This window comes from Taudactylus pleione, unplaced genomic scaffold (genome assembly GCF_031769625.1).
Source record: "Taudactylus pleione unplaced genomic scaffold, aTauple2 ptg000093l, whole genome shotgun sequence".
Taxonomy (NCBI): domain Eukaryota; kingdom Metazoa; phylum Chordata; class Amphibia; order Anura; family Myobatrachidae; genus Taudactylus; species Taudactylus pleione.
The window spans coordinates 12,909,899-13,054,077 of NW_028284495.1; the positions used below are offsets into that span (position 1 = coordinate 12,909,899).

The 144,179-nt window shown below is 41.9% G+C and overlaps 1 protein-coding gene across 1 annotated transcript; it reads right to left on the reverse strand.

Annotated features, from left to right (window-relative positions):
* Positions 1 to 3,834: 3,834 nt before the first annotated feature.
* Positions 3,835 to 102,193, reverse strand: ASXL3 (ASXL transcriptional regulator 3). Its single transcript, XM_088469771.1, has 10 exons — positions 102,101 to 102,193; positions 101,433 to 101,541; positions 96,977 to 97,074; positions 56,426 to 56,543; positions 54,821 to 54,940; positions 42,835 to 42,998; positions 25,995 to 26,091; positions 15,653 to 15,758; positions 12,499 to 14,437; positions 3,835 to 7,365 (listed from the first exon to the last, which is right to left on the reverse strand). The coding sequence occupies exons 1-10, from the start codon at positions 102,176 to 102,178 to the stop codon at positions 3,835 to 3,837; spliced, it is 6,360 nt and encodes a 2,119-aa protein (XP_088325897.1). The 5' UTR covers positions 102,179 to 102,193.
* Positions 102,194 to 144,179: the final 41,986 nt, after the last annotated feature.

Genomic DNA, 144,179 nt, shown 5'->3' on the forward strand with positions numbered 1-144,179 from the left:
AGTCTGAAAGATACTTACGTATGAACCACAAAATTTGCAGTATTTATTTCCAGGAGGGAAGTTGTTGAGTTCTAGAAAATGCCCCATTTCCTATCAGTTATTTAATTTAAATAGCTTAATTTGTCAAAATGATACCCTGTTCCTGCATTTTAGTGACATGCACTTTCCTAACCTGCACCGAGCAAAGAATGGTCCCGACTCCCCTCGCCGCCATTCACCAGCTATTGCTGGTTCCCAAATGCATAAACAGTATATTTCAATGTAAGACTAGATGCACTTGAGCAAATGCGGTTTGGCAACATTTACTGCACACTTGCATTTTGTTAGATTTAAACTTGAACTGGGGAATGCGTACCAATTCCAAATCTTATTTCCTATATTTCTACTTGTGAAAAAACAATTGTAGTATAGCTTGGTTGTAGTAGAAGTATCTTTGGGGGGAATTCAATTAGCCGCAGTAATTTACTGCAGACTAATTGATTCTCCGGGGCTATTCAATTAACCCTGAAGTGAGGCCAGCGGCAGCACTTAATGGGCTCTTTTTCCACCACTGCACAGGCAGTTAAAAAAAATCCCTGATAACAAAGTGGTTAACGGGTGCCGCGACCCTGTTAATGCACAAATCTGTGAACTTTCCACGGATTCTGTGTATTAATGCCCATTAAGGTATCGTGTGAAAAAGGGAGCCTAATTGAATAGCCTCGGGCAATAAAGCCCAAGGCTACCTCCCCTTTTCATTCCCGTTAAGTTATCAAGCCTAATTGAATTCCCCCCTTAGTCTGCATTATGAACATTCATCTGTTTGCACTGGATTGCTTCCAAATGCCACAATATTTTTTTTATAGGACTATGCGCGGGTACACACAGGGTGATTAATAGAATTTGTACAGCCGACGAACGATATATATTGTCCCGACCATCAGTCAATGTGTACACACGATATATCTGCTCACAAATATATTGCATTTGCTGTGCTGCATGATGAAACGACCGAACAATATATATCGGGAGTAGAATCCATTGAATATATCGTCACTAGTAGGTGGGCATCAGGGCCAGCTCGAAGTATGTACGCCCAGTGAGGTCTAACAGGGGCGCCAAACCATAGAGGGCGCACCCCTCCCAACCATTCCTAATTTCAGCGGTACAGTCCCGTTTTTCAGGCACTGCCCCGCTGTTCCACCTGCGGGGCAAAGTTTCCCGCGGTTGGTCGGGCACCTCCACCGCCGCAGCCATGCGGCGGTGTTGGCCCCGAGGAAGAGGAATGGATGCCGCGCGCATCATTGCAGGAAGAGGGCTGGGAGAAGCCCAGCTACTGACGTAGTGCTGGGCTTACCCCCAGCCTGACCTTAACGGGAGGCGTGCAGTACGGGCACACCCAGAAATAATGTCATTTAGGGGGCATGGCCTATGGTAATTAGACCATGCCCCCATTTCCAGGCGCACAGGGCAACGGGTCCCGGACCTGCACAGGGCGCGGCTAACCCTAGAGACAGCCCTGGCGGGCATATTCAAATGAAGTCTACTGGGACGACATATCGGGTGGACGATCGGGAAGTGTGTATGCACAAGATTGTTTGTGCATAAACCTTTTCAATCGCTGGATCAGACAGCACAGTGTATACTCCACATTAGTAATGGAGGCAGAACATATTAGACAATTCATAGCAACATGTAACTGAAAATTCAAGTATTAAAATTGCAATAAAATAGTCACTTAGGAGCTGGACACATACCACTGACTTGGCTTCATTAGTATTCTACAGTTTTGATGTATAAATGGATACAGATGAACACAAAATGTGATTTAAAAAAGAAAAAAAAAATGTTTACCTTCCAATCCACTAAAAAAATAAGTGTATTTGTTATGATTATTAATTGAAAGTAATCACCTGCTTTCTGATATTCCCCCTAATGTAGAAAATGGGGTCTTCAGAAGCCCCTCCCTTTATATGAACTGTATTGAACTGCGGCTCACAGTTTAGAAGAACTCTCTCGAGCTTCAAATGCTCTATTCACCCTCTAGTGACAAGACTGGACATACAGAGGGATCTATTTACTAAGCAGTGTTAGGAGACAAAGTGAAATGAGATAAGGTGCCAGCCAATCAGCTCCTAACTGCCATGTCACAGGCTGTGTTTGAAAAATGACAATTGGCTGGCACCTTATCTCTTTTCTTATCTCTTTGTCTCCTAACACTGCTTACTAAATAGACCATAGGGTCTTCTTGCAAAAGGGGTGCACAACAATACTGCTCCTGGCATTATGTAATGTAAGGGTCCTGGAAGAGAAACACCACCACCTATTTACTACATTGGGAAGGATGATGGGGGATACAGATGTTTTTCAAAACTGAACACTCCTTTAAAATAGTGATCTACAGCATGTGGACCATAGGAAGCCGAGCAGATACAGGAAGACCCGGACAAAAATACTGCTGCAGTATGTATGCTCTGGCACCCATGTAAAGCACTAGCAACAATTTACATGTAGCCGAGATATATAGTTAGTGTACACTATTCTATGAAAGAGATATGACATAGTACCATCATACCATATGTGTGCAGTATTAATATCCCCTGCAACATGATGACAAGTTGTCTACAGTACTACATACAGCCACACTGTAGGTGGTACTGTACAACCATCCACTACTAACATTCAGTTTCATATGACTTGGTACTAGCCAGCCAGAGCCGTAACTAGACTTTTTGGTGCCCTGTGCCAGAGAGAGCATTGCGCCCCCACCCCCTTTTTTAAATAGGGACATAAGATACTGCACCTGAAAAAGGGCCATAGCCTCATGGGGAAGGGCTGGGGAAGAGATAGGGGAGGCCAGGAGATGCTGGGGATAAAAGAGGAAGCTACAAGTGAGAATGATAATAAACAAAAAAATTGACAGGCCCAAACAGTGCCGCCTGTCCTGCAGTGCCCTGTGCCAAGGCACTGGTCGCACTACCCTAGTTACGGCCCTGTAGCCAGCACACTGGCCGTTTTAATCTTTTTCTGCTAATGGACTTTGATCAGTGACACCTTCTATCCTAAATACTGCTAAGTGACTGAAAATAAAGTAGTGCATGTAAAGCAAAGAGTATTCCGACCAATATTAAGCAGTGTTTATTTGCCAAACTGCTATTCAAGCTGCGGAGAATCGAGCTGTGGAGCTGGCTAATCCTCCACATGCACAACATAAACTTTCCCTGGGAAGTAGACAGAACAGCTGGCTTAATTAAAGACTCACCCTATATTTGCTATAGGTGGAAGTGAGCAAATACTGTAGCTCGCTAAGTATCTTAAAGAGACTTTCCTGGGTAATTATCACACAGTCATAAAAAGGACATATACGGGCCAGGTAACACAGGCATTCTAGAAAAATGACACCTTCTGACCAGGAAAGTAATGCATGCCTTTTAACAGTGGAATCTCTATGATGTGTCAGGTGAACCACATTCACTAATAATTTCCATATCAGGCTGAGACAGAGTAATGATTTACTGGTCAGAAGATCGTAGCTTTCTAGATGCTTGTGTAACCAGTCCCTAAGAAAGATGTATAAGAAAACAGGGTCCACAATTTATAGAAAATTAGCAGATACTTGCATTGTGGTGAACTCAAACTGAACAGCACAAAAGCTTCACCTTAATAAACTGATACTGAATAAATTATAAGAGTGATGAGAAATCTTTTTCTCCTCTAGAAAGTTCGAGAATTAAACTTAACACTGAAAATGGTAGTTTTACATAGACAAAAGACTGTTAAATAATAGAAAACATTTTACTGCTCTTGATATTGAAATGTAGGCTGTAAGGGGACGCTCCATCTTTGATTCGGTCTCTACCGAACAACTAAACACGCTACACACAATTTTGAAGGACCTATGCAGTCATCATGACAAAAGGCTCCACAGCCTTTGCACACAATCATGGCTTTCAGCCTGCAAGAACACTTCAGTTCCAGCTCATCTGCACTGCTGCTGTCAGCAAAATTCTGTGCAGGGATTGCTGTGTTCTGACTGCCGAGTCCAGATGCAGGCTTAGGGTTGCTCCCTAAAATTCCAATAGATTTTTCAATAGCAGACGCCGCTCTTTTGAAGCTTGTGCTACCAAAGTGAATTGCTGGATAACTCCCACACTGCTGCTGCGGCAGCTGCTGCTGTGTCTGTGTTTTCTGTGCAGCTAGCTGAGTAAAAGGCTTTTGTGGCTCAGAAAGTAAATAGGAAGAAAAATCTGCATTTTTCAAGGCGAATGCTTTTAACTGTTCTTTGACTTCACTTTGCTCATAGGAAGATTGTTTCATGGTCAGTTCACAGCTGTTGTTTAAACTGTCCTCGAATGAGATGGGCTCAGACTTTATATTGCTACAGATGCTTGAAGGCTGAGGCCAGCTAAGTCTTTTAGTGGTTTCCATAGTAACTGCTGGCTGCTTTTGATCAGAAGGGACTTCTGAATTAGATAAGGAAGGATGTACTAAAAATTTATGTTGCAAATTCTGTTGGGCATTGCTTAGGTCATCACCTTCTTTAATGTACATGTTTGGTGAATAAGAATTACCCATTCTATGAGAAAGAGATGGTACATTAGCCTCAGCCAAAGCCTTCTGATCAGGGTGTCTATTGAATGTAAATGCATTGTTACCAGTCTGGGGTTTTGCAGAACCTGATGGCATATATACTGTAGAACTCGTACCCCTTTGCGTCATGGGCATTTGGTAATAATGCTGCCTGTGTGAGGTACCAGCTTCTGGATGATAGCCGCCATTTTTATCAACATTAAATACATTTTGTTGGAAGCTACAAGAAGGCAGTGGCCTCTTTTGCTGCTTAATCTCTGGGCTGTGAGCAATCCTGGCTGTAACTGCATGCTTGTTCATCCACTCCTGCTTAAAAGCTTGCCCTTGCCCCAGTGGGTTCATATTAGAACCCATCATGCAAGATGACAAGTTTGCATCAGTGTCCATCGGAAGCTTTCCAGTCTCGCACTTAATCTGGGAGTGTTCCCCCACAGTCCTCGCCATTCTTTTCTTGGGATGGGTTTCACGCTTTCTCATTTGTAGAGAGTTTAGGCTACCTAGTGGGTAGCCTTTGCCATCAGGGGTAGGTGAGCAGGAGTTTTCAGGCACCATTCTCTCAGAGGCTGATTTAAACACAGAGGTAGTCTGTAATGGGAGCCGACTAATTTCTAATTTGGCTCCTAGTCTAGGCTGAGGGAGAACTTTTTCTAAAGGCAAATTGCCTTGAAGTAACTGTGTTACTAAGGGGTTGTTGGCTTCTACAGATGAAAGCCGACAGCTTGCGCTTGCTGCATTTGTAACCCTTTTCAAAGTATCTGTGGTCAATGACAAAGGTTCTTCTCTGGAAACACCAAGTGGTGTTTTTGATGCTGGCATGCCTATATCCAAGTCAGGTGCTTGGGGTGTAGTGTTGCGGTCTGAAAATCCTTTATCCATCCCAAAGCACTTTCCAGTATCATGGACCTCTGATTTGATAGGAATGCTGTTTGTCACAGGGCTACGACTGGTAAGTTTTGACACTTGTGGGTAACTCCCAGGTTCACTTTTTATATCAACAATGCTCCCTTCAGAGTATTCTTTGTGCTTGTGTGTATTTAAATGATTGATAACTGCTTTTTCAGGGTTGATTTGTTCTTTGTCACTCCAGCATATTCTATTATTGGGAATATACTCAGAGTTGATGATATTATCTGCCCCACACTTATATGAAGGAGTGCAATGTAGCTGCTCATTAAAGTTTTGTTGGCAAGGAGCAGAGTTACTTAACTTATCTTGCTGCAAATAGGAGGTTTCCAAAAGACTAGAACAAGCAGCAGCCTTATTTCTGTCATCTCTGCTTAAGCCAACAGCAATGTTGGCGTTGGACAGGTGCTCAGCGCTCTCATAAGTGAGGCTCTCCTGTCTACTTATGACAGAGACCTGTGGACATGCTTTATTTTGCATGGAAGATTCCACTTTTCCAAACCTATTCTGAGTGTCTGCATTTTCTACATTTTCAGTATTGAAAGGAAAAGTGGAATTTGGAGTTGTACAGTGATCAACAATCACTTTGCATGGGATAGATCTATTCGTCTGCATTAAACCGGTCGGTAGTGTGTTACTGTTTGTAACAAATAAATTACTACATGAGCTCTTATCTAAATTGTCATGTTGCATTTTGGCAAGGGAAGAATCAGAGCTAATTGCTTTTCTGGTTTGAGTATATCGAGGAACAGAAGACCTGCTATGAGAATCTACCATGATTTCCTCGTGGTTTGACAATCTTCGGACAGAAGGACTGACATTTACAGCACAGTCCTCGTCACACGTGGGTGCAACTAACTGATCAGGGTGTATGTTGCTTGGACCAACTGTGGAGCTTAGTGTGTTTACCAAAGAACTAGTTAAATGAGGATTTGGCAAATTACTCCCGATGGATGAAATTGGCACAGTGGTGTAAGAATTAACATTAATTGTTGTTACTGGCACTCGATCATCGACAGAATTAGGGACAATGGTGTTTACTATGGATACATGACTACTAGAGTCATCAGTGCATTTTGGTGTGACAGCTATGAAAGGAATGTCAGTTTCCTTAACAGGGTTTAGTATATTAATGTTACAGACAGATGATGTAGTGTTTTCACTGTCAACAGACATTAGAACAGCGGATTTTTCAAGTGAATTTGTAAAGGGCGCATCAGCAGAGGGACAGACAGACATTGAACCTATATTTTTGCTATAATGCATTGGCACACTGCAATCTTCAGTGGAGGTAGATGTAACAGTTTTATCGCTGGAATGTGGCACATGAATATTTTCGTTGGAGCTGTGCACAGAAGCATCGGAGTCAGTTTCCGATGATGTCGAAGAGCTGAAGGATTTTTGTAAAGTACAATTCAATTCTCGGTGGAGGGAGGACTTACTGCTAGGAGATTTGCAGTTTGGATTCATAATAATAACACCAGTAGAACCTTCAACCTTTGCATCGGAAGAAGTTGGCACATCACTTGCTGGAAGACCCTCTTTTGTTTTTCCATCTCTAGTAGTCTGTTGAGAACTGACTCTTGCCTGATGTTTAGCAAACAGCTTTGCCTTTGTCTGTTCTTTGATGTGGGCCAAAGTTCTGGTCTTGCTGCTTTCTGAAGGACTTCCAACACCTCCAGAAACTATGCTTGCCGCTGCAGCCACAGCTGCTGCAGCAGCTGCCTCTCTCTGAGCCCTGGCTTGTTGAGCTCGTGCTTTAATATCTGCAAGGGTTCTAGCGCCAGTGTTCCTTCCTGCGCTAACAGATGTACTCGAAGAAATCTTGGATTCAAGCTTGGGGGCGGGCTGACTTTTTATTATAAATGGTGGTCCAATCTTTGACAGTTGGATCTACAATAACAAAACATATGCATTAGTACTGTATACAGACTCACAAAAGTTGACAATTCTCAGTTGTACTTTCTAGACTTGTCTTTTAATATACTATAAGTTGATTCAACGGTCGCAGGATATGACTAAACTATTATACAGTTGTTTGCTTTATCACTAATTACATTTTATTTAATTTAAATATCTCAATTTTCAACAACAAATATACACACACACACACACACACACACACACACACACACACACACACGAGGGCTGATTGAAAAGTAATGAGACTGCCTCTGTTTTTCTGTCCCATAGGTAGACATGGCAATGCTATGCTGGTTATTGTGAAGATCATACATCGCTGTGTTTGAACCTGCGGTTGGACTGCCGTAGTCTTCTTTGTTTGGTTACAGCAAGTGGAAAATCTTTGTACATTTCGTCATGGCGGATGAGGTAGACATGTTTGTGAGATTACGTCAGAGATGTGATTGAATTTTGTGTTGAAGTTGGAAAAAGCAGAAATGAAACTCATGCAATGTTACGGCAAGCATACGGTGGTGACACAATTAGCCGTGCTGCAGTATTTTGGTGGTGGAAGCACTTCAATGAGGGTAATATGCGAGTGACTGACAAAGCGCGTTCTGGGAGACCACCCAACGTGGTTACAGATGTCAACATTGCCAAAGCTGCGACGATGTTGCAAAATGACAGAAGGTTAACTTTATGTGAACTTTTGGCTTCACTTGGAATCTCTTCGAGCGGGTTCAGCATATTGTGACAAAGGAACTGAAAATGCATTGTGTGTGTGCCATATGGGTACCCTAAAATCTCGCAGAAGAGCAGATGCGACGACGAGTTGAATCATGCAATAATACCGTTCAAATGTCGGAGAGGATACCAGATTTCCTGACATCGATTGTGGCGTGTGACGAATCGTGGATTCATCATGACGACCCGGAATCCAAACAACAGTACAGTGTACGGAAACATGCAAATTCGCTTCCGCCCAAAAAATTCTGTGTGGTTCCTTCAGTGTGTAGTGTCATGCTTCTGCTGTTCTTTGATGTGCAAGGTATGATCCTACAGCACTGGGTTCCCAGTTGACAGACAATTAATGGTGACTACTATGCAAATGTCCTGAAAACCAATTTGCATGGAGCCATGAGGAAGAAAAGACCACATTTGCTGAAGAAACAGGGGTTTTTCTACAAGACAATGCCCCGACCACATGTTGCTGCTGTTGCATTGGCAGCACTGACTGAAATTGATGGGACAGCACATATACACTCTCCGGACTTAACGCCCTGTGATTTTTGGGCATTCCCAACCCTGAAAAAACAACTGCGCAGAAAGAGGTTCTCAACAAACGATGATGTGAAAAATGCCACAGCTCAACACTAAAAATGATGTCACAAAACAGTTTCCTGCACGTCTTTGAATCATTGTTGAAACGCTGCAAGAAATGTATTGAATGTGAAGGACGCTACTTCGAAAAAGAAAAATGTTCAGATTCTGTGAAGTCATCTGATTCTGAATAAAAAAAATCAGTCTCATTACTTTTCAATCAGCCCATATAATATATATATATATATATATATATATATATACACACACACACACATACATATACACACACAGTATATGTGTGTATATATATATATATATATATATATGTATATATATATATATATATATATATATATATACACACACAATAACATACTAGTCCGGCACTCCTGTACAGTGGTAACTGCGCCCGGTGCCCTCACAGCCAGAAATAATGACAAATGAACACAAGTGCGGCATTCAGGGCTGTAGAGAGTATAGAAACTGCAACACAACGAATGGTATACAACGTTTCAATCTATTAAGATTTATATACCTGACGAAAATCTTAATAGATTGAAACGTTGCATACCATTCGTTGTGTTGCAGTTTCTATACTCTCTACAGCCCTGAGTACCGCACTTGTGTTCATTTGTCATTATATATATATATATATATATATATATATATATATATATATATATATATATAATCTCACACACACACACAGGCAAAATGTAAGTCTTATGGGTGTGAACATCTTCTTTCTAACCTCTAAATACATGTGTCCCATCTCCAATAACAAAGGGAGATCCTGCAAGTCATTATCTAACATTTTGAAAATCATTAATTACTAGGATGGGGTATAGTTTCAAAAAAATAAAAAATAAAACTATTTCCATATAGCAATTTCAATTATCAGCAAAATCTAAGACACAGAAGTTACACAGAACTGTTGCATTTTAGAGTTACTATTATCTTTCAAGTCCCACATATATTACTATATATGAAATGACAAACATACAGCTTAGCGTATGGCAGTCCAGGGGGTGCACAGTATAATGTAAACAAAACATCTCCACCTCCAGGTGAAGGGGTTAAATGGCTTTGGTAATTGACATTCCCGCAAGCTTCAGAGGCGTATGCCTTTATTTTGGATTGATATTTTTGGATAGTGCTAATGCATGTGCGCACTGATAAATATACACATTTAGTTAAATGCACACAATGAGGAAAATACAGCTGACTGGCTTTAAACTCTGCATTAGCCACAGTGTGTATTTATATAGGATTGGTTTACATATGGGTTAATATTAACAAAAATAAAGGTATGGAATATGGCACTGTAACTAAAGGTCTGTAAAATAATCTATAGCATATTAGTAAATAATTACTAAATGATAAAAAAGGAAAAAAACTTTCCTTATGATCTCAAGGTATGGAATCTCCAGCAATGTTCAAATATATAAATAGCCAATGATCAAAGCGAAAAACGTATAGTAAAATTTCTTGAGATTCCATTCCTGAAAATCATAAGGGGGGTTTTATCCTTGTAAAAATTCTTATAATAATTTATGACAGGGGACACATTATCCTACATATAAACCAATCACTATTTAAAAAGATATTATTTACAAGAGTTAATACAATACACATATCTTGTGTATTGAAATGTTATTTAATGACAGGTCAAGGACAACAGGAACTCTATATGTTAGTTTAAGTCATAATTAAATTCAATCCATTATTATTTTTAATACTGAATATCTCTACATTTCTCTTGCAACTTATGATCATGTTGACCTTGTACTTTCTATCCAATACAAAATAAATACATTAACAACTGTCTGAAATAAATTTATTATGAAAAATTAAAAGACTTTTTTCATAAGACATAAGCGCATAATTAACTAGAGGGATTCAGTTAATTGCTATTCAAACATTAGAAGGACAAACATAAATCATGAAAATGTTATTTGTTTTAAAGGAGTTATGAGAACTACCTAAAAACATTGAGTTTCAGTGAATGTGTTTAGGAGATACACATCAGAGAGGTACAGATGTGCCCTCACTCGTCTTTGCTGCAGATGCGCCAAATAGCCCCTCCAGTGAGACACTGCTGGTACCGGGTGTCTTTTTTTTTTTTTTTTTAATAAGCACCCAGATATACAAGTGTCACATATCAAATAAATCAGCACAGTCTCCTGGTGTGTCCGAGTTGCATCGCATTGTGACTTAGACGCATTCATGGCAAAAAAAAAAAAAGGCGCCCGGCGCTAGCAAACTTGCACAGGAACTGACGGCTCACTGACGCCAGGCCTATCGCGCTGCATGGCGTATTGAGGCTAGATGAGCAAGGACATGTCTGTAGTTGTTCATTTTAAGAAATGTCCTTAATGATCAAGGCAAATACACAAGAACACCTGTAGGATTTTCAAATTACAAACGGAATATCACATATCCAAATATATTATTACACAATATTTTTATCCAACTCCACGGACTTCTAACACTGTTGGCTCTTGTGCATAAATAGATGGGATAAGACAGATTTTGGATTATTGTCAAAATGCATTCTGGTAAGGACACAAGAGACCATAACAGTCTGCTTTCAATGACTCGTGTAGATAAATTCTTATTTCATCATGAAAAATATACAGAAATGACAGAACCACTATAAGGATACGGACTGTAAGAGGGTTATAACCACAGACTCGTTAAATCCTCTGGTTTAAATAGCAATGCCAATTGCTAATGAAATGAGTGATTTTATATGTTTGTCTCATGTCTTTGGCAAGTAATTCCATCTTTATTAATTAGTATTTGCCTTTTGTAATTTAAGGACTAATCACTGATGAACTGCATGTTCGCTAAAACTGGAGAATTCAGGGTAATGTAATTATTTGTCTTCCCTCATCAACTAATGACAGCATTTAGATGTAAATAGCAGTGTGGGACTCATGCTGGGCATAGAAGGAGATCACAACTATTTCAAGCATAAGCACAAAAGAATATTAAGATGTGCTTCCTTTTTTCTAATGTTAGATAAAAAAAAAGTTTCTTTTAGCACCGAACAAACACCAAAGGTATGTAGGAAAAATATCTACAAACTCCCCTGGTGACAGTCACATTTTACAATATTAATAGAAATTTCTTTATGGACAACATGTCTTTTAAAATCGAAAGTAAAGGGGCCTATCGATTAGCAGATAAAATGAACGATTGAACGATATATCGTTCAATCGCTCATTATATCTGCTAATAGATAGGCCCTGAACGATGACAGATGAGCAATCTCGCGGCTGATAAATCGCATCTATCATCTCTCCAACATGTTGGTCAATTATTGCATATAGCTGTACGATATTAGCAATATCATGCAGTTTATATGCGGTAAACGACGAAAGATATTAGCAGCAGCTGCAGAAAAAAAATCCACTCCCTGAATGTCATGCGATATCGTTCATCGTTTGCCAAATCTGTCATGTATATGACAGATATCGTTCAGCACAGCCACCGGAATTTTGAAGGGATATCTTTTGTCTTTCATCACTCAGAAATACATCTGCTAATCGATAGGCCCCTTAAGAAAGTGATTTTTACAATAGCTCTTAGACGCAGACATTTATTTCCAGTAAAAGATCTTTTTTTTTTTTTATACAGCCATGTTATGTGCAACTCATTATGAGATAATTAACATGAAGTCTGACAGTGATTTTTATGCAAAGATCTGTACTACAATCTGTCTGTGCTAATATACTTCTTAAAACACCTTCCATTACTCATGAAACCAGAAGAAAAGCATACTCTAAGCCATACTACCTTGAGAGGTGGAACACGAGGCTCTTCTCTGGGTGGCTGTTCTTTCTCAGTGTGACTGGAAATTGAAGATGTTCTTGTTGGGTGATCACAGTCTATTCTTGGTCGTTTCTCCCTGTAGATTCCAAAAGTGTGTAGTTCCACAGTTTTTCTTTTGGAAATTTCTGGTTCCCGACTAACTGCCTCACAAGGTTTACTATGGTCATAGGACTTAGAATGGGAACAGTCTACCCGGTTTTGGAAGCCTCCTTGCTGCTTGTGAGATTTAGTTCTGGAGGACTCTAGAGAGGTGGCATATGGTTTTTCATGAGACTTTGAGTAAACCAAGTCATTGTTTCTAGAATATGTTGATTCAAATCCTTCTTGTGAGGCAGATAAATATTTTTTCTCAACAATCCGATAATGAGTTGAATTGTTTTTAATGGTTATGGTTTCTGGTGGTGATAGTTCTGGTGAAGATGCCACATTTTGAATCTCATGCTCTCTCTCAGAACTGCAGTGCTTTGTATTCATAGTATCTTCTGAAAGTGAAGTATCCGAATTTGGAGTTGCAGAGTTATATTTTATGGTTTCAGAGCTTTCATGTTCAGTGCCTATGGTATCTGTTTGGGATGCCTCTGAGTAACCATCAGTTTCATCTTTTAAAGGTGACTGGGATTCATCGGATGAGGCAGGGGAACTTTCTTGCTGAAGCATTAGATGTTCATTTGGAACAGGACTGTAACTTTCTTGCTGAAGCATTAGATGTTCATTTGGAACAGGACTGTATCCAGAAGATGCATCTGAAGTAGCAGGTACATTTGGTGCATGTCCGGTTTCAGAGGACAGTGCTATGGAAGACACTGAAGATGTTTCTGATATTATAGGTACATCTGACATTGGAGATGCTTCAGAAGTTAATGGCAAATTAGATGCTGGAGAAGCTTCAGGTGTCAGTGGATGATTAGAGCGAGGAGATGCTTCTGACATCACTGGTGAGTTGGATAGTGGTGAAACATCGGAAGTTAAAGAGGTTGGAGAACTTTCAGCTAGAGGTTTTTGTTGACTTTCTGTATCAGCATTTTCAAAGCTTGAAACTTCAGACAGGAAAGCAGCTTCAACAGAGGCAGGTGTGTATGGTTCCTCTGAAGCAGATTGCGTATCACCTCCTGGAGATGCCAGACTAACGCATGCCCCCTCTGGACTCTGTGAGGAAAAAGAGGTCTCAGAAATGCATGCAGTTTCAGAGAACTGTTCATCAGTTTCACTGATCAGCTCCATCTCAACAGCAGCTGCCTCCTCAGTGTACACAGAAACTGCAGTAGTTTTGGAAGCGTCATTATCCACTGACAAATTTAAATCTTCAATGGATGGTGGTTCCTGTTCAGTTGGTTCGCTTGGTGGACTATGAGAGATTTCAGGGGATGGAGATCTGCATTCATGGATTTCAGTTGCAACTTCCACCATGACACTTTGATGGTCATCAGGTTTTACATTTTCCACTGGTTTAGTATCCAAGAGAGGCAGAATCACATCTTCCATGACAACACAAGAATCCATGTTCTCAGCAGGCTCTTTTTCTTCATCCGGTGTGTCCCGATTTGTTACTTCTTCAGACAATTCAATTTCTGCTTTGTCATCACTTTCTTGGCATTCACAAATCGTGGTCTCTACCTCCTCAGCAATCTCCTCATGTATTACTGATTCCTCAGAAATCAATATCTCTTCCAGTTCTGTTTCCCTGCCCACGTCCTTGGAAGGAACATGCTCCATGTTACACACCAATTCTTCAACGACTTCAGTCTCCAACAACAGTGGTGTTTCATTACTGGCCAGTGTGCTGCATTCTAACTGTGTCGATGGGCCTGGCAAGTTTAGAGAGGTGTCTAATGAACTGCTTTCATCTTCACTGCTATTTTGTCCAGACGTTAATTGTAAAGACTCCTCTTTGGACATTCCAGACCTGATTAAAGAGAAATAATAGAAAAATTACCAAACAACCAACACATACTGCATAACATTTACAAACATGTTTTATACAACACTACATACATAATTAAGTATAATTTAACACAAGAGTATGCCACCAATTTCTAAGAATCAGTATATTTTTAAATACACTTTAATTAACCTTAATATATCCAAAAACCTGCAATTTCAGCAGCAAATGTTCCTCATATTCCATATTCTATCAATTCCCTTCACATTAGCTGCATTGTGTCTGCAGTATTGAGATTATGTGCACAAGTTGCATTACAGAACTATGTAAGAACAATAGTGCAACCAAATATTTTTCCTTGTTTTGTACAGAACCATTACTGCTTTTTCTTCACCTCAGGGCCCAGAAGCCGTTGCAATCCCTGCAATGTCGTTGGATCAGCCACTGTACAGATGTGCCCTCACACACCGTGCCTCAATACACCATGTAGCGCAAGACGCCTGGTGCAACTGAGCCGCCAGGTCCCGTGCAACTGTTTGAGCCAAACCTATTTTTTATGTCTTTTCCCCGCCAAATGCATCTTAGTCACAATTGGATGCGACAAACAGCTTCAAGAGACTGCACTGATAAATTTGATATGCGACACTTGTATATCTGTGCGTCTGAGTCTGTATACGAAGCACAATGGAACTTGGCGTGTAAAAAAGCTGTGGCTGCTGCATTGTACGCACTTCATATTCTGATTCAGACTCAGTTGCACCCAGATATACAAGTGTCACATATGAAATTAATCAGTGCAGTCTCGTGAAGTGGTTTGTTTCATTTGATCGGGCGAAAAAGATGCAAAAAAAAGACACTGCACAAACCGAGTCGCACGGGACCTAGCGTGTTGAGCGCTGTTTGGCACGACTGCAGAAATCCTATATGAGGATACATCTGTATGTGCACCACAATTATACATGTACGCAAACGAAATATCCCACCGGTGTATGTGTATTTTTGAATAATCTTAGTTTAAATTAATAGATTTCAGTTTAAACAAAAGACAAGTAACAGACAGAAGGACTAAGGAGGCCACAACCATAAAAAAAAAAAAATAGTTCAAAACCAAGGACAAACGTTACCTATCTCATTTACATATTTTGAAAACATAATTATTTACCTCAGGCAAGAGTTTCTCTCATTTCTGACTGGAAAGAGCTTTAGCATCTGATATAATACTGCAAGTCTGTCACTTACTTTTCTCCATAAAATCTTTCAAAGAATCTCTCTTTCCAAACTTCTGTTTTCTTTTCCTTTTCAATTTCTTGTCTAATTCGCATTTGCATTTCTGGAGTAAACTCTCCTACGATTAAATAAAACATGAAAAATGTAATCCAAATATTATCATTTTCCTAAAGTCTCTGCAGACGTGTTTAACAATATACTTAAAAGCTGTACATATAGTTCACATAAAATTTTAAATTTGCTTTGGACTCAATGAGCGATCTGTCTTTAATGCGTTTTCCACATCTTTTCATGTATTGTGCTATTACCAATACAATGTTTTGTATTTTACAAAATACCTGGTACATTTACTTGAGTTAGATCGTTTTACAGTGGTGCTTGCAAGTTTGTGAACCCTTCAGAATTTTCTATATTTCTGCTGAAATTTGGCCTAAAACTACCTCAGATTTTCACACAAGTCCTAAAAGTAGATAAAAAGAACCAAATCAAATAAATGTGACAAAAAAATTAGACATGCTAATTTTTTTTTTGAGGAAAATTATCCAATATCACATGTGAGTGGCAAAAGTATGTGAACCTTTGCTTTCAGTATCTCGTATGACCCCCTTGTGAAGCAATAACTGCTTCTAAACGTTTCCGGTAATTGCTGATTAGTCCTAAACATCGGCCTGGAGGAATTTTACCCCATTCCTCCGTACAAAACAGCTTCAACTCTGTTATGTTGGTGGGTTTCCTCCCATGAACTGCTCACTTCAGGTCCTTCCACAACATTTCGATTGGATTAAGGTCAGGACTTTGACTTGGCCAATCCAAAACTTTAAATTTATTCTTCTTTAGACATTCTTTGGTTAAATGACTTGTGTGCTTTGGGTCGTTGTTTGCTGCATGGCCCACATTTTCTTGAGATGCAGCTCATGGATGGTGTATTGAGGCTCAGTGTATGAGGAAACATCTGTACAGCGGCTGATCTAACGATATTGCAGGGAAGGACCTAAAGTGAGCCGTTCATGGGAGGAAATCCACCAACATAACAGAGTTGAAGCTTTTTTTTGTATGGAGGAATGGGGTAAAATTCCTACAAGCCGATGTTCAGGACTAATCAACAATTACTGGAAACATTTAGAAGCAGTTATTGCTTCACAAGGGGGTCATACCAGATACTGATCACATGTGTGATATTAAATCATTTTCCTCAATAAAAAAATGAGCAAGTCTCATTTGTTTGATTTGGTTATCTTTATCTACTTTTAGGACTTGTGTGAAAATCTGAGGTAGTATTAGGCCAAATGTCAGAAGAAATATAGAAAATACTGAAGGGTTCACAAACTTTCAAGCACAGCGATGCACAACAGCACGCGATTACATGGTAACAAACGCTATATGCTTTAAATCCCACACAGTGGAATGGTGATTGCATTTTTCAATAAGGACTTCATCTCTGATACAATTCTCACTATTGGCTGTGTTTTTACTACTATATTTATATGTGCACATGAGGCTGCTATTATAGGCTGAACATTTCTACTACATTTTTACTGAAGTGTGTGAAGTGTTTTCTAAATGTATCTTTTTAGAGGGAGAATAAATTAGGGAGAATCAATTAGGTGCGAGTTTGAGAATGCGAGTCCATTTCATGAAACTCGCACACTTCACCCTAATATGCGCATCCAAAAAATGCGCAATCCAATTATAAAGTTAGAGTTATGGTATAGCATACCTCAGTTAACTCCTTTTCTTCAAGGTCCATAGGGTCCACAGGATCTACCTTGGGGTATGTAGTTGGAGTGATCCATTGCACCAAACAGCTTACAGTTTTGAAGCTCCCAGCATGCACAGGTCCTCCTCTCTATATACCCCACCCCCAGCCACAGGCATTCAGTTTGTAAACAAGCCTAATGGCAAGAGACTGAAAGTAGAGAAGGAAGTACAATGTACCCAAGAAACACTCAAAATACGAAGAGGGAATCAGTGATACAAAAAAGCAAAGAACAGATCCCAACTGAGGCCAGGTGCGTCAGGGTGGGCGCCCTGTAGACCCTATGGACCTCGAAGAAAAAGTTAACTGAGGTATGTTATACCATAACTCTAATTTTCTTCTTCAGGGTCCACAGTATCTACCTTGGGGACGTCCTAAAGCAGTTCCCTTAAGGGTGGGGACGCTCCTGAGCAGAGAGGAGAATCCGCCACCCAAAGGAAGCCTCCTGGGAGGCAAAAGTATCAAATGCATAAAATTTGATAATGGTATGGACGGAAGACCAAGTGGCCGCCTTACACAGCTGTTCAGCCGGTGTCCATGTCTAACCGCCCATGATGGTCCCACAGACCGAGTAGAATGCGCTGTCACCTTGTTCGGGACAGGGAGATCAGCCTGTGTATAGACCTGAGAAATAGTCATACGCAACCAGCGAGCCAAAGTCTCTTTGTTAGCTGGCCAGCCTCATTAGTGAAACCCATATAACACAAAGAGCACATCTGATTTCCTGATGGAGCTGGTACGATCCACGTAGATATGTAGGGCACGATCACATCCAGGGAAGCTTCACCCTTAGAAATGTCTGAAGACTGAAAGGTCAGGACTACAATTTCTTCATTAATATGAATACAGGATACCATATTTGGAAGGTAACCCGCTCTAGTATGAAGAACCGCTGTATTTTGATGAAAAATCAAATATGGGGAGTGACATGAGAGTGCTGCCAAATCAGAAACTCTGTGAACTGAGGAAATAACGAGAAGAAAAAGTGTCTTCACTGTCAACTAAGGTCCACCTTAGCCAAGGGCTCAAAAGGAGAAGCTTGCAGTGCCCTGAGAACCAAAGATAATTCCCACGGTGCTACCGGAGGGAGAAAAAGAGGATGCAGATGGAGAACCCCCTGCAAAAATGTTCTAACATCCGACAGGAGAACAATTCTGCGCTGGAACCATACTGACAATGCAGAAACCTGAACTCTCAGGGTAGCCAGATGAAGACCTAAGTCTAAACCCGCCTGAAGAAAAGCTAGCACTCGCGAGACCCTGAAAACTTTAGGGAACACCAAAAAAAATAAATAATGCCAAATCCTGTGATAGGGCAAGGAAGCCTACTTCGACCCGCATCTAAGCATCATATGAATCACAGAAAGAGAGAAGTCTTTGGCCTCTAAGACGGAAGACTCAAGAGAAATGCCGTCAAAGCCAGCTGAGGTAAATCCGCATATAGGCAGGGACCCTGCACTAGTAAATTCAGTCGTAGAGGCAGTGTAAGTGGACTGTCTAAGGATAGACATGTTAGATCGGTGAACCAATGTCTCCTGGGCGAGGCAGGAGCTATTATTATCCTGCCGCCCTCCTGCTTGAACCTTCTGTCAACCCTTGGACAGAGGGAGATTGGAGGAAACAGGTATGCCAACCTGAAGTCTCATTTCACCGCCAGAGTGTCCAAGAAGGCGGCTGAGGGGTCCCTTGTTCAGGACTCGTACCTGGGGACCTTGTGGTTGTGATGTGATGCCATGAGATCTACGTCTGGTAGTCCTCACCTGTCCAACAGGAGTTGAAAAACTTCCGGATGAAGAGCCCATTCTCCGGCGTGTATGCCCTGATGACTTAGGAAGTCTGCTTCCCAGTTGAGGACTCCTGGGATGAATATTGCCAAGATTGCTGGAAGATGGCATTCTGCCCACTGCAGAATGTTCATCACTTTCATCACTTCCCTCATGGCTACTGGACTTCGTGTGCCTCCTTTATGATTGATATAGGCCACCGCAGTCGCATTGTCGGACTAAATCTGGACAGGCTTGCCCTGAATAGGTCCTGTGCCAGATTGAGCGCTCTGTGCACTGCACGAAGCTCCAAAACACTTATCTGTAGGTGACTTTCCTGATCCGTCCACCTTCCCTGAAAAGTGTGATGACCCTTGTCTAAATGAGTCGTCTGCAGCCACCAAGCGAGGGAAAGCCGAACCTCTGGCGAGATGCGAATCATCTGAGACTTTAGCCAATGATACCGACCATCCCAATGAGACAGAATCCATTGCTGCAGGGACCTGGAGTGGAACTGGGCATAAGCCACCATATCGATTGTGGACACCATGGAGCCCAGCAACTGCATTGCCAAGTGAACTGAGACTTCCTGCTTGCAAAGAAGACTGTGCACACGAGATTGAAGTGCTACAATCTTATCCTCTGGCAGAAGAATCCTCTGTCCCAGAGAGTCAAGCAGCGCCCCTAAGTGCACCATTTGCTGAGTTGGAGAAAGAGAAGACTTTTTCCAATTGATTATCCAGCCGTGCTCTTGTAGGCAGACAACAGTCATCTGGAGATGACCTTGTAACATCTCCTGAGATTGTGCCAATATCAGGAGGTCGTCCAAATATGGCAGTATCCTGACTCCTTGTTGTCTGAGATGAGCCGTCATGACTGCCATTATCTGGTTAAATACCCGAGGGGTTGTGGCCAACCCGAAAGGTGGAGCCTCAAAATGGTAATGTTGCTGATCTACTGCCATTCTCAGAAATCCTTGATGAGATCGTGCAATAAGAACATGCAGATAAGCATCCTGTATTTCCAGGGAGACCATGAAATCTCCAGGCTCCATTGCCAGCATAATTAACCGTAGGGTTTCCATGCGGAATTTGGGCACATGGATGAATCTGTTGAGAGACTTCAGATTCAGGATAGGGCGATGTGACCCATTTGGCTTCTGAATCAAAAACAAATTTGAATAATAACCCCTTCCCTGTTGCATCACAGGAACAGTGATTATAACTCCCAACCTCAGGAGGGCCCCAATAGCTGTAAGGGTTGTACAAACAAACCTCTGAGGAGGATGCCTCAGGAACGTGATGGCATAACCATGAGAGACCACCTCTCAAACCCAGGCATCCATAGTCGTCTGATGCCTGGTTTGAGAAAACTGTAGAAGTCGGCCTCCCACCCCGAGACCTTCCAGGGGGAGGCCCGCCCTATCAGACAGTGGGCTTATCTTCCGGCTTGGAAGAAGGAAGTCTGGCTGACCAGGATTTCCTGGTCTGCGGTTTCTTGTGGGAATTATCCCATCTAGAGGAAGACTGTCCCTTTGCCCTACCCTGTGGGCGAAAGGACCAAGCTGATGACTGCCTATACTTAGGGGTAGTCATAGATGGCAACCCTGCAGATTTAGATTTTGCCAGAGAAGACACTGTCATCCAGCTCTGGACCACACAGCTCCTTCCCAACAAAAGGCAAAGACTCCAGGGCCTTCTTGGACCCTGTATCCGCCTTCCAGGTCTTTAGGCAGGGCCGTAGCTAGAGTAGTGCGGCCAGTGCCATTGCACAGGGCACCACAGGCTAGGGGGCGCTGTTTGGACCTGTCAAATTTCTGTTTATTATCATTCTTGCTTGTAGCTTCCTCTTATTTCATCCCCAGCATCTCCTGGCCTCCCCTATCTCTTCCCTGGCCCTTCCCCATGAAGCCATGGCCCTTTTTTGGGTGCATTATGTCCCTTTGAAAAATGAGGGGGGCGCCAGTGCTCTTTCTGGCACAGGGCACCAAAAAAGCTAGTTACGGCTCTGTCTTTAGGCAAAGAGTTCTTCGAACCGCAACCGAAGTTGCCGATACCCTAGAAGCCAAAATAATGACCGCTTCCCCCATATACATAGCTGCTTCTTGCATCTGTCCGAGATGAGACAGCTGTTCTCTGGTAGCATTCGGCATGCTATCCTCCAGAGCCTTCGTCCATTCTTCCGTAGCTTTGGCTACCCAGGCTACAGCCATAGCTGAAACAAGAAATTATATATATCACACCTATGCTCCAAAAATAGGAGTGCAACTCAAAAGATATGTGACCTACACATGTCACCATGGTATCATAAAAGGAATAAATATGCAATAGTGCTCCTCCTCTGAGGTAACTATCTCAGATCAGTAAAAAACTGTACCAAAAAAAAAATATATATATAATAATCACTTTCGAGTATTTCTTTGAATCCTGTCTGTGGTCTCTTCAATAGGGTAAGTCAGATGGTCAAATATGAAAAACCGAACAAACGATCCTGTTTCAACACACTAATGTATACCCAGAAGAATCAACCAACAGGAATTCATAGGGGACAAATACATAGAAAAATGCAAATGCTGTGGGTACCCCATAGCAGGAGGCAATATTGTGGCAGCGCACGAAACGCTGTGGCCCTGTCCATCAAATGCGACAACACCTGAGACCAAGAGGCCACCCAGGGTTTCTTGTGCTGGTGCAGGTGTACAAGATAGAAAAGGTGGTTGTTTACAACAGACACTACACAACCCAACTTGCACAAAATCCTGTTCAGACAGGCCTGCAAAACAGGATTTACATGATTTTAGCACAGGAAGCTCATCCTTCTCGCCTTTACCTTTAGACATAACAATGTGTAACAGGTATAAGGTATAGAGTATAAATGCAATGCGACTTTAAATGAAAAACACAGTGATAGATATATCTGACAGTTTTGGAAATAAAAAGGCAGTATATGCATAAATATATTCAAATGCTTATGGACTCTGAATCAACTGACCAGCCCCTCAAGGGTATTGGTACGATATAGAGTGCTATATACCTGACCCAAGGGAGAGGTATACAGGGAGACAGACCTAACCTCTGAGACCAACAGCTTTCAGCAGCGCACCCAAGGTGGACCGTGAGCGTCTCGCACACGAGGTGGTCAGAAGTATGAAATCAGATGCGGGGAATCCGCAACCGGAGTTGCGTCTGGGTTGGGGGAGGAGCGGCCGGGAAACCGCCTATCTTTCCTAAGCTGCGATTTTGACGGCACTGGTACGCTGGTCTCACAGTAGTAGACACTCCTAGTGCGCTCTAGTGTGTGTACTACCCGTACCCAGCGACAGACAATATGGGCGCGGGTCGCCTTAGTGAGGTCACGCTGAACGAGACCTTCACCCGCAGCTGCCTCCGATGCACCTCCTGCACCAGAGGCCTGCACTGCTCCGCGCATGATTCCCCATATGAGGAATTATCTTACCTGCCATCTTCGTGAATCCAATCGCAGTCCGGACCCCAGTGATGCCGTTAGAAGTCCCCAGGGCATATAGCAGTTTCGCCATCGGTAGAAGTCGTTACAGTATACGCGTCTTATTCGGCGCCTAATACTGCTAAACTCAGATGTTCAAAAAACTAAGGTAAATCAAAAAAAAGAGAAAGCCTGGGACTGCCTAAGCTGTTAAAACAGTGCGTCTGGATATTTGCCGCGCACCAAACAAAAATACTGAATAAGACCCCCGAACTCTGAGTGTCACATAGGGAGTAGAACCTGTGCATACTGGGAGCTTCAAAGCTGTAAGCCGTTTGGTGCAATGGATCACTCCAACTACATACCCCAAGGTAGATCCTGTGGACCCTATGGACCGTGAAGAAGAAATGGCAATTTGCACTACTGATGGCGATGTTGTACAAAATGCAAATGAAAGTCACCTGAAAACTGACATGTTTATAGTGGCCAAATTATGCTATTTAAACTACTCCAAATGCATCATTATTCACTGGGGAGAGTCTACCAGAGATTCTGCACTGTGTCCCGACATTTTTTCCTTAAGATATTTTCCATACCTTTTCACATGCATAGCGGGGTGCGCACAAAAAAATATGAATTTCCTCTGAAAAAGCAATGAGTAGTTGCAATTGAATTGCAACTGAAACTTGCGGTGCGAGTTCACTGTGAGAACGGCTCGAAGAAACCAACTTCCACCTAACTGAATTCCCCCCTCTGTGTTGCCTTTCATGCACCACAATGCTAGCTATTCCTACTGTGTCTTGTTCACTGCAGACCAAATGCTAGCACATACTAAACTGTTGCTGTCACTAGCACCCTGTTACACACTTCTGTGCACCCCTCTGCTACTGCTGGTCATCTTTGCTCAGGGTTCCCCACAGTGAGTCAGAGGTGGCTGTGATTATACTTTATTGGTTTAAACTTCAAACCTGAGCTATCCATATATTGCTATGTACCTCAGACAGGCAGAAAATACACCTGCTCAGCACCACAACCACTGCCTGCGGAATTTACATAACTAAATCTTAACCTAATATAATTCCTAGACAATCAGAAAACCAAACCTCTGCAGTATGCAAAGATAAAAATAAAAAAATAATACCTGTAATATTAAATTATTATTTAAGTTTATCTACTTTCACTTGTTACAAATTATGCTTCATTTGTCTGAATAATCACCACTAGCCTAATTTTGAATAATTATAGGAGAATGGTCCATGACTGGGTTTTTGAAACAACACAAACTTTTGATGCGATTAAGTGGAATGTCATACAATAATTGACAATTATATTCTTGTATGCGCCATAAGGGTTATCATTGGATCATTTTTGGGGGGGAGCAAATTGCTGACCACTGTGATATAATTTACATGTGGTTTTATATATGTTTTTCAATGTAACAGTTTTTAATAAATTAATAGTGATGTAAACACTGATATTAATGTAATATTTATATTTATCATTGCATACTGCAGCGTTGTGACTTGTTTTTGTTTGGTGTATACTTTAAGGCTGGTGACATATCACAGTAACTCGGGTTTGCAAGATAATTTCTAGACTGAAAAATACAGAATTTCAATATGTAATTTTCCATTGACCAATACATTATTTATTGTTTTTATCTTTTGTAGTTTGTGCCTAGAAATAACCACGAAACGAAATTCTTAACTCTACAAACTATTTAAAACTATGATTTTTTTTTAATTGCATAGAACAATTCAAACATAACAGCTAAATAAACTCTAACGCACTACAGGTTGAGTCTCCCATATCCAAAATGCTTGGGACCAGAGGTATTTTGGATAACGGAATATTCCGTATTTTGGAATATTTGCATATCACAATGAAATATCTTGGGGATGGGACCCAAATATACACGCACAATGCATTTATGTGTTATATACACCTTATACACACAGCCTGCTGGTAACTTTATACAATATTTTTAATAATTTGTGCCTTAGACAAAGTTTGTGTGCAGAAATTAAATTAATTTATGCTTCATATACACCTTATACACACAGCCTGAAGGTCATTTTATACAATATTTTTAATAATGTTGTGCCTTAGACAAAGTTTGTGTACATTGAACCATCAAAAATGTAAGGTTTCATTATCTCAGTCATGCCAAAATAATTCTGTATTTCGGAATATTTGGATATGGGAGACTCAACCTGTACCACTATTTATACCGCTTTTATGGGGATTTTTCTTTATTAACAAGAAACCTCCTAAAATGTATACTTAATATGTAGTAATATGTTTATTTATTCACTTTTACACAGCAAACATATCTTTCAAAGGTGGCAAGTGGCCAGGCTACATGACATTCTTTTATTTACAAATATGTTTTAACAGTAATTAGACAGGGACCATACCAATTGGTTCCTGCCTTGTGCCATATAACCTGAACGGTCAAGTGAAAATCCAATCACAAATGTTGGTTGTTTGTATGGGAGCATACATTGTAAAACACAAGCAGCAGCTTAGTTATGTAATGTTGGAAATTGGTAGGCTCTTACATAGAGGTTCCCAAACTCTGCCATTAAAGTCCACATTTTAAGGATATCAATACTTGAGCACAGGTGACTTAACCTCAGTCAACTTGATTTAACTATTTGGACTCAAGCATCGATACACAGACACTTAGGTGGGTCTTTATGACCTGGGTATATTTGATGCCTGAATTTGAAATTTTAAGGATGATTTTAGAACATTATTCGTATATATGGAGTAATTAACTATTCAATGCGGTATTTTCCTAAAATAAGTCATAGAAGTTATTTTTACTTAGTCTTTAAATAAAAAATAAAACAAAATTGACAACTTCTGTGTTATTGCTAATATCTTAACAAAATAGAAACTTTTATCTGAATTTAAACTTTTTCGTTGACTTAAGTATGAGATCTCATATTAAAACAATACACAAACAAAAACAATTGTTAGAACCGACATTGAGGTTGGGTCATAAACACCTTTTTGGAGTTTGCTCCAGTCTAGTTCTCTGCGCTGACACTGATTGAGTGGTAGAGGGAAAAGGTTAGGAAGAGGTCTTAACTCCAGCTACCAAGAGGTTTGGCAATGTCGCATAACTAAGTAAAAAGATACACGCAATTTAAAATGCCCCGAGTCATTATGACGCCGAGTTAAAAACTGGACTGTAATTGCGAAGTTTGGGAACCTCTGCTCTAACCTGTTGTGTATAAATATCAAATGGGCTGTCCTGAGAAGGTTACATAAACCCCTCATATATTTTAAATATAAGGGTAACAGTTTCAAGTGTAGATTGCATAGCAATGTTAACTGGTGGGGAAAAAAAATAAAATTATATATATATAAAAATATATATTTACCTTCTGACAATCGCTGTTTCCACCCTTGGGCAGCATATGCAAAGAATTCATTATTCAGAGCAGAATTACTAAGACGTAAAGCCCCATCACTTCCCATCTGGAAGAGAACAGAAATATATTTTTCAACGAAAGGTCTACATCACATAAGTCTTTATGAAGATATCTGGGGTTAGAGGTGTGAGAAAAAAAAATAAGAACAATATTTATACACATACATACACACACACACACACACACACACATATATATATTATATATATATATATATATACACACAGACACATATATATATATATATATATATATATATTTATATATATATTAGGGGTGTGCACCGGCCACTTTTCGCGTTTTGTGTTTTGGTTTTGGATCTGGATCTTTCTTCGTATTTTGGATCTGGATTGGTTTTGCCAAAACCACCCTTCCATGTTTTGGGTTCTGGGTTTTGTGTTTTGGATCTGTATTTTTTTTAAAACAAGCATAAAAACAGCTTAAATCACAGAATTTGTGGGTTTTTCTGCTCCTATGCAATTATTAACCTCAATAACCTTCATTTCCACTCATTTCCAGTCTATTCTGAACACCTCACACCTCACAATATTGTTTTTATGGCCAAAAGATTGCACCGAGGTAGCTGGATGACTATGCTAAGTGACACGAGTGGGGGGCACAAACACGTGGCCCATCTAGGAGTGACACTGCAGTGGCAGACAGGATGGCAGTTTGAAAAACTAGGCCCCAAACAGTACATACTGCAAAGAAAAAAAAGAGGTGCAAGATGGAATTGTCCTTGGGCCCTCCCACCCATTCTTATGTTGTAGAAATAGGACATGCACACTTTAACAAACCAATCATTTCAGCGCCAGGGTCTGCCACATGACTGTGACTGAAATTATTGGTTCGTTTGGGCCCCCACAAAACAAGCTGGCAATTAATGTGTCCCTGCACAAACTGGCTCTACGGAGGCAAGATGTCGTCCTCATCCTCCTCATCCACCGATTCCTTGGATAAAACAGGAAAAAGGGATTTAGGTGTCCCTGGACTGCTTACGGTCTTAGCCAAAGTTTCTGAACTTGACAGTAACTTTTTATGAACGCGCTGCAGGTGCCGTATAAGGAAGGATGTTCCTAGGTGGTTAACGTCCCTACCCCTACTTATTTCACCTTTACATATGGTACATATGGCAAGACAGTTGTTGTCCGGATTTGGATAGAAATATTGCCAGACCAAAGAGGTGGAATGTTTGGTCTTCTGCCCAGGCATGACCGTGATGGGCTTTTTCATCCCACGGACAACAACTGTCTCCCCCGGAGCCTGATTTAAACAAACCACATCACCATCAGAATCCTCCTCGCCAACTTCCTCCTCAGTGCCAGCTACACCAGTATCCTCATCCTGTTGTACTTCAACAGTGACATCTTCAATTTGCATATCAGCAAGTGGACTGTGGGTGCTCCTTTCAGCACTTGCAGGGGGCGTGCAAATGGTGGAAAGAGCCACCTCTTCCTGCCCAGTGCTGGGAAGGTCAGGCATCGCAACCGCCACCACACTTGGACTCTCCTTGGGGATTTGTGATATCTTCTTAGAACGCACAGTTCTTCGCTGTGCTTTTGCCAGCTTAACTCGTTTGATTTTTTTAGAGGGAGGAGAGCTTCCATCGTCATGTGAAGCTGAACCACTAGTCATGAACATAGGGAAAGACCTTAGCCGTTCCTTGCCACTCCGTGTCGTAAATGGCATATTGGCAAGTTTACGTTTCTCTTCAGATGATTTAAATGTTTTTTTCAAGGTCATTTTCCTGAACTTTGTCATTTGGAATTGTATGTGCCCTCTACTATGACATTGGGCATCGGCCTTGGCAGACGACGTTGATGGCATGTTATCGTCTATGTCATGACTAGTGGCAGCAGCTTCAGCACTAGGAGGAAGTGGTTCTTGATCTTTCCCTATTTTATTTTTATTGGAGAAAGTTTGGTCCTCCATTTATGTTATATTGATATATACGTGCGGCTAAGGCGCACACAAACACAGAAAATAATTTTTTATTGGAGACTAGTGCACTTTGTGGGTTACACCACCCTTTAAGAAATGAGCCAGCCGGCCCTTTACTTATGGGACACAGGCGCACGCTTGGCGCTGCTCCTTTGTTGATGCACCTGCAGCCACAGTGCACACAATTCACAAACACAGAAATTTTTTTTTTGTTTTGTTTGGAGTGCCCTTTGGGGGTTACAGCACCCTTTAGCGGTCAATCCAGCCGGCCCTTTATTTATGGGACACAGGCGCACGCTTGGCACTACTTTGTTGATGCAGGGGCGGCTACTGCGCACACAATTCACAAACACAAAAAAATATATATTTTTATTTTGTTTGGAGTGCCCTTTGGGGGTTACAGCACCCTTTAGCGGTCAATCCAGCCGGCCCTTTATTTATGGTACACAGGCGCACGCTTGGAACTACTTTGTTGATGCAGGTGCGGTGACTGCGCACACAATTCACAAACAAAAAAATATATATTTTTATTTTGTTTGGAGTGCCCTTTGGGGGTTACAGCACCCTTTAACGGACAAGCCAGACGGCCTTTTACTTATGGGACACAGGCGCACGCTTGGCGCTGCTCCTTTGTTGATGCACGTGCAGCCACAGTGCACACAATTCACAAACACAGAAAAAATATTACATTTTTTTGCACTTGGGGGGAGCACCCTTGATGGACAGAGCACCCCCTGGACAACACTACAGCACTCCTTTAGGACTGGGACACTGCACAGGACTTTGGAGTGGACACAGCCCCTATGGACAACTGACTGCATAACACAGTCCAGCCAGCCCCTATGGACTTTAAAGGAGTGGACACAGCCCCTATGGACAACAGCAGCACAGCACAACACTACACTGCACTACACTACGCAGCCCAGCCAGCCCTAACTCCACTACACTGTCCACAGCCGAGTGAGAAAATGGCGCCGACGCGGGTACCTTATATAGGATCCAAAACCCGCGAGACCCGGAAGGCGGGATGATGACGTTTTGCCTCGATTTCAGATCAGAGTCAGGCAGGAAAAGTCGAGCCTGACTCGGATCGGCGGGGCTCGGATTTCAGAAAACCGAACCCGCTCACCCCTAATATATATATATATATATATATATATATATATATATATATATATATATAAATATTGAATAGGTGAGTGGATGGAGGTGTTATGTAACAATTTTCTGAAAAGTGTCTTTTATTGGATGAAGGTGTTGTAGTAACAATTATATTTTTAATGTTGATAGTGTATTTACTGATATATTTTGTGGGTAAAAGTGTCAAGTTAAATTCATGTCAAGTGTCAAGTTTTATTGTTAATTTTTCACTGTAAATATCTCAGTTGCTTCTAAACATAACACTTTCATACACAAGGCTATTCTATTATATATGTTAGATACACAGTCGCGTTTAACTCTCCTTGAACCCACTGGTGCATGGACACTGCTGAGCACTAATTGTATTCCGTATGTCTTCAGAAATAATCCAAATGGGACATCATCCAACCTAAGGGCCTGATTCAGAGATGTACGCTAATGCATTCGCAGCTGCGATCCCACATGCAGCTGCTGTGCAAAAATATGGTAATCCGGCGACTTCACAGATCAAAGCAAGTATGTACAAATAAGCAGTTGCAGTCACAGACCATACCATAATTGGCCATATAAGTAGCCTGAGACGTTAGAAGCACTTTAACCGTGTAAGAGATTGCAGACCTAGGCTACACCACGTCCCCGAAAAAGGTCGGCACACGCCTGCGTTTTTTGCTGCAAATCTCCGTTATCTCCAACAAATAGTCCCTGTCAATCACTTTGCAAATAAAAAATACCTTGGCATGTGCGCAGTGCGACCATGACGCATGCACAGTCGACGAATAATTGCTCAATTGCGTAAATAATTGGATTATTTTTTATGTACACACCATAAAAATAAGAGTTATGGTATAACATACCTTTGTTAACTCTTTTTCTTCGAGGTCCATGGGGTCCCACAGCCATTACGTTGGGTATGAATCCCGGTCACCAAACAGCTAATACAAACGAGCTCTCTGCTCCCAGGATGCACCGGGTTTCCTCCTCATATACACCACCTCCTGCCTCAGGTAGCCAGTTCGTTACCAAGCTCAAGCAGGCAGAGACAAACAAAGAGTAAGAAAGAAAAGACCCATACTTCCGAGTCCAGACTTTCAAGAGAAGAAACTACGGAAAACCTCCCCAAGAACTACAGGTGCCTCTGGGTGGGTGTCCTGTGGACCCCATGGACCTCGAAGAAAGAGAGTTAACAAAGGTATGTTATACCATAACTCTTATTTTCTTCTTCGGGGTCCATGGGGTCCACAGCCATTACGTTGGGGATATCCCAAAGCACTAACCCTAGGGGCGGGGACGCTCCTGACTCTCGGAAGAGAGGAAAATCCTACGCCCGAAGGAGGCATCCTGAGAGGCTGAAGTGTCAAAGGCGTAAAATTTGACAAAGGTATGGATGGAAGACCATGTGGCTGCTTTACATAATTGCTCAGCAGAAGCACCCCGGCGGGCCGCCCATGATGGACCTACCGCCCTAGTAGAATGTGTAGTCACTGAATCCGGCACACGCATACCAGCCTGTGTGTAAGCCAATGAAATTGCCATGCGAATCCACCTGGCCAGTGTCTGTTTATTGGCTGGCCAGCCACGCTTATGACAACCATAAAGCACAAAAAGTGAATCGGACTGCCTCAATTTGCTCGTGCGTTTAACATAAATTCTCAACGCACGGACCACATCCAGGGAAGCCTCACCTTGTGAGAGACTTGTGCCCTGAAATGCTGGAACTACTATTTCTTCATTAATATGAAATTTAGACACAACTTTCGGAAGGTAACCCAGTACTGCTCTATCTTGATGAAATATCAAGAACGGCTCCCGGAAGGAAAGCGCAGCTAAATCCGACACTCTACGTGCAGATGCCATAGCAAGGAGGAATACCGTCTTTGCTGTTAGCCACTTGATTTCTATTGAATTTAAAGGCTCGAACGGAGGAGCCTGTAAAACCTTCAGAACTAGAGTCAAGTCCCACGGAACAACCGGGGAAACGAAGGGAGGCTGAATCCTCAACACCCCCTGAAAAAAGGTCTTTATATCCGGTCTCAGAGCAATTTTATGTTGGAACCTGACTGAAAGAGCTGACACCTGTACCCTTAAAGAGGCCAGGCGTAGCCCTTTTTCCAGACCGCTTTGAAGAAAATCCAGCACTCTGGATATCAGGGATTTATGTGGATCATACCCTTTCAGTTCACACCACTGAAAGAAAGTATGCCAAACCCTATAATATATACGGGCTGAGGATGGTTTCCGTGCCTTCAGCATCGACCGTATAACAGACTCGGAAAACCCCTTTTCCCTCAAGACGGAGGCCTCAAGAGCCATGCCGTCAAAGATAGTCGATGAAGATCCGGGTACCAGCAGGGACCCTGTAGCAACAGATCCAGTCTCAATGGCAGAGGCCATGGAGTGTCTATGGAGAGAGACCGTAGATCTGTGAACCAGTGCCGTCTCGGCCACGCCGGAGCTATTAATATGACGGTGCTGCCCTCTTGTTTGATCTTTCTGACCACTCTGGGCAGAAGAGCAAACGGGGGAACCAGATATACCAGCTTGTAACGCCACTTTACTGTCAGTGCGTCTACAAACTCGGCTCTCGGATCTCATCCAGGATCCGTACCTGGGAACCTTGTTGTTCCTTCTTGATGCCATCAGATATATTTCTGGTAGACCCCACCTGTTCACAAGGTTCCGAAAACCTGTTGATGTAGGGCCCATTCCCCTGCATTTATCTCTTGCCGACTGAGAAAATCGGCCTCCCAATTCAGGATTCCTGGAATGAATACGGCAGATATCGTGGGCAGATGAGTCTCTGCCCATACCAGGATTGTTGATACCTCTGCCAAAGCGACCCGACTACTCGTGCCCCCTTGATGATTTAGGTAGGCGACCACAGTGCGATTGTCCGACTGTATCTGCACCGACCTGCCCTTTAAGATTTCCTAAGCCTGCACTAAAGCTTTGAATATAGCTCTTAGCTTCAGGATATTTATCGGTAGCCGGCTTTCCGTCACTGACCACTTTCCTTGGAAAGTGTGTGACCCCGTCATCGCCCCGCAACCTTGAAGACTGGCGTCGGTTTTGACCAATGTCCAATCCGACACCCAGAAGGGGCGATCCTGCCTGAGATGCTTTGTCTGCAACCACCAGGTCAGGGACAACCGTACCTCTGGAGATAGATGCAGCAGCTGGGACCTGATCTTGCAATGATCCTTGTTCCAGCGAGACAGAATGAATTGCTGCAGTGTTCTGGAGTGGAATTGAGCAGGACCTGCATGGCTACTAGAACGGATATTTGACTGTTGCGAAGCAACCTGCGTATTCGTGATTGTAGAGCAAGGGATCTTCTCCTCCGGCAGATATATTCTCTACACCACAGAGTCCAATCTAGCTCCCAAATGACACATCTGTTGTACCGGACAGGGTGACTACTTTTGCCAGTTTATGATCCAGCCATGACTGTACAGACATGATACTGTCAGCCTCAAAATGATCCTGTAACTGCTGTGGGGACTGCCCCAGCAACAGGAGGTCGTCCAAGTAAGGCAAAATCCTGACGCCTTGGCACCTGAGGCATGCCATCATCACTGCCATCACCTTGGTGAATACCCGAGGGGCTGTGGACAGGTCAAACGGCAGGGCCTGGACCTGAAAATGTTCCTCCCCTACCGCAAAACGAAGAAATTTTTGATGAGACTGTGTGATAGGGATGTGAAGGTAGGCATCTTATATTTCTAGGGACACCATATAGTCCCCCTGTTCCATTGCCAACACAATCGATCGCAATGTTTCCATCCTGAACCCGGGGGCTCGAACAAATTTGTTGAGCTCTCTCAGATTTAGAATAGGCCGGTATGACCCATTCGTTCAGAACCAAGAACAGATTGGAGTAAAACCCCTCTCGGAACTGGTTCTCTGGCACCGGAATCACTACTTCTGATGCTAGTAAGGCAAGAATAGCCTTCTGAAGGGCCAAAGCTCTTTCTGAACCCACCTGCGGGTTTACACAAAAGAACCTTTGAGGAGTCATTCTCCAAAACATCAGGGCGTACCCTCGGGAAACAACTCCCCAAACACAGGCATCCTCCGTCGTGAGGTGCCAGGGCTCTGAGAACCGAAGCAGTCGGCCCCCCACCCTGGGATCCCCCAGAGGGAGGCCTGTCCCATCAGGCCACTGGTTTATCCTGGACCCTAGATCCTGGACGTTTGTTCTGCCAGGGCTTCCTGGGTCCTGCCTTTCTTGGTGGAAATCTCGCTGAGGGCTGACCTTTGGCCTTGCCCTGCGGCCGAAACCCCCGAAAGGACGCCCTCCTCAATTTAGACGAGGTTGCTGATGGTAAACCTGCCGTCTTTGAGGCTGCCAAGGGGGATACAATTTTGTCCAGTTCTGGACCAAAGAGCACACCTCCTGTGAATAGAAGGAACTCTAGGGCCTTTTTGGACCAGACATCTGCCCTCCAATCCTTCAACCAGAGGATCCTACGTGCCACCACGGACTCAGCTGAAACTTTATAGGAAAGGATCCCTGCATCCAAGGCGGCATCACCCAAATAAGAGGCCCCTTCTCTAATAAATGAGATCATATCCAGTTGCTCCTAAGAGGCATCTGGTAAAGACTCCGTTAAGAGTTTTGGCCCACTCCTCAATAGCTCTTGCTACCCAGGCAGTGGCCATAGCTGGGCAGGTGGCCGTTCCTGCCAGCAACAAAATTGATTTGAGACAAGACTCCAGTCTCCTATCCGTGGTTTCCTTCAGCGAAACTGCTGGGATTAGCAAAGTGGTACGTTTAATCAGCTGAGCCACATGCGCATCAACTGATGGTGGATTCTCCCACTTGGCACAGTCCTCTGCTGGAAAAGGATATAGAAGCGCCATTCTTTTAGAAGAATGGCTTATCTTATCCGGACGGACCCAGGCTTCCTCCATCAGTTCTGATAAATGTTCAGACTTTGGGAATTCTGCCTTAACCACTTTTTGGCGCTTGAACAGGGGGGTTTTCCTAAGCGGAAGATCCCCTTCCTCGATATTTAACACGGATTTTACAGCCCTTATCAGAAAAGGGACATCGGCTACTGGGAAATGATCATCACCCTCCTCAGAGCTAGACTCCTGCGAAAAGTCCTGTGCCTGTTCCTCCTCCTCGGAGGCACTCGAGTACTCACCCATGTAAGGCGGTACATGGCGCCTAGATTTAGGCTGCTTTGGTTTGACAGCCTGAGGCTGAAAAACCCCAGAGGATGATGCCATAACCTTACCAGCACCAGGGTCCATCCAAGGCGGCCACATCATGGGCATAGGATGCATCTGCTGAGGCAAACCCCAAACCGCTGGTATCGGGGCAGCCAGCCGTTCCGCCACCTGAGCCATAACCTGAGAAAATGATGCCCAAGGAGGCTCAGGGCCTGAAACAGGCAAACTTAATTGGTGTGGTGGCTGTCTGAAACAGTTCCCACAAAGCCTATTTTGTAGAAAGTCCTGTGGGGACAAACCTGCCTTGCAGGCTACAAAGGATATCAGCAACGGGGCTCCCGACACCTGACCCTCAGACTCCTTAGACATAACACTATGCCACTGGTTCTGAGTGCATATGTGCTGCTTTCTACTCTCAACCCACACACCTGTAGCAAGGGAAGGGGAGAGACAGTGACAGTATACAGGAATTACAGTTCTTTTACAGAAGAAACAGTATCCATAAACACATGTCATGCATAAATACTCTGCGAGCCATATGCATATAAGCTCTCACTACCATAATCAGCCTCAGCTTAGGTAGGATAGAGCCCTGTAAAAACCTAGACCAGCAGTAGGCTAGGTATACAGGGAGACTGCCCAGTGTCCCCCTTGTAGGAGCAGCGTTCAGAGACCAACTGACATACACTCTGGGAGGAACAATCCACAATCAGCTGTGCCAGAGGACTGAACTAGCGTGTGGATTGGGGGAGGGGCCGCCGGGGAAGCGTACCTCCCCTATGCTGCTTGGACCTGCCCGGTAAACTGACCTGGCCGCCACAAGCCCCGGCTGGTCAGGAACATCAAATCCAGGCGGTCTAGGCTAGGAGAACAAGCCGTATGCCTCCTGACTGCAGCGCGCCCCCGGCCAGTCTCACCGCCGGAGGCCGGACTGCCACGTGGTCCCGGCGTCAGCGGCCGCTGCGACCACCTGCTTACTTGCCATCCCCTTGATCCGGTTGCGGTCCAGGGCCAGAAAGCCCCTGCCGAGTCCCCTGCCAAGGCTAGCGGTGCGGCGCCGGAGGAGGTAGTTGCAGCGCGTGGCCGGTGCGCCTCCAATCAGGCGCGAGGCTGCTTCCAGGACAGCTCAGACCACCCGCTGAGATAGAGAGTAAAAGTCTCTTCTTTTTTTTTTGTACTCATCTGCAGGACTGCTCCAGCAGTCCCACTGTCTATGTGGTGAACACACCAAACAGGAAGAACTGGCTACCTGAGGCAGGAGGTGGGGCATACGAGGAGGAAACCCGGTGCATCCTGGGAGCAGAGAACTCGTTTGTATTAACTGTTTGGTGACCGGGATTCATACCCAAAGTAATGGCTGTGTACCCAATGGACCCTGAAGAAGAAATCCTTCCTTGTAATCCATCTGGGGGACACTGCAGAGCTGACACTGGGTTAGGTGGGCTGGTACAGGAGTACATACTAAAAAAAGTTAAAGCTAGCTCTGCCTCTCCAGCCCCTACATAACCCCTCCAGCTTCCCTGAAGCCTCAGTTCTCTAACAAAGCTGCATGGAGGAGCAAAGTCGCACCACTCCAACAACCATAAATCGAGCAAAAACAGCAAAAGACTAGAACTGGAGGGATCGCAGTGTCCCCCAGATGGATTATGAGGAAAGGAGTTTATGGTGAGTATATAAAAAAATCCAATTTCCTCATACATCTGATCTGGGGGACACTGCCGAGCAGACACTGGGACATCACATAGCAAGCCTAACCCGGGGGGGGGGGGTCAATCGTCCAACAAAGCTGTGCATTAAACGTGATGCACAAACTTCCAAAAGAATGGAAGCAGTAAAATTTGGTAAAGGTATGTACAGAGGAGCAGGTCACTCAAAAGAGGCTCGATTGTGAACCGCCCAAGAAGCCCCAAATGCACAAGCAAAATGAGGTCTGGAGGGAAGCCAGAACTGACCTGTCAGAAGACAGACCAATGATCATGGTAATCGAACAATGAAACCTTTGGAGTCTGCCAACTACATTTTGGACATTGACAAGGACAACAAGGGATATCCGTATGCCGAAAAGATGACAGACAAAATTAATCCAAAAACACAGATGACAGCCAAAAGACCTAAGGACGCAAGGAGAAAAACCACACTCAATGTAAGATAATTAAACTCCAAGGAGGTTCGAAAGACCAATCTCAATTCCCATAGAGAGACAGGAGGTATGTGCAGAGGCTGAATTCGAATTACACCTTGAAGAAAGGTCTGTACCTTTGAAATAGTGACCAAACTTCTATGAAAAAGGACCCATACAGCAGAACCTAACCAATTGAGAGAAATAAGGTAAGGCCTAGACATTATATATACACAGTCTATATATGAAGCAACTAGCCCACGAGCCTGAAGCGAGCCCTCAAGATCTGGGTATCAAGAATCAAGCCGTACAGCCAGTGAAGACAGATTTCGGTGTAGACACGGGCCTTGACTCAGAAGGACAAGAGTAAAGCGCGTATGTGTATTAAGTGGTGATGCCCTGAAGAGGCCCAGCCAGAGCAGCTCACCCAAATAAACTGGCTAGCTATATATATATCTCTTACTTTGCATTATGCCTGATACAAAATGCAGTCAGATGCCAAATTCCCTCCTTAAAAACATATAGAGAGAGGTGGGGGAGGGGTGCCAATCTAGACTGAAGTAATCTCAGACTTCAGATGTGTGTATAGATATACATGACAGAGTATAAGGAGTGACTTTTTTGTGTTTATTATTCATGTATTACGGTATTTCACATATTCTTTACCTTTGTTACTATTTTAACACTCATTAGCTACCTTCACACACTTGATACTTTTTAACACTTCACGGTCACCTTTCTTTCTTGAGATGCCCTGGGGTGGTCCTTTGCTGTGCTGGTTTTTTGGTGCCCTGCACCCAAATGTGAACCCCAGAGTGTTAGGGACCTGCTCGGTGAGGTGACCTGGATGCTGGTGGGCAAGCCCGTTCATTGGCCACTTATATGCCAAATACCTGAAATTAAAATATATTTAAATTTGAAAAATAATGATCAAATAGTGCATCAGCAAATTCCTTTTCTTTGCACAGTACTTCATAATCTCAGCTGATAGCACCTTTCGTTATTAGGGTGTGCAGTCTAGAGCCACTCCTTATACAAAGAGTATAGCGCCAAGAAATCCTATCCCGCATTCCATAAATGAGAGCGTACCACTACTGACAAGGTCAGTCTGGAACTATGAGTATGACTGGGAGACCCGCCCATCGAACACAATGAGGTGCCCTGGCCAAAATGGATAGAGGCAGAAACAGTTACCCCAAGTGGAAGGATCAAGGTGCTGTAACTGCGGCCACGAAGACCGCCTAAGGATCCCCTGAGTGTGATCTGTACAAGGGAAGCTTTATGTCTGACCTGGAACACATCAATTTTATGTTGGGCATTTCTCACGATCCTCGAGGCACAGATCATTTGAAAACTGCCTGGAATGGATCCCATTCCCCCGAGGTGAATAGTGGGGCAACTGCAGAAGTCCACATCCCAGATGTCCACCCCGGAAATGTGAATGGCCAAGATGGCAGAAACCCAAGGTTCCACCCAAACAAGGGTGTGAGACTCCTCTGTCACTTCCTGATGACTCCTTCAGTGGCATAGTCCGACTGTACATGATCAGTATTTCCTTCTAGAACGTGATGAGCTATTTCAGGAAGGTGTTGACCGCTCTTAAGTGTAGAATGTTGATTGAGAGAGCGGATTAGGTGTCGGACCATAGTCTAAGACCTATAGAGACAGTGCCGCATGCCGCAAAGCAGGCAAATGTTGAGACCAGTATCCAATTTCAAGCCGAAAACGGCCCTCTGGATGGGTTCAGATTATGAAGTCACCACAAAGGGGACTGGCGCATCTGATCTGACAGTCTAAGAAGTTACCTGTCTAGATGGAATCGCATCCTGGACTAAGGATGTAGGACCTATATCTAGATCCTCGAAAGGACTGATAGAGAAAATAAATGGATCCACCACAGAGAGTGTCCTTTAGAGGACATAGAGTAGTTGTCTAAGTGTAGAGTGAAACCAAGGCATCCCTGTCTGCAGGGGACCAGTGAACATGTAGGTACTGACCTACAGGACGAGAGGGCAGAGCTTGCAACTGCCCATACTGAAGGCCCAGCACCAACAACCCAGATATGGTCAGGGAGAAGGACTCTGACCACCTGCAGCCAGGGGAGAAAGACCTCTAACATTGGCAAAGAGAAACTCCTGGTCAAAGATCTGCAAAACGGGACCTTAAGGACTGTGTCAATAAGACTTGAAAGCCTTACATGCAAAGCCTGACCATGCAGAAGGAAGAAGTTATCCCCAGATGAGCATCCCCAAGAAAGAAGACCAAGCTTGACACGGGTCAGCTGCAAAAGGTAGATAAAGTTGAAAACCTAGCCAGAAGGTCTGCGCTGGTTGCAAGATCCTCTTACCAATTACTGCTATGAACCTACCTGTTTTGGATAATACAACAGAGTACAATATAAGCAGTCTCTTTGATATGTCACTCAAACTCCCCCATCCCCATAGCCCGCAACCACTCAAACCCATTCAGCAGCCTGCGGTTGTCTGGGCTCCAGCACTGGTCTGGTGTGATGGCACCTCAGCATCCCATCCAACAAGAGACCACCAAGGAGGAGGGGCTTATCACCACTGCAGGCTTAGAATGCTGGTCTGTGAAAGTGAATACCTAGACACAGGGTCCGCTCACAGGTTTGGACTTATATCATGCCAGGCCCGGTGCTACTTACAGATAGGCAGTGGCTGGCTTATCTGAGGGAGAACCCTCTCCCCAGCTTTCTTACATGCCAGATCCCGGAGCCTTCCGTGAGAGAACTGGTGATCTGTGCGCAAAGTTCGCAGACATTAGCTGTATGTGAAAGCTAGGGCAGAGCAGGTTTCCTACCTTCTAATTACTGGGACCTGGTGATCAAAAAGGCGAATCAAAACAGCAAAATAAAGCTAACTAAGGAGCTGGAAACATGATGCCTAACTCCACAGGCACTAGGGAGAACCTGAGGCTTCAGGGAAGTAGGAGGGGTTATCTAGGGGCGGAGCTACCTATTTACCTTTCTAGTGCTTACTCCTGGACCAGCCTATCTAACCCAGTGTCAGCTCTGCAGTGTCTCCCAGATCGAATGTATGAAGAATCGGAATAGTGTACATCTCTGAATCAGGCCCTAAGTCCTTCGCTCTACCTGATTTATGCCACTTCACTTGGAAAACCAGTAGGCTTCAGTATCACCTCTATGTGCTTGACGTCCAAAAATATTTAACCTCTCAACATTTGTGCTGGTCCATATTACTACACTTCTTTCTTCGACTTCATCATAGATGTTCTCCAGGTGCTTCAAATTTAATGTTTCAAAACCCGAGCAACTAATCTTCCTACCAGCCAACACAAGAACTTATCACACATCTCTATTTCTGCTGCTGACTATATATAAGTGGTTCACAAACTCAGTTCCCATGGCACACAAACAATCCAGGTTTTGGGGATATCCATGCTTAAGCACAGGTGAGTTAATTAGTAGCTCAGTCAGTTTGATTATACCATCTGTGCACAAACATGAATATTCCAAAAACCTGGACTGCTCGGGTACCTTGAGGACTGAGGGTCTGATTCAGACCAAGACGCTATTTGCGGCCACTCGCTGGCTAAAAGGGGCCGCCTATTTAAATCATGTGCTCGCACTGCGTGGCGTAAAGTCGCCCACTAAGTAATAGCGAGCTGCCGCACTACGCGCTCGCATCTGTATAAAGATGCCCCTTTGCCACTCGCAACACACGTCATCTCTGGCAGTTGTAGGATTAATCGGGAACATCGAGAGCTATCGGAGCTGCTCGCAGCGCTTGTCGAAGCCTTTTCCCACCACAACATTGCGAGCAGTTCAGGCTAAAATACAACCCAGTCACGTGTGTAATGATGCTACTTTGCTAATTATGCACACCCATTAAATGCCGTTCTGACGGTCGGGCACGCCTGCGTTCACACATCCACACCCCCGTTTACAAGCACCTTCCCCTGTCACTACCCACAAACGGCACTATCTGTCACTCAAAATAGCGGCCGACTGCGGGCTACGGGTGAGCACTTTCTCATCGCACTGGCTGGTTCACGCATGCGCATTGCGACTCATACGCAGATTGCGAAAAATCATTCAATGCGAGCGCAGCATAGCGTCCGGGTCTGAATCAGGCCTTGAGTTTGGAAGGGATGTAGTTATCCCGGTTCTTGGGATGCCATTACTCAGAATGCCAATGCCAGCGCCAGACTCCCGACACCAGTCAGAATCCTGGAATCCCAAAGTTAAGTATTAGACTTAGGCTGTCGGGGGAGAGGGGGGGTTAGGGCTAGGGGAAAGGTAGTATACTTACCTCTGTCAGTCAGCATTGTGACCCAGTCGGAATGCCGGCGTCGGGATTCTGACCACCGGGATCCCGAGCGCCGGCAATCCCGTACCCAAGCAATTTGGAAAACCATGCTATTTATCCTACTTCTCCAGCTTGCTGCTTAGTTTCATTCTGGGCTCCAAAATTTCCTCTGTTCCACACATCCTATAGGTTTTCAAAGTTTGGTAGATGTACCCAAAATATGCACACCTCTGGAAAAACTTCCATGCAAGCAATCTCCTGCACTGACTATTGCAGCTCCATTTTTACTGGTCTTCACCTAAACAGATTTTCACCCCTGCAATCGACCACAGTTGCTAGGGTATTTTACATTGCAAGGTGTCCATCTGCCATTAACAAAACTGCACCTACATATACAGTGCATCTGGAAAGTATTCACAACGCTTCACTTTTTCCACAATTTGCTATGTTACAGCCTTATTCCAAAATGGAATAAATTTTATCCTCAAAATTCTACACACAATACCCCATAATGACAACGTGTAAAAAGTTTATTTGAGATTTTTGCAAATTTGATTAAAAAAAAAAAACACTCAAGCTGCATACACACACACACACACAATGATTTTGTTACCAACGATTTTATGAACGATTTTCTATCAGATTTTTTAAAGTTACAAAAACAGACAGCTGCTCCTAACTATCTCTTACACTGCACTTTTCTTACTATGGCGGTGCCCTGGGGCGGCTTAGTTGGGCTAGTTTGGGGGTGTTCTGCGCACTGGATTTGAATCATAGTATGTTAGGGACCTACCCTACAGAAGTTACCTGGATATGGTGGATAGGCCCATAACCTTGGCCAAGATTGTGCTAAAAACCTCTATTGATTGCAAAACTTTATTGCATTTATATATATTATTAATAATTTGGAGTTGTGCACCTGAGCTTTGTCTGTTTCTGTGATAACAACTGATGAAGATGTACAGTTGTTAAAGATTATATATAAAAAAAAAAACATTGGATTTACTTAGACTGCATGACATCTTGTGGACAGATTGTTATGGTGCTGACTCTGCTTTTAAAGGCAGTACCAGTAACTTGGCAACAGATCTGGATAGGAAAGCACAAAGGTCATGAAGAAACACTCTAATTATGTCAGCATCTTATGCTCCCAGTTTTTTCCCCATTATTAAAAAAGTATCCTTTACTATATGTGTAACATTTGCTTAGTAAAAATTCAGAAACTAATGAGCAAGTAAAAATGATAAATTGGAAAAGCGGTGAGCTACAATTATTCTGTAAATGTAATCACTGCTTTAGTGTTTAACAGTGGCCTGGACAGAAAAGGGTATGTAAGTCACAATAAATGGTGCAATTACTAAGCTGTACTATTCCACATCACTGCCTGTACTCAAATAGTATCTGCTAGCCAAACTGTGTATAAAAAAATATAACCACTGCAGAAGTGATGCCTAGTTATTTTTCCCATTTGTATAACAGGTATGCGATTCTCTAACTAAAATCCATTTACCCAGAAAGTATTGCAAACTAGAAAGTAAAAAAATTAGTAAATAGCTGCTGCTCTGGGACACTGACATACATAATGCACCATGTGTCTCCTCTTGCAGTCACTGTGAGAAGCTCTGTTAAGGGAAATTATGGAAACATTGTGGGGAAAGATAAGACTACATTTTAGTTTAATATATTTACTAAATCCGAAAAACTCTAGGGGCAATGTCACAGGAGTATGGAAAATGCTACAGAGCATAAACAGAGAGCTTAATAGCAAAATCAACAATATATACTGAAATGGAGTATTGGACCTAACTGTTAAAATGAATATAAACTTTCAGTCTCCATTTGTTACTAAGTTTCAGTGCTTTGGCAGTTTGCCGCCTATAACATCTGGCATAGTAAGTAGTTGTGTGACACATTAGATCCAGGCATGCTGAATAATAGATGCCATACCTGTATTTATCCCACAGACATACAATAATGTATAGATAAACTTCATTTAAAATATTGACATTTATGAAAAATGTATATAAAAAAAAAAAAGTAGTACTATAAATTATTAAAGCAAAAATTAAATTCTAATAAAAGAGTTATGATAAGTGATAAATCACAGCTGGCTGGAAGTACTCACCTGTCTGTCTACCTCCGGAAGTAAGAGCAGGAGGTACTGCTGAAAATGCTGAGGTAAAGACGCGAATGTATGCTTGTTTATTAAAGCCCTCAGGTTAGTGTTCACTAAAATTGATCCTGGTGTTTCTATGTCAATATCTTCTGCTTTGGTCCATTTCAAATGCCCTGGGATGGGGTAAAAAAAAAGTTATTAATAAAGCTCATGAGGAATAGTTATTTATAGTGTATGTTTATAGCTCATAACAATAACTCTTATTCTAAAACACAAATGGTGACCAAGAACCAGAGAAATGAATCTGATGTGCTGCCCAACAAACACCCATATGCTGTGTACAATTGTTGTATAGCTTTCCAGTCACATCAGCTGATGTGAAAGAATGATTCCTCAGCACATCTTTTAAGTGGTCCATGAATTTCTTACACTGTACAAGATCTGGTTATTAAACATACTACTGACATTTCAGTGTCCCTGTAGGCAACCTCACCGTTCAGAAATTGGAAAAATAGATACAAATCAAAGTTCTGACTTTATGTGGCCCCTCTTCCTACACACAAAAGAAATTGCATTGAAAGGCTTGAGTAAATGTTTTCCTGAGTGGAGAATGGATCACAAAAGAGATGTATCATTACGTCATAGTTTAATAAAATGTTGTGTAAAATAGGGTGCACATGTGTTTTGTAAATAAAACCATTGGAATAACTTTTAAATAGTTTTAGTTTTAAGATGTTTGGTTCCAATGCTTCTTTGCTTTGGAAGGTTACTTACTGTGGGTAGGTTTAATGTAACGATGGAGCGTGATAGCAAAAATAGACATCCGCAGGTCACAGAACTCATCATGCAGATAAGAGTTATTGATCTTGGGATAAATTACTTAACTGCAATAAACTATCAGTATGTATTTGAGAATGATCATAGAAAAAAAGCAAAAAAAACCAATATAACTAAACTGTATTTGCAGACTGACGCAACCCCTACCCTCAGATAGGCATAACTAGTATTATCATAAATCCATTCCATTACATCTCAATCCCACAAACAAGGAAACATTTTAGGACACTTTATAGCTGCATCAGTGGAAAGAGTTTGTTATTCAGCACTTTCACACAACAACGAATTCTCTGTACCCCGCGGTAAAGGGTGCAAAACAAAGTTTCTTGTTTGTAAATATAGAACAAGCAACCACAAACGTGGTAATTCTAAAGGGGATACTTCAAATGAAGTGCCAGATTACATCATCAAGGGAACAGTTTCTTTGTGACTAAAAACATCGACCTGTGTGTAAAAAAGCTCAGCTTTCCATGCTACAAATAACTACGCGCTGTCATGAAAAAGTCTCACACACAATTTAAATGGCAAGATAAAATTGTGTTGCAGTATACAGTACCTACTTCATCATGTTGTCATGGCAGAAAAACATCAATTAATTGATCAATTGCAAGATGCCGTAGCAGAAAATAAGTAGTATTTTATCTTTTATGCACAAGACTTTTATGTTTAAACACAGCATTTACTTTTATCAATTTACTCTCAAGCGTAGAAACTTCAAAAGCAAATTAATTCAACCATTTACACTTTTAAATATGGGCAGCAGAAAAATACCCATTATAGCACAACTTATTTATTTATTTTTTTGCGCAGACATTTTAATACCTTTTTCTTTTTTAAAGTTCCATATGTAAGGTTTCAATTATACTAAAAAAGCTAACAGAACATAATCTTTAAAAAATACAGCAAGAAATGTGATCTGATACAAACAGCTCTTCTTGACGCGCCAGGTCTCCTGCGACTTAGCTTGCGCCGTCTGTCTTTTTCACCCAAAAGTGCGTCTTGGTCGCAATCAGATTCAAACCGCTTCACGAGACTGCACTAATTAATTTGATATGCAACAATTGTATATCTGTGTGCGACTGAATCTGTATATGAAGTGCTACGATGCAGCAGCCGCGGCTTTTTTCCACGACAAGTTCCGTTGTGCTTCATATACAGATTAGGTCGCACACAGATATACAAGTGTCGCATATCAAAATAATTAGTGCAGACTTGTGAAGCAGTTTGCAGCGTCCGTTTGCGACCAAGGTGCATTTTTTCAGTGAAAAATATGCTGGGCACAAGCAAAGTCGCACGGGACCTATTAGCTGACTTGCGCCACATGGTGTATTTAGACTAGATGTATGAGTGGGTTGGGTATTATATACAGACGTGTAGAATGCCAGCTGTCAATACACTAACAGTGGCATCTCGATGGATGCAATCCCGACAGGGGAGTGGTAAGTAGTGTTCCCCTGTCCTATTTACCCCCTAACCCTCCTTTCCTGCACCCTAACAGCCCTCCTAACCCTGCACCCTAACCCTCTCGGTAAGTGTTTAAACCTAACCCTCCCCCCTTAGGGCCTAACCCTAACCTCCCCCCTCCCACAGCCGAAGCCTAAATTCCCCCCGGGGAACCTAAACCTTACACCCCCCACCCCCCGCAGCTAACAGCTTACCTGCCCCGCTGTATTTACGAACGGGATGCCGGTAGTCGGGATTCCGGCGTCGGCATCTCCAGCCACGTCCAATAAAAGAACAAGGGGGAGAGACACAGTGGAGGAGAAGGAAGGGGGTTCGGCACAGAGAGAAGTCAACTAAGAACAGGAGGCCACAAAAGGGACAAATTCTGAACAAAGCTAGAACACACTATAAGATTATGGGTTAAGGGAATTTTTTTTTTTTTTTAATCATGCCTATGGACTTTGTGAATGGACGAGGAAGGAATTTCTCAGGACTCTCATAAGGTGTTCCTTTTGATACCTATACCATACCATATTACAGAGGTGATGGTGTAAGGTTGTGGGTTCTTCCAATTTCACATGCTGCACAACTTACAATATGGCTAAATAATTCAGAATCATGGATGGAGCAGCCTGAGATAGGAAGATGGGGAATGTATGTAGGATCCTGCAGGAACTGTAGGTTGAGAATTTAGTAGACTAGTGATATTATCACACTCCAAAATGACTGAAGATTGGGGCAGCTTCACCAAATGGGCAGAAAAGACCCAGGTTGACCGCAATTGCTCCAGCAGGCATCTGAAATGCTAGGATAGATGCCATAGAGCCAGGTAACTCATAGTACCAGAGGTACAGCACTTTGAAAGCATTTTATTTAACAGATTTAAAAAAAAATTGACCATCCCTTCAAAAAATATGTCAGTCCAGTCTTCCTGATCAAGCTTTCCCACAAAACACATTACTGTGTGGTTTGGAAGAGTGCCTTCTAGACACCAGTGGTTGCGAGTAGGACATTGTAGAGAGAAGAAATGAGACCTTTGGAGGAGTGACCAACAAGACAAAGATGCTCAGTCTCAGAGATTGGTATGCACCAAAGGCACAGTTTCAGTGAGTGAAAGGTGTGTGTAAACTGCAGTTACTGGTGGAAAAGCGCACTGGAGAAACCAAGAGAATCTTCCAGATTCTAGGACTAAGGGAAGATCCTGGCCTTCTAGAGGGTATTCTGCAGTAAAAACCCTGCCTTAGAACAGTTTGAATATATAGTAGTGGAGAGGCCAAGGAGGGGGGAGATGGGGGTTTGGGGTCATTAGAATTAGTTCCAGCATATATTTTGTTACATTTTGGAGGCAGGTAAAATGCTAATATATTGATCATGGTCCAAGTTCATTGACCAGATCAGGGAAGGAAGTAAGTTAGGGGACATGTTATGTTTGGCAAGATGTCATCAGCATAGAGGGCAATTGAAAGAACAAAAAAGAAAAAAAAGATTACCAACATTCTCTGTTCCTGCTAGTTTAATTCAATGTTTTCTGTTTATTACTTTAAATTATTGGTCATTTATAACATGGGTAAATATTTAGGAAAGCCACTTAAAGCAGTGATTTCCAAACATACTGTATGTCACAATGTAAAGCGACATGTGTCATGATAATGCATGAATTCAAGAGAAGTACCTCTTAAAAGAAACTATAATATATGCAATGGAGATTATATGAACTTCTGTGTATTTCAATTGTCAATGAAACAGCTAAGTTATAATCGTTTTTGATTCTCAACCAAACAAATATTTACTCAGGATTGATGTTCTGGATAATAAACTGATCACACAGTGTGGATACAAGTGCTCGATTTGGGTAAAGTGACAAAGCTGAGCACAATGTGCGCTGCTTATACCTAAAACCGAATCTACTTGGATTGTATTTGGATCAATTATAACTGGGTCAGTTGGTATCATTGCCGCATACAATTACATTAGGCCACATTTTGATCTGGAAGCAGCAATAAATTTTGGATTTGTCAATTGAATCAATCACAAACCATTGTACCATGAAACATCATTGTTATAAACTATTAAAATATGATCCATACAGATTGGATTTCATTGGGAATTGTAGGTATATTAATGCGTGGGGTTCATCAAAACACCTAGAAGTTTAGAAACGGGAAAAAAACACTCGTAACAAAAGCAACAATTAAGTATCTACACCAGTGGCTCCCAAACTTTTTTAAATCACAGCTCCTCAGAGTATCAGCATTTTTTCCACAGCACAGCACAGCACAGCACAGCAAAGCACAGCAAAGCACAGCAAAGCACAGCACAAGTTTCTTAATGAGAAATTCAGCGAAAATTAAATGAAGAAAATTGTGCTTATATGTCACCCTTAGGTTCAGTTATGCGGTGGGTGACAGGGCTGTGCTTATTTTTGTCCATATATTTTTTGATTGGCAGACATTAGCACTAGTTTTGCCCATCACACTGACTAAAAATCATTTTATTTGGTACTGGACCACCAACCTGAGGCACCCCTGCAAGTGCCCTGAGGCACCCCAGGGTGACACGGCACCCAGTGTGGGAACCACTGCTCTACACTTAATAAATAAAAAGAGGAAATTAGAAATTAAAAACCTAATGATAAAATGAGTAACATAGAAGCAGGATTTTGCCAGGATACAGATGTGTCCTTTCTCATCTAGCCTCTATGCGCTATGCAGCGCGATATGACTGGCATAAGTGAGCCGCCAGAACCAGTACAAATCTGCTAGCGTCGAAAATGTATCTAAGTCACAATGCGATGTGACTAGCACATACCAGGAGACTGTACTGATTAATTTGATATGCGACACTTTTATATCTGTGTGCAACTGAGACTGAAAAGGAAGCTCGGTGTGAAAAAAAACTGCATCTGTTACATCAAGGCACTTCGTATGCTGATTGAGAGACTTAGCCGCATGCATATATACAAGTGTTACATATCAAAATAATGAGCAGCGTCTCCTGGTGTGTCCTAAAAAAAAAAATTCGCAAAATAGAGGCCAGACACTAGCAGAGGCTCACGGAACCAGACTGCAAAGACAAGTGAGGACACATTTGTATTATCTACATCCTGAGTCTTGAAAACTAACAAACAATGTACATTATTAAATCAATATATAATTAAAAAGATTACTTCTAAAAAAAAGTGCTAGTTATTTCCATGACACATTAGTACAAGTCTTCCAAAAGCCTGTGAAGCTGCGTATCGCAATTTGTACAGTGTTTTATTTCTTTCTTTTTGTGGTGTATACAGAAATTGGTCATGGGAGCCCGGTACTCGGGATGCCAACTGTCAAAAGACTATCGGCTGCATTCCGATGCTGAGATTCCCGACAAGGGATATGCAAGTATGCTAACCCTCCCCCCAACACCATCTAACCCTACTTTTCTGCACCCTAACCTTCCCTACCCCGCGCACCCCGATCGTAAGTAAGCTGTTGTGATCTTGGCATCAGCATCTCCCATCATGTCGGGATTCCGGCGCTGGGATTTCGTCAGCCGACATCCGGATGTAACTACATCCCGTATACAGATTTAAGTTGCCTGATAGATTGTTTTTCCATAAAAATATCTGCACTAATGCGCCAAATGAGCGCTAAAAGCCATATATTAAGATTTCTCTGCAGACAGCAAATTTAAACTAGCTTTGTAGGATTACTTTAAGGCAGAGTTTCACAAACTCTGTTGTCAAAGTCCTGACTTTAAGGATATCCATGCATGAGCACAGGCTACATAATTAGTACCTCAATCATTTTGGTTTATCCATCTGCTCAAGTATGGATTTCTTAAAACATGGACTTTAAGGGTGCTGTGCGTAGAAAATTTGGGTTACACTGTTTTAAGTTATAGGCTTGTTGTTACTGACCACTTTCTTTGGGATGCAGTCACCATTCAAAATGTTGACAGTTATGAAGTAATCATTGTTGAAATGTCAACACAGAACATGTCAACATCTGCAGAATTTTAAAATGTGAATGTCAACATTCTTCAGTGACCGAAGAGTTAGGCTTAGGCACTAGGGGGAGGGTTGGGATTAGGGGGTTACACACCGCTGGAACCACTCCATCACAGCCAGTCATCATCAAGTCACCCTGGACCCACTGAACTAAGGCCCTGATTCAGAGCCGCTCGTAAGCGGCCACTCGTTCGTTCTGACCGATGTTCGCACATCTGCGCATGCGTATGGATTTTAATACGCATGCGCGAACCAGTCAGTGCGGCCGAAAATCGTTTGTTCGCTATATAGCGAATGCCTGCTATTTTGAGTGACAGAAGGAGGCGTATGTGGGTGGTAACAGGGGAAGGTGCTTGAAAACGGGGGTGTGGAATTCGAACGCAGGCGTGCTTAAAGGTCAAAACGGGCGTTTTAATGGTGTGCATAATTAATACAGCAGCGTCATTGACCACGTCACTTGTTTTTTTTTTTACTCAGAACTGCTCGCAAAATAGCGGTTGAAAAAAACAGCCACAAGAATAGCGAGCAGTTCATACGCTGTTCGATGTACTCGATTAATCTAATAAATAGCGGACATGACGTATGGTGCGAGCGGCAAAGGGGCATATTTTTCAAAATTACAACCGCAAGTTTTGCTCGCTCGTTCAGACTTAGAGGCGTGAACAGACCGCAATTAGCGAACGGTTCATTTGAATAGCCACCCCTTGTTTTAGAACGAACGACCGCAAATAGTGAGCGGCTCTGAATGAGGGCCTAAGTCACCACTTGACCATCATGTCGTTTGGTTGACATTCTAATTGTGTCAAAATGTCATCACTGTATATATGATGAATGACGACATGGCAAGTATGTCTTCATGTCAACTTTCTTATGTTGACATAAAGATTGTCAACAAAATATACCCAACTTCTTGGTTATTGCAGAATGTAGGCTCCTGCAGCATTGTGTGAAAAAGAATTTAGAATTTTTGAAATGTGCTACAGGTCCCTTTGTTTTCTTTAACAATATATATAGGAGAAACAAGTATGATAAGAGGTTTGGATTCGGAGCAGTGTTCTACCCAGAAAGTTAGTTATTTTTTTGCATTATGAGGCAGCCAAAGGGGGAGCAGAATGCGCAGACCAGCGGCGAGCCAATCCTATCACATTGTGCACCCTACCCTGCCTCCCATTTGACATCTCACTTACTGTTTGGTGGCACCGAGAAGGAGAGGGGGAGGTTGTGAGGCAGCTATGCTTGCCTCCAGTGCAGGGTGGTCCGGGGTTGAGAGTGGCCGGCATCCTCATTCCGGACGGCTCAGAGCAGTGAGCTACACTGAAAAGTGGCCAATTCCTTGCGCTGTGCTGATGTTTCTATATAAAATGTCAGTACAATGCGACTTTCTAACGCGTCACAGTGCCGAGTGGCAGGGAAATTTTGCCGACTGGACTGCCCGAGAAATCTAGTGTAGGGAGAATTTGGGGTTTGCAAATAATATGTCCCAACTCGGTCCTCCCACCAAATTTGGTTCCTAAAGCAAGCCAACATTTTCCTGATAATCTTGAATCTCGTGTGTTTTGGAATGCATATAAGTTTCTATCTCATCATTTCAGGCACCATTTTACACAGGAGAGTGCATGTAGAGTGTTCTGGGCTGTAGTTGTGCTGCAATAGTCGCCATTAGTGAGAGTTGTAGATGGTTGAAGTGGGTAGGTAGGGTGGAAAAGCAGGCAACTTAATCTGTATGTCCTACTCTGTGAGGGCCAGACACTAGCAAGCAATCTGCAATACAGGCTCCTCTTGTATATATTTGTTTGAACTTGAAGTGAGCTACACTCATACTCACACGCGGGGGGAGGAGGGGGTGTTTCAGAGCACCTAGAAACCCCCCTGCCCGTTGCTCCATCTACCCGCACTACCCCTCCAGTCGCCTCAGGGAGGCTTCATTTGCCGGGAGCCCGCTGAGATTTTGTTACCAGGGGGGACCCGGCTCCTTCCCTGCAGCGACAGCCGGAGGCTGGAGCTCACTCCTGAGCTCCGGCTTCCGGCTCCCGCAGTGAGCACTATGGGAGAGACATCATGACCTCTCTCCCATAGATCTGAGGAGTGGTCGGACCGGGCGGCAGTGGACGCAGGAGCGGAGCTTAAGGTAAGTATTACTGGGGGCACTACTATCGGGGGCATTACCACTGGGAGCACTACTATATGGGGCATTACTACTGGGGCCACTACTACTGTGGGCATTGTGTAAAAGGGGCACTATTGTGTGTCATAACATGAACAAGGGACTAGTGTGTGGCAATAATTGCACTGGTAGTTTAAATTTTGTTCGTACATACTGTTACACACTGTGCATAAGCAAGTTGTATGCCCAGATGCCTTGTTATTTAAATTGTTTTTCACATGGGTATAGGTCTACACTGCAGTATATATATTGTGTATGAGGACAAAGACAGTATGATTTTAAGCACAGATGAGCAAAAAATAATGTGCTGTGCCTGAGTGAGCTGCACCCCCAAAGAGGACATCTTTTCTGGTTTAAAAAAAATCTCAAGTCTTTTATAATTCTATTTAGATATTCCTAGGGAAGATTGTGTGTTTTTGAGACCCATTACTGTACTTACTGGGTGTTTTGGCCCTGCCATATGAACATCAAAATTTTAAGAAAGAAAATGTATGCTTTTTTTAAAAAACAAACAAAACAAAAAAATCATCTAATCTTTTTATTCAATTTAGATATTTCAAGGGAAGATTGTGTATTTTTGAGAGGCAGCTGTACTTGCTAGGTGTTGTGGCCCCATCAGTTGCAAACAAAAAATAAAAGTTGAAAAAATATTTTTCTTGTGATTAAAAAAATAAAAATTCTCAAGTCTTTTAATTCAATTTACCCATTTCAAGGGCATATTGTGTGTGTTTGAGAGGGAGCATATATTACTGTACTTACTGGGTGTTTTGGCTCTGAATCAAAATGATATCATACAAAGCAAAATTCTGACCGCATGAAGACAAAGTTACAAGTTTCCACGTGATTATCACCACTATGCTACAATACAATGAATTTGAATAGTGAAGGCGATAGTATGAATAAGCATAAACTATTATGGAAAATGAAAGAGTCAGTGGGTTATCTCAGCCAAACAAAATTTATGGAAATACAAATAGGTGCCCTCTGGAAATGACTTTTATATTTCCCCTAATTGACATCAGTAGATGTTGCAGTATCAGCTCCAGCTTCTCAAATCTCTTCTGGAGGTCATAGCAGCAGCATACATCTCGTTTTGGACAGTCACTTGTCACAGGAGTTGATGTTCTGTGTCTTGCAAGAGCATCCATCAACCGCTTCTCTTCGAGGCTTATAAGCCCCGTTTCCTCCAGCTTCGCCACAGATACAGAGTATGTAGCATCGATTACAGCCTGAGCTGTGATAGATCCATCAGCCAACACTAATATAGCACGTAATGTTTGTTGAGTTTCTGGAGACTATTGCTCAGTTTGCATTTGGAAGTTTGGTTTAACTTTTTTTCCCATGTTTCCAATTTACTGTTACAGATTTACTTTTCCTTTTAGTAGTAATAATTTACCTTCCACTAAATAGTACTCCACCTTCAAACACCTGTACTGGCCTTGGGTCTGTGATTTGCTGGTTGGAGAGGTTTGTTATTAACTTATTATTTATCCTTTCTACTAGGCTGTTACTTTGGCTCTTCATTTGAAAACTCACATTTAGAAGCTTAGTTTTTAATAGTTTGTTCCATGTTTCTGATTTATCTTTCCTTATTGTAATAAATGCTTTACCGTCCACTAAAGATGCCACCTCCAATCATCTATACTGCCTCTGGCCAGTGTTTTGTAGTTTGGAGTAAGTTTGATGGTGATCTATAGTTTTCTTAACCATTTTACTAGACATTACTCCAGAAGCAATCGCCTATATTAGGCCTAAGGACTGGGATTTACTGCTTGGAGAAGTGTGTCGGTAATATATTCGTTCTTGATTAATGAAAACAATGTATAGGGTCATATAGTTTATTAAACTGCCATCCGGTCTGCCACTGCAGTGCCACTATGTTTCATTGATGTGCTATATTCTCTTAAACTGCCATGTGTTTGTGTCGCTGCTCTGTAGCTTAGTTTAGTCAGCCAGCTCGCTGCAGCCTTTGGCCAATATTGGTGAAAACAATATTGTGGCTGTGAGGTGGTCAAAACTTACTGGAAATTAATGTTATTGATGGTAATAATACTGTAAGAGCAAAAACAGGTCAAAATCACATTATTTAGCTGATTTTATCAATTTTTAAAGAAATCCAAAACCAAAACATTTAAGGGTAATTTTCCAAAATCAAAACACGAAGATGATTTAGAACCAAAACATGGGGGTCTGCACACATCTGTATAAATAACTTAAAATCAGCCTGGACAGATCAGTGTCCCAAAATTAAAATGTACTCCCAGCTCATTCTTAATTTTGCAATTAGCACCTGAAGAAATGTATTAACCTTTCCATTTATTTGTCCCAAAACCACTCCATAGCTAATATCAGAGCTAAAAAATCAAAACATGAACACAGTGCACCAGATCATTGAGTTTTGTCTTCACAATGATCACTCAAGCAAAGCCCAAACAGGATTTGCAAGTGCTGTATAACTGACCCCCAATATTTCATAGCACAGAACCTCGACAAGCCTTCACACAAAATATATGGTTGATAAGGTGCTGCAGTGTAGTAGAATCTGAAAAGGTTTCAAGCTGCGAGACTGTGGCCTATCCCTTACCTGCCAAATACTGTACTAGACATTTAATGAAGGTACTACTGCATCACATAATAGCATTGTAAGGTGTACCCAAAAGCAGTTTTCAATACTTTGCATGCTGCTATTACATGGCCCTGCCTGTACAATCAGAGAAAAGTAGTGGAGAGAAGTCTGACTAAATAAAATGCAAGGATCAATGATGTAGAAATTCCTCTTCTCAGTGATGCTCAATACAGCTAGTAACATTGTGGAATTATGGGCATACTGATAAATGGAAACAAATACAGTATTCTTAGGTGAATAGTGCCAACTTCACCTTATTTTTATATATATATATATATATATATATATGTATGTATATATATATATATATATATATAATTTTTTACAGATATTACAAATAACTTGATTCTTTGACTAAAACTTGAGCAATTCAGTTTGGCGTGTAGCACGGTAGCCATGTGTGTGTGTGTGTGTGTGTGTGTGTGTATTTATATATACCTATCCCTGTATCATGCAGCGAATTAGCAGACTGAAGTCCACCACCAGCCGTAGTACACTAGAGAAATAGGAAGGAAGGTTGCATTACCAGAAATTCAGTGTTGCTTTTCATGAGAGTGACATTGTCTCATGGAATTAGGCCTAACATGCTACATGGCAAACTGAATTGTCTTGAGAAACAACACAAAACAGAGGTCCACCGAGCAGACCCTCCAGTTTGAGCTAACCTGTCCATTTACCTTTTCAAATAACATTTCACAAATACTGAAACCAGGACCAGGCAAATCACTCCATATCTTTAACAATCGTTAAGTTCCCCCAAAATATGTTCTTGTGTCACTGTTTTCCATCCCAATACCGCACCACATTGTGAGGTGCAGCAATATCCTTAAATTATTCTTTTTGTTTCCTGCTCTGTACAAAAGTTAATGTTATAATGCTGCACATAGCCAGTGGCGGTGTGACAAGAAAAACCTTAACCTAATACTTCATCACTTACCTAAACCTGATTTTTTTAGCCGCTTTAAGTGCTGGCTTATTTGTTTTCCTGGAGGTGATTTTTGCCCTTGCTTGGTTTCCTTATCAGAACTGTCCGCTTCACCATTTTTTGATTCAGACCCTTAAAAAAACATAACATAACACAACATAACTACATATTTTATTTCTGTTTCCCCTTTAGCTACACAAACACATCATCTTGGCATGCTTTCTTATATGGTCCAGAACATCCTCCTTCGCTGAAAGCTCTTTTTCTTTCAGTACACCAGAGACAATAGAAACAAGAGGATGCTGAATCAGATAGGAATGCAATCAATAACTTGCTGCGCGCTAAAGCAGATAAGAGAAATACCATCCAGCTAATACTGCGCTTTGAAGGGTAACCCCAAAGAGATTGTACTAGCTTCTGGAACCATCATTATTAAGTCAGTACAACAGTTATCCCCTCCCAATCTTTCCTTCTACAAATATCCGGGCCTTTCATCTAATTATATAGCAATTATTGTTGTGACAACAGAAACTTAAATATATTATTTAAAAATCCGTTCTCTGCCAATTACATTTGGGAGAAACCTAATTCAAATTCATAGCTATTTTCTTTAGGTTACTGCAGCTTTAAGATAAAGACAACAGTGTGAAATAAGAAAAGCCATGGTAACAAATAGGAATAATATTATGAATAATAATAGACAATACAGTCGCCACACGTGACCCAGGCTCTCTACCATGTACCACAGTAACGTCAACATTGACACAATAGCTTTAATTCCTACATTTTCCATCTCCTTGCGATAACATACATATTATGGTTATTACAGATGTACTGTAAAAGGGAAAAATGAAAGTTAGGAAATGATTCTCTAAGTACAGAAAATAATAAGTACTGGAAATAATTAAACACTGAAGAAAAAATGATAGCCAGCAAAACTATGAATAAACGTAGCTATGACTACAACTCCTCTCGCATACAAAAAAAAATATATATATATATATATAAACATAGGAAGGCAGAGAATAAACACAAAATGCTTACTTATAGTTTACAAAAAGTATATGTTTATACATTATGTAAACAAGTACATACAACTGCTTAGCGTTCAGGTGAAAACACAAGATCAATATTGCAATATAAATGTCATAGTAGAAGAATAATCTGAATGACACATAACTACCACCCTACTCACTTATTTACACACAAACACACACACAAATACATTGATACTTTCGTTAACGCTGTAAAGGCAAATTACACAAAATAATATAGTGTGTAACTGAGCTACATTTGCAGGTATTTAGCGCCAGCATGTGGTCCCGGATTATATATATTTTTTCAACCAGACTACAGTGATTGGTTTCCCGTATATTCCTGCAGCAGTAGAGCAGTTTTGTTATGCGCTTTGAATGGTAAAACATACTTACGCATGTAAAGGTGTGTGCACAATAGAAGCAGAAACACAAATCTCTGAACAGAGAGAATTTTATAAAACTGAGAAGACAGCCGTATAGCTCCATTTATGCAGCTCTCCCTTTCTCACAATGCCCTCCATTCACAAAGGCTGAAGTGAGTTGATTTTGAAATATAATGTGCAGTCTTTATCATCTTTACCTGAAGGTGAATCCGACTGCTCGTCAGACACCTTTAGGGGTGTCAGGACGACACGAGGGACAGTCTTGTTTACCATCATAGATACCCCATTTCTTCTCTTCTGCTGCTGCCTCAAAGCCTAAACAAAGAGAAATAATACAGTGTAATGTTTAACAGGAACATCAGCCAGCACTACATTAAAGCAAGCACTGAGACGCCAGTACATTAGACACATACACAGCACACAATATCAGGTTAACAACCCCTATTAATGATATCATGCCGCTCACCTTTAGACAAAGCAATATTAAAACTTGGAAGTTCCAAACACAGACTGCACCTAACTGCATTTATATCACAGCTCATGACAACAAAGGCATCTGTAGCCGATTGTACTACCTCCAAGTCACCACATCAGGCACATCACACCAGGATTTTCAAGCCAAATAAAAAGCGTTAAGTGTTTAAAATCAGGCTGGAAATGTGTGTATGTATGTCTGCACATCTCTCGCAGGTGCATCTGCTTCGGTATCCTGCTCAGTCAATCAAGTTAAACAGAGAGTGTCATCAGTATGTACAGCATGTAAGGACTACAGTATTGATGCACTCGCTCAGCCGTGTGGAGTGCTGCACAAAAATCACTGAACACGGCAAGAATCGTTTATTTCTGAGAGGAGAAGGAATCGCTCCCAGCCTAGGAATACTTGCAGTACTTGCAGGGCTCCTGCCTGCCTGACTTTGGGGATTAACCTTCAAGCTACCAACAGAAGGTGATTCGGAAAATGTAGAAAACAGAAAATAAACAAGGAATAGCGCCCACAGACGATGAAGCAGAAAAGTGCTATGGGTATGCTAATGTTTAGTTAATAGATCTCGTCATTAACCGTGATGGTCTGAGATCTCAGGCACTCAAGCATCCTTTGTTTCCGTGTTTCTAAGGATACATTTGTAACCAATTCCTGCCACTTTAGAGTTAATGTTTTGTTTGTTTTCGTGTTTTTTTTCCAGCAAGCTGCTGTAAATCAACAAAGATAAAACAACATCATCAACAAACACACATCACCCCATAAAATGACACGAGAATGGTACACTGAAGAAATATTTAAATGGTCTTCTCAAGTCTATAATGTTATAGATCTATCAACATGTAAATGCAGCTTTTACACTTAGTTATGCACAGTAACTCATGTTTTTCAAAATCAACCAACTGTTACCAATAAAAACCGATGGTTACAAGCCAAATTATTCATGCACTTCAATGATTCAATTGCAGAATGTTGTCACATACGCATTCATTGCTACATCCATCCTGTATTCAAAACGGGGACAAATCCAAAACAACAACAAAAAGATACACTTCTTACGGAAAAGCAATCCAAAAGAAAAGGACATAATGTGTAAGTGTGATGACAATACATTCCTAATCAATTTATAGCACCATCCATCTTTAGGAACAGATTATCCATTTTGTTTCACAGCAAAAGGAAAATGATACGGAGCTTGTAAAAGCCAGAGGCAGCGTTTGAGCTGATAATACACTATGATAATGGGAGTGAGGGAATTATTTGTTCATTTATTCTTTCTTAATTATTGTGATAGTAGCACTATGGGGCCAATGTATCAAAGCTGGGAGAGAGATACAATTGTGAGAGATAAAGTACTAACCAATCAGCTTCCAATTTACATTTTGCAGGCTGTGTTATAAGAGGATAGTTAGTAGCTGATTGTTTGGTCATTTATTTTTTTTACAATTTTATCACTCTCTCAGGTTTGATAAATACCCCCCTATATACACTAAGTTTTTAGCCTACGCACCATTTCTGCCAAATATGACACTACCACAATGAATAAAGTTGCAATATAATTTAACACGCAATAAAAGACATACAATTCTGTCATTCAGTTGTACTCTCTATATACTGGCCACATTACCTGTGTGAACAGAAATTATTATTATAAAAGCATTGAAACATGGGTATTTTCTTCAAGTCATAGACACAAATAAATGCTAGAAAACCCATAGAGTGAACACAGCAAATTTAGAACACCATGTGAAATACAGCTTTACAAAGATGAGGAAGTGACTTAAAGACAATTTACACCTGATCAGTTATATTATCTATTTACTGACAAAGCAGCTAAGGTCATGGTTCCCACAGTGGACATTCTATTCCATATATTTGTATATAATAGACGTCCATCATAAACACTTACATATTCACCATTCACATGGCAATGCTTTGTTTTTTTACAAGCCCAATTGGCAGAAGATCATTGCAATCCAAACAATTGTAATGGAGAAGTAAACACACATTAAATCATTGCATTCTAGGGGATCGGTTTGTGTGTCAAGATGACAAAAGACTACTTTCAAAGGGATCCATTTTAATTCCTATATCCACAGTTTCCGACATGGGCCTATAAGCAGCCTCTTCCTAATATGCTTTCTGAATTAGTAATCGGTTTGCCCTGCTCCAAAGATCTCCACTCATCCTGAGTACCAAAAGCAACCTGGGCCTGGCTAATCTTGATCAGCCCATCTAGTGCCCAAGCTCACTTGCTACTACTCATTTTCTGCATGAAATATCAGACTTCCACCAGTCACACCAGTGGCATGAAACATCTTAAAAAAAAAAAAAAAAAAAAAATATATATATATATATATATATATATATATATATATATATATATATATATATATATATATATATATATATATACACACACACACACACACACACACACACACATATATATATTGTATATGTTTTTGCCATACAGGGCGCATAATGAGCCTAAACACAGGTAGTCATTTTCGTTTGAATGGACAGTTTGAAGTTATGATTGTATACCATCTGAAGTATTGAGTAACATAGGCTAAAATATTAATGAGAGAAGGCATTTCTCTTCAGTGAACTGAAGTGGGGGAAACTGCTCTATGAACACTTGCAGGTTGTGCAGGAACATTTGGTCAGAGGAATTTGTGAGAGATGTTACCAGTTAATTAATATTACAGGTAATTTCTATAAAGACAGCAAATGCTGGATAAATGTATTCAATAAAGACATTAAAAAGTATAATACAGTCCAACTGCTATTATACTGCAATATATATACTGCATATAATATTGCGATAGCATTAGGCGTTGAGTAAGTTTGTTTACAATGTTTTATTTCATGCTGCCTTTTCTTTTTATTCCAATGCTGAACAAGTGCTGTACTGACACGGTGTACAGTAATGGATTTAATGCAGACCCACATTTCAAAGCAGGTAACTTGCCTCTTAATTCCACAGTGCTGCCCCCACCCCACTATGAAACACCCACCCTCCCCAGCAGTCCTCTACCACACCAAGCAATGGTGACAGAAACAAATATATATGCAAATGAATGGCCACTTTTTTATCACTCCAATACAATGCAATTATTTAAATTGTATAGGTGTATATGAAAAATAAATGTGTGGTCACTGTTATAGGGATTGAGACCTCACTTGGTTAATATTAGAAAACAAATGGGTTTCAAACTGAAAAGTTTCATATTCTCTTCACAAATTACCAATGTCAAGTTTGTCATGGGTGTCTGCAATCAACTGAGATCAATGGGCCTGATTCAGCAAGGAACGCAGTTGCTAATATGCACGCAATCGTTCGATTGTTGCGTTCTGTGCATGCATTGCAGTGCACTTGCGCGAACTAGCAGTAGCGATGGGAACTGAGATTGCAGAGGTCACGCAGACCCAGAGCACAGTGACTGACAGGAAGTGCCGTTTTTGGGTGATGACGGGGTGATAGGGAGAACGCAGACGTACCGGTGTGTTGCAACGCTGTAGCAGGGGCGTGCATAAATTATCCACTGCGTGGCCATAAGCAGCCATAGCACTGATAGCATGCGTGGCTGTTAGCAATTTCTGAGTAAGGTCAGGGCTTGTGCAAGTGTGCATATGAGTCTGATGTTACCGATGGTTTTCACTATGTTCCCCAGTATACGGATGTGAGTAAGGGGAAGTGGGCGTCCTTATGTCTGGCTATGTGAATGCACACATTTACATAGCACCGCTGATATTAGCAACTGCGGTACGTGCGTATAAGCAGAATTGTGATCTGTGGTGAATCAGGCCCACTAACCTCACAGCTCTCACCATAAATGTACTCAGTTTTACACTCGTATACACAGCTGCCTGTGGAAAGCAAAAAACCCTATGATGATGAACTGCTTTCGCTCAGCTATTTTGGGGATGTTAAAAAGTTCAAGGACAAACCACAAATATTCCTGTCCATCATCACTAGCTGAAGAGGTTTAACCAACTCAACTAATGCACTTTACTTAAGATTAGTTTTATTTGAGCGGTGTGGAGTCTATAAATTAAAAATTGTATTAACATATACAGAAAGAGTTTAGGAAATAATGAGTGGTTGAATTTTTATTTTGTAAATCATGAAAATAATAATATATATGCTATAAAGGAGAATTAACTATACTATGTAGCATTCATTGAATACCTAAACAGCTCTGTTTAGTCAGAACTTCATTCAGTAGCAGCTCACTGTACGTTGTCATATGACTGTGGAAGACCTACATGACTAGTCATAGAATAACAATGTCTGATACAAAGGACATCTTTATCATTTTGCATTTCATGCTAAAAGACAGACTTTCCCTTTCTCGTATACAATCCAACTCACACTGTAAGTGATGTCAGAAACTAGTTGTGGCCGTGTCTTATTGTTATCCAGTGACTAGAGCAGGGGTGTCAAACTCGCGGCTCTCCAGCTGTTGTGTGACTGCATATCCCAGCATGCCCTACCACAGTTTTAGCATGCCCTAAAAGCAAAACAGTGGCAGTGCATGCTGGGATGTGTAGTTCCACTGCAGCTGGAGAGCCGTGAGTTTGACACACCTGGACTAGAGGAAAAGTTCCACACAGACCAAGGTGCTGGATGCTAACAGCAGGCAACTTTAGCCCTATCCTTATCTTTCCAGCCCTACAGCTGAACTACCATAGTGATTTTAAACTAAATCGATTGTACTCAAATGGCTGACAGCTGTGGGACGATGGATACGATCACCTGTGTTAGGTTTATACTGTGGAAGTCAATATTTCTGAGTGAAAAGTACCCGGTCCCATAAGAACAGATGCATACCTCCCAATATGACCCTCTCCAGGAGGGACATGATGCTCTGTTCCTGGACTTCCCTGGTAATTTAGGATTGCCATCACCTGTGTTGAACTAGTTCATTGATAAGAAAAGGGCTCCATACATTAGCGATGGATTGCCCCGATCCCGCGGTGCTGCATCCCGGCATCGCAGGATCGCAGAAATCCAACATGTTGGATTTTCCCGATTTGACGATCGCGATCAAAAAACAATCGTGATTGTCTAATCGGGAACATTTAACATGTAAAAATTCAGCGATCCTGCGACGGATCGCTGAACATCGTTGGTGGGAGGTCAGTGTTGCCACCCGGAAACGCCGGCATTTCCCAACGCATCGCCGGATCGCGACAAACAGTCGCTGATGTATGGGCACCTAAAGGTGTTTCACCTCAGGTGATGGCAATCCTAAATTACCAGGGAAGTCCAGGAACAGAGCATCATGTCCCTCCTGGAGAGGGTCATGTTAGATGGTATGCAGATGACAATCAGAGCAACATTACAGAGGCAGTGTTCCTCAATGCAGATCACATATCGTTTTAATGCTACATACAATTCATTCATTGTATACACAGGGACTGATCCACAGCCGCCACTGCGTGCCTGCAAAGTAGCTGCAGATTTCCGCCATATTCAGAGTCAGCTAAATGTAAGCGGTTGTACCATGCCAATACACCCGCTTGTGAAAGCAGCCAACATCATTATCAGCACAGATTTGTAAGAGTCCTATCCTGGGTGCAAATAGTCCATCCAATGTTGCCAGATCTTTGTATACGCTTAATGCAGAATAGGACGCAATTCTGTCTACACGCGCAGGGAAAACTCATGCTAAGTGCAAGTGCCTCGTGGCCACCCAGTTACACTAATTTAGCCACAAATGGAGATTTGGCTGACTTCCATGCTGCTCTGAATAGCCCAGAAGGTCTGCAAAGATGCAAATGTTCACTTCCAATACATGCACAGTGCGAAAAATTGCAGATGTCTCCATTTCAGACCCAGTGTATTATAATTGGTGAGATAAAAGTAGAACCTGCTTAATCGGTTTAATCAAAACATTCCTTCACTATTGTTAATTAGAGAGAAAAAAATGATTATATTACAAGTGAAAAAACACGAGTATATTAAAAAAATAATGAGTTCATACTAATACAACAGTTGTACTTTTGTATAATGAATTACAGTATGTATATAGCGAACAGCTTGTGTTCTAAATATAGATGAATAGACGACTGTAGGCAATGCAGATAGAGACTATTACCCTTAGTTACCAACATTTCTAGATACTGAAAAATCCAAACACTAGCTTAAACAGCACTTTCCTTTCCTACACATATACACAGATACAAACAATTACAGTTAGCATACACAACAATAATACCAATAAAAAAAGATAGATACAACTTTAATTCCAATCAGACATGTCAATTACAGAGAGACATTTTGTGAGCTGAAACAAAATTGATGAGAATTCAGCCTTCCAATTCAACTTGTGCCTCATGCCTTAAGGTCCCCATACATCAGGGACGGATTGCCGCCATGTTGCGATCCTGCAACCCGGCATCACAGGATCGCCGAAATCCAACATGTTGGATTTCACAGATATACCGATCACAATCAAAAACTTATCATGACTGGCAGATCAGTGAAATTTAGAATTTCACTGATCCTGCGACGGATCGCAGAACATCGATGGCTGACGTTCGGCATTTCCGACTGGTGGATTGGCGTTTCTGATCCCATCGCAACATCGCGGATCGCAAATGTATGGGGAGCTTTAGTGTAGCCAATGGATTTTTAGTTAATTGATAGTCTAATTCACAGTTTCTCAAACTCGGTCCTCAGGACCCCAAACAGTACAAGTTTTCCAGGTCTCCTAACAGAATCACAAGTGAAATAATTAGCTACAGCTGTGAATCTTTTAAAATGTGTCAGTGAGTAAGGAATACACCTGTGCACCAAATAGGTGACATGCAAAACGTGAACTGTGTGGGAAAGAGTTTGAGAACCACTGGTCTAATTATTAAGTCTGCACTGTGTGATAAGTTTAATAATTCAACAGAAACTTTTGAAAACTAGTGAACAAATGTAACTATTAAGTTAAAGAATAAAATATAAAACTTACGTAAAACACAAAAATGTCTGAGGAATTTATGTCCAAACCAGTGATGGCTGGAAGAGAAGCCAAACAATGGGTAAATTTACTTTTCAAAGTGAAGGGTTTCAGACGCTGCATTTAAAGGGGCAATCGCATTAAATATAAAACAGTATGTTTTGCATTTAAGCTAATTGCCACTTTAAATCCAGCTTTCGAAACAGCCGAAGACCAGGTGACATTTGAAAAGCGCCACACAGTAAATTTACCAATAAAGTCTAATAGACGCCAACCCAATAATCGAATGATCTGGGACCGATGCTGCATCTTTGTAAATTGATAAATAACTTTATATTAGAATAGATATCTATATGTGGCCAGCATAAATGTATAAAAAGAAAACATAAAAATAGAAGGAAGACAGCACTACCCATTATAGTGATGTATGTTTATAATTGGCCCATATATAAATGAAACAAATTGATTTAATAGCAATCAGAAGTGGAAAAAGCGACTTGATTCATTGTAAACATTGAATAATTTACTGGTACATTACAAGTACTGTGCTCATTAGTGGAAGATAGACAAGGTTAATGAGATGGGGGGAGAAAAGGTTTTGCCAGACATTTTTTTTTTCCAAGTGTCATCTGTGCACAATGAGAGGTCCATTTACAATATTTTACAGATACACCAATTGCTACTTTGTAAATACATCATTTGACAATTTATTTTACAGCATCAACCTCTCATTTTGTTATAACTTCTTCAAAATGTCAATTAAATGTCCTGAAAAAGAATCAGCATGGAAGATAACCTTTGAAATTCCATACAATAGTGATCAAAGACAAAAAACCCATGGTAAAGCGACAGGAACGCAACCACTCTGCCATACAAATAAGGGCTCAAGCTAGATTTTTCTATGCTAAATAAATAATGGAAACACATTGCTACAGCCTTTGATATTAAATCAATGCAAAAAAATGTACTGCTGATGGTTTGCATTCATTTCATAGCATCGTAATAAAGCTACAAATTCAATCATCATTCTTTTAGCATTTGTACTGCCACAGCTTCATTTTATTGCACACTAATATAAACCCTGAACCAATTATATCCAGTGCAGAATGGTAAAATCACAAAGGAATCTATTTTAAGGAAATTATCAATTCCCAGCACAGCAATATTCAGTTAAAAGCAAAGGTCCATTCAGAAAACAAAATGATTAAATAGTATTGCTTAGAGTAAGTTATTACTGTATATATAAAAATAATGTTTCTAATCTTATCCTCCTCGAACCCACAGTGGCATGACACAGTCAACTAACCACTCATTCTGCAAATCCTCCATTTCCCCTTTCCAACTACTAACCCCAAGGTTCTGTCCTTGGCAGTTTCCCTCAGCTCCTTCGATCACAAAAAAAAAATCTATGCCTAAGCCCTGACCTCTCATTAACTTCCTGTCAGCCATCATCTATTGAATGACCCGGCACTTCCTTTAACTTAAAAACTCTAAAACTGAAGTAACTGTAGGTCACAGATATACTGCCTGACAGCTTTTTAAATGACACCCTATTTGTAACTAACTGTGGGTACATACTGGCTGACGGGCCGACTTATCGTACAGCGTGTACACATCAATACTATGTAATGAACGAAGGAACAATCACCCGTTCCATCCTTCATTAACATGAATGGGGACGCATGCAATATAGTCAGGTCATCAAACATGATGACACAGCATATGACCGCAGGAGCGCCCATATCGTGCACACACACACTACACGACGTCGTCCCAGTGTGCACCCGGCATTAGAGGAAGTGGTCAGATGACCATGAAGAGACTGATGCATTACTCAAGAGGCTGAAGATGGCTTCTTATTCGGCCAGCTTCTTATTAATTTCTTATTCACTTATTCAAGCTCCAGCTTCTTATTCAGAAAATGTTACATTAAAACATTTAAATGAAGTTAGATCACTAAACTAACACTATGCAAACAAAGAATTGTGTCCCTCACACAGTTTACAATTATTATTTTCCTGGCACAACAAGGATTTTGGCATGAATAGGGCAGTAAAGCGGGCACAGGGCACCAGATTTTGTCATTTTGAATAAGAAGCTGTAGTTGTGCAGGGGTTAACTAGCTTCGGTCATCAAATGTTACACTTGAAACCCACAGAGGGTGGTCACATACATATGACCCACTTGCCATTTGCCTTAACCAACAATGAATTTGGCATGAATAGGGCAGTAAAGCAGGCACAGGCTCCATATTTTGTCATTTTGAATAAGAAGCTGTAGTTATGCAGGGGTTAACTAGCTTCGGTCATCAAATGTTACACTTGAAACCCACAGAGGGTGGTCAGGTACATATGACCCACTTGCCATTTACCTTGACTAACAATGATTTTGGCATGAATAAGGCACTAAAGCGGGCATAGACACCACATTTTGTCATTTTGAATAAGAAGCTGTAGTTGTGCAGGGGTTAACTAGCTTCGGTCATCAAATGTTACACTTGAAACCCACAGAGGGTGGTCAGGTACATATGACCCACTTGCCATTTACCTTGACTAACAATGATTTTGGCATGAATAAGGCACTAAAGCGGGCGTAGACACCACATTTTGTCATTTTGAATAAGAAGCTGTAGTTGCGCAGGGTTTAACTAGCTTCGGTCTTCAAATGTTACACTTGAAACCCACAGAGGGTGGTCTGGTACATATGACCCACTTGCCATTTGGCTTGACCAACAATGAATTTGGCATGAATAGGGCACTAAAGCGGGCATAGGCACCACATTTTGTCATTTTGAATAAGAAGCTGTAGTTATGCAGGGGTTAACTAGCTTCGGTCATCAAATGTTACACTTGAAACCCACAGAGGGTGGTCAGGTACATATGACCCACTTGCCATTTACCTTGACTAACAATGATTTTGGCATGAATAAGGCACTAAAGCGGGCATAGGCACCACATTTTGTCATTTTGAATAAGAAGCTGTAGTTGTGCAGGGGTTAACTAGCTTCGGTCATCAAATGTTACACTTGAAATCCACATAGGGTGGTCAGGTACATGTGACCCACTTGTCATTTGCCTTGACCAGCAAGGATTTGGGCATAAATAGGGCAGTAATGTGGGCACATGCACCAGATTTCTTAATTTTTAATTATTACCTGTAGTTTTTCAAGGGTTAAATAGCCTTGGTCAACAAATTTGACAATTGGGGTCTTTACCTAAATTAGTAAAAACCCCACACATTTGAGCATGGTCTGGTATTGGAATACAGGAAAAAAAAATCTGTGTGGGGTTCACCTTTTCTTCCGATGACCAGCACTAGGCTGGTTATAGGGAGGAAGGGAGTAACACTATAGCAGAGACACACTTAGCGTGGTGTCCTCCTGCCATCACATTATCCAGCACTAGGCTGGTTATAAGGAGGAGGGGGGTAACACTATAAGCTGGGAGACACTTAGCGTGGTGTCCTCCTGCCATCACATTATCCAGCACTAGGGTGGTTATAGGGAGGAGGGGGTAACATATAGCAGGGAGACACACTTAGCGTGGTGTCCTCCTGCCATCACATTATCCAGCACTAGGGTGGTTATAGGGAGGAGGGGGTAACATATAGCAGGGAGACACACTTAGCGTGGTGTCCTCCTGCCATCACATTATCCAGCACTAGGCTGGTTATAGGGAGGAGGGGGGTAACACTATAGCAGGGAGACACACTTAGCTTGGTGTCCTCCTGCCATCACATTAATCAGCCCCAGACTATTCAGCAAGTCTCTGGAATCTCTTGGAAAGCTGGTACACTGGCAGTGGCATAATAAGGGGGTGCGTGTGGGGCACCTTGCCCTGGGCACCATCTGACAGGCATGCAGAGGGGGGAGCTGATGTCCAGGGCGATGTCCAGTGCTCAGTGGCGTAACTAGGGTAGGGCCGCCGCGGCCGGTGACGCCCCTGCACCGCCGGCCACGGTACTGGCCCATCCTAGTTAAACAGTGTAGTGCCGACTGCAGTGAGGAGCTCATTCAGAGTCGGTCGCTGCTGGCGGCTGCTCGCTCTGCATGTGGGCAGGTGTTTTTTTTTTTTTTTATCTCCGGCCGCTCGCAAAGCTGTGGGTGACCATCCACAGCTTGTGCGAGCGGGCTGGAGACAGTCATAATTATCGCGACCATCGGGCTTGCGACGAGACCCTGGGGTAGGGTCTAGCTGCCGCAAGCCCAAGTGTACTTCCTGCTCTAATAGAGCAGGAAGTCCACTACTGACATCACTAGTGATGTCAGTAACCCCTCCTAAAAACGCCAGACGTTCCTAAGGGAACGCATGCGTTTGTCTGCCCACAAAACAGGGCGAGCTATCAATCAACATCGACAGCCGTCCCGTCTTGTTGTGAGCCCCGTAGCGACTGACCTTCAGTCGCTCAGCTGTTCTCGCACATGCACCTGCTGGACGCGACGCATATGCAAATATATAGCCGCTTGCGAGCGCTGTGAGCTCGCGAGTGGCTCTGAATGAGCTCCTGAGTGCGGTCAGCATTTACTCAGGACCGGCGCTAGGCTTCCCTGCGCCCAGCACTGTCCTGTGCTGCACCTGAGCGCTTACCTAATAGCGCCAGGCGTAGGGTGGGAGGCGGGCTCAGGCTAGCCTATAGAGCCGCAAGTGCATTTACAGCAGCCAATGAGAGTCAGACAGACTGTCATTGTCTGCTGCTGCGCCCACTGCAAGAGCTGGGCTGGAGCTCACTCATGAGCTCCACCTTCCAGCTCCTGTAGTGGGTTACGGGAGAGATGTCTTGACGTCTCTCCCATAATGCAGAGTGCGCAAGCCTGTGAGGACTGCGGTGGTGCGGATGGCGGCATGAGCAGGAGCGGGGATTCAAGTTAGTTTTTTTTTTACTTGTGTTTGTGTCTAATGGGGGTACTGCATCAGAGGGGGAGGTGACCTCTACTAGGGACTACTACTAACGTATGGAGGTAACTACTATTGGGGGCACTGCACCGGGGGGCTCTACTGGGGACTACTACTGGATAGGGAGATCACTACTGGGGGCCTGCATAAGTGGGACCACTACCGCGATCTGCATAAGGGGGACCACTACTGGGGGCACCGTATAAGGGGAACTAATGGCGGGCTGCATAAGAAGGTTTACGACAGGGGGAACGGTGTAAGGGGCACTGTGAGATGTATCCCCAGCAGGTCACATAAGTGTCCGATGCTGGTACAGTATGTCTGTTTTCAGTGCCGGTCAAGGCTCAGCAGCGGCTGACATGTGGCGCCAGCTAATAGCTGAGTGCAGCTCATTGACCGCCGGCCATTGAAGAGGGGTGACAATTTGAATTTGAGCCAATCACAGTGGTGACAATTTTGACAATCTGAGCCAATCACGGCGTGCACCGGCAGCCAATAGAAATCAGCCAGTGAGCCATTCGTTGTAAGCCGCATCATGGCTGGCTACGCCCGTGGCGTCTAGCGTCAGATGTCTCTGGGAGGAACAGTCAATTTGGTGGAAATGGGTGAAGAGCTCCAGCGGCCGTGGAACAGTCCTGAAGACACCGGGCTCAAAAGAGAAGAGCTCCAGCGGCTGCAGAAGACGCTAGGAGACATTGGGCTCAATAGAGAAGAGCTCTGGCAGCGCTGCTACTGGCCAGAATGGGCCAGCGACAGAAGAATGTGGCTGAGGATCGGTGAGAACTTCAGTGGTGGGGAAGTAAAAGAACGAATGAAGATCCTCACTGCATCCTCTCCCACCGGACGGGTAGACCCTCTTTGAGGCCTTACCATCATTAACCCCTCCCTAGACCATCAGATTGTTAGGCAGTAGGCACGTAGGGTCATGAGGCCTTAAGCCTGTGGCACAAATAGGCGGGCATTAGGCCCGTGCTCCTAAGGCTATAATTGACCCTGGGCAATAGGCCCAGGTCACATAAATAAACGAGGTGCCAACTTCTCATCTTGCCCTGGGCGCCAAACACCATAGTTCTGCCCCTGGACCTTGGTCACTGCTACCTGGGTGAAGACTGCTGTGGCAGTGGGAGTTTGCCAGCTCAAGGTGAAGACTACAGGAAGCACTGAGATCATGGGAGTCAACCCACCTCGGGTGAAGAACACATAGTAATTGTGGATGAACTAGGCTTAGTTCAACCAAAGACTACTGGACTGGTAAATCTAATTGCATTGTATTTTTATTCAATTGCATGCTATTTTAATTGTCAGGCATTAGGCCCATGGCCACTGTGGGCGTTAAGCTCTAATCAGCAGGGACGGCCTTTGTTAGGCGGACAATAAGCCTGAGCCAGAGAGGGCACTAGTCCCACAAGGTAAAAGGGGCATTAGGCCCTATAGGGTTAATTTGGGATCCACATCATTAACCCATTGTTAGGTGGGCAATAGGCCCTACATAGTGTCATTGATCCCCTAGAAGGCAGGCACTAGGCCTGAGGCAGCAGTGGATGATTAAACCCTGTAGTACTGTTGTTGTACATTTGATATGAATGTAATGAGGTTTGTAACCTTGTTACCTCGTGATCTCAGCTACTACAATCAGGCCTCCATTAAAAGGTAGGCTGTAGTAAGGTACCCGTTTGTGATTATTGTAATGTCCTGTAACAATTATTGCATTATTGGTGTAGATGCATTGTTGGGGACAGTGGCGTAAGTTCCTCCCAGACGCCCGGAGACAAGTTATAATTTGGTGCCCCCCATCACAGCTGCTGACACGGTAATGTAGTAATTTGCATGCAGACAGGCTATAGATAAACGAAGGCAACAGCTGATGGTCTGACATGGAGCTCTCCACTAGTGTATGGTGGCTTCTCAGGTGCCGGGAAGGGATGCCATGTATAGGGTGGCCATGACAGTACACTCCGGGTACATATTTACATCCCTAAGTGGGGTGAATATGTTGTGGACAATGGAGGAGGTGCCCCTTCAGAGCTGGAGCCCGGCGGCAGGCGCCTCCATTGTCTCCCATAGTTCTGCCTCTGGTTGGGGAGCATAGGGGTAGCATGGTGATATGGAGTGCACTACATCCACCCTGTATTGCTGTTGGCAGGGTGCTGATGTATGTATGAGTAGTCAAGATGGTGTGTGTGGTCAGAGGCGTCACCTACCTTGGTGTCACCTGGTGCGGATGCTTTGAGTCCTCCTGCGCGCTATAGGCGTGCGCTCCCAGAAGGGGCATGGCTTCGCAGGAAGGGGCGTGACCTCGCCCGTGAAGCGACACCCCTTATGTGAGCCGATCTTGGGTGCGTTACCACCTCCCGTTCTCGTCATACAGGGGCTTCCCCAGTGCTCCTGCAGCTGTTGGGGCAACCCGCAGACTCTCCCTGCCTCTCTCCGCGTCCTGGCATCACGGTGACATCATCCGACGGGGTGACACCAAAATAGCAGAGCAGCTCTGCTATTTTGGTGTCAAACCCTTCGGATGGTGTCACCCAGTGTGGCCCGCCCCCAGAGGCGGTTCTAGGGGTGGGCTAACAGGGCAGTCGCCCAGAGCGCCGGCCCCTAGAGGGCGCCACTGATTCCCCAGGAGGGCAAAAATAAAAATCCCATAAGAAAAAAAAAAACCCCAGCGCCAGTCCCCCCCGCGTTGATATTTGTTATCAGCGGGCACCCGGCTCCTTCTCTGCAGCGGCAGTCGAAGCTCACTCCAGAGCTCCGGCTCCCGCACAGAGCACTATGGGAGGGACGTCCTGACGTCATGAAGTCTCTCCCATAGATCCGTGGAACCGGAGCTCACTCCTGAGCTCCAGCTCCAGCAGAGAGCACTATGGGAGGGACGTCATGACGTCAAGACATCTCTCCCATAGATCCGTGGTGGAGCCGTGGTCGGACCAGACGGCAGCGGATGCAGGAGCGGGGCCTAAGGCAAGTATTATGTTTGTATTTTTTATTTTTCAGAAGGGAGACATGGGGCAGTACTACTGGGGGCATGTCTATAAGGGGGCATTACCACTGGGGGCATGTCTATAAGGGGGCATTACTACTGGGGGCATGTCTATAAGGGGGAATTACTACTGGGGGCACTACAACTGTGGGCACTACTATAGGGGGCATTCCTACTGTGGGCACTACTATAGGGGGCATTATTACTGGGGGCATTACCAATGGGGGCACTACTATAGGGTACTTTACCAATGGGGGCATTAACACTGTGGGTACTACTGAGGGCACTGCATCGGGGGCACCAATACTGGGGCCATTGTGTAAGACACCACTGCTGTGAGCATTCTATAAGGGGCACCACTACTGTGGGCATTGTATTAGGGGCACTACTACTTAGTACTGTGGACCTTGTGTATAAGGGGCACTAATTTGAGCATTGTGTAAAAAGGGCACCACTGTGTGTCATAACATGAATAAGGGACTAATGCGTAATTTTAATTGGGGATACTGTATTATAGAGGGCATTACTGTGTGTGGCACAATGTATTATATAGGGCATTACTGCGTGTGACATAATGTATTATACAGGGCATTACTGCGTGTGGCATAATATATTATATAAATTCTTACTGCGTGTGGCATAATGCGTTATACAGAGCATTACTGCATGTGGCATAATGGGTTATACAAGCCATTACTGCATGTGGTATAATGTGTTATATAGGGCATTACTGCATGTGGCATAATGTGTTATACAGGGCATTACTGCATGTGGCATAATGTGTTTATAAAGGGCATTACTACATGTGGCATAATGTGTTTATAAAGGGCATTACTACATGTGGCATAATGTGTTTATAAAGGGCATTACTGTGTGTGTCATAATGTGTTTATAAAGGGCATTACTGTGAGTGTCATAATGTGTATATAAAGGGCATTACTGTGTGTGTCATAATGTGTTTATAAAGAGCATTACAGTGTATGTCAAAATGTGTTTATAAAGGGTATTACTGTGTAAGGCGCATTACTGCACATGGCAATTAATTGCCACGAGGGGAGAACTTGAGGGGAAGCCCAGCACCTTCATAAGTGCTGGGCACGCCCCACAGTGTGATGAATTGGGGGTGATCCGCAAGAACACACCCCCTTTCCGGAAGCGCGTGCGCTTTCAGCGCAAGCAGAGGAACGTCTTCTGAAAAAAGTTGGCAACTGTGAACTTTCGCCCTAAGCTCCACAATGTCTAGAACCGGCCCTGGCGTCACCCCCTTGTGAAGCCAGTGTATGTGGTAAACACTAAAGCAAGAAGTCAGTATAGTGAAGCCATGTAGGTGGCGGTTGTTTTGTGTTTATGCACAGGTACCAAGATCCGGATCATTTGTCCATTGCCCAAATTATTTATGCCAAAATCCTTGTTGGTCAAGGGAAATAGCAAGTGGGTCATATGTACCTGACCCCCCTCTGTGGGTTCCAAGAGTCAAATTTGTTGACCAAGGATATTTACCCATTGCACAACTACAGCTACTTAGCCAAAATAACAAAATATGGTGCCTGTGCCCGCTTTACTACCCTATTCATGACCAAAACCTTCTTGGTCAAGGCAAATGACAAGTGGGTTATATGTACCAGACCATCCTCTGTGGGTTTCAAGTGTAACATTTGATGACCGAAGCCAGTTAACCCATGCACAACTACAGCTTCTTATACAAAATGAGATAATCTGGTGCCTGTGCCCACTTTACTGCCCTATTCATGCCAAAATTCTTGTTGGTCAAGGCAAATGACAAGTGGGTCATATGTACCAGACCACCCCCTGTGGGTTTCAAGTGTAACATTTGATTTTTGCATGGGCATTATTTTCACTTTATAAACACTTGCACCTATAAATTAGTTTATGTCACACACTCATGCACAACAGTGACAATTTAAACACACTGGGTTGAAAAAAACAATAAAACAACATATATTGATGGGTTTTACAAGTGAAGGTCCGATTTGATGTGATAGATAAATCACAATATTATGCGGATACACACAATGCTGGTTCTTATATAATCCTCTCTGAGCGCTCAAAGTACAGTACACATAGCAGCAAGTCCACCTTCTGATATACAACTTCCACGTGACAACAGCAATATATTATCCAACTCTGATTAACTGCCAACAAAAGGTTTATATATACCTGGATGCTACATTACTCATCCTAATTGAAAACAACGTATTCTATATTTTGTCATATTTATCTCTTCAAGGGTACCATCAAGATTTGAGGACCCATACCACCAGGGCCGTTTCTAGAGAGGAGGGGCCCGTGTGCAGTCTTCGACACGGGCCCCCTCCTCTCCATCCGGCTGCGCACTGAGTGGTGCACGGCCAGTGCCGAACTTAAAGAACTCTGGGCACTAGAGTGTGCCCAGAGCCTCTAGTGCATTCACAGGTCACTGGGAAAATGGGCGCGGCGGCCATTTTCCCTGTACTGCGCATGTGCAAACGACGGAAAAAAATGGCCGTGGCGGCCATTTTCCAGCTATTTTTACAGGCACATACACCGGAGCGAACGTGCCGGAGAGATAAGTTTTATGGGTGCAGGGTGTGCGGTGCGGGCCCCCCTGGACCCAGTGGCCCCTGTGCCCCGCACACCCTGCACCCATTATAAATACGCCCCTGCATACCACTTCAGAGGGAAAACAAACAGGTCATTAAAGTGCAGATACCAACAAGCCTATTTAATTTACCAGGAGGTATGATCGAGTGATCAGCAGATATATCTGTAGATGATGATCGTTCATACACACTGAACGACCATCATCTATCTGGAAGCCATGGGTCCCCCTGGCCAGGGGTCCGCCCCCCTCCCCGCAGCTGCATGTGTACGGGCGATCGGCTTATCGCCCCGTACAAACTTGCCGATGGACAGATATGTCTGCAGACATATCTGTCCATCGGCTGTTCAGCACAGCCAATGCGATATGCCTGTGAACGACGTTGTTCACAGATATATCGTCTGTATACAATGGCCGAGGGACAGCAGATATATTGGCTGATCAATTGATCGGCCAATATATTGGCCAGTGTGTACCACCCAGCATTAGACTAAAGGACTTTTGCCTTATCTAGTTGCTTATCCAGTACATTATTGAAATGCCCCATTCAGATAAGAGTGTCTCAGGAGAGAGCTACATTTTATTACTTTGCTATTGTACAGTGAAAGGGATCTAGCTTGCAAGGATAAGTGAGGATGCATTCACTAAAGAATGTATAAAACCAAAATAAACCATAGGGTCTGGTTATATCTCTCCTAACACAAAACAGAGCCTTACATATGCGCAGCACGGTAGACCACATAACAGATTTATTTATTTTTTAAGGGAAAGAAACTTGCTGCCCAGCAAGTGAGTCTCTAGTAGACAGGCCACTTTCCAGTTGTTACCTCAGGACAAAGGTTCTTTTTATTTTATCATTCAGCCTCCTGACATATCATGTGAGCAGAATGCTTTTCACATCCTAGACTTAACATCAGCCATAAAACAATGTAAATAAAAACAAGATATATGCGCAATGAGACCCCACCTCCATTTCTTTAAGAGAGTCAGACTCGAGTGCCGATATACCATATAGGGTTTCCTCAAATGTGCAAAATACAGTATGGAGGCAGAGAGATATTACCGATATGGACAACAAATTCCAGAATGAATGGAAAGGGCCATGCTTCTTTGTTTGGGGGAGATATATTATAGACATTTTCTACTCGTTGGTCCAGTCAGACACAGAAAGAAAAAAATTCCCATAGTGTAATACTGTATTCCCAAAACAATACACACTTAATTTATCACACTTGCAGAGATCATATGGGCCTTGTATGAACTCTTGTGTGGAATGTCTTTCAATATTGTATGACACAACAAATCCTCAAAGATAAACCCTCACATGTAGATTCGGGTAGTATTTGTACCACCAATCTGTTGGAAAACAAAGGTATAAAGGAGCCACAACAGTCTATAACCTAGGAAAAGAAAAAAAGTGGTTCTGCACTGGACCAAATACATTTACCAATGATTGAATAAAGTGCACCTGCAGCATGCAAATATAGGGAATTATAGGCAACCCCACAGAAACTAAACTATCAAAAAGTGTATCCACTTACATGAAAACACTAACAACACATTGCAGCGCTGGTTGCACTAAATATAGGTTCCGTTTAATAAAATACACATAACACATCATTAAATATAAAGCACAAATAATTATATATGCCTAACTCATTTAAAGATATATATCAATTGCCTAAACGGATAAACCACACCATGAATTTGAATGCTGGACAATCCTGTTGATCTTAGATTATTTAATATACAGGAAACTGTGGATTACTGAGTATCCTTTAGAAATATTATATTTAGTTTGTTACATAATAACAAAATCACTGATATTGTCCAAATGCTATATTAAAGGGACAGTCACAAAAATAAATACAATTTCTGTAACAGTGTACTTGCTGGATATACTTTATTTGCACATTATTACCGTCCTTGGCTAAAGCCGTTGCTGGACCGGATCGCATGTAGTCCATTTGGACTGATGTTAATCTTGAAGGTCCGGGGCGTCCCCTGGCAGCTTCACAGAATAAGCTCCAGTCACGTACGCCGGCCAAACCTAGGTGTATAAACCGGTGTCAGTGAGATGTATCCGGAAAGTTACTGCCGCCTCCACACATGGTGATGTCTCCAGCCATGCTAAGATATCAATGTCAGAGTGCGGTGTGAACACAGCTCCCCAGAGCAGGCTGGATGTAAGCAACAATCTCCGACAGGCGCTGCCTCGTAGCACAATGTGATAAGGTGGTCCAGTAATTAGCAGGTGTAGACCACTGACAGGAGACTGTTTCACCCAGCTCAACACAGCAGAATTCGGGTATCAACAATTAATGTACCAAAGCAAAGTATTGGCTGTTTCCCATATAGGTTCAAATAGGTATTAGATGGGTAAATCATATAAATCCATGGTGACCATAGATAGGGACATCGACGCGTTTCGTCTTCTCTGTAGACTTTTTTAAGCTACAGTATATGTCCCTGTGTTTTCCATAGCTCCTTAAATAGCATAAGAGGCTCTTTCATGGGATAACCCCAGGTGGTTGATAATTGTTCAATTGCTCATAGTACCTGTAACAAATCATTAGAGCTTGGGAAACACCCTATAAATATACAATCTCTACATATAACCATAAAAATATATAAAATACAACAATATTCTTACAATAATCATCATACTATGTGTTATTAGTGTTTTCATATAACCCGGGAAAAGGCTAGTAGCAGAAAATGGTAACTGGACATTTCCACCAGACGTTCTGACTTCACCGCACTTGTACTCATGAACACCCTTTCAGCCTAAATTTGGTATTCTCGTCCTGGAACTAGACCAAACTTCTAAATCTGACATTTCTTGTTTACATGCACTATTTTGGCAATTTCAAAATAGTGTTCTTTTTTGAGAGGACATGGCAAGTTAGATCAGATTGGACCTCACCAATTACAATTTTGTCTGTCATGAATAGTGTGATTGTCTTTACTGCAGCTGCTTCAGACAGTGTTCTCTCACTAGGCTGACAAATTCATTATGAGGTGTAAAAGGGAGGTATAAAGCCACTAACCTGGCCAGTACATAATTGGTTCGTATGATGATCTGGAGAGAGAGGGCTTCTTATGAGGCTGTCACTGGTCAACTATGGAGGATATTCTCATATGCTTGAATTATTATTTGATAAAAGACCTTTAAATATTTAAATTGGTGGCTGGAGGCTCCACACTAACAGCCTCAGGGTCCAAGAAACAAGCAGGTGCCACATTATCTACAATGGCAGTAAATGGATACTGTAATTCCCAATGAAAGCAAATAAAGTAGCGCCTTTTTTTTGACAGGTACCTGAGCGTAAGTATCAGCTGCTGCACATAATATTTGTATAGCGTGTAAACCGACAGTCTATACCAGCTGCAGTGGGTGGTCTTGTACACTCCAGTTGGTACCAGAGCTGGACCCCCTTGTGGACGCTGCTAGCCGGTTGCGGTAATGCAATATCTATGTGAGCGGCTGCAGTGCCAGGTTAAGTAAGCTGGCTGAATGAATCAGAGACTCGCTCAGCTGTGGTGCTGGAGTGCCAAAAATGTAGAAGCTACTGTTGTCTCACTTTGTAGGATTCAAGTTTTCACACTTGATTCAGAAACTAAATGATAGATTTCTTGCCCTAGCTATCCACCTGGGATTTAGGGGCCCATTTATCAACAAGATTTATCATACGCAACAAGTTTTGAAACTATTGTGTATGATAATGGTGCTCCAGCCAATCAGCCCCCAACTGTCGTTCTTCAAACCGATGACAGTTAGGAGCTGATTGGCTGGAGCACCATTATCATATGCAATGAGTGTTAAAACTTGTTGCGTATGAGAAAACTCATTGATAAATGGGCCCCTTAGAGAGCTGCTCCCTGTGTTCAACTCAGCGATACCCCTTAGCCTACAAGCCACTAATTTTGTACTTTCATATGGTGATGACTGATGCTACTCTTGGAACTGGATTTGTGATTTTTATTTTTTTTTACTATTTCTACAGTGATATATATGTATTTGTTGCTATAGCCTGCTTTTTTTGTTGTTATTTTTTTTTAACATGAACAGTTTGCTATTACAGTATTTCTGTGCTAATTCTTTTGAAACCACAAAAAGGTGGCAATACTCTTAATGGGTAAGAAGTAACTACCAGCCAGATTTAGTAGATTGCAGAATCTTACTGATGCTTTTACATTTATGCACTCACTAAATTTCTTTCCAAATAAGCTAACACATGCAAAATTGCCAGAATAAGAACAGATTGTAACTTGCTGTTTCTATTCTGACAACAATGGTAAGGCAATATTTAAAAGAAATGTTTTTTTGAACAGCAGCAATACACTCCTAAATGCGAAAACAAGGAAAACGATATATGTAGTAAACATTTAGCTTAACAGATGTAAAAAGTCTGGAAGATAAGAAGGAAGAGATCTAATGACACCTGTACCCACAGTTCCTGTGGGTGGAAATGTAAATTTCTTCAGATTCCTGGAATACAGCAAGCTGAATAACAGGGGGGTAGAGTCTCATATCAATGTGTTTTTGTGAGTTTGAAATAAAAATGGAATGCTTACTCAAATATAATATGATAAAGTTGTTTGCCAATAAAATAAGATTACTAGATTGACAATTAATATATAAACTGTATCCAGATTATCACGGTTGTTAAAATTTTCATAAACTTCATTAATCACTAGAAACGGAGCCAAAATAGTGTTACAGTACGTGCAAGTTCACATTGAGCAGGATGCATTATGCTGCCTTGCCTGTAGGGGAGGTATTGTTGTTATCAAACCTGTCAAAAAGGAAGGGGTCAGTAATTAAGGATAAAAAAGTGAAATGGTAAAACATGGACTGTTTATTAATTACTTGATGAAAACTGATCAGAAAAAGATTTCTGACACAGTAAAGTGAATAGAGCCTTTATTGAGTGGGTTATTGATGATTAATTCTTAAATGTGATATACATTTGCAAGTTTCCAGGTATAAGAGAAGTGAAGCTAACTGGACAAAGTATTCAATGCTATGCTCTTTTCCCCTTGAATACAAGTGAGCATTGACAGATTCTATTACACTATAATACCTATAATGCATACACACGGTCAGATTTTTCTTCAGATCTGAACGATAACGATTTCAAAAATTCAGTTCATATCTGAATGAAAATCTGACATATCTGACATGTATGAACGATGCACGTTCCCGATGGTCAGATAAACGATATCTGACATCTGATGTGTTTGCCGTCAGTTTTGGACGATTTCAGTCATTTTAATGCAGTCAAAAATCATTCGTAGTTCAAATAGTTTGCAAAATCGTTCAAATCGTTGGTCAAATAGTTTAAATCGTTCATCTGACCGTGTGTATGCTCCATAAGGCATAAGAAACCAATCAAGATTACTGCCCTCATCAGTTCTTTACAAAGGCTTAAACAAAATTGTGTTTGGTGGAAGATGCATTTCATCTAAGGGGATGATTACATAACCTGCCTTGTATGCATTACTCTAGAACACTATTTTACATTATCATTTATTTATATGGTGGCAGAATTAATCTTCAGTGTCCGTTCATAGCAGTTTAATAGAGAACCTAAAAATTCCCTCATTATACAGCACTTTTTAATATGTTGCCACTAAATAAAATATAATTATTAAAACTATTTAAATGGGTTTTATGATAAAAATAAAATTATGTAATATTTGTGGCAATTGATTGCATTTAAAATTCATCTTGGAATCGTGTGCATATATTATGTATATTATTTAGTGTGTTACCCCTTCTCTACAGGCCTCAGTGTGTTACCCCTTCTTACAGGAGAACTAACACCCTCTTGGGGTCAATGGGCACCCTAGCCCAACATGTACTATACACAACCCCAGGACTATTGGAGTGACGGTTAGCATAAGATATCGGTGAGTATACGTGCAGGACACCACCTCACAGATGGTTTCATAGCACACCGATTAGAGAAATGTATGATACTTGCCTAGAGCATAGACCATACTGAAAGAGATCCTTAAAAAAGAGCATCTGACTGCCCACAGTGAGAAGGAGATTGGGGCATACTCACAAAAACATTGCAAATACATGCCTGTGTAGATATACACACACACAAACTGCAGAGCACCACGTGCCATTGATGTGAGTGTTGAACGTCGGCTACAAAGGTGCGTGAACGACACGCTACAGTGGAGCTGCTCACCGTCAAAATGAACCTGAGGCCACCAGACGTGTCTAAAACGACAGTTCAGCAAACCGTGCTGCGTATGGGGCTATGAAGAAATCGAATGGTCACTGCACCTAATTCTAATGAAGTTGCATTGATGGAAAAGGCTTAAATTTTCACGCCTATATCGGAATTGGACCTCCGCTGATTGGAAAAGGGTTGCCTTCTCCGCTGAGTCAAGTTTTCGGCTTCATCGAATGGATGGAAGTTGGCGTGTCAGGCGAGAAACATCGGAGAACAAATACCCTGAAACCATTGCTGGAAGAACAGAAGCTGGTGGTGGCAGCGTTATGGCCTGGGGAATGTTTTCATGGCATTCTCTGGGCCCACTCATCCATGTAGAAGGCACCCTCAACCAATTTAGTTATGAATCCATCCTTGCAGAGCACGTACACCCATACATGCTGATTCTCTTCTCTGCGGCGGATGGGATCTTCCAGCAAGACAATGCGACATATCACACGGCTAGAAATGTCCGACAGTGGTTGGACGAGCACGACCAAGGCTTCCAAGTACTTCTCTGGCCCCCTAATTCCCTGAACTTGAACCCAATTGAGCATCTGTGGGAACACCTCGATCATTGTGTTCGCTACATGGATACTCCACCACGCACCCTCTGGCTTTGACTTTGCTACCTACTTTACATCTAAAATTGATTCCATACGTCAGGACATCATATCCAACCAGTCCCCCAGCTCTCCACCTCCTCCTTTCCCAGATAACCCCTCCCCATCAACTTTACCAACTCTAACATCCTTCTCCCCTGTATCTGGAGAGGAAGTCATGGCCCTCATCAGGTCCTCCCCCCCCCTTCCACCTCCCCCCTTGATCCTATCCCCTCCCGCCTCCTCTGCTTCCTCTCTCCTTCTGCCTGCTCCCATCTTGCCCACCTCATTAACCTCTCCCTCTCATCAGGCACTGTTCCTTCTGCATTCAAGCATGCCCTTGTCTCCCCCATTCTTAAAAAAACCTACCCTTGATCCTAACCTTCTTTCTAACTACCGACCCATCTCTCTCCTCCCTTTTGCCTCCAAACTCCTTGAGCTGATTGTCTACAAATGCCTTACCACTTTTCTTTCCTCCCACTCCCTCCTTGACCCTTTTCAGTCTGGCTACTGTTCTCTCCACTCCACTGAAACTGCCGTCACGAAAATCAGCAACAACCTCCTTGCTGCCAAATCAAAGGGCCACTACTCTCTTCTCATTCTCCTTGATCTCTCTGCTGCTTTTGACACTGTGGATCACTCTCTCCTGCTGACTATCTTTCACTCCCTTGGTCTACGTGACACTGCCCTCCCCTGGCTATCATCCTGTCTCTCTGACCGATTTTTCTCTGTTTCCTCTCATGACTCTTCTTCCCCCCCACAGCCTCTTACAGTAGGTATTCCCCAAGGTTCTGTTCTTGGAGCTCCTATTCTGCCTCTATAGGTGAGGAAGTATAGAGGGAGCTCTTTTGACCTCCATTATCATCTCTAAGCTGATAATACTCAAATCTACCTTTCCTCCCCTGATCTCTCCCCCTCTCTTCTGACTCGCATCTCCAACTGTCTCTCTGCTATCTCTTCCTGGATGTCCCAGCGATTTCTTAAACTTAATATGACTAAGACAGAGTTGATCGTCTTCCCACCCTCCCACATAACCTCACTTCCCACTATTTCTTTATCAATTGATGGAATAACTATCTCATCTAGTCCCAAGGTGCGCTGTCTTGGAGCTATCCTGGACTCATCCCTCTCCTTCAAACCACATATCCAGAACCTCTCACAATCCTGTCGTTTCCATCTGAAAAATATTTCTAAGATCAGACCCTATCTCACCCAGGATGCTACGAAAACCTTCATACACTCACTGGTCATCTCCAGATTGGACTACTGTAACCTCCTCCTATATGGCCTCCCCAAATCCCATCTCTCTCCTCTCCAGTCCATCCTTAATGCTGCTGCACGGCTTATCTTCCTCTCCAAACGCTCTACATCTGCCTCCCCTCTCCTACAAGCCCTCCACTGGCTCCCCTTCCCTTTTAGAACCCAATTTAAGGTTCTCACGCTCGCTTACAAAGCCCTCACCCAATCTACCCCCATATAGATCTCTTCATTCAAGTAATGCACGCCACCTTTCATGCCAGCTGATTACTTCCTCCCACTCCCGCCTCCAAGATTTTGCCCGCACTGCTCCCCACCTCTGGAATTCTCTCCCTCTCCCCCATCAGACTCTCCACCTCTTTGCAATCCTTCAAACGGGCTCTCAAGACCCACTACTTCATCAAAGCCTTCCAGCTATCATTCTAACTCCCTGCTACATGCTCCTTCCTCCCCATCTACCCCATCTGTGTCACCCCTGTTTGTCTTCCCCTCCCTTTTAGAATGTAAGCTCTTACGAGCAGGGCTCTCTACCCTCTTGTGCTTCTCCCTACTTTAGTTTCATCTACTTCTTACTCACCACTAGGGCACCTAACACTTGGTTGCTTATGTTCTGTTGCTTATCTGGGTGTTATGGTCACTAATGTAGCAATATATATTATCCATGTCCTGGTCCTGTATTGTATTGTTCTGTAAGTTGCTTGTCTACAACTTGTTTATGTACTTTGTAAGGTGCTGCGAAACATTTGTGGCGCCATATAAATAAATGAAAATAATAATTATAATACAATTAATGTTACTAAACTATGTTATATATATATATATATATATATATATATATATACACACACACACACACACACACACACACACATATAGATATAATTCCATAGACAAAATACCTTTTCACAATAAACGGTTTCACATGTCCCAAGGAGGCTCCTTACACATGATCAGAAATTTCAGAGACCTGTTGTAACTCTTCCACTCAAACTCCAAAGAACAATGAAATTCCTATCATTAAGGCTTATGCCTTAATGGACGTGTTCCTTGCGCAATACACGTATGGTATGCCATCACACTCTAGGGTTAACTGCAAAGTCAGGACTCTCATGGAGTGAGATTGCAGTCATTCACAAAGTGGTGGAGCTGCTAATTCAATGATGTGTGCACTCACTGGAAATCACACATGAGGGTATATTTACTAAAGTGACAGTTTTTAGAAATGGACATGTTGCCCATAGCAACCAGATTCTAGCTATTATCTTCAGGAAGGTGCTAGTTAAATGTTAAGTAGAATCTGATTGGTTGCTATGGGCAATATCTCCATTTCTAAAAACTCTCACTTTAGTAAATATACCCCATGCCAAGGTCCCCAAACTTTTCTGAATCACGACACCCTAGTGTATCAGGGCTGTACTTCTGTTTGTCCATATATTTTATGTTTTTAACTCTTACATTAACCATATATAATTTCTTTTGGTGCTGGACCACTAACCTGGAGCACCCCTGCAAGTTTCCTGAGGCACCACAGGGTGCCACGGTACACAGTTTGGGAACCACTGCCTCATGCAGTGTATGCAACTGGAGGTCTGAGCAGTTATGCCGCTCACCTATCCCACTCAGTAACCCAGAATCATCACACTCTTGTCACTCCATCTGAGCTACTAGAACAATCCCTCTGGGGTCCAACATCCTTCTCACTACCTAATTCCATCTAATTCAGTATCCACATTCAGTAAACTTTAGATTACTTCCAATTATTATTATTTTTTTATTTTTTCACCCAGAAATTTGGCAGCACCGGGGGGCAGTTCTATGTGTCCATACCAAATTTCAGCTCAGTACGTCCAATAACTTTTGAGCTACAGATGTGTCCACATACATCTACCCTCTTTGCTTGTTAAACAGCCCTTCTAGTTGCGCCATGTCGTGGCATGACTCGGTAGCACCTGGCATAGTTTCATGCAACTTTTTACCTTCCAGTGCGTCTTATTCGGTTATGTGAATAGGATGAGGTTATGAGGTTGTTAATGGGCTGAGTCAGAAAGACAAAAGTGAGCATAAACACAATAATAAACACACCTTAAATAGATAAAACGCGTTGGGTATGAGGACGCCGGAAGCCCGATCATGAGAGATCCCAACAAAGGCACGTAAGTACCCCTCCCTTAGTGGTGCCTAAACCTAACCTCCCGGGGGGGGGGACTAACCCTAACCTCCCCTCTCCACACCCTAAACCTAATGCTCCCCAGGGGATGCCTAACCCTACCCCCCCCCCCTCAGTGGTACCTAACCCTAACCTCCCCTCCCCGCAGCCTAAACCTAATGCTCCCGGGGGTGACTAACCCTATCCTCCCTCCCAGTGGTGCCTAACCCTAACCTCCCCTCCCCGCAGCCTAAACGCAACCCTCCCCAGGGAGTGCCTAACCCTAAGTACCCCTGGGGATGGGCCAGCTTACCTTTGTTCGCGAAGCCGTCTGTCAAGATTCCGGCGTCTTTTCTTTGAGGTCCATAGAGTCCACAGAATTACCTTGGGGTATGTGGTTGAAGTGATCCAGGCACCAAACAGTTAAAAGCTTTAGCTCCCAAGGATGCACTGTGTCCTCCTCCATATATACCCCGCCCCTAGCTACAGGCATTCAGTTTGTTACCAAGCCCAAGGCAGGAGAAGGAAAGAGGAGAAGGAAGGACAATTGTACCACAGAAACACTCTAAGAAGAGGGAATCATTGAAATACAAAAGAAAAAGGATTACCAAGAACACCAGGTGCGTTAGGGTGGGTGTCCTGTGGACCCTATGGACCTCGAAGAAAGAGTTAACAAAGATATATTATACCATAACTCTTATTTTCTTCTTCGGGGTCCATAGGGTCCACAGGAATTACCTTGGGGATGTCCTAAAGCAGTTCCCTTAAGGGTGGGGACGGTCCTGTTTAGTAGAAAGGAGAATCCGATGCCCAAAGAAAGCATCCTGAGAGGCAAATGTATCAAATGTGTAAAATTTTAGAAAAGTGTGGATGGAAGACCACGTGGCAGCTTTGAACAATTGTTCAGCACTATGATGGTCCCACGGATCGAGTAGAATGTGCTGTCACTGTGTTTGGAACAGAGAGATCAGCTGTGTGGAAGCTTGAAAAATAGTCATACGAAGCCACCTAGCCAGAGTCTGTTTGTTAGCTGGCCAGCCTAGCTTATGACAGCCATACAACACAAAAAGAGAATCCGATTTCCTAATGGAGTTGGTGCGATCCACATAGATCCGTAGGGCGCGTCCCACATCCAGAGAAGCTTCACCTACAGAGAGGCCTGAAGACTGGAACTACAATTTCTTAATTTACAGGTTACATGAAAGCGGGATACAACCTCAGGAAGGTAACCCACCCTTGTAAAAAGAACAGCTCTATCCTGATGAAAAATCAAAAAGGGAGAGCAACAAGAAAGGGCTGCCAAATCAGAGACCCTGCGGGCAGAGGAGATAGCTGTCAACCACTTACGGTCTACTGATTTCAGGGGTTGAAATGGGGGAGCCTGTAGAGCCCTGAGAACCAAAGACAAATCCAATGCAGCTACCGGAGGGACAAAGGGAGGCTGAACCCTCAGAACACCCTGAAAAAATGTCCAACATCAGGCAGCTGTGCGATCCTCCGCTGAAACCAAACAGAGAGCAGATGCCTGAACCCCCAGGGTGGCCAGGTGGAAACCCCAGTCTAACCCTGCCTGGAGAAAAGCAAGCACTCGGGAGACCCTAAAAACTTCAGGGTCATATTTCCTATGCTTACACCATTGAAAATACGAGTGCCAAATCCTGCAATGGATATGGGTACAGGAAGGCTGCCTTGCTCTAAGCATGGTCTGAATTACACAATTAGACAAATCCTTAGTGCTTAAGATGGTAGATTCAAGAGCCACACCTTCAAAGACAGACGGGGATGGTCCAGATGCAGGAGGGACCCTGCGTTAACAGGTCCGGCCTTAGAGGAAGTGGCCATGAAGTGTTTATGGAGAGTCTCTGATGGTCGGTTTATCAATGGTGGTTGGGCCAAGCAGGGGCTATCAGTATTACTGTTCCGCCCTCCTGTTTGAATTTCCTGATTCCTTGAGAGGAGGAAGAACGGAGGAAAGAGATACGCTAGCCTGACGTTCCACTTCACTGCTAGAGCGTCCACAAAATCGGCTGAGGGATCCCTGGTTCTGTACCCATACCTGGAGACTCTTTGGTTGTGGCCTGAGGCCATGAAGTCTACCTCCAGTAGTCCCCATTTGTCTGCAAGACTCTAACATACATCTGGATGAAGAGCCCACTCCACGGCGTGTATACCCTGCTGACTTAGGAAGTCTGCTTCTCAGTTGAGGACTCCTGGTATGAATATTGCCGAGATTGCTGGAATATGACATTCTGCCCAAACCAGAATGTTTGTCACTTCCGCCATGGCTGCCAGACTTCGCGTGCCTCCCTGATGGTTGAGGTAGGCTACTGTTGTGGCATTTTCGGACTTTACTTGGACAGGCCTGCCCTTCAGTATATCCTGTGCCTGAATGAGTGCTCTGTATACTGCATGCAGTCCCAGGATGTTTATAGACAGGAGACCCTCCTTGGTTGTCCATCTTACCTGAAATGTGTGCCGACCTGTCACTGCGCCCCATCCGCGGAGGCTGGCATCGGTAGTGAGGAGCAACCAATCTGGAATCCAGAAGGGTCGACCCTTGTTCACATGAAACGTCTGCAACCACCATGAGAGGGACAGCCGAACCTCTGGATAAGATGGATCATCTGTGACCTTATTAACTGGTACTCCCTGTTCCACCGGGAGAGGATCAGCTATTGCAGTGGCCTGGAGTGGAACTGAGCATATTCTACCATGTCGAATGTGGACACCATGGAGTCCAGAACCTGTATTGCTGAGTGGACAGATACTGACTGACTGCGTTGAAATCTGCGAATCCGCAATTGAAGGGCCACAATCTTGCCTTCTGGCAGAAATATCCTTTGTGCCAGAGAATCCAGGCGTGCACCCAAATGCACCATCTGTTGCACTGGAAAAAGCGATTGCCTTTACAATTTATGATCCAGCCATGTCTGTGTAGACAGGCAATCATTAGTCTGAGATGATGCTGCAATACCTCTGGAGATTGTGCCAATATCAGGAGATCGTCCAAGTACGGCGGTATCCTGACTCCCTGATGCCTGAGGTAAGCCGTCATTACTGCCATTACCTTGGTAAAAAGCCACAGGGCTGTTGACAAACCAAAAGGCAGCGCCTGAAATTGGAAATGTTTCTGCAAAACCGCAGAAACCTTTGATGGGAAGGTGTAATTGGCACATGCAGATATGCGTCCTGAATGCCCAAAGACACCATAAAATCCCCCGGCTCCATTGCCAAAACAATTGATCGAAGGGTTTCCATCCGGAACTTGGGCAACCGGATAAATGTGTTGAGACCTTTCAGATTCAGAATAGGCCGGTGGGACCCATTGGGTTTTTGGATCAAAAACCCCTTCTTTGTTGATCCACTGGAACCCAGATTATTACCCCTGAATCCAGCAGGGAACGAATGGCCTGCTGGAGAGCCAAGGCCTTTGCAGACTCCATGGGAGGCGTTGTGTAGAAAAACCTTGCAGGGGACTTCTCCAAAAGGTAAGGGCGTACCCTCGATAAACCACCTCCCGAACCCAGGCATCTGTTGTGAGATGCCAGGTATCCGAAAACTGAAGAAGTCGGCCTCCCACCCTGGCCGTGGGTTTATCGTTTGACTTGGAAACCGGACGTCTGCTTGTCCATGATCTCTTAGTTTGCAGTTTCTTATGAGAACTGGTTCTAGAGGAAGACTGACCATTCGCCTTTTCCTGTGGCCGAAAGACTCGAGAGGATGACTGCCTAGGTCTAGGGGTAGTCGCTGAAGGCAGACCAGCCACCTTTGAGGCAGACAAAGTAGCTACAATCTTATCCAATTCTGTGCCAAACAGAATGCCTCCCGTAAACAGCAGGTATTCCAAAGCCCTCTTAGACCCTGAATCTGTTCTGGAAGCAACTGAGGCAGCTGACACCTTGGAAGTCAGAATATCGGTGTCTAATGCCGCCTCTCCCAGGTAGGAGGCTGCCTTCTTGATATAGGAGATAATTGTCAGGTGTTCTCTGGAAGAGTGTTTACCAGTGCCCCTGTCCATTCTTCAATGGCCTTAGATACCCAGGCTTTGGCCGGGCGGGTAACAGCCCCAGACAGATAAAAAACCGCCTTGACACAGGCTTCAAGTCTTCTATCTGTGGAATCCTTAAGGGAGGATGCAGATGGAATGGGCAATGTACCGTTCCAGACCAGATGTGCCACATGAGCAACTACTGTCGGCAGAACTTCCCACCTAGTGCATTCGTCCGGTGGTAGGGGGTAAAAAGCTGTAACCTTTTTTGTAACATTGGATCGCCTATCCGGAGAACTCCATGCTTCCCCCATAAGTTCAGACAGATGCTCAGATTTAGGAAACTCAGCACTAACAACCTTCTGGCATTTGAACAACGGAGCCTTCCTAGGCTCTGGCTCATCACTATATATGTTTAAAACAGCTTTGGCCACCCTAATCAAGGAGGGAACATCTGATGTTGGAAGAGAGGAGCCCTGTATCTCCTCACACTCATCTGAAGATGTCAGAGTCTGCAGGCTGGACGGAGTGATACGAGGAAGCCGACAGTATTCTAGTTTTAGGCTTGGCTGCTTGCAAGAGACGGTGCCATACTCTGACTTGAGTGGGCATAAATATCCATCCAAGACGGATGCATAGGAGGCATAACCATAGTAGATTGTAGTTGCTGAGAGTACGCCATAGTAGGGGCCGGCATCGAAGCAGATAACCGGTTTACAACCTGCGCCATGATGTGGGAAAAAGAAGCCCAATGGGTTCCTGCCCAGGAGCTGGTAGGCTGGACTGATGTGTTGACTCTTTGTAGCAGTGACCACATAATCCATTCTGTATGAAATCCTGAGGGGACAAACCCGCCTGACAGGACATAAATGAAACCAGCACAGGGGCTTTCGCCTTCTGCTTCTCGTTTTCTTTGGACATAACAATACACACAATGTTATGCAGATTAATATAATACAATAACTGTAGCAGAGGGTTAGGAGGAGAAATGGCAGTGATAGCTATAACTGACAGTAATTCAGGGAAAAACAAGGCAATATAACACACAGCAGACTTAAACAAGTCACATACAATGCAAAAAAAATACAAATTAATCTACATTTATATATAGAGGCCAAATAGGATATCGAGCTCTGTAAAACCTGGCCACCTAAGGAGAGGTATACAGGGAGATTGACCAAATCTTCTGAGATCACTATAGCTGCAAACTACAATTGTAAGTGTGTGTATACTTACAAAACAAATAACCAATTGTGGAACTGCACTAGTGAAATAATGTATATTGATATGGCAAATTTGAGACATGTCAAAATGATTTAAATATAATTATCTTTATATTAAAAAAACATATAAAATATATATTTCACAATAATTAATCACATAAAAAATAAATAAGAAAGCTGTACACACCAACAAGGTTAAACGTACCAACTTAGACATACTCTATTTGTGCTCATTCACTTGGATCAACTCCCTCATATTTTACAGACAATTGGGATATTGTTGAGATCTCCAGCCTTACACAGTAAGGTTGCAGCAGCTGCTATTGTTGTGACTCTGAAATCAGGATTTCATACTTCGGCACTTACCTACATACAATTGTACACAGCACCGAGACCAGATGCAGTCGACAGGACATTAAATTTAGCACAGTGGCAACAGTCTAGTGGATGTTCTTTGAGACCCCAATGAACATAGCCAGATTATACTGGTACAGTGGATCTCTCCCGTATGATAGGTCCATGAACATTGCTCACTGTATATCATTCAATTATCAGGGCTTTCAATATCTCAAGTTTTTATTTATTATTTGACAATCTTTAATGCCTCAATTGCCATTTATGTTTTATATTTTCAAGTGCATTAAGAGTTTTATACAGGTTTAAATTATATCCTGGGATGTGTAGTCTGTCCAAATATTTGCATTGCAGTTTTTACCTTTTACATTTAAAGTTATATCCAGTAAACATGCACTTCTGAGCTGGTACATTTGACCTAGTTAGTTTATTCATCAATTCTGTGTTTCTTTTTCTATGTGCTTAATTATATTTATTTATAGTTATATAAATAAATCATTTTGACGTGTCTAGAATTTGTTCTGCCATATCAATATAATTTATTTTACTAGCTCAGTTCCACAATTGGTTCTTTTTTTTTACATCTTATATAGACACTAGATTCCATGGTAATGAAAAGGTAATGATTTCAGCCAAACATAACAGTAACAACTGGTTTACATTTTGTATGATACAATTCCTTGCACCAACCGCAGTGAAGAACGTTGTTAGTCCTAGCGCTGTATAGAAGCAGCAGGCAAGGCCAAAATAATTCATCAAAAATAAACACATAAAATGACAATCCTTACAGGTAAAATGAAAAATGAGAAAAGGTTTCTAATAATGGTTGGTACCCAGACACTACACTGTATGCACTTTACCAAAAACATGTGCTCATACACTATTTCAAGTCATAAAAAAACACAAATGCCTTTGGCTTGACACTTTTTTGCTGAGCTAATTCTCTGACAGTATTTCAAATGACATTTGAAGTCAAAGAACCAGGAATTTGCGCTCCATTATTATCTCACTGCACTTACATTAAATGTGCTGGAAGATAAATAAAACACACATTGTTCTGTGAAGTCTGTAGCAGTTGAGCGATTGCATAGTGGGGTCACTTGCAGCTATGCCTCAACAACCATATAAAACAGAAAAGAAAAATAATATGGGCCCTTACACACACACACAGTTACAAAGTTCCAAGTACAACAGAACAGTGTACAGACAGAATATATAAGGAAGATACCTCACGCTCACTTTGTCTGGCTGTAAAATAGGCAGCAAAGATGCAGGCGAAGGAACCCCAGTGTCCTCCGGTCAGTTTAATAGAAAAAAGGTGTGGGGGGGGGGGGGATTACAAATTGCGCATCAAGAATCGATGTGTGCGTATCTTTGATATACAGTACTTAAAAATGAGGATACGGTATGTGATTAAAAACAAAATTTTACTAATGAAAACGGTCAGAGATAGCAAAAAGGGGAATATTAAATAATCCACAAATTAAACTAAGTCACTTAAACTAATAATCACAACAATAAAATATTCCAGGCAGACCACAAAAAAAGGGGGGACATACACAAATAACAGGTACTCAAATAAATCCAGTGATAATGTGGTCCTATGTGATAGTAACAAGTAAATGTTTCAGTTAGTCAGAATCATGTGAAGTAATATGTATGGTTCATACCTACGTGTGACAGCCCATAAGGGCCTCTGACTCCCTGACGAAGGCCCTAACAGGCTGATACACGTAGGAGCGCACAACTACCTTACAACAGAACAAGTTAATTTCAGCAGAGGGGGCTTACACCAAGCCACGCTAGTACACTGTGCCTGAACAAGCCTGAGACGTGTCTCCGAACGGCAACACAACCATGGTCACGTCACTGCATCCGCGAGACCCGGTAGCTCCAGTAAGTGGACAGCAAAAGCAACAAGCGGCGGACAGCGCTTGTTGTGAAGACTGTGGCGGATGGGGTCGGGACACCTGCACTAGACTAAGGCTATGTAGGTGGGGCTGCCTGGTAGCTAGTCCGGTATGGCTAAATACTAGCGTCATCCCCCACAAGACTGAAACTGCGGTTTTGGCAGCATAGGAACAGGAATACGCTATCTCTGAGTCCTCAACATTTGTCTTTCTAAGGTAGTCACACCCGTTTGCATATCGACCTTTTGACCATCATAATTAAGGGGTACCCCAATCAAGAACTTTTGACTTCTTTAGATCAACAGTAGTTTCAGACACCTCTGCCAACCTTTGGATATAACATTCTCTGTATAAGAGCTGTAGTTTCAGGCACCTCTGCCAACCTTTGGATATTCTCTGTATTAGAGCAGTAGTTTCAGGCACCTCTGCCAACCTTTGGATATTCTCTGTATTAGAGCAGTAGTTTCAGGCACCTCTGGATATAACATTCTCTGTATTAGAGCTGTGGGACGCCACCCTCTAACAGAATTTTGAACCATACATATTACTTCACATGATTCCGGAAACATTTACTTGTTACTATCACATAGGACTACATTATCACTGGTTTTATTTGAGCATCAGTTAGTTGTGTTTGTCCCCCTTTTTCTCTGTGGTCTGTCTGGAATATTTTATTGTTGTGACTATTAGTTTGAGTGACTATTAGTTTAATTTGTGGATTATTGAATATTCCCCTTTTTGCTGTGACAATTTAATTGGAAATTGCTGCGCTATATAAGAAACTGTTAATAAATAAATATTAGTAAAATGTAAGTTTTTTTTGATCACATACCATATCCTTATTTCTAAGTACTGTATAGCAAAGATATGCACACATCAGTTCTTGAGGCGCAATTTGCAATCCCCCCTTTTTTTCTATAGAACAGTGCACAGAACAATTTCAAAAAAAGAATGTCTAATCCGCAGTCTGTATTTTGCCACGCTATTAGCAGACACCTGAGGCTTTTAGGTACATCACAAGATCTTGTCCCTGTCTAGAGACAAATACACTGATTCTTCATTAACTTGACAACAATCGCTTAGTTTTTTTTTTTTTTTATTATTGACAGCTGTTAGGACCTCCACACTGGTGTGATTTATAATAACAAGATGAAAGCTTTTCATTTATTTCACTTTTCAAACCTGTTTTAAGCATTTCATTTCAAAATAATATGAACTCTGTTTAGCAACCACAAGCTGAAGTAAATATTGGATTCGCTCATAAGAGTGATATGGTAAAAGCATTACATTTTATGAGCTCTCATCGCTTTTCCAATTCAGAGTTGAGCATGTTGTTCAAAGATCTATGCTTACGTACCTACAATGGACGTAAATTGCTTTCAATTTCAAATGGCTTTCCAAAAAGCCTAATGAAAGATGGGAGTAAAAGACCTATTTAATCACTCAAATTAATCTCCACCAATTACAGGTTGAGTCTCCCATATCCAAATATTCCGAAATACGGAATATTTTTAGCATGACTGAGAAAGTGAAACCTTTGCTTTCTGATGGTTCAGTGTACACAAACTTTGTTTAAAGTACAAATTATTAAAAATATAGTATAAAATAACCTTCAGGCTGTGTGTATAAGGTATATATGAAACAAATGCATTCTGTGTGTATATTTGGGTCCCATTAACAAGATATTTCATTATTTTATGTAAATATCCCAAAATACGGAATATTCCGATATCCAAAATACCCCTGGTCCCAAGCATTTTGGATATGGGAGACTCAACCTGTAATATATTTTGATCCTTAATTGGTTAACCAATCAATTAAAGGGTAACTACATTCAAAATCGGATACAAATGATTGTACCACAACTCACTCAAATAACTCCTGATGCTTGTTGGACTTCTACACAAAATTGCCAGTTGGAAAATTCAGACAATTGTCAGGCATAAGATGGGTGCACACTATACGATATATTGGCCAATAATGCGAACCACGATGGATCTCAAGGACCATCGTATAGTGTGTACACCCAAATCATTGTTTGGTTAATTGTGTGTTCGCCTCTTCCCATCTGATGTGCTGCACAGCAAATGGGACAATGAGACGTACATGCAGTTCGCTATCATCAATACAGTAACGATATATTGTACCGTTGTACTTGGGGATGATATATCATTACATCGTATTGGCCTGTTGCAAGATCGACAGATCTTTCAGGTGTGTACCCAGCTTTAATGTGGTGGACACATAGAAACATGTTTGACAATGGAAACAGTAATTGCAGTCCACAGTCTGTTTCCATGGTCACAGATGCTGCCATGCCATATATATATATATATATACACAGCACATCTACCACATGACAGCAACAGCTATGTCTGAGCGTACAGTCGTGTATCAGGAGTTATTACAGTCCACTATTACTCAACATAATGTTTTTAATCATGCAAAATCATTCATTCTTTTTGAGCAGAGTTAAACTTTAAGATCGTGGAGTTAATCTTTAGGCAACATTCCTCGCGTTATGCTGCTGACAAAGGAGTGCTTTTGTTATTCAGAATTACAGAGACTATGATCATGACAACTGTAAGATTTCTACCAAACAAAGATGGATATGAGAAACTCACATATTAAGTTTAAGCATCCTCAGAGGGGCGAGGCAAAATACTGGCTGTAGTCCTGTGTCTGGGCATGCCCACTGGGAGTGGCTTGCTCGTGCCTAGCTCCCGCTCATCTGCCCTCAGCCCTGTTTGATGAAGTAATCCTCTGTGTATAACGTATCCCTGTTGCATGCCCCGCTTCATTGCCCTGTGAGGGTGGAATTATTATTGGAGAATGATGCCAGCTATAGGAAAAGGCAGACATTCACATTAAGCGGAATAAAGGACTGTTCAGCCTTACTGTTCTTTAGGCAAGCACGCTAGCCAAGAAATTTCCCATGAAAGTCTAGCAGAGCTGGGTTCAGTGGCACGAGATGAGCAATGTCTGGGCATATTGCCGATGTGAAGGACACCAAATTATATAGTGAAGGTCAGCTGGAGTCAATCTACTGCCAAAGGCGCAGGTGCTTGACCCTCCAAAGCTAAAGTCTAGGAGATGCAGAAAGGGAATCTCTCCATTCACTGGCCCACCAGTTGGGGTGACTTGGATGGCCAGTATAAAAATCTACTGAGACCACGCAGCAATGCGAGTCATCATCCCTAGGCCCAGATTTATCAACGAGTGACATTCTTGTGATCACTCGTTACTAATCTTAAATGGAGCTCCAACCAACCAGCCCCTAACTGTAATTTTTCAAACACATGACAGTTAGGAGCTGATTGGTTAGAGTTCCATTTAAGATTAGTAACGAATGATAACAAAAATATCACTTGTTAATCAATCTGGACCCTAGTGTGTAAACGTTAAAATTTGAACAGACTGGCACTTCCATGTTGAATCTAAATGTGATAACTTTAATAGAATCCAACAATAATTCCTTGCCCACAATTTTCTTATTTAACCTCTCTTGAAATGTCTGGGTCCTACAATATACTTGGAGAATGTTAGACATTGTACTTGGAGGGATAGCACACGTTAATATTTCTATAGCCAATATAATTAATGTATTTGTAATCACAAAAGTAATTAGATGAAGCAGTTTTTCAAGTGGTACATATAAATTTTATATAGGCACCAACTTCTTTTACCGATCTTTAAGTCCAGGCAGGGTGAACTTTGTCCTTTGCATAGCAGACTTTAAAAGAAAATAATTTCCTGGTTTGAGTAAGTGTTCAGGCAATCTATCTTTTTAAGAGAAAAACATGTTTACATGAATCCTCTTGGCACACATACTAAAAGCTTGACATTCCCGTCAGAGAACAAGTTTCTAACTTTGCATAGTGTAAGAAAATAAATGTAACACAAAAAATACATGCACAGCAAACTGAAAGTAAACTTACATTCTTGAAAAACTACAGCAGAAATACAGCACGGTGCTAGGTTGCAATGTAAGCATTAAACAGTCTTTCAAGCTAAGCCATCCAATATTACATATAGTCACAACAAGTCTGTTTTGTCTTGCATTGTACAAAAACATACAACAAAAATAAATTAATTTTTGAACAAAGTGCTTCAGTTTGCTACTAAAACGATCCACCTTTACCCTCCACTTGTATCAAAGCCGCTAAATACAAGTAGCTGCATGGCCACAAGCTGCTGTAACACCAACACCACAGTGTTCTTTGCAAACAGCAGAATTCTAGGAGAACTAGGAGCTGTGGATTGTTGGTAACAGGATAACTGCAAAAAACACTTTCTTTTTCTGAAGCCACAAACAAAAGACATCCAGTGGCGAGTAGAGACAAAAATAAAAAGTGCATAAATATTTAAATCAACAAATGTTCGGTAAAACAGCAACATAAGCAGTTTGTTCCAGCGCCTCAAAGTATTTTCTTAGAACCCAATACAGTTAAATGCAATACATATTTCACTCACAACGTAAAAAATGCAAACAAACAGCAGCGATCTGTGACTGACTTTACTACAGCCAAAGAATACCAAATCTCATTATGATAAAAAGCCGACTGTACACATAAAATGGCATGGAGAGGAACAACAAAGTCACTGTACTAGATCTCAGAAAAGATATGAAGCAAAATATTCAGATTCTCATTCATATTGTGCTATAATAATTAAGAGAAATCAGATTAGTTAACTTCAGAATTCAAAACTGCATTACTAGGTGACCTGTGTAACAATAAAACACACAGGAGAGAGAGGCGTGGGGGAAGGGGAATTACAACATCCCTCTCCAGATGAGTAAAGATGTTAGCAAGAACATTTTTAACACTACATAAGCCCTGGCTTCTTTTCGCAAGGTACAGTCTATACATCCTGCACATTTATATACTGTATATATAAATGCTGAGTCTATAGAGTAGACATGATCGTATAGCAATCTAAAGAAAATGTGGGACCCTGGAAATACTGTGCTGGTGTCCAGAACTTGCCCTGGACAAGAATGTCAATCATTAAAGATTACAGGACTTTTAGCTGTTAACTTTTCTTGCACAAAGCCGAAAGAATTTTTTTTTTTAAGATGAACTTATTTTCAGCTGCAAATAATTGAAGGTATTAAATTGATCCTACCTGCTTGAGTGCCTTTTTAGTGTGCTGCTGGAAGGAAGACACTAGTTTGCTTTGTACTCGGTTGGAAGACGCCTCTTCAGTCACTTGCTTCAGGCACACTGCACACATAAAAGAAAATGGTCATTTTTATCAGGAGGCAAAGTCTCAAAAAATAAATCAACTCAAAGCAAAATAAAACATGCGCTTCCTGTAAGGAATGGAGGTTTTTATTTCTTAAACTCCGATCCATATTTTAATATTATGATAAAAAAAAAATAGTTCGTATAATTTTCCAAATAAAGTATTTAAACAGAACAAATAAATATGGGGATGACAGTAAACTTGCAGCTTCAGGTCAGGCAAAACTGGATGAAATGAATTAAAGGAAGCGCAGTAGCGTTGCCAATAAGCCACTCCATCTCTAGAGTACCAGGAAAAAGCCATGTCAGCCTTTTTATTCAATGATATCTGCAATGAGCATCCAAAGCATGAGACAGTATGGTGACAGAATCTAACCCACAGACAGTCTGTCGGTGTAGAACACAGATCACTATTCAACATTGGATGTGATGTAGAGGCAGATGCGGTGACATGGCACACACAGAAGTCTGTACCCAGAGGAGGAAAGTCTAGGATGTTCCTTTAGGCTTATGGAAAATAATGTAAATTAAATAATATTTGTTTTATCAAAAACAGTTTACAGTACAACTGATCTACATCAAGGAGTTATTTTTGCAATATTTAATAATCACCTACCTACTCAGAAATGCCAAATACTGCGCTGCACATCCAATAGGCTTAACATTGGTATGTTATTGTCACCCTGAATTCAGCTGTTATAGCAGGAAAATACTATTAAAAAGAAAATTTCAACCATCAAGAGTGCTTTGGGACAATACATTTGCATGGGAATGGAACCTATGGAGATACTGGTGCATGAATATGGGGGAAAACCAAATGTTATAATTACGTGACTACAATATTGTTTTATTAGGCCAGTAAGGCCCTTTACAGCCTAATCATGATATAAACCGGTAAGAGACCTTTGCTTTCTGATCAGTTATGAGTTCTGAGAACCAGTACTGATACTATATCAGCATAAACTATAACCAGGAGTAAAATAAAGTGTTTATTGGCCTGCCAATGCCAACAGGCACATTTACATTTTTGTCTCCCAAAAGACATGTTCACTTTTTTTTTCCATTTGCAGTTTTCAATTATTGAATTATTTAAATCATAATTTAGCATTTTTATATTAGACATATTAATACTTGCTGTTTTTATGCATGCAAGCAGCCACGAGATAAAGGGAGGCCATATACTACAAATGACTAAACCATAAATTATATGAAAATAGCATTAAAATGAGCTTCTACATCAATTATAAGTGTAATATAGTCTGTGTTCCCTCACAGAGCAGATTCTGCCTGGTGGAGAGGCTCAAATGACAGAGGGGTAGGATATCATGTGCACAGTCACACTATTAGAGCAGAGACTTGGTGAAGCATGTCTTGGTTTAGCATTTACTACACAGAATAAACTTAGCATTGCAATACTTGGTTGCAATTGCTCATCTTATTGGAGGTTGGGGAAGGGTCAGAGATGGGTGAGATGGGTCAGGAAGATCTCAGGGGCACTGCTAATTGTTGTTGTAAAGAACATGCTGTTGTGCACATATGCATTTGTATTTTTAATTTTATTTTGTTGGGGAACACATCCATATTGCCCTGCAAATTAACTTAATTGGTCTGGTATTTGGAAGTGATAGTTCTACTTCTCACCCTGTAATGCGCATACAGTGGCTCTTACACCACTAATAATCTAAGTTTCTGTATCTAGGAAACCTGACCTAATGATTTCAGTTTGCTAATATTGTATGCATCTCATGAGGCAGCACAAACTAGTAACAGAATCTAAGCGCACAGCATTCACAATATCCACCAGCTAAAGAGAGAGCTCCCCCATATAAAACACAACCATAGCTAGCATGGGGATGATGTAGTTGGAATCCTGTAGGGATGCCACTGTCGGAATTCTGATCGCCGGCATCCCGTATCCAACCCTTAGCATGTACTACCTTCTATTTTTCTGTTTCAGAGATACTGGAAATCTTAATCTTCAACCAGTAAAACCAGAAAGAAAAACCCCTATCCTGCCTTGCCAAATTGGCAATTTCGTCATGTTTGATGATAAATACAGACTGGGCCCTCCGAACAGGATGCCATTATTAGCTTGATGTAGTGGGAGACATTTGAGGAGACGGGTTGCCTACCATAGGCAAACGCAGGGGGGGTTTCCGTCTGCCTGGACTTACTCTAATACTCTGGAACGGTACCCACATCTAAAATAAAAACATTCAGCTCAGGAAGGCTGGCCCTACTGCCGCATCTAGTGGCTTACTGTGATCTCTGGTCCTGTATTTGCTAGAATTATGACACACAATATACTTTGTATGATGCATACTAAAGATGGATAAGTGGTAATTATGCCCTCTTCAAGGACTTACCACACTCACTCTAAAATCAAGCATTTGGAAACCCCTCTCCAGAAATCCTGCGTTTGCCACTGCCTACTACCCGGCTTTGAGGGAGACGGGCAGCAAGTAAACATCTCCCTAGTCCCTGATCCCTCAATTATATACTGGTCATGTAATCATGTATGAGATTGCTTGTGCCATTATAATTCACACTGTGACTTTTAGATATCCAGCTTTTGGTGGTATGACATGGGGAGGAAGGGGGGGGGGGGGTACGATTGCTGCCGGGTGCATTAAGTTAGGTAGGTTGCTTCCCCTGAAAATAAGTTTTCAGTGGCAGAACATTGTATTTTAAAGATGCTAGATTACACTACGTTAGACAAAGCTGTACATGTAAATCTAATGCTACAGCAGTGTTTTACCTTTCCAACCAGATTTACACCGAGGATGACAACGTTGTATTTTCTTCCTCACACATAACAGACTATATGAAAGACTCCGATAAATATTTTAAATACAGAGGTAGCTGTTTGGTATGTGTCTGGTTAAACCATTCACATTGTTTCGCTATGAGGAAGTGATAGCATGTGTAGTAAATGCATTTTTAGTAAACAAGTTGACATATGTACTTCGTGAGCGAGCTCCTAACTTTTGGTTCTAAATAAAATAACTACTTTCAGTTTAATGCGGACTTTTACTTGAAGGCACCAGTATAGGGCACATGTGACACAAACATTAGGCATAATTATGTACAAGATTGAGAACATCTTAATGTTGTTAGGTTTAGGCAGCATAGCGGGGTTAGGGTTAGGTTTTGGGGGAAAGGTTAGGGTTAAGCACCCCTACATGGGGGGGTTTAGGGTGAGGCACGAAGGGGGGAGAGTTAGGTTTAGGCACCAACGGGGAGGGTTAGGGTGCGGTGTTATTGCTAGCAGCTTTCATGGTCTTGTAATCACCAATGGAATCGCCAAAGGACAAAGTTATGACAGTGTGAAAAATAACCTCAAAAAACATGTTATTATAAGCTATGTAAAGCATTTAACATACTGCATTTATTAATTTTGTCTATGTAATGACAAATGCATGTTTTGCAACCAAAATATTGTTTGATACTTCTAACTTAGGTATTGTGCCATAATGAAAGGTTGGTTGAAATTTTGCCTTTAATACAAATCGGGGTGTGAGTGTATGTAAAGATTATGCACTTTTACTATCCCAAACATGTAGGGGTATATTTACTAAAAGTCAATTTCAATCATTCAAAATAGATCAACATCTATGTGTTTCTGGGACTAAATCACACATTTACTAATACTTAAAAAACAAACAAATATTGTCTGTTAGTAAATGTGTGATTTAGCCCCAGAAATACAACATCAATGTTGAGCGACTGATTGATTTTTATCATTTTAAATTGATCAAAATCGATTAAAATCAAACTTTAGTATACCACATTGTGTGTATAAAAAACTTGCACTAGCTTTTGGCAGTCACTTTACTAGTCACATTTTTCACACTTGCTACTTTGTTTTTCCTTAACACATAGAGAACTGCACACAATCAGTTGGTTTATTTCCCCCAACAAAAATATATATTTGAAAGTATTCTGAAGCATTCTGTCAATATGATAAAAGTGAAGCGGGTCACATAGGGGCCCTTCCTGCTCATTTGCCTGAGAACTGAAATCAGTGTCCAATGGTAGCTAAGGACATGGGTGGTCAATTAGAAAAAGTCCAGCTATTTAGCCAAGTAGCAGGATCACCTTTGGCTGCAAAGGGAGCAGAGTGTGCGAGCATCTTCCAACCACATTTACCAACATGCCTGATCGATTTTGATCAAATAATAGGATTTGCTATAGGGCCAAGAGCCAATATTGCAGCATTAATGGTATGCACTTTGAAGGTAAGTGTGAATACTTACCTATATTTTAGACAATCCACTAACAAAATTCCTGCAGTACATGGCATTTTAAAGAAAAATACAACTTGATCTAACCCCTACCTTCATTTTCCTCTCCATTGCTGCTTGCCTCGGCCATTTCAGTCCCATCCAACTCTGACTCGCAGCCTATTTCCAGTGTTCCAACAGCTGGCAAAGTAGATTCTTCTTTCTAAAGGCACGTGGAATAGAGACATTGAAAGTAAATCTCAAAACAAAAAAATAACACACCTCACAATATTAGCAAGGCACTATGACCCGTTATACTGTTCTAGTCCTGTCAATACTGCATTAAGGAGAATGGGGATTGTTTTTGCATGCCTAATGCACTATAGTTTAACGTCACAGTAGTAGATAGCATATTTGTTATTCAATGTTCTAAAAGAACATTACACATTTGTTTGGATTGTGAAATTTGAAATGTAAAATCTCACATGTCAATTTGAATAATAGTATAAACTAATGTTAACAAAAAAACAACCACCAAACTAAGCCGTGTAAAATGCACTAAGAGAAGCCATTACAGTAGCAACACACAAACTGACATCACCATATATGTCCTGGAATAAAAGACAGAGCAAGCATTTAAAAAGTTTAGCAAAATGACATTTATATGAGAAGAACAAAAATTCTATGCATTTATTGTTAAAAATACAATATGTATATCCCGATTTCAAATTCATAAGTGATGTGTATAATAGTAGTAGCCATGGACGGAAAATTCTACTTACTTTAAGAGCATAGAGTCCCGATTTCCCAGGGATTTTGAAGAAGGTCCCATCGCCCACACGAGTGTTAGTATGAAGCATTGCATTTAGGCAAGCCAACGGAGAAGTACCACTACAACGCAAGATAACATGCATGAAAAGGAGTGCAAAACATGTGAACTCAGCTACATCTTACAATGCGTTCTCTACCCCTTGCTTTTTTCTCTTCCTTTTTCTGTTCATGCTCTCCTTTAGAGAAATTCTTTCGAGCCTGAAAGCATCTACATTACAATAAAGGGTTCGACAATCCTAATCAAATGCATCTGCTCCATAGGCTTCAGGGGGAAAATCTGTGCAATATAATTATGTTTTTCCATGCTAAAACAAAAGAAAAAAAAGAACAAGGAGAGAAGCCAGCAGAACTGTATGATTCCGAAAAAGCATTGTCCAAATATTTAAGTAAAATCTTTCAGTAGAACACAGCAAAGCTGTGGTTTTGAAAATGCTGCAGACAATGTGACTGATGCACATGAATAATCAGAAGAAGAAGGAAAAAAAAAAAAAGGCAAGTTCAATGGCAGCTGTATGCCGTAGGATGAAAGGCCACAAAAGAACAGTAAGAAAAGGCCCCGGAAGAACAGATTTAAGTTACAAGTAGTTACGTTTCTGGACTGGGGGAGGTGGGATCCTGTTTTAAGAGTCAAAATTAAATTGCTGCTGCAGGGGTATATGTGGAGGATGCACACCCATTATAGTTAGTGGACGGGTCTAGTTTCGACATGTTAATAACATCTTCATATGTCAAAAGATCGAATACAGCCCCATGAATAAAATGCAAATGACAAGGGTCAAATCATAATAAATCTGGATGAATAAAGACAAATGAAACATTATGTAAAATTTGAGACCTAATTATCATCATAGAAAATGTACACATAATATACTCATACAACAGCTTCCACTAAGATATATACAAGCTTTGCACGTAAAGGAGACATGTCAAAAATGTACATAAAAAAATGAATGACACTGTAAAGCTGGGTACACACTATATTCTATACTACTACATATCGTTTGTACAGCCGACGAACAATATCATGTACCGACCATCTGCCATTGTGTACACAAACTATATCTGTGAACATCTTTCACAGATATATCACATCGGCTGTGCGGCACTGCATATGAAATATATCGTACAGATATACCGTTCACATTTTACTGTACAGACGACTAAACAACTGCTCAATATGTTTGTCACTAGAAACAATGAAAATTACATTACAACTGGGTGGGAATAATTAATGGGTTCTTCTGACCAAACATATTATGCACCCAATTGGTAAGTGTACATGCACAATATGGTTTTATGCACTTTAGCCAAAATGATAGAATCGGCAGGTCAGTCGGTCAATAGATCTATTGTTCAAGTGTGTACCCCACATAACACATGACAATTGTGAAAATTAAGAAAAAAAGCAAAATCATATACAAACTTAAACAAAACAGCAAAACAATTGAAATATTAAGATTTTAATGTAAAGCAAATGTATGAGAAACAAAATAGGAGTAATAGGTGTAAATATAAATATTCACATATCTATAAAAGGTCTAGGCATTACTGAACAACACTAGATTATATCTAGAGGAATTAAAAAAATAAAATAAAAAAAATGTAAAGACAACATAATACTGTTACTTAAAGGCCAATGCAATTGCTAATGCATTATAATGGATGAACCAGCATTGCTCTCTTCAAAGGCAACAATACTGACTCTACTAAGTGAAAAATATCCTTTCAGACATTAGGTATCCAAGAAGCATACCTAGCTTTTTCCCATACAGGCAAAGCGCTTTAGATGTTTTTGATATGGACTATGTTTTCCACATATACACTAAAGGAAAAACAGGGTCGCTGAACCACTAGGGACTGAATACATTTTAGGATTATCCTTCAAACAGGATTAACTTTTACAATTTATTTGTTTAAACAGACACAATTAAGCTGTTCTACTTTCATATCAGTGTTTTGTTTTTACGATCTCGCTCTCTTGGGATAATATAAACCCATAAGCCTTGCTGTTTTTTCATTTGCGGGTGCATCAGATGTGTAGAGCAGTTTAAGTTATCAGAATATATTGCAAAGCTTCTGGAATACATATACAAAAAAATACAAAAAAACAAAAAAGTGTCTGTAAATGGTGTACTGATAAATAAAATATAACTTTTATCGAACAAATATTTAAAAGGCAAAAATGTGTGTGAAGGAGGTTTAAAAACAAGCAGCAAAATATGTATATATACAAAGAAATTAGTGATAATAAATGTTTTCCAAAAGTGTGCCTATCTTATGTCTTCTTTTAATATTTTTCATTGATTATTGTAGTATATGTATGTTGTATGGTAATGATTATGTTTTCTTATTACTATAATCCAGCAACACATAATGAAAAACAGGTATAAAGGCCGGTACACACTATGGGCCGCATTCGATTAGAAGCAAAAAGCCGAGATCTGCGAAAAAGTAACGCTGAATGCGACTTTTTGCCAGGCGGAAACTTATCTCCGTATTAAATTCTATCCGCTTTTTGCGTACGCGGAAAGTCAATGCAATGTAATAGGCGAAAAAGATTTGCCTCTGAATAGGAGAAAAGAAGTGCAACATTTTTATTTTGGGGAACAAAAGGTGGGGAAACCTCTCAGCACCCTTGGGACAGCCCCCCAAAGGATAACTAGCACCCATTTTCAGTTACCCCAAATTTGACAGGACTACTTATTTTCTCCAAAAAATACTGCTGTATGCTATTTTTCACCACTTGTGCAAAGACGCTAATTAGAGGCTAATTAAGTACCCTAAACAGTTGTATTACGGCTAATTGGGCACTACTACATTGATCCCCAATGTTTCTGCATCGTTTTGGGAGGTTCAGGCTGATTTCCCCGATTCTGACACCACTTTTCGCCTGTTCTCAGTTCTTTCGTCTTTCCGTTTTCTCGTGTCTCCGTTTTCTCGTCTTTTGGAATTGAATAGGGCGAATCGGGGGGACGTGCATGATAAGTTTCTGCGGCTAAAATACACTTAAAATACACGATGTAGGCGAAAAGTCCGGCATGCAAAACTTTATCATGTGTGCGAAACTAATTGAATACGGGCCTATGTCTAGTGTGTCCCGACCTTGTAAGCGACGGACGTATACAATTGCCGATGCCGGCAAAGACGGAGTGACGACGGGGTGGTAGCGGGGGCCATGCTGCCATCTTTCTGCATGTACAAAAGATCCGAGAATGCGACGAACAACGTTCACGTGAGTGCATCGGGATCGTGATAGTGGGTACACACTACACGATTCATCGTTCTGATGCGTCGGAATCGGCCAAATCATTCAAAATATTGTGTAGTGTGTACTCAGTTTAATGGTGCATACACACGGTCAGATTTTTCCTTCAGATCTGAACGATAATGATTTCAAAATCGTTCAGTCATTCTTATCTGAAGGAAAATCTGACATATCTGACATGCCTGAACGATGAACGTTGCGCGTTCCCGTTTGTCAGATAACGATATCTGACATCTGATGTGTTTGCAGTCAGACTTGGACGATTCCATTCATTTTAATGCAGTCAAAACTTTGGTAAAATCGTTCAAATCGTTCATCTGACAAATCTGACCGTGTGTATGCTCCATAAGGCTGAGATTAGTTGTTCTGAATCAAGTTGCTGGTTGTATGTTTTTAGTTGGTCCAATAGATATACAGATATATTTCTTCCACATGAAGACGATTAGCCTCTCACCAACATGGGATATCTAATATAGTTAGGTACTTGTAAAACTCCATAAAGATTTCTGGTCAGTAATCCCATGTAAATATTATGTTAAGGGGTTAGGATTTTGCAAAACACTGGGGATAATCCCTCTATAAGATGTGTTAAAATATAGACTCCATATATTAGAGGTATATTATTTATGGCACATTTCTTTCACTTTATGTAAATGAGTCATTTCGTGAAAGAAATGATTGTGTTATTAGTTTTGCAATGCAGTTACCGATAAATTACTTCAAAAGATTCTGCATGAACTGAAAGGATTGTCAAAAGTTGTTGCAATTTATAGAATCAATTGTATCTATTCAGTGGGCTCTGTAATTATTAGAGTCCAGCGTGCTGGATACTCTTATGTGCATGGCGAGAAGTTATAATATTTATAAATTCATTATCAATTTCTAGGTTTGAGTTCAGGAAAATCTATTTTCCTAAATAATCTCATTGCCCCTTATCAAACAGCTATGCAGAGAACATGTTCTTATAAAATTTCTTGTTTCATTATTCTGATTTTATTTTTTAACTATCAGCTAAAATAACTCATACACATTATATTCAAGTAGATCATATTTTATCTGATCTTTATCGATTGAATTAAAGGAGTTGAATGCTTGGCACAATTCCTTAAAAGGTAATCTACTTAAATGTGGCGTTTCACAGAGACTGAGAGAAGCTGTTTCAGGTGTAAATTTACTAACCGTCAATTTTGGCTCTAAACCAAAACAGACGGTTACTAATGGCATTTAGCAGTCTAAAAAAGGACTATTTATCATCTGTTGCTTTTCAGCTTCAAATTGTAACTTGAGGCTGATGTCAGTTCTTTTTTTTTCAGCTGTCAGCAGTCCACTTCTGACCACAGATTCACGATTATTGTGCATCTCCGTGCACGCAGGACCGGTTCTGTGCATGTGCAGAACTGGACTTGCTGGACCGCAGGCAGGCTCCCATATGCCTCTGCCTGATTGACAGGCAGAGGCAGGGCAGTGCGGAGACTGCCTGCAATCCCGAAATGGGGGGTGTTGGGGGTGTTGTCCCCGTTTTCCGGGGGTGGCAAGACCAGGATCTGTGTCTATGGATGCAGATTCCTGGCCTTGCATGCCAGCCAGTCTGTGTAAGCTGAGGCAACCAGCACTGGGCTTAGGGTTCCCCAGTATTATCCAGAACAAGCACCAGACTTTTTCTAGTGGGGGGGCTAATGTCACAGCAGGGGAGCCCTTTCACCGGGTTCCCCCGGCCGAAGCATTAACCTTGACCGCTAGTCAGCCCAGGCCGGGGATCCCTGGGGAGCTGTGGACCCCCCCAATAAAGGCAGCGGTGGGTGCCGGGTTGATTATGTAGTGTAGTGCATTTGAAAAAAGTTAAAATATTGTCTTTTGCTGTGGAACTACAGGTCCCAGCAAGACTCTCCGGCAGGCTGGTACTTGGAGAACCACAGGGCCCGCTGGTACCTGTAGTTCCACAGCAAAAGACATTTTAAAAAACCACAGAACACAGTAAAATGTTATTAAAACCTACATGCGCAAACACACTATCACACATACTCACCTATGTATTCCTGTAGCCCATCGGTCATCTTCTCCATGTAGAAAATCCATAGGGTACCCGTAAAAAAAATATCCAAACTCACTTACTCCTATGTGTGGATTGGGTCCTCTTTGGTCCAAAGTAGGCAATCCCCGGGCTTGGAAAAACAAAAAAACGCAAATACGCGAGCCCCAGGACACGGACGGTACTCCCCGAATGAGAGCTTAGCGGCGGAATTTAACTATGGAAACCCCACCGCTGAGCGCTCATTTGCTGAAAGAGGAGAGCCTTCCGCCAATGAACGGTTCCCATCATTGAATTTAATTGTGAGAACCATTGAAGTCAACACTCCATTAATCACAGATGGCGCGGAAGTTGTAAGTGAAGATTTCAGGGCAGAGTTTGGTGGCCAGCAGTTTGTCAGCTTTATGACCTCTCTCAAAGAATCTTGCTAGCCCCCTGATGGACCTAAAGGAGGTTATTTTCTGAAAGGCTGTGTATGGGTTTCTAATATGCTTATTATACACATTTCAAAGCCTGCTGAACTATTATCATTCCTGCTCTTTACCCTTTAAGGATTAATGAACTACCTACTATCCATTGTTATATTTATACTACTTAACACCTGTGATTACTCTTTATGTCAGCACATCTGATATACTGTATGACAAATGCAGTGCGCTCTCTCACAAACATCAACCGGTCACATGTGCTGCTTTTATTTGATATAATGGGCAGAGATCTTAGCTACACCTCACCCATTTTTGCAGATCCACTTTTGTGGGTGCCTGACCCTAACCTCCCCCCGGTGGTGCCTAACCCTAACCCTCCCTTCCCCTAGCCTAACCATCCCGGGGGGGTGCCTAACCCTAAGTCCCCCCCGGGTGCCCTAAACATAACCCTCACCCCCCCGTGGCAGTCCGCTCGCGGCGCCCGGCATCACAACACGATCAGGATGCCGGGCGCCTGTCTCCCGGCGTCGTGGAAATGAGCGGCGTCTACATCTAGACGCCGGGCATTTCACCCTCGCCGGGATATGACAGTCGGCAAAATGTCAGCCGGCTTCCTGATTGCATCCTCTATAGGGTTGTTGCCATGTACTCAGTTTATAGAGGAATTGGTAAAGGAGGATTCATCTGATCATATCACCTTCATCTACCTTTCACTAGTACCATGTCTGTGTGACGTAACTTCTGCACTAAACTGACAAAAGTATACTGCCAAATGTGAGGAGCAGCTACCAGTCACTTGATCAGCACTCACACTGTAAATGAATGCACCAAAAACACAATCCTTGAGTGTCTGCTACCTCCCTTTGTTGAGGTTTTTCCCCTCGGAGTTATGTGCTTGCAACTTAGACAATGTCGCTTGTGAATCATTAGAGAATAGAGCTGTCTTGGTCACTGAACCTCCTGCCAAACCTGCACCAATCATCACTCTGTTTCAGAGTCAATGAGGTCCCCTTTTGTAGCCACAGCAGTCATAATTATGGGCAGTCTGATCAGTATAGCATGTTTATACTTGACCTAGACAATGCTGCAATGTTATCTGCTCATTTAACACAAGAGGCACGCTGGTGTAAAAGCTCTTGCTTAAAATATACTTGGCATCCCTCATGTACACAGAGTTTTAATTTTTTATTTGACCACCACCTGTATGTAATGCACCTGTATGTGACCCTAACCCCCTAAAACCTGGCCAGGATCCATTTGGACCACCTCACGTTGGTTTCAACCCAATCGGTGCAGGGGTTTCAATGCATGACCGGACAGACAGACAAACAAACAGACCAATTAATTTTATATATAAGATTAACACAGTTTATACTGAATTGTAGCTGTGCAGTTGTTGCAAAGTCGCTGATTTACCACTGAAAATACTTGATACAGAAAGTCAGTTTGTTACTTATACAATAACCAATATGCTCACATGAGCAATGCTAACATTTACGCTGGTTCTCAGAATTTACTAAATCGATCAGGTGTTGATGCACAACCTGTCCCCCTTATCGGCAAATCTACATTAAATTCCTATTCCTCTCTTACAAACTTATTCATGACTAAAGCTGGCCACACACTAGACCAACTTACATCCAACCAGCCAACTTGTTGATTGGTTGGAATGAAAATCTGGTAATGTATGGGAGTAAATGAAGATCAGCAATTTGCTCCTAAATGCCAGAAAACAGATGAAAATGGTCGTTCAGACAAGTTTGTTAAATGTTTGATATAAACAATTTGTTCAAACAACAGTTTTTATCTATTTTCTGGCATTTGGGAGCAAATTGCTGATCGTCATTTGCTTCCATACCTTTCCAGATTTTCATTCCAACCAATCAACTAGTTGGCTGGTTGGACAGATAATCTTTAGATGTGTGGCCAGCTTTAGCTTCTCCTCACAACCCTGATATGATCTACTACAAGACAATTGTATACCAGCAATGATCTCCTCCCTCTACCTCTTTTACACCCCCTTCTTACTAATACTTCCAAATCATTAACTAGACTGTGCTTCTTATAAGGAACAGCCATCCCTCTATTACACTCACCCCCAGGTTTCAATCTTCTTTACTGAAGCCTAATCTCACTGTGATTTTTTTTTTGCCACAATTTCCTTTTCACTTCTATTAAACCAGCTGCTCTAAACAATCCTCTATGCCCATCATTTTATGAGGTATGGCCCTCCATATCCTTTGGGGTTCATTCAATTAAGGGCAATGCCCTTGATAGTGGCATTGCAGGGCTCACATCAGCAGTACATATGGTATCTCCGACACTAAATATTTGAAAACACAACCCTTCGGGGCTTCAAACTAAAATGTATGATTTAAAGGTAATCGGGGCGATGGAGGGCGCATTGCCGGCATTTCAACACCATTTTAATGGCACTGCCCACATAACGCCCCTTACTGAATCAACATCTTTGTGCCAACTTATATAAGTGAATTACAAAATGTTTCAGATTTCTTAAATATATGATAATATGACCCTAAAAATGTATTTCTATAGTGCTCCTGATGGCTGAAGCTGACAACGCCTATTAGTCTGTGCAGCGTTGTACCATCACCATACAGCAATGAAGTGAAGATTACATTATTGCAGATATATTTAATATGGGACAAAAACCATTAAGCCATACAAGTGATTACAATAATATAAAATACAATGCATGACATTAACAGCTGTATTCAATTATCGCCAATGAGTGGTCTCGCACACTGGCCCTTTACACAGTAACCCAACCTTGTGCGTTATCCTGTGCTATGGGGAGATGTATGCGATGTCAGCTTTGACTGAATACCCCCTAAAAGATAGATTTATTATAAAAAGAAAGGTGGAGCTGTTGCCCATAGCAATCCATCATGTTGTAGATATCATTGATGATAACTAGGCTCTGATTGATCGCTTACGGCAACACCTTCACTTTTCCTTTTTAGATTTTTTAATAAATCTCCTCCTAATACTTTACATAACATAAGTACAAACAAGTGGAAAATTGTAATTCATGTATGGAGAAATGTATCAGATAAAAGATACATCCAGGGCTAAACAAACCCAAATGCTTAATTTTTTCACCTTAGCTACTAAACTTTCTATTTGTATTTTTAACAGTCCATCTCTGTGTATATGTACACATGTACAAAACATACATCAATAATACAACAAATATAAAGTATTTGTATGACTTACTTTCTGGAAAGGTGGAATACAAGCAATCCAGTGGGTGCATGCAAAGAAAAGGAAAGCATGGTTAGTTAGTAATAGAGACATTTATACTCATTTACGTCCAAGCTTTGTATAATGGAGTAGCATATCTTAGGTAAGTTATGGAGTATGGCTAGTGCTATGGAATGCAGTGACTTGTGGTAGCCAATGGCCCTGCAGCATTAGCACTCACTAATGGAGCTATAATCTTACAGTGTGCGTCCCTTATGTTTTCTATTCATTTGTTGAACCTCCAAATGCCTGTTTAATTTAGCATTTGTTAGAATATTGAAAAGCCCTGCTTCCTCTTAGATTTACACATTTACAGTGGTCTAACTATAGATGCACACTTCTGGACAGTGGGGCCTGTATGTGTTGTCTGAAGATGTTCTCAATATGGTGGTGAGCAGATAGCCGCAGGTGCTTCTATCGGCCTGTGACAGTGTGACTTCTAATCGCAATTTAATAACATGTCGTGTAATGATTATATTAATATCAACATAACCGTTAACAGGCAAATGGTGTTGTGCACAAAAAATACTGCAATATTGAACAGACTATCACATAACGTCTGTGATGGACAGTAATGTGAAAATCAAGATAAACTAAGGAATTTTACTGTTATTTGAAAAAGGCTCGCCCAATCAGGTAAGTAGATCACCTGTGCTGGACCACTACAGGCATCATGCAATTAGGCTAAAGAAAAGATAAACAACACTTTATATTTTATTTTGGGGTCATTTGGGAATTCCTCTTACCGAACAGAAAATAATCTGCAACGTGAAATACAAAAATAAACAAAAACTTAGATCTTTATTAAAAAGGAAAGAAACAGCGCTATACTTGTCTAACACTATCTACATATGAATCCGTGTCAGCGATAAAGCATTTCAATATGTTTATTATTAGAAATCATTAATAAAAAAAATACTACATTAGAAAAGGTGTAAAGCACCAATGGACCAGTCGATATATAAACAAACAGAAATAGTTCAAAATAGAACAGTGTCAGGTGTAAATTTACGAAGATGAGAGTTTTTAGAAGTGGAGAAGTTGCCCATAGCATCCAATCAGATTCTACTTAACATTTAACTAGTACCTTCTAGAAGAAAATAGCTTGAACCTGATTGGTTGCTATGGGCAACATCTCCATTTCTAAAAACTCATCTTAGTAAATTTACCCCTCATTGTCAAGTCAACAGTCTCAAAATAATGACCACTAAGAAATAAACTGTTGAATCTTATGATATCAGGATGGGAACAAGTCTCAAAGTAGGAGAGTCCTACAGTGTTGATAAGAGATCTGGATTGTAGCTAGTAGTATTCAAAGAGCAGTAGAGACTGATGTATGGCAAATATAAGAGGAGCGCTTCACAATGCTTGCAAACCAGGAGCTCCGATCAGCTTAAGTACATCCGGATCCCTTTGATAAGCTATATAATGAGTGTTCGAATACCAGAAAGTGCCAAGAACCATGCTAACGCCAGTGATCGCAAATACTCACTTGTAAAAAAGGGTCGGGTTCCCGGGAACACGATGTGCTTTGGCCAATCCTTGACAGACTGCAAGGGATTGGCTGCAGCACATCGCTTCCTGGGAACCGACCCAGCCACCCTGCAGAGAGACCGCGCTCCTGTCATTCAAACGGGCGTTGATCGCAAGCCAATCGACGTTCGCGGACCAGCAGCGGCTGTCAGTCTGCGAGCTCTGAATGGCTCATGAGCGGCGCCATATTTGAATGAAAGTGGTGCTAGCCGCTGCACAGAGTGCCAGATCCAGGGGCGTATCTATAATGGGTGCAGGGTGTGCGGGGAACACGGGCCCCTGGGTCCAGGGGGGCCCCGCACACAGGCGTCCAGCGCTGTAGAACGACTGGAAAATGGCCACGGCAGCCATTTTCCAGTCGTTTGCGCATGCGCAGTACAGGGAAAATGGCCACCGCGGCCATTCTCCCGGTGACCTGTGCATACACTATAGACTCTGGGCACATTCTAGTGGCCAGAGTCTATAACTCCGGTGCTGGCCGCGCACAGCTCATTGCGCTGCCGGCCGCTGGGCAGAGAGGAGGGGGCCCGTGTCGGAGACTGCACACAGGCCCCCTCCTCTCTAGAAACGCCCCTGGCCGGATCATAGTGGCTGCCTGCTGTGGGGGCCCCAGCCAGCTGATGTAGGTGAGGACTGCTAGACTTACACAGCTAGGTATGAGGCTGCTGGGGTAAATGGGAGGGGGGAGGGGAAAGCAGAATAATGTCTAAAGGCCATGCATTATTGTGTGGCATAATGTGTAAAGGATGGGCATTGCTGTGTGGTACAATGTGTAAAGGATGGTCATTGCTGTGTGTCATACATGTGTAAAGGCTGTGTGGCATAAATATGTAAAGGGCATTACTGCAAGGCATTGAGTACAAGGCATTACTGCAAGGCATTGTGTAAAAGGCATTACTGCATGGCATAATGTGTTATAAGAGGCACTACTGTGGTGTCACGTGAATAAAAGGCACTACTGTGTCACGTAACATGAATAATGGAGACTATACAGTGAAAAGCTAAAACAACAATCCCCATCCATGGGCCGCAGTGACCGGCATGGCACGGCATCTATTCACACTGCCGGGAGGAGCTTGGGGGCAACCCAGTATCTCCATGAGTGCTGGGCACGCCCCCTACAGTGATGAAAAGGGGACGCATCTCAAGAACACGCCCCTCTTCTAAATGCCCACACCCCTTTTTTGGATGCGGCTTCGGCGCAAGGTGAAGTCTCCCTTTCTGTAAGGCGCCCTAACCTATTGTGAAGACTAGGGAATTGCAGCAGATATCTGGATTATAAGCTGTGGTCCCTTGTACATACATCCTGGTAGTTCTTAATATTTACATACCACCTTCGAAAACTGTTTGTTTTCTGGGATATACCACACATTATTTGATAAATATGCCTTTTATTACCTAATGTCTTATTCACTATGGGTTGTGTGTACAGACAAGTCATAGCACCTGTAAGATTTTTTTTAAAGTGGAGGGTTCCTGGGACCCACATATTTTGTCACTCAGCGTGATCACTGTACTGCGTTCCTTTACCGTCCGGTAATACAGACAGGATAGTTTGCACAAGAGGAGGTGTTACCCACAGCAAGTTACCACTACTCTACCCTACCCACACACTTACTTTTAATCTCCACCTATATTCAAAAACTCTCTGCCCCTTGACTAAATCACCTTATAAGCAATTGTTCCCATTACTATCTGGTGAAACCGATACATAATAATTAGCACTTAACCACTCAAATAATAATTTCCTTTAGATTGTAAACTTTTGAACAAGGCGTGATTACCACTTTGTCTACTTGCTAATAACTAGTCTTGTTATATTATTGTGTTTTTCACTAACTGTAAAGCACTATAGGGTTTAAATAAATGTTATTAAGAAAAACAATATTACTAAAAATATGTGAGTATATGAGGCTGTGTAATGTGCTTTGTGGTTGGGTGGATAAAGTGTCTACTTTCGCCCATTAATATTCTGACTGAACAACTCTCTACAATAAATTGCATACATAAAAAATACCTGTGCCAAAAAGAAATGTATGTTAATAGGTCCGTCCGCTGTAATAATATATTGTTCTCATAGATTCTAAGGTTTCTGCATATATAGGAAGCAGTACCAGAAATACAGAAAGGGAGTGGGCATTATGAAATTGATGACATTTCAGGCCCCTGTAAACTAGGGAAATAAATGATGACTGGTCTGTCAACCCTATATATTAGATCATATCTGCTTTTGTCCTATTAAATAAATACAGTACAGTACACATAAATTACTTGGAACTAATGGAGCAGAGCAAAGCGGATTCTGAACTGAACTTTCTGAAATGAAGGAGTCATAGGATCTATGACAAATTGAAAATACACATTTATTTTCTTTGTGCTTCCTTTATCATGCAACTTGCTGTAAAAGGGCAATTACTCATTGTGAATTTGAATGCACAAAAAACCTAACTGCATCTGTGGACCCAAAAAGATCAGCATGTTCAGAAAACTGAACAGTAGTTGACCACCGCTCTTTGTTGACCAATGTTTGTAGTCATATGCTGACCACACTGATAGGCCCTATGTTATCTGCATCTGTCCAATATGGCCACCCACAAGTACGGCTGAAACTGGACCCGTTCCTTGGTAATCAGTTTCTGCCTTTTCTATAAGGGAATAACTTACCTGGAAAACCTAGCTGAGTTAAGGCATCCACTAATAGATATACAAACGAGAGCACGATTACGACATTCCAGTCGTTCTCTCGTTTGTATAACTAGTGATGTGCCTAGACTGAACGTTCACTCGTTCAGTCCAGGCACATCCCTCCATCCCCGCAAATGCTGAACCTGATGAGATCGTCAGGTTGACCAGCATGTACGGGCGATGTTGGGTGTCGGAAGCGACCAGCGGGCAAGCGCATCACTGGTTGCTTCCGACCAAAACATGCCCGATGCAAGCGCGATTTACAAGCGATTGCACGATAACGACGTCGTTATCGTGCAATCGCTTGTTAAAATCGCCTAATGGATACCCCCCTTTAGTGTTTATAAAAAGGAAAAAAGTTTTTCACAGTTTGACCAGAGTTGGAGTGAGTACACCACCCCACATGTCATCCTCTAAATGGGTCTATGGAGATAAGTACTGTACTTATAGCTCTTCTACACTCTTCAAATGTGTACTATGTAATTCATTCTGATAGTATATGGACTGATAGCAAGCCTCACTTGTGTCAAGATATTTTAACAAATGGAGGATTGGGGTTGCCCATGCTTCTTTGATACTATAATGCCCGAGTAAGTTGGTGGTTTGGCAATCACTATGCAATACCAAATGTTGGGTAGGTTTGGAGAGCGAATTGACTGGTGTGGGCTCGATTTCTCATTTGCCATGGATTCTCAGCAACCATAGACCCAGAATCCATTCTTTTGGTCCCTACGGTTGCACTCAAACTCCTATTTGGACAGTCAAAATGAAAAGCTTAACCTCTCCGCATACCCCTCTCCTCAGACCCCTTTATGGAATCAGCCCTTGTTCCTGCCCGGCCAATCGCTTTCCATGGCATATATTTGGACCTATGGTAGATTTACCCTGAAGACCTTTGCGAACGTTTAGGAATGTTAACTCTCCACAGCCCCTCGCCCACTACAGTGTTCCTAGAGTATTTGTAGATCTTTTCATCGAACAGGCTTTGTATATGGAGTTTTTTACTTTGTGCTCCAGGTTTTACATTTTTTCTTTTGTATTTGGCACAAATTTTACCAATCTGTTTTCTATTTCATATTCACCACTGCGTGGGAGTTCCCAATTGTTATAACTCATGTTTGCATAATTATTTAATTAAAATGGTGTAGTCCAGAGGTTCCCAAATGTGGTCCCCAAGGCTCCCCAACAGTTCAGGTTTTAGTGACATCCATGGTTAAGCACAGGTGGTTAAATCGAATTGACTGAGGTACTAATTAAGTCACCTGTGCTCAACCATGGATGTCTCTAAAAAAATGAACTGTTGGGGAGCCTTGAGTACCGTGATTGGGAACCTCTGGTGTAGGCATTTGTACACTCTCTAAATCATGCCCCTCAGTGCATCATAAATATTATAAAACATGTATAGATACAGAGAGTGGTTCCCCGTACAGGGGGTGGTTTCATATCCATCACTGCCGCTATAGCAATAAGTTCTCTGACATTATCCCAGAGGATCTACACTGCCAAATCTACTATTTGTAAGCATGCAAGTAGACTCTTTAAAACATATCTTTATAGAAAATCCCTGGGGACAAGCATGTGGAGCAAGGCACAGTCAAATTCGTCCAGAGGATGCAAAAAGGCTTCTTATAGGGTACTACATGTTACAAATATGACAAATATAGTAGGCTTCTATTGGGAGACTCATTTTTAGAATATTAGGATACTGTAAAATGTCTTACATTTAGGGGTATATCCAATTAGGTGAGGGGCTTGCCGCGCTGGGTTAAGCTTCGGGTTCCATGCCCAGAGTACGGTAACCCATAGAATCAGTGTAACAATCGGAATCTGATCATTTCCCCATGCATTAAACCCAAGAGGGTGCTGACAGATCACCCATGATCGATGGGCAATTATCGGATCGCAGATCGGCAGAATGAAGAATCGGGGTGTAGATGGATGGCTCGCATAAGTCAATTAATACACCTGTGCTCCAGCTAGATGATATGGTAAACATGCACTGTTAGGGTTCCATGAGGACGGGGTTTGAAAATCACTGTTCTACATTGTCCTGCTATCTCAGCCGCCCATTTTTGTGGGGTCCAGGATGATTTACCCACATTTTCATGTATTTCTTCCAGGTCACTTCTTTGCAATACACTCACACGACCTTGCTACAAGTCCCACAAATTGTCATTGCAAGTTTTTTGGATGTGCATGTTGCCACAAAGTATTGCGAGATTTTACAAACTCACAGATAATTGAACATACCGGGATATAGTTGGCATCCTAGCGGTGGAAATGCCAGCGCTTAAAATTGCGGCGCCAGAAACCTGACGATAAGTATTAGGGTTAGAGGGAGGGTTATGGTTAAACTGCGGGGAAGGTGGGTTAGGCTACTTTTGGGTTTCGAGATTCTGACTGTCGGCATCCCGACCGCCGGGATCCCGAACCCAACCTTAACTGACAATGTAGAAGTTAGTGTGAGGGTAGTTTCATTTTTAGAAGTAGTAAAGCTAACCCTTAGTATTTTATGTTATAATCATATTTGAAAATACATCACTTTAAGAGTGCATTTTTTCCTAAGACAGTGGGTTGCAATTGTAATAGCCAATGTTATGCACCCTAGCTTCATATGAAGTGAGTACACACTAAGTGTGTGTAGAAGACACACATATACTCGTACACACAAATATGCACACAGTTTTACCAATTTGTGTTTTCTAACCATTATTTCCCCCTTTAAAAATATGGTTTTGTGTGTTAGGGTTTTCTGCATCAATTCATCAATACATAGAATGAGTGATCAAAGCCCTGGTTCACAGCTTCATGCTGGTATTTATCAGAAAGCTTCATAGAGCCAAGGGGATCTATTGCAGAGTTCTGTACAGCTTAGATCCCTCATGATTATACATGTTGTTGTTTAGTCATGCTCCTCAACCAGCCACCATTAATAAAGCAGTATGCTAATTTCCTAGGAGAACATGTAACATGAGCAGACAAGAACAAGCCACATGTGCACTTGTAAAAACATTTTCCTAATGTGCTGCACATCGTTTTGAACAGCGCAGTGACCTGATGTCCGTGGCAGCCACCCAACTTTTCGGTTATGATAATATTCAGCTCAATGTGGTGTCACAGAACATAGGGGCAACCTACTTTGATATGGTCACAAATCAAGACTAAGACATGAGACGTAGATGCTGTACACAACGCAATGTACACACCTGGTTTCTTTTAACCCTTCTTTCTGGATGACTTCCAAAATCTGTTTTGCAGTCATGGGTGAGTTGGGATGTTTTTCTAAAGCCTGTAGGGTAGAAAGAGAGGACAGTAAATGGATTAGGTTATTTTAATGCAAGTTGTACAGTGTTGAAGTACAGGTATGGGATCTCTTATACAGGAAATTATTCTTAAAAGGAAAAACAATGCCAGTCAAAATTATCAGGTGATTTGTACTCCTGACACTGTGTGGGGCATTGTTAAACATTTGTAGGAAAATAGGAACATTGTAGCAGCATGTGAGTTATAACTGTATTTAATTGTGATCAAGGTTTATCTTTATGGATTAATGGCATATACAATGCATGAATATGGGAAAACACATTAAAATAATTAAAACTCCAAATAATATAGAATTAAATATTAAAAAAAAGAAATGGAGAAGACAGATATCCCAATAATTTTGAGTCAGGAATGGATACATTTGACACTTTAGGTATTGCTGAACTATATAACCCATGATGCTGCCTAATTAGCAAGAGGAGCATCATGGGAGATACAGTTTAGCTACAATATTTTGGGGGTTGTAAAACACATTTAGCTCACCAGAAGGAAAATTTAAAAAGCATTAAGAAAGGAAAAAATCTACCCCATTAAAAAAAATATAGCCATATATTTGTAGCACTTGAGGTAGAAAATGTTCCTATGAATAAAATAAAAAGCATATTGATGCTAGGCTTAGAAAGTACAAGAATAAAAAAGGGCAGTCAGGACAATTCTATTTAATGAGTGATTGGCAGATAATACAGCGGCTTCCAACACTCCTGCAAGACAAGTTTCAAATGCCATCAACTTTGAAGAGCAAGAAGAATGTGTCTTTGGGGAAACTGCTTCTGTAGGCGCTTATAACTTCTAATATAACTGCTGGAGTGAGCTCGGTGTGCTGCTGTGTACTGAGGCTGCATTAAAATATCATCTTCTTCACACTGTCTTATTTTTAAGATTGCACAGCCCTGATAATCAGAATTTCTTCGTGTTTGATCATAGCCCTGCATATGGATTTCTCTAAAACCGGTCTCTGAAACAGCAGTATCATCTCCCTTCAAGCAGAAGAGCTTTGTTATTATGTACTTAAAGTTCACTATTAAGATCTCAATTTGCTGGAAGGAGAAAGGAACTTCGCAGATGCTCAATAATTGCTATGTACGGAGCTTGGACTTTCCAAGAGTCTGAAAAACAATATCCCGAAAGTACCTTGACTCTCTTTAACTATTAAAGAGCTGGGAAAGGGCAACTTTTATGCAGATGGTAGCAGAATCTGACTAGCAGACCAAAACTTCCAAAACCGTGCCAAATCCAAAATGCCAGTTCAAGATGGGGTCTGGTTGGAATAATGCCTTTTTCAAAAACATTTCTGAAAGGAATGTGATGTTCCGCACTCAGTTTTCTGCCAGAAAATCCCATATCTGGTTGTTGCACTACTTTATTACTTTTGTGTCTATTTTTTATTTAACTGCATCTGAATAAAAGGACTATGGTATAAATGTATCTTACTCAAGCCAAGAATTGTATAAAGGTGCGTACACACGGGTCGATTTTTTGGACGACTGAATGATAACGATGTTGTTATCGTTCAGTCATCCAAAAAAAGTCCAGTTTCAGACCCAAAACAATGAACGATAACTAACAATGTGCACTCCCGTTTGTAGTTGGTAGTTGCCATTCATCGCCCGAACCTCCTGTGCAACCTGACGATATTGTCAGGTTAAACATGTTCGGGGATGAGGGAGTGAGCCCAGCACTGAACAAAATCGTTCAGGGAGAAAATCGTCCCGTGTGTACGCACCTTAAGATATAGGGGGAAATGTAATATCCTGTGACTTGCAAGCATCAGTGAGATTGTGGCGAGTCTGCCTGATGTTTTAAAGTGGCAATCATTAAAAAGCAAAAACTAGGTTTTGCCACTTTAAACACAATTAAAGCATTGGTCATGACATATACACTAACTGCTGTACATATTGTTGAAAAATACTATTACAAAATATAAAAAAAAATTACTACTACTCTGTATATGAATGTACAAATCTTGCATAAAGTTAATATTAAGATTCAAGGAAAATAAAATAAATCAAAAAGATAATAGGTTTCTGGGAAAGGTGTAGTAGGAGTGCTGGTTTATAAAGACAAAGCACAATAATGGATAAGTATAAATATTTAATAACATTCAATATAAAACAATGATTAGGTAAAAACAATGTGAATGTTTCAGCTCTAAAACAAAAACAAAAGATTCCCTTCCTGTGCACTGGAAGATCCAAAAAATATTTTGATATCTGTATAATAAATAGATGATCCACACAAAAGAAATGTCCTGCTGTATTTAGATAGAAAAAAACAGCAATTGTATCCTTTTTGTGGCAGGATGATTGTTAGATTGGCTACAAAATTTATAATGTAACCACTGTGGGGAGCCAATAGGTGAAGTAAAGCACAATGGCTCCAACACTTTCGCCCTGGCTATAGAATTTAGAAAAATTTGTCGAGCCCTGGAATACCCACACCTCTCCTTGGCAGGGAGCCCACTGTGATACATTCATCCGGCCTGCAGTTTGGCCAGCCAGACCAACAGGTATCCACACAGTCAGGCACGGAGATAGATTATCCAGCGGTCATTTACCCAGCACTCATACTCCCGCTGACAAGCGGTGGAGCATCAGCCGTCTTATAGACCTCATCATATCTACTTCACATTTGTAGTGTACATCATTCGTAACCTCTGTGGGCTTCTTTATGTGGGCAAAACATCCCGACAATTTAAAGAAAGAATGGCCCTTCATAGATCGGCGATTAGGGGTGCACTTTCAGGTATTGAAGTGGCACATCACTTCAAGGACTTCAATCATACTTTGGCTTCAATCAGGTACAAAATGATTGATCAAGTCCCTTTTTCCATTCAAGGTGGAGATAGTCATAGAAAGCTTTTGCAGATGGATCCATAGACTGAATACCAGTCATATACTTGTTTCTTATAATTTAGTCCTTTAGCATTAATTAGATACCTTATTGGATTTTTAGTATTATGTTAGGTTAGTTTAATATATTGATGTCTATGACCTTTTTTGTACTGATACACCTGCATTTATTCAGGATTTCCCTGTTTTTTTTCCTATCTATATCTTCAAGTTATTCAGATTTCCCTGGGGTTTTTTTCTGGTTCTTTATTTTTGGTGGTGGTTTATTCTGTTTACACCTATCCCCTAGGCAACCCAGCCCAGTAGGGTCCGTGAGTCATCGATGTGGGTCTACAGTGTGGGCGTCGCCTGATGATGTCATCAGTGTGTCCAGCTGCTGGGTGTGGGAGTCCTGTCTCTGCACTGTCTGAGTTATTCATGGCCATATAGGTAAGTGGATGTTGTTTTTGATTCATGTCCTTAAAAACGGTTAAGTAAACCGAAACGTCGGGCAAATACAGATTTTGTTAGTGTGATTTATTGACTGGAAGTCCGGTGAGTGCTGCCTGCCTGCATTTATAAATATTATTGAACTTGGGAAGGTACCTGGGCATTATTACATGTATTACAGCTGGAGTGTCGGAAGCTTGTGGAAATATATATATATATATACACATACATGAATACATACATACACACACACATACATACATACACTTATCACTTTTTCTGTTGCCTGCTCATTTCTAGATTACATACACGTATATTATACACATGCATAATAGCTATACCAGTCATACTACATTTACATTTTCTTCGTAAAGGCATAATGCATAGAAAAATATATTTTTGAAATGAATACTTCCCTGAAGCAGAATGGTCATATATGATTATTATTCTACAGGCCAGATGTTGAGAGCGAGTGTTCAGATGTCCCATTTATTAAAAGTGTGGAATGATTGTCAACTGTATACCCTGGAATTAACAAATAAAGACAAATGCCTTTACCCTTAGTATAGCTTCACTACAAATAAGCAATCCCCTGTGACAGTGTTCTAAAGACATACAACTGAGCTTTCCAAACTAATGCCAAAAACATGCGGCATTCACCATTCCCATGTTATGCCGTCAATGGCATAACCAGGTCATAATGATCACTGCTTTATAACTGTTCTGGTGATCTTCTAGTAAAATGTACAACCTTTTACTTGCCCCAAGTCTTGATAATTTATTGCTTAAGAGCGAGTATCCACTAAACGAGAAAAATTAGTGATTGAACAATTACGACATTGTTATCATTCAATCGTGCAGTAAAATGCCGGCAACAACCAGCGATGCGCGTTCCCGCTGGTCGTTGTCGGCATTTGTCATCGCCTGAACATGCAGGCCAATCTGACGAGATCGTCAGGTTGTGCATGTTCGGGGATGAGGGAGAGTGGCTGCACTGACCGACATATCGTTCAGTGTGAGCACATTATCCACTGTAAAGGATGGTGAACGATTACAATGTTGTAATTGTACAGTCATTCCACTCTCGTGTAGTGGATATGCACCTTTACTATTTTGGTTTAAATGCAGTTTTAGAAAACCATATATATTCTGTATTTATCTCGTCATATATGAAAAAAAGCTATATTTTGATCAAAAGGAAACTAGTAATGTACATCCTTAGTGAGTCTATCATAGTCTAGCTGTTATTACGTTTGTACATTCTGCAAACTAATCTCTACAATAACAACAAATCTAAAGTCCAGTCAAATTATTGGAAGTCATCTTAGGGCAAAATGCCATCATCACAAAAGATCAGTGCAGTCTCTTTTCCCAAGCTTGATAGCTCCTTCGAATCAATGTTATCTGCTGCCCAAAGTAACACTGTTTATGTATGAAATTTAAACACTAGCAATTTCTCTCAATTCCAGCAGATTATGGAAACCTCCATAGCAAGTGTCAGGTGTATTATCTGTAGCCCATAACTTGTGCAGCAATTACATGAAAGTCTATGCCAGTGATTCCAAACCTCGGTCCTCAATGCACACTAACAGACCTGGTTTTAATGATATCCATGATTGTGCACAGATCGTTAAATCAATGTAACTGAGGTACTAATTAAGTCACTTGTGCTCAAGTATGGCTATCCCTAAAACCTGGATTGTTAGTGTGCTTTGAGGACCGTGGTTGGGAACCCCTGGTCTATGCGGTTAGGGATACTCCAGCAACTAGCCTATGATGTATACGTGTTGTCATTGATGTGGTTTGTAAATCTGAAATGGGTGACTATGTACCATTAAAAGGGTGGCATAACTGCTAAGCAAGACTTTTTTATTTCTGTCTTAAGCTTGATACACACTAAGCAATATACCGGATGATATATTGTATCGTCCAATATATAGGCTCAGTGTGTACGAACAATCGCGCGTTCACTTGAGTGGTTGTTTGCATCTTCCGATCTGCTGTGCATGCACAGCAGATCAGAAGATCCGGCGACCGACAACATAGCACCGGATGCGGCAAGGGATCGATATATCGTGTGGTCATACACCAGATCATGCAGTGTGTACGGACCGCCCAATAAATTATGCCGTTGTTGGGTGCACACATCGTCTAGTGTGTACCAGCATTATACATAAAGTGGAGCTTTCCTGTATGTACAGTAATAAGAAATCAACAACATTTCATATACAAAAAAAAAAAACCTTGACATTTTCATTTTGTAACAAGCATTATGGGATATTAGCATATATATATATATATATATATATATATATATATATATATTAGGGATGTGCAGGCTCGGTTTTACTCGGTTCTTATCGCCACTTTACCGCAAATTCGGATTTATTATATTGGCTATCCAAAACACATGATAGGCGATAGCCAGTTTAAAGATCCGAGTAAAACCGAACCCGCTCACCCCTAATTATATATATATATATATATATATATATATATTGCACATATATATATCTATATATATATATATACACACACACATATTACATATAGTGTGGTGAGAGGGGTGGTCTCTCACCTGAATTTTATTTTGCCCACATTCCTGTAGGATCAGCTCCCTTCAAGGGAGGCTAGAGTGAAGCCTGTGCATTCTGCAGTAGCAGTGGAGGTGTGGAACTCTGGGTTTTCCCAGTTGCACATGCCCAGCTGCAGCTCGTCACTGAGATACAAAAAGGATTTAAAATGCTCATACACCCAGTGCTCTGGGCACAGATGCCGGCTAGCGGCCAGATTAGTAGGCCAAAGATTCCTTAGTGCCAGGGACTGATGAGATTGGCTGTGATAGAAGAGCATGGCAGATTGTGGCTGCAGGCCATTGCAGCAGACTGACCATTAAGCACTGGGAGTGCTTAAATTTCATTTGTTTATTTATGTTATGTGTCTGTGTGTCCAGGTCTAAGCCTATGTATGCTAAAAAATAGATAGAAAATCATTGCGCACACTGGTGGCTGCAACAGGGGAGAATCAGCAAGTGGGTCACTCACCACTAAAACACAATTCAACAATAAATAAAAGAGATATCCCCTTACTGCGCCCTACCACATATCAACACAAAGTTATTTTTTGTGTTTTTGTGGGGGCCAGCCAATGTTATTTTTTCTGTGGGGGCCAATGTATGTACATTTTATTCCTGTGGGGGCCAATGTATGTACATTTTATTCCTGTGGGGGCCAATGTATGTGCATTTTATTCCTGTGGGGGCCAATGTATGTGCATTTTATTCCTGTGGGGGCCAATGTATGTGCATTTTATTCCTGTGGGGGCAAATGTATGTGCATTTTATTCCTGTGGGGGCCAATGTATGTGCATTTTATTCCTGTGGGAGCCAATGTGTATGTTTTTTCATAGGTTGCACACATCGCATCACTGGATGGTGTGTCTTGGCAATTTTAAAATCTTATGTAGTGTGCCTCGAGTTGAAAAATTTAGAAAATCACTGCTCTAGACAATCTGTAATGGATACATATGCAAAATATTGTTACTAGCCTATTATATAACTATATACGTACAATACAGCAAGACCAATGATTTTTAAAAGAATGTGTAAAAGAGGTGACATACTAAAACTGTAGCAGTGTGCTGGTTTGTATAAAATAAGATGTCAGACATATCAATTTTCCATTTGTTTAGAAAAATCTCAATTTTCTTTTACAATCATGCCAATGCTGAAAAAGTCAGGAGTGTGAATTCATGCTTGGAGGGACCTTCTGCAATGCAAATAATATCACAGCATCCCAGAAATTAATTATAACACAAGTTTTATTTTTTGCTCTAGCCACAGGGCAACAGATGCTACCTCCTGATTAAGTATGCAACAAAAAGTGGGAAGAGAAAATATTAAATTAATAGTCACAGGCAGGGAACAAATTAACTCAACATTTATGCTACGATTGGAGGAGTGGATGCTCAAAGCAAAGCCAAGAGCTTTACTTCTATAAAGGTATTAATTATTAAAGAGATTAAAGACCTGTATAAAAAAAAAAAAAAAAAAAAAAAAAAAGACTACTGCAAATCGGTTGTACGGACTTAATTTTATTATATATATTTATAGATATACTGTATTTATTTTAATATATAAAATAGATATATTTATTTTAATATATATATATATTTATTCTGAGACATTATATATATATATATATATATATATATATATATATATAAATAAATAAGAGTACAGAGACAAGGACGCACAGGTGAGTGTAATGATAAAAGATATTTACTAAAACAGTGTAGCTCATTTACATCACAAAAAATAGCAAACAGTGTAGTATTTCACAGTAGCACCAGGCAACGGGTGGGTATTGGTACCTCTGGAAATAATAATCTCCCCCCGACCGCACGATGTAGCCAAATCCTTTTTTCATACACAGGACATTGTATTGGGTGCAGGTACAACCAGCAACTCACGTCACTACATGCATGTTCTTTAGGCCACGCCCAACAGGACTTCGTGAGGACGAAGTCCTGTGATGACAAAACTTTCTAACGCATGCAGATACATCCACAGTCACACACAGAACATAGGCATGCTCAGTATCATTTTAAATCTGAGGAAGCTGAATGTGCTAAATACTCGCATCACTGTGCGAATAAGACGCATTTGAAGGTAAAAAGTCACACAAAAAGACGCTCGGCACTTCTAAGTTACACGGAGCTCCCGAGTTATGTGTAGTGAGACTTGTAGCACACGGAGGATAGATGTGGACACATCTGTAGGCAAAGAATTAGAGTGATTCGTGAACGGATTCCAAATTTTGTTAAAAAGCCAAAACTTTTATTGAAATAATATAATAAAAGAAACAAAAAACAAGATTTTTGGATCTTATCTGTTAAATCTCATTCTCTGACTCCATCTGGGGGACACGGCCTTACACATGGGGTTGGTGAGGCATGGAGGCGACAGCACTTAACAAGGTAATTATTTGCGCATAAAAGCTCTTCCCCTCTAACCCTTCCTCAGTTTGAACTTTAAAAAGCTTGAAGAATAGGTTGAAGGACAACTATATACATCTTACTTATAATTTCTACAAATAAGGGAGGGATCAAAGTGTCCCCCAGATGAAGTCACAGAAAGAGATTTTATATGCAAGAACCAAAAATCTTGTATTCGCTTTCTATATCTAGGGTACACTTCCTTACACATGGAGATGTACCAATGTGTGCTCCTAGGGGAGGGATTGTTCAGACGTCACTGGACGATGATTCAGCTTGTATCGCAGTTACTAATACGCACGCAATCGGCCGTTTGTTGCGTTCTGCACATGCATTGCAGTGCGCGTGCCAGCCACTGCGCTCGGGACTGCAGTCACAGTTATTACGCAAAACCCATTGCAGAGTGATTGACAGGGAGCGGTGGTGGTGGATGGTGAAACGCAGGCGTGCCAGTGCATTTGAACGCTGTTGCATGGGCATGCATTAATTATCCACTGCGATGCCTTACCCAGCCTGAGGCCTCATAGTATGCGATGAAGTTAGCAATTTTTGAGTAAGGTCTGACCTTGTGCGTGAGGCTGCGATGGTACTCGATTGTCACAGTCTTATTATACATTACGGATGTGTGTAAGGTAAAGTGGGCTTCCATATGTAGTGCTGCGGCGGCACAGCAATCGCAGTTGAACTGCATGCGTAATTGCTATCGCAGTTGCGATTGGTAGTGAATTAGGCACTTAATACCTAACAACCAAAGTCAGAGTACTAGACGCAAAGAACTGAGGGCCTGATTCAGAGCCGGACGCTCTGAATCAGCGCCCGCTCTGAATCAGGGCGTTTTTTTTTTTTTTTGGAGCGTCCTCCTGGACGCTCGCATAGCTGTGGGTTACCACCCACAGCTTATGCGAGCGTCCATGATGATGGTCAAGACCATCGCGACCATCGGGCTTGCGACGAGACCCTGCGGTAGGGGCTCCGTGACCGCAAGCCCTGGAGTGATTTTGGCTCTATCAGTGGGGCCGGACCCAGACGGTAAGCGTTCCCATGGGAACGCCTCAGTCTGGCAGCCACGCGACCGGCATGCCCACCAAAGGGGGCGTGCTGTCACTCAACATCGACAGCACGCCCCCTTTGGTGCGAGACCCGGAGCGACAGCTTGGCTGTCGCTATCTGGGTCTCGCGCATGCGCATGACGGAGCTCCCTCCGTCGTGCGCATACGCACTAGGGCACCATCGACCCGCTTGCGAGCGCTCAGCGCTCGTGAGCGGGTCTGAATCAGGCCCTGAGAACTGTAAAATTTGGTGAATGTTTGAAGTGATGACCACATGGCTGCTCTACATAATTCTTCTATAGATGACCCATTCCTTGCTGCCCATGAGGTACCTACTGAATGAGTGGAATGAGCTGAGATAATAACTGGAACAGGCCTATCCGTGCCAGCATATGCCTGCTTAATTGTGTACATGATCCATCTAGCTATTACTTGCTTATATGCTGGCCAACCTTTTTTCTTAGCTTCATAAAGAACGAACAGACTGTTTTCCTAACACTGTCCAAATAAACTTTTAAACCCTTTGCCCACATTTAACAATGACAATTTCTCCTTGCTGAATGCCTTGTCTGCTTTATGAAATGAGGGAATCACTATTTCCTGGTTGAAATGGAAATCCGTTACCACCTTAGGCTGGAATGAAGGACATTTACAAAACACTTACCTATGTTTGCGGAGATTTACAGGATAAGGCTCTTAATTCAGATACTCTTCTAGCAGAAGAAAAACAAATTTCCAATTAATCCATTTTAAATCTACTTCTTCCACTGGTTCAAATGGAGGATCTTGAATGGCTGACAATACAAGATTTGAAGCCCAAGGCTCTATAGGATGCCTCTATTATGGTTGAATATGTAATGCTGGGTACACACCTAATGATGTGTACACAGCCGTGCGGCAGGTGTCGGCGGGGGTGCCGGCATAGGCAAGTGACAAGCGATGTTGCTGACGACGTGTGTGAGCGCACATAGGAGCTCATTCAGATCTTCTCGCTAGTTGCGGCCGCTCACTCCCAGCGTATTTAAATTTTGCAAAGTGTCATCAAGGCAGCCGCTCGCTCGGCAAGGCATAAGCATGCCCACTATGTCTTGGCGAGCGATCACTTTGTGTTTATAGACGCCCACCAGCCTGTCTTTAGCTGCCCACTTGCGTAAGTCAGGAAGTTTATTCAATCATCGGTACATCGGATCTGACCGCAGCGCTCGCGTGTGACTGTACCCTACCGCAAGCACTTCAGTGTATTTTTCAACCAGGTCAAGTGTACTATGACACTGCCTGTTAATTATGCACGCCCCAGAAACGGCGTGAAAATACTCCGGCACGCCTGCGTCCCTAACTCCACTTCCTGGTTCTTACTGCCCTGCCCGTTACCACCCACAAACGGCCTCTCCTGTCACTCATTCCACTGGGCTGTCTTTGCAGGGCGAGCGAGCAAAATCCGATTGCTTATACTAGTTTGCACACGCGCATTGCATACTACACGCATGCGCACATTAGCGAACCTCGTCTGCTACGAGCGGCCGCTTGCTAGCAAGCGGGTCTGAATGAGCTCCATAGTCAGCGACATAGCAGGTACACACTGCTCGATGTGGACGATATGTTGTCAGAAACGCCGGATCAGAGGACATATCGTCTAGAATAACTGCCAATAATTTTTTTAAGTAAACAGACATGGCTGATATCTGCTGTCCTTTCACAGAACGTATTCTGAGACCGTAGGAGAAACCCTCCTGTAAGAAGGAAAGAATTCTAGGTAAAGAAATAACAGAGGGCCTGATTCAGACCTGCTCGCGAGCGCTGAGTGCTCGCAAGCGGGTCGCTGGTGCCCTAGTGCGCATGACGGAGGGAGCTCCGTCGTGCACATGCGTGAGACCCGGGGAGCGACGGGGAAGCCGTCACTCCAGGTCTCGCACCAAAAGGGGGCGTGCTGTCGATGTTGATTGACAGCACGGACCCAGATGGTAGACGGTCCCTTGGGAACGCCTCCGTCTGGCAGTCACGCCCACCAAAGGGGGTTTGGTGGGCGCGACTGCCAGACGGAGGCGTTCCCATGGGACCGTCTACCATCTGGGTCCGGCCCCAGACGGCCCCAGGTTTGGCTCTGATAGAGCCAAAATCACTCCAGGGCTTGCGGTCACCGAGACCCTACCGCAGGGTCTTGTCGCAAGCCCGATGGTCAAGACCATCGCGACCATCTTCATGGACGCTCTCATAAGCTGTGGGTGGTAACCCACAGCTATGCGAGCATTCAAGAGGCCGCTCCAAGTTTAGGTAGGAGGGCCCTGATTCAGAGCGAGCGCTCTGGTCAGAGCGACCGGCTCTGAATCAGGCACAGAGTCTGAAACTTTTTATTTTTGACACCACCTTTTTCAGACTCTATAATAATTACCTGCCGATACTTTTTTCCTGGCATTAATCATGGTTTGGATAACTCTCTGAAAACCCTTTCTTTTTGAGAATCATGGTTTCAAAAGCCATCTCATCAAATTTAATTTCTGAATTGCTTGGCATAACAATGGTCCCTGTGACAACAGATCCCGACATAGAGGGAGTCTGAATCCTTGACCCATTGCCATCTTTATTATGTCTGTAAAGTCAGACTCTTTTAGGCAAGTGTGGTGCTACCAAATTTACTGAAACACCTTCATTTATCTTTCTTAGAACCCTCGGGTGCATCGTAATTAGTGGGAATATGTACGCCAGACGAAACGTCCAAGGTATCACCATGGCATCTATCCGATATGCTATTGGATCCCTGACTCTGCAACAGAACTTTTCCGTCTTGTTGTGTATAGACTGCGGTATCTACTACCGAGCCACAAGGCCGACACCAGGTGCCTAGCACTTAAGGGACCTACGATACCCTTAACTAGGGAACATGTTACCCCTACCAACAAATGTTTACTGTTACACACCCTTTTCCTGCGCAGAAAAAAACACGTTTTCCCAGCTTATGGCAACACTGATCAAGATATTTTACAACAATGTTATCTATCAATATCACAATGCAATCTCAACGGCTTTGTTTGAAACACGTGGCAGCAATAGAGGAAATACGTATACGCTACTGTGCAATTAGTCGCATACACAATAATGCGACTACTACACCAAACGTATTATTACCCTTACGCTATTGTGCGACTTCCCCTTTTTAACATAAAATTCTATCAACGAAGGAAAACAAACTTTTTCCTCCCTTGTCCCTGGATTCTAATCAGCGCTCCTTGAGCCACATAATAACGGGTAGCGGACGCTCAGCAACAAAGTGGAAGCAGATTTTCGAAGGCACAATGTGTTCTCCTGCTATGGCGCCTCCACCCTTTTGCTGAGAGATCGCTGACCGAGTGTTATCGTATGACTGGTAGCGTGATTCACACTGCGAGCCCCCAACTATCGATTCCCACCTACCTATGCACTCTAAAATAATTGCCGCTGTTTAGCGTTAGTCGCACAAGAAATAATTGCTTTCAGACTTTGATTGTGGTTCCAAAGCACAAAAAGTTATTCAATATAAAAAAAGATAGTTACATGCTGTGATCTAAATACAATTAGCGCAAATATATCATACAGACCCAAGGTACAGTCGTTACATACGCACGCGCTCTGGACCCAGATCCCAGCATCAAAGAAGAAACCTCAGTCAACAGCAAAGCAATAAGACTGGCATCTGGTTTCAGAGAGCCCACATATATACTCTTACAGGGATAGGCAATACAATAGAACAGTCTGGCATGATTCCATTGGTTCTTCTTCCTGGTTCTTCTGTTACAGTATAGTTCATAGGTCAGTTCGTATGGACACAATCCAGCCTCCAACAGCCCTTTGGGTCCATTTTCCCACTGCATAATAAATTGAAAGCTGGCTACATTACAGAGTACATTTTAATGTTTAACTCTCTATGGTCCATAGTTTGCAAACATATGTTGCGATCTTCTCACCGATGATACCGGAAATCTGCAAAGACACAGTGGATCAGTACAACACCAAACACGGTCTGCTTACCATGTACTAAACCTTAGATATCAACTAACATTTATTTCACAACATTACAAATACTGAATAAACCTTGAATATTGAAGTGCAGTGTGTAAGTATTGGGGTATTGAGAAAAGACACTAGTTAGCGTTGTGCAACTACGTGTTTGTGGAGTACACCATGGTACGTGTTTTGCAGGGTTGATCATTTTATATGTTTTAGTGACGGTCTGTATTTATATGATGAGGAATTTTAACTTCTTTCTATTGCGTGGGAATCGCAAGACGCTAAATAATAGCATCGCAGTATGTACTTATAATGGGCGAGATTCACTAAAATGGCTCTGGGCGGCCATTCGCAAAATGGCATCTCATTGCCATTCGCAAAATGGCGTCGTGCAGATTTAATTTTAAACAGATCCTGTCTCAGCCAATTATCCGGCTTCGACACTGTCTTGTCTCCTGTGTCAAGAAAATGAACTGACTCGCTAATTGATCGTTGGACCCTGACCAATTCCTTAAGATGTTTAATTGAAACTTCCTTAAATGAATAAGTGCATATTGTATAATTTAGAATGTAAAAACCATCATCCTTAGCCGTCTCATGCAACAAGGTACTGATGGCCTACTGAGTTCTAAAATCCTGTTGACCATCTTCTGAATATTTCAGATTTTTTCCTGTATCAGATATACCCTGTCCAATTCCGTTTTGAATTTTAGACCCAGAAATTCTGTCGGCTGGGAACCAACCTGGATTTTTTCCAATTGATTACCCATCCATGGTTCTGTAACACTTCCAAAACTCTTAGCATATCTGATTGAAGTGCCCCTACTGATTCTACTTTGAAAAGCAAATTGTCCAGATAGGGTATCATCTTTATTCCCTCCTGTTTTAGGAAAACGGACACCACTGCCATAACTTTGGTAAATACTCGAGGCACTGTTAAACCAAACGGCAGAGCCCTGAACTGGAAGTGTGCAAATCTTAACAGGCTCTGATGGCCTTTCCAAATGGGTATATGAAGGTATGCATCCCTTATATCTATGCATACCAAGACCTTGTTTACCTTCATCCCATTTTTTATGGACTCCATCCTGAATTTGTTTATCCTTAATTCAGTTCTTTTATATTTAAGATACAGATGTGTCCACATACATTTAAACAGCCCTTCTAGTCGCATCATGCTGTGGAATGAGTCGATAGCGCAGAACATCTTTAGGTGCAACTTTTTACCTTCAAATTAGTATCGTTCACATAGCGATGCAAATAGAACGCACAAGCAGCTTCTGCTGCTTAAAAGGATATGCGGCATGCCTATGTTCTGTGTGCGACTGTGGGTGTATCTGCATGCAAAACTTTACATTACAGTATCACAGCCGCTGACACTGTAACGTAGCATATTGCATGCCTTTTCTTTAACGTCTTTGGTCTGAACAATTCAGCATATATATTGTCTGATTAAGCTCATCCGTTAAATCAAGAACCTGACAGACTGCCTTAACCAAGTCTTCTATATCTTGTATACCCACACGGTCCTCAGTAAAAGATAGATTCCCCAATATCAGAATTTTCCAATATACTATCCTCTTCAGATGATATCTCAGATTCAAAGTCTTGTCCGCAATTCAATGCCCTGTCTTTTACGATGCGATATTGTGAGCTATTACCCTTGAACTCTCCCCGGCATTCCAGGACACGACATGGTGCTTAAAGTGTCCCATCTGACTTCAGATCCATCGTGCACCAAAATTTATCTATTGCACAAAATTGTGTATGAGATTAGCAAATCTTGCCTACAGTAGGCAAGATCTGAAGATGTGATGTATGACCAGCAGGTATGTGCATCGGCATCGTGATTGTGAGTGGACACTCATGATTTGGACATATTTTACACGATTTGTCTCTCCGATGAGTAAAATCAGGCGAATCATGTAAAATATCTTCTAGTGCAGGGATGGTGAACCTCAGGCCCGAGGGCCGTATAAGGCCCTCAGAATCATTTGTTCTGGCCCTCTGAGCTTTTTCCGTTAGCCTCAACTGCCTAGCAGGGTGCCTAGAATGGCACCATACAGCCAGAATCTATAAAGTAGTGCCACCTGTAGCGTCCTTAGGAAGCTTCTGACGGTCACACCACTGCTCTTACAGCTCCCCAGAGCATCCTCTGGATGCTCCAGGTATTGCTGTAATCACCGGCGAGTGTGGTCGGCCCCTGTGTGATGTCACACAGAGGGGCATGTCCTGCACCAGTCCCACAAATAAAGTTACATATATCAAAATGGCCCTTGGCAGAAAAAAGGTTCCCCACCCCTGGTCTAGTGTGTAGGCACCTTTAGGCCTTGCAAAGACCAACATTTTTTCAAGAGAAGGACGTTCTTTCTAAACCCAGAACTATCCTTTCCATAGATCTGGCCCACGATGGTCTCTCTGTACAATTGTCAAAACATGCTGTATCTTGTTTCACAATCTGATTAGATACCAATTTAGACAATTCTTCTTTCATAGCACTATGGACAGTGCAAATGTTTTGACCCAGGCTGGCTCTTTCACTGCACTGGTGAAATCTCTTGACACCTGGTTTGTTTCGCAAACACTGGCTTTCCCTCCTCCAACCTTAGTCTTAGTGGTATTACCTTTTTCAGACATTTCTATGCAAGGCAATATACACTAATAATACCCCTTTCACAATGCCAGGAATATCCCGGGTTATTTCACGTGAACATGCTGCAACCCGATTCCGGTGACCCGGCATTTCAACCCGAGTAATGAGCAGGGTTGAACAGTGGGTCCACGCGGCTCGCGTTGCAGTGTGAATGGGTAACCCAGGTCTATGCGTCCCAGGACCTTTTCAAAGCATAGGAAGAGCTGGCGCTTGGAGATGATCTCATGAGCGCATCTGCCCCCACTGTCCAACCCTATTCCATAGGGTGAGAGAGAGACTTTTACTGCCAAAACTCCAGCCACCCCTCCTTTGATTAGGATTGTGGTCTGGTCCGGCAGCATTTCCAGGATGCGGCTTCCGGGTTCTGTAACCTGACGTATGTCTTCTGGGTACAAATGCTGCCTTGCAGCTTCTGCAGCATACCTTGCGTGCAAGGACAGGACGGACACGCCACGCTCACTATGGCAGTCCTCCCGCATTACCCCCTTCTCGGCCACCTCCTGAATGACCCAGTCATCTGCGCCACCCAGTAATCGGACAGGGACCGCTGTGCTGGAACTTCTTTGGAGCCCACCTGACACCACGGCGCCTCCCTCCTTTGCTACCGGGTCCCTGTCTGTGATGTATCTGTCCCGGAACCAGTATCAGCACACGGTCTCTTGTAAGGTCATTTTTACCCTTCTCTGGCTGGACTATACACAGGGGAGGGGGGGGGAGAGAAACAAAGTAACAGAAATAAATCTTTAAACCTAGCTCAGTGCTGATCTGCCTAAAACTGAGGAGGGGTTGAAGGGGGAAGAGCTTTATAGCGCTAATAATTAGCTCATTAAGTGCCGACGCCACCATGCCTCACCAACCCCATGTGTAAGGAGGTGTCTCCCAGATGCAGTAAGAGAGAAAGACAATGATAAAAATATAATCTATAAAACAACTATTATGCAATAGCTGCAGGCAGGAGCCTTTCTTAAGCTACTTTATTCCAGTTTAGAAGCTGAGCACCATACACAGGACTGCAAGTGAGAGGACAAAGATTTCTAACAAGCCGGACTCCTGGCAAATTATGATGGTACTTCTTCCGGTGCTCATTTCTTCCACAGCTAGTGTGTAATAAGTGTTTATTATAACATTAGCTGGAAATTTCATTCATTTAAATTTAAATATGCTATACTAACACTTCTGCACGCTCTTGCTGCTCTCAAACTGCAGACTATTACTTTTTAATTTACATTATGTTCCTGAATAGTGCCTTAATTCTACTGTCATCATCCACTTTAGGTACCTGACACACTAAGAAAACCTGATATTCACAACACATCAAGGACATTATAATACAACAACTCTCATTATAAGGCGAAGTTTTTTTTTATATATATATATATATATATATATTTACGTATGCATATAAATATTGAGTGCCAATGTACAAGAATAACTGTTTATAGATTAAATTTTTATATATAGTGTTTTTTAATTGTCATTTTATTTGCTTTATTATATACTAGCTGGGATACCCGGCATTGACCAGGTTGAAGACTGGACCCTGAAGTATACCTGCAGCCTTAATTTTTTTACATTGTCCTCATCTAAAACCAAAATAACTATGCAAATTATGAGTACAGATGTGTACTTTTGCATCCTTGCTGCTCGCGCTGCAAATGTGCTTTGCCGTGGCTGCGTTCGCGCTTGTACGCCATGCCGCGCTCTGTGTTTGCACCATTCAATCCTATGGGGTCGTGCGTACCCGTTTAAAGGTGTGCAACTTGCGCCAACTAGACATATCTGTATATGACAGTGCAGACAGGCATATTCTTATACCGTTTGGAATGGGGTATATCAGGAGCAGACTGACTTACAGAACAGAAATCAGTATAGCTTCCAAAATCATTTAAGTTCCACTGCAGAACAGAGGAGGTGAACCAGCTGCAGACAGATACGCTATCGCAGCTGCAAAAGCTGTAATATGGTAATGCAGCAGGAGGCGTCACGGCTCCTGCATGCATTACTGATCCGAGCTGCATCGGATCATCTACGATCTCTTCGGGTCACGCAAACTGGCCTCTCCACTCTACCACAATGGAGGCGACACACATCCTGCCTGATTTGAAGTACTTGAAATGCGCTTTGCCCTTTTGTCGGCGCCCGCTGAAACAGCCGTCCGCTCTTGGGTGCCACAGTGTGCCACGGTGTGGTGGGGGGAGTTCTGGTGACTCGGGTGAGTGAATAGATGCACAGCATCTATTCACATTGCGGAGAGAGCTTGGGCGCAGCCCAGCAACTCCACAGATGTTTATTGTTTGTTATACACACACAAGCAAGCTTGGCTGCACTTATCGATATTTTTTGGCTCTTTCTCACTGATGCATTGGTCACCCTGGGTACTATGTTCCAACCAAACTACATAGAATGTTTCCAAACACATCTGCTGGTCACAGGCGGTGCTTCCTGCACTTATAGTGGAGCTGCCCCAAACTGCAACCTTTTAGAAGGCGATCATATTCTCAATGTTCTCCATCACAGCCGTCATGGTCCATCTGGATACAAAATGTCTCTAAACAACAAAATAGACTTTTCAAAACATACCCCTTCCCTGATATGTGCCCGATTGCTGTGGCTTGGAACTTATTATGTTTATTTTGAGAAATTCTTTATCTCCTTCAATAAACAGTTTTTGCCCAACTTTGGAACTTTTTTTTTTTTTACAATGTTTCCTCAAATGGAGCCATCCCATTACTAAATGTTTTGTAATCTAGAGATCCCGTTTTAGGCGACTCCCAAATGGTGCCTTAACATTTTGTTTTCTTATTTTCCTGCCCATCTCCATCTCCATTACCTTCTCTCCCATTTACAATTTTATTAAAAAATTGTTTGCATTGTTTCATTCCCTTCTATTGTCTTGTGTCTAGATGATTTGGGCATGCTGCTTTTTGTCCATTAGTCTCATTTTGTCAGTTTTATACAGAGAGAATCCTGAAGTATTGCTTCTATATTGTACTCAATTCCACTACTCGATTAAAAATGTTTTAATTGAAGGTTATATATTAGGTTGTAATATTCACCTATTAAATCTGTATGCTTAAGGTAAGTTACTCTAATACCTATGTGTTCATTAATTTATGTCTTGTAAGTGGAGTATGGTATATGTAAACAAACATGGGAATGGTATTTTTAAATATTATGTAATAAAATTAACTGGTTCAGGCCACAAAGTCAGTTGTGCCTGAATGGCAGATGAATTTACAATCATAATTTTGTTAAATTAGTGTCAACCAGGGCCGTAACTAGACTTTTTGGTGCCCTGTGCCAGAGAGAGCATTGGCGCCCCTACCCCTCCATTTCTTAAATAGGGACATAGGGTAGTGCACCTGAAAAAGGGCCATGGCCTCATGGGAAAGGACCAGGGAAGAGATAGGGGAGGCCAGGAGATGCTGGGGATAAAAGAAGAGAAAGCTACGAGTAAGAATGATAATAAACAAAAAAATTGACAGGCCCAAACAGCACCCCCTGCTCTGCGGTGCCCTGGCACTGGTCGAACTACCCTAGTTACGGCCCTGGTGTCAACTTATTCCTTAGCAACCAGGTAGAAAAACTGAACATACAATGTTAACAATAAAGGCGATGGAACACTGGATTTACATAATAAAAAATGGATATGGTGAGCTGAAGTAGTTGATAACACACAGCAGGAAGTCAAGGAGAGGAAAAGTAGACCTTTTTTGGGGGGGCACGCTTTGTAATAGAAATCTGTGTGTAGGTCAAAACATAAACTTACTACAGGATGAGTCTCTCATATCCAAAATAGATAATTTTTTGAGCGCGACTAAGATAGTGACACCTTTGCTTTCTGCTGGTTCACTGTACACAAACTTTATTTAATGCACAAAATTATTTACAAAACTATATTATATATATATATATATATACATATATACATATATACATACATACATACATACATACATACATACACACACACATACATATACACACAGTCGGGTGCATAAATATTGGCACATTGACAGAGTTTTCATATTTTGGCCTCTATTCACCACCACAATGGCTTTGAAATGAACAAACAAGATGTGATTTAACTGCAGACTTTCAGATTTAATTTCCGTGGTCTCCCGGGACTTTTGGTGTTGCTGAGCTCTCCGGTGCGTTCTTTCTTTTTAAGAATGTTCCAAACAGTTGATTTGGACCACACCTAATGTTTTTGCTATCTCTCTGATGGGTTTGTTTTGATTTTTCAGCCTAATGATGGTTTGCTTCACTGATAGTGACAGCTCTTTGGATCTCATATTGAGAGTTGACAGCAACTGATTCCAAATACAAATGTCACACCTAGAATCAACTCCAGACCTTTTACCTGCTTAATTGATAATGAAATAACGAGGGAATAGCCCACACCTGTCCATGAAATAGCTTTTGAGTTGATAGTCCCATTACTTTTGGCCCCTTAAAAAGTGGGAGGCACATATAGAAACCGTTGTAATTCCTACACCGTTCACCAGATTTGGATGTAATTACCCTCAAATTAAATCTGAAAGTCTGCAGTTGAAGCACATCTTGTTTGTTTCATTTCAAAGCCATTGTGGTGGTGAATAGAGGCCAAAATATGAAAATTCTGTCAATGTCCCAATATTTATGCACCATATATATATATATATATATATATATATATATATGTATATATGTATATATATATATATATATATATATATGATAAATGAAGATAGTGTATGTACACAAACTTTGTTTGATGCACAAAATTAGAAAAAAAAATATTGTATATATTTCTTTCAGTCTGTGTGTCAATATGAAACATAAATGCATTCTGTGTTTAGACTTAAGTTCCATCCCCAAGATATCTCATTACAGTATGCAAATATTACAAATTACGGAAAAATCCAATATCCAAAATACTTCTGGTCTAAAGCATTTTGGATAATGGGAGACAACCTATTTGTTTAAAACAGATATATTAATATCCTAGGAAACTATGGTAGACAAACAAAATATATATTTATACACAAGAACAACAAATGAATAGACAAAATGCTTTTAGGTTTTTTTTTTTATTCACTATTTAGAATAGCTAGTGTCCTAATAAACTGTGAATCTTGAATAGGGAACTATCCTATGATATAGTAAGGAAACTGGACAAAAAAACAGCCTAGTAGGGAATTTTTCAAAATAGGTTAAATATAATTTAGAATCCGTTAACAATTTCATTATTGTCAGGACATAATGTACATCAGGGATAGCCGCCCCCTGCTGGCATATTACCATGTGGGGGTAATACTGTGTGTCATATTACCATGTTGTGGCATATTCTGAATTGGATCATTGTGTGGTATATTATCAATTGGGGCATTGTTATGAGGCATATATCAATTGGGGATATTACTGTGTGGCATATTACAATTTGGGGGGCATTGCTGTGTTTACATATGCTTCTCATTGCAGTTTGCAAAAATTTAAATATAAAATCATTCAAAATACATTTCAATACATCTTTCTTAGCTTTAGCGTTTTATAGACTAAGACTTGCTCAGCAAAGAACCCTTACTTAATTGCAGAGGTCAACGATGAGAAAATATTTAAGTCAGTCACTTTCTTAATACAGTATTTTAAGAAAACAAGTTTGGATGCCCCTGTTGTACAGTCCTTCTATTTAATAGTGCAAATTGAATTACATAGCAAAATAAACATTGTATTTTTTTTTCCATACCAGACATGTCATGGAAGAGTTCTTATTGTACTGTTCTTTTATTTTCATTATAGAACATAAAAGGTAAATTCATATCTCTTGCAAAATATAATAAAAGGCTTATGAAAATGCTGAGGTAAAAATGTTTTTCGTTCCCAATACAATGAAGTATACAAACAAACCTGATACATAGAACAGCAGGTGGAACCGGTTACAACTCAGACCAGAACAATTTCTAGAGTAGAAAAGGACTGACTAGACGACAGGCAAAAGACTGCACGATTCCGACATTGTAATCGTGCAGTCGTTTGTCTGTCTGTGATGTGCCTACACTGAACGAGCAGTCGTTCAGTGAAGGCACATCGATCATATGCAAACATATTGAACCTGACGATATCATCAGGTTGTACAACATATTTGTACGATGACAGAGGTCTAAATGACCAGCGGGAGCGCGCATCACTGGTCGTTTTAGACATTTTTTAAATAATCTGCAAATGATTTTCAAACTATTGTATGAAGTGTGACTTATCAAGGTCAACACCTTGATGAGTTTCACTCGCTCTCCACTGAAGTGAGTAGGGTATGCCATTTCTCACGCATTATTACGAACAGGATTATTTAAATATATCACTGAACTGTTTCATAATCTTGGTGCCTTTGACTGAAAACAATTGGAGGAAACTCTTTTAGAACACCTTTCCACCTATTTCACAGTTGTAATAGGTCTTAATATTTTGTATATACAACACATGTATATTTTTGTTTCCTTTATTTCCATGTTTATACATCTTCATGAGAAAGTCAAAAGGAAGAATACAACAACAAAAAAACGATCCGTGGTGATAATGGTTTATTGTGTTTATATCATTAGGATATAGAACATAGAAAGTTGTTTGTAACTTCGAAACCTATTAGTCTGCTTGTTACAGATGTAGCCACAGTCATCGTTGCCGCAATGCACGCACACACCATCATGCATCGTGGCATAAAGCAGCTCTCGACAGGCTGTGAGTAGGCACGCATTTCCCCCATTGCAGTCTATGGCGTGCGCATGTCATAGACGCGGGCACACTAGTCGAGCCATCCATGGCAACGATGACGGCGGCTACATCTGTATTTCCCAGTTGACAGACCAACCTTTGCTTGTATATCCACTTTTTATATATACTAGATTGACATTTTCTGTTTGGACAGATTAGGATATCTGATTGGGCAGCTGTTCTGAATATTATAATAAAAATGTGCTCGTACCAGAGCGAATATATATGTGCTTATCTGTGATTCTTTGTGCATTTGAAAATTACATCAGACAACTGCAACAATGGTCATCTCGGAAGGCATCCATATAACTCCGAATGTATCCACATAAAACATAGAAGTGACCAGTTGTAATATAAAATAGTAAATGTAGTTTAATGAATTCAAAAAGACAAACATTTAGATTAGACAACAGAGCTTATCTGTATTATGCAGGAACCTGCAAGGAATAACAGCATCCAAATACCTCAAACGCAATTTGTCTGGCTAGGACTTCATCAGGAGATACAAGAGGTAGAGGAAGGTTTTCACAGTTTAACAGCTTTACAAGCACCAGGATTACATAGAGATGCCCACTACTGCTTCTCACATCCGTAATATCTCGCAGTCCTGCATATACATCGGTAACATCGAAGCACATCGGCCAGTCACTCACAAATACGACAGGTCTGACCCGTTGCAGAAATTGCAAGTCTTGTTGCACGCAGAAGGCTCTCTAGCTGCATAAGCTATCCCAATGGCTAATTTATGCACGCCATGCAACGGCGTTCCAAACGGACAGGCACACCTGCGTTTCTGCAACCACTCTCCCATCACCACCCCCAATGCTCACAGCTGGTCACTCACTCTGCAATGGATTCCTATCTGCATGCGTAATCGCAGTGCGATCGCCGTGCATACGCATGCGCAATGGCTAACAATCGCTCGATCTGCGTACGTAGTTGCAATTACGTTTGCTGCTGGTGTGGGCTATTCCTTCATTATTTCATTATCAATAAGCAGGTAAAAGGTCTGGAGTTGATTCTAGGTGTGACATTTGCATTTGGAATCAGTTGCTGTTGACTCTCAATATGAGATCCAAAGAGCTGTCACTATCAGTGAAGCAAGCCATCATTAGGCTGAAAAATCAAAACAAACCCATCAGAGAGATAGCAAAAACATTAGGTGTGGCCAAATCAACTGTTTGGAACATTCTTAAAAAGAAAGAACGCACCGGAGAGCTCAGCAACGCCAAAAGACCCGGAAGACCACGGAAAACAACTGTGGTGGACAGAAGAATTATTTCCCTGGTGAAGAAAAACCCCTTCACAACAGTTGGTCAAATCAAGAACACTCTCCAGGAGGTAGGTGTATATGTATCAAAGTCAACAATCAAGAGAAGACTTCACAAGAGTGAATATAGAGGGTTCACCACAAGATGTAAACCATTGGTGAGCCACAAAAATAGGAAGACCAGATTAGAGTTGCCAAACAACATCTAAAAAAGCCATTACAGTTCTGGAACAACATCCTATGGACAGATGAGACAAAGATCAACTTGTACCAGAGTGATGGGAAGAGAAGAGTATGGAGAAGGAAAGGAACTGCTCATGATCCAAAACATACCACCTCATCAGTGAAGCATGGTGGTGGTAGTGTCATGGCGTGGGCATGTATGGCTGCCAATGGAACTGGTTCCCTTGTATTTATTGATGATGTGACTGCTGACAAAAGCAGCAGAATGAATTCTGAAGTGTTTCGGGCAATATTATATGCTCATATTCAGCCAAATGCTTCAGAACTCATTGGACGGCGCTTCACAGTGCAGATGGACAATGACCCGAAGCATACTGCAAAAGCAACCAAAGAGTTTAAGGCTAAAAAGTGGAATATTATGCAATGGCCAAGTCAATCACCTGACCTGAATCCAATTGAGCATGCATTTCACTTGATGAAGACAAAACTGAAGGGAAAATGCCCCAAGAACAAGCAGGAACTGAAGACATTTGCAGTAGACGCCTGGCAGAGCATCAGCAGGGATGAAACCAAGCGTCTGGTGATGTCTATGCGTTCCAGACTTCAGGCTGTAATTTCCTGCAAAGGATTTGCAACAAAGTATTAAAAAGTGAAAGTTAGATTTAGGATTGTTTAGTTTGTCCCATTACTTTTGGCCCCTTAAAAAGTGGGAGGCACATATAGAAACCATTGTAATTCCTAAGGACACCAGTCACCTGATTTGGATGTAATTACCCTCAAATTAAATCTGAAAGTCTGCAGTTGAAGCACATCTTGTTTGTTTCATTTCAAAGCCATTGTGGTGGGGAATAGAGGCCAAAATATGAAATTCTGTCAATGTGCCAATATTTGTCCACCTGACTGTGTATGTATGTATGAAGGGCGCCGGAGCTAGAGAGGGTAATGTTGTGCGCGCGCCATAGGCGCGCGCGTGTCCGAAAAGGGGGTGTGGTTATGAAAAGGGGGCGTGTCTATAAGACGCGTCCCCTTTTCGTCATACTTGGGGGCGTGCCCGGTGCTTACGGACATGCCGGGCAGCCCCTAAGCGCTGCAGAAAGGGAGAATAGATGCCGGGCGCAAGCGCCCGGTGTCTATTCTCCAGCGGTGACCGGATCACCGCATGTTTGTCCACCCGCGGGACACTGCGTCCCGCGGGTGAGAACGGCTCCCGCAGGCTGTTAGGGCAGGGCGCTTTTTGCTCTCCTCCTGGAGGGCAGGGTGCTTTTTGCCCTCCAGAAGGAGGGCAGGGCGTCGCGCCCCGCTAAAACAGCCTAGCGGGAACGCTATATATATATTTATATTTC

Excerpts from the sequence above, each read along its gene's own strand:
- ASXL3 (XM_088469771.1), bottom strand. The coding sequence starts at position 102,178 with ATGCTTCATACTAACACTCGTGTGGGCGATGGGACCTTCTTCAAAATC. Across the intron at positions 54,941-56,425 it reads GCAGTCGGATTCACCTTCAG|GGTCTGAATCAAAAAATGGT; the intron begins GTAAAGATGATA and ends TGTTTTTTTAAG. Across the intron at positions 42,999-54,820 it reads GCTAAAAAAATCAGGTTTAG|GGCATTTGAAATGGACCAAA; the intron begins GTAAGTGATGAA and ends ACCCCATCCCAG.